The sequence below is a fragment of the Camponotus vicinus genome, unplaced genomic scaffold, assembly GCF_025532165.1.
Source record: "Camponotus vicinus isolate PSW18456_S1 unplaced genomic scaffold, iyCamVici1.0 SCAF_1, whole genome shotgun sequence".
Classification (NCBI taxonomy): domain Eukaryota; kingdom Metazoa; phylum Arthropoda; class Insecta; order Hymenoptera; family Formicidae; genus Camponotus; species Camponotus vicinus.
Window position 1 is genome coordinate 24,013,910 of NW_028141945.1, and position 142,723 is coordinate 24,156,632.

Sequence of the window (142,723 nt, forward strand, 5' to 3'; positions counted from 1 at the left end):
TTAGAATATATAAGATAGCGGAATGTATTATGTGCAGATTTACATTTTCATATTATCGTAATTTTTCCTCATCATTATTATTGCATTTAATATTTCAATTACGTTTACTTGTTGTCATCGCCGAATTATTTGAAGAGGGATTAATAAAATGAGATAGTTTTTATAATATTAGTGTATATTTTATAAATCCATACAATCTGTAAAATAAAGCGCGAAAATGAATAAATCGGGAGCATGTCTGTGTATGTACAGCTATATAAGTGTATAAACGGATTTTATATAAACCATTTCCCTCAAAGTATCATATGATGTCTGGAAGGCTGTGTTAGAGTTATAACATAAATATTATATAATAATCTCTCTCGTACATAATGTACATATAATGTATAATTCACTATACCTTGCTACATTAAAACGTCAAGAAGACACTGTATAAAAATAAATACGTCTTCCTTCTATTTCATATAGGCTTCTTCCTATTACATGCACATAGGATAGAATAGATAGAAACGAACATACAAATTCTTTTTCGATACACATCTATTACAAAACATGTCTCACATCTGACATTTTAATTTACGTATATTTTGCACTGTCGATCTTAAACTTCTACGTATGATGCTCAAAAAAAGAAGAAAAAAGTTCATGAAAAAAAAAATTTGCCAACGATCGTACAAAATATTAATTCGCGTAATATATGCACATATATTTAACAAATTAAAATATTAAAAACATTTTAACAAAAACATTCTGAATATATTTTAACAAATACATTATAAATTTGTAACATTTAAAGGGAGCTGGAAAATATATGCTAGGTGCATATATACATATATACCTAATACTGTCGCACCACAAATGTTGAGACACATTGCCAATTTTTCGTAGCTGCTACTGATAAGAAGTTTTTTTCATCGTTACATATAATTAATACGCGCGTTATTATAACATATACAATTATCACATACGTCTATACACACACACCCTTCGATAGAAATTCAATTCGATGTATTTGTCTATAATACAGCTGTTATATTGCATATTCAAGATTGACACTATCATTATTATCGGCCATGTCCATTTTGAGAACGTTCGCATGTAGCATAAGAAATCCTAAACCTTACAAATATATGTATATGTATGTATGTATGTATGTGTATTATACATTCATGGTTTAGGATTTATATGTGTGTGTGTATGTGTCCATGCTGCATGTGATCTTCAAATTTTGAACATCATTATAAAACAGTTTATATTTTTTTGGCACATTCTACTTGCATATTCACAAATAATCCACATTGTACTCTATAAAAATGCTTGATATACACATTTATCCCTTTTCAATAACACTTCTTTTCATTTGTTAAAATTATTCTTAAATAATTCTCGAATTTCCAAAAATCGTTCATCTTATTAAATTAGCAATTATAATGCTATATAATAATCTGGCACAAGGAAAACTTATGGACTGCATCAAAATTCATGACTCCATGAATGGATCTAAGATTATGGTAATAAAAGAGCTCGATTATACATTCTGTATATCATCTAATATATCTTAAACCATACATTCTTAAAGACAGATTCTTTGGATAAATAATTTTTTGTATATTTTTTAAATATAAACGTATACATTAATGATATTTTAATATATTATGTATTTGAGCATAATTTTGTTAGAATTATAGGCCATGCTCGAAATGTTGCAGCATATATTTATAAAAATTAAAATGCATGAATTAATGCACTTAATAATTTAGAAAAAAAAAAATGTATTTTACAGCTGAGGCCTTTGCACTAGGTTTGTTGTATTTGTAATACTACAAAAAGAACAAAAATCCTGTATATATCAAACATTGCACAATATTACTCATCGTATGTTTCCTACATTAACATTAATTGTCCTAACTCTCACTTCAAAGAGAGAGAGAATGTATGCATATATTATATAAATTATATTACATATATAGAGAATTCTCTAGTGACACTACATTATAATATTTGTTAGAGATAAGCATTATTTACATGAGTATCTCATCATGTAATATTTTAATATTTCATTTTCATATTCTGAAAATTACTTACAGTCAGAAAATATCTTCCTAATCAAGATACGACATCACAATAGTTTCAGAGTTACAAAAATGTTGATAAAAAAATTGAGATATTTGTCAAATTTGAAATTTTGTAATCTCAACATTTTTTGCCCATCTCTAACATTTATTATAATAACTATTATTAGGATTAACTATATAGGCCCGATTTCTTTTTGCTCTCTACTAAAATGAAGAATTTCATATAATAATATATTTAATACATATATTACTTTGATACATTTATATCCAACAGAATTTTTTTTATTCTATCAATGATATTTCTAAAATGTCTTTATGTAAGGCAAATTTATTTATTTTTTGTATAATTATTGAATATTAAAGCCAGAGAGATCTCATATTAACTTATTCACTACCAATTTTTAATCAGTTTAGAAATTTGTTTAGAGCCTGCAAAAAATATCCTATTTACAAAATTTCTTATCGTGAAAAGTCATAAAATCGATCGTTTTTAATATTATTGCTTGAAATCGTTTATTCTTCATTGCGTTAAAAAGTATTTAAAAATGTATATTAATGAAAAATGTATTTTTCACAGTTGTTTGTAAAATACTCTTTCTGGATTTACTAATGTTTCCCTCTACATATCATTTAATTCAGTCTTTTATCGATTAATTTAGTTAAAAATATTCATTCATATTTTTTGAAAGTATTCACGGTATTGAAAAATTTTAATTACACACACACGCACACACATACGCACATAAAATATCTCTCTCGACGGTGCGCCACCTTGTCGTGGTGGGAGAGCTCCCACTCCTTTAGGAGTGGGTCTAAGAGCGCACTATTGCACGTATGTGTGGGTGATGGATGTATGAGCGTGGAACAGGGATGTGTGGATATTTCCCGGAGACTAACCAAGGGGGGAGTAGTAGCCCCTGACCGGGGGGAATGCGTGAAGTCAGTACCTGGGCCTCTGACCTAGTAATATGGGAGACCGTAAGCCCACAACAGTGGCAAAGTTCCCGTGAACGGTCATGCATACTAGTGGGAAGACCGCTCCGCGTTCCCGGTGGGGGATATACCCTGGCACCTTCTAGCCTGGGGTCGAGGGGAGCGACCGTTCGGATCGGCACGCTCCCCTTCCCTGGGGTGAGGTTAAACCTTTAGCATCAGTGTGGACCCGGCCCTCTCCGGGAACCCTTTTTCTGTAGAGTCATTGGAAGGGATAGGCCTGGCCAGCCGAAAGCAGCCTCTCTGTTTCCCTTCCCGTAACTAGGGCACTTAATCACTGGGGAAGGAGCTCCACCGCGGTGGGGCTGCCATGATGGCCGAACCGGTTCTTTTGCAGATACTACCATGGAAGAAATTTACACACACATTAAAACGGAGTGACTTCACCACCGGTGAAGGGAGTTGGAGGACGTGTCTTCGACCCGAAGGCAACCACGTACCTAGATGTCCCAGGTATTAAGAAGACCAGGGCCACCAAGGACATACCACAGGCGGTGGTAAACAAGGTGGTGGAGGTGGTGCGGGGCAACGAGGAGGAGGCTATCTTCCGTAGGAGTAGCCTGATTCTTCGGTCCCCCACGAATATAGCCAGGCCCCAAAGGCAGGAGATGGCGGATGGGCACCCGGGCGTCCCGAGGGCGGGCGGCCTCCCGGACGTCGGGAGCCTGCAGCCGACGATCCGCTTAGACAGGATAGAGGGGCCACCTGAGGACCAAATCAGGGGTAGACGGGCGTCCACACCGCGTCCACACCCTGGGTGTGACGGCGGACTCCGTCATTTTTGTGGAGGAGCCCACCTTGATCCGCGAGGAGGAGGAGTCGAGCGAGGCGTCCTCGACCGTCTTTGCCCCCTCCAAAGCCGTCAAGAGGGTTAGGGGCGCCTCGTCCGACTCGGCCCCCATTACGGAGGACGAGGGATCCGTGACGGCAACCGAAGGGAGGCAGAGGAAGAGGAAACCGGGCAGGCCCAGGACTACCAACATCATAGATGAGATCCGGGAGAAACAGAGGGCGGAGAGTAAGAAGCAGGAGCAGGAGGAATGGGAGGAGAGAAGGATGGCGGATCCCAACCTCGCAATCCCCCGGCTGCGAACCTACTGAGCATCGACGAGTTGGTGGAGGAGTTGGAAAACTAGCCAACTCCGGACATCACATCGGAGGTGATGCAGGTAGTTCGCATAATTGAAAAGGTGGCCACAACATCCAGGAACCTTAAGGGCACGTATATCAGAGCCCTAAGGATGACGGCCCTTAAAGTGCACGCGGGGGTAAACCTCCTTGCGCATAGGACTCAAGAGGGAAGTTGTGGAGTAACGGAGGAGGTCACGGCAGTACTGAGGAGAAAGATAAGAGGTCTGCAGTTAGACAAGGAGCGAATGGAGGAGCTGGAGCAGGCGTCCCTCTCCAGAAGAGAAGCCGAGAAAACGCAGAGGGAGAACGAGGAGCTGAGGAGGAAGGTGAGGAGACTGGAGGAAGAGCTCCAGGACGTGAAGGAGAGGTGCATTGGAGAAATGGATGGGGGGGACGGGCGGGTGACGGGGGAGGATGGAACATCCCCCGCCGCCCGCGCGTTCCCTCTCCCCCTTGCAGGTGTCACCGTCCCCGCCTGCGGTGATGGGGGGACGCGGGCGTGCCCCGCCAAGTGCGGAGGCCAGCCCGCTCCCCCCTCCTTTGGGGGGGGGGCGGCGAGTGGCTTCGACCCGAGTTATTCCCTCCTCCAACAAATGGAGGGGATCATAAACCGGATCGTCGGAGAGGTGGTGGGGAGGCTCAGCGTCCGGGGGTCGTGAGGATCTTTGGTCCCCCCGCTGACCCCCGTCGCTGATCCTCCCGCCGCCATAGGATTTGACGCTCTCCCGGCGCCCGAGGCCGCCATGCCGGGGACCTCGGACGCTGGGAGGGCGCCGGAGAAGAAGAAGAAAAAGAAGAAGAAAAAGAAGAAGGAAGCGGCAACTACCCTTGCTCCTCCAGTGGATGGGACAGCGGGGAACAAACAGGTGCAACCGCAAGAGGAGGGTGAGAAGGAGAGGTACCCGGAGAGGAGGACCGATGAAACAACATGTGGCGGCGAAACCGGATATACCCGGAGAGGACCCGACAAGGATGGAGGTAGAGGTGGAGGTGCAGCAGCAACAGCCGCCGCAGGACCCACCCAAGAAGCAGAGGACTCCGAGGGAGAGACCCGTGAGGAGGAACACGATGGAGGAGCAGAAGGCGCGGGATGGATAAGAGTAAGCCCCATACCATTTTACAGGCCAACCTCAACCACGCCCGCCGCGCGCAGGATTTATTCTTGCACACGTTGGCGGAGCGTGGTTGTGGGTTGGGAGTAGTGTCGGAGCCGTACGTGGTCCCCCCTGGGCACCCAGCCTGGTTTGCGGGCGGGGGCCCGGGGAGGGCCGCGCCGCACGTGGCCATCGTGCGGGGGGGCGACAGCGAGTCGCCCTCCTGCAGGATGGGGGCTAGCGGCGTCTGTTTCACGGCGGTGAGGTGGGGGACTACCTGCGTTGTGGGGATGTATACCCCCCCGTCGCTAAGCCTGGCCGAATTCGAGGCCGCGCTCGGAGAAGTAGAGGGGGTAGTGAGGAGTAGCCTCCCCGGGCCGGTCCTTGTGATGGGTGACTTTAACGCCAAATCGGCGGTTTGGGGTTGCCCGTTCGGGGACCGGCGCGGGGAGACACTGTTGGATTGGGCGGGGTCATTGGGACTGACTCTGTTCAACGAAGGGACTGTGGCCACATGGCGTGAGGCCGCAGGGGGAGTCCATCATCGATCTGACGTGGGCCTCCCCTGCGGCCTTGCGCATGGTGGTTGGCTGGAGGGTGGCCGCTGAGCTCGAGACCCTGTCTGATCACAAGTATATCGAGCTCGGACTGGCCGCCCGCCGGCCGCTCACTGGGACGATGGTAGAGGAGGAGCACAGGTGGTCCCTCGCGAGGCTTAATCCGGACCTCCTGATGGCCTCGGTGCACGCCTCGCTATGGGTATGGGTATGGGGGTAGAAGGTCCTGGGAAGGATTGGACGTGGAGGAATTGGCGCTGAGGTTTCGCAAGGCTCTTTGGGGAGCCTGCGATGCCTCGATGCCAAGGGTGAAAAGGGGATGCGGGAGAAGGTCGGCGTACTGGTGGACCGAGGAAATCGCGAAACTCCGCGAGGCCTCGGTCCAGGCCAGACGCCGACTCCAACGGCATCTGAGGCGGAAGAACAGGGACGAGGCGGGCATCGAGCGGGCGCGGGGGGAATACCGTGAGGATCGGTGCTCCCTCGGCACGGCCATTGGAAGGTCCAAGGCCACAGTATATACAGTAGCGCAACTCTCCCGATTTTGTGTAGCATAAAATGGAATGCGCATGCGCGAAGTCAGCGAGTATACTAGTACTGCCATCTGTACTTTCCTCTCATTCTCTCCTTTGGTTTTCATTCTCTTTCTAACACATTATAATATGTAATATAAATTAAATTCAATAAAACTTGAATATATGTACATAAAGAAATTGTGAAAAATATAATACAAAATATATAATGCAAATATATATAAAAAATAGTATATATGACATGATGTGAATATTAATTAACCATTTTATGTCATATATAACTGATAGCAGAAAAGATATATACTCATAATACTCATATATAATTTATAATATATTTACATATTAATACTTATATATATAATTTTTAATATATTTATATATTAATTGTACATACGTATATTCTATATATATATTCAAAAACTTAAAATTAAAAAAAAAACATTTAGATTAAGACTACAATCACTTAAATTTTATTATATAAAATATATATATTTATGAGCAAAATGAATAAAAAAACAAGAAATATATATTTGTTAATAATATATATTTATTTATAAACAGTTGTATTTCGTTAAAAATATTTCACAAACAGAAATAATCTTGAAACTAAACTTTTTCTCTCTCAAATCAATCATCTGACCATACCTCAGCTACTCGATCCACCTCAGCATGAATCAGAAAGAGAAAATGAGAGAGTAGAAGAATAGAAACAAGAAAGTGTTTTACATTCAATTAAAATACAAATGTGAAATACGTTATAACATATGTATATGTCATATAAACGTTTGATGTTTATATGATGTAAACATCAAACGTTTATATGACATATACAGGGCGATCCTGAAAAACGTTATGTCTTTAAAATGACGTATTCCTGACACCATTCTAAGACAATTTTTCCTTTACCAAAATTTGATTTGAAGCGTAGTTTTTGTATTATGAGCAAAAATAGTTAGTAAATCACGCGTCGGGTACAGAAGGCAGGCAGGAGCGGCGCGGCGTGCCGCGAGCGCGGGCGCAGCTGACCGCCCGACGGGTAATTATCACCGCATGAGTCGCTAACTATTTTATCTTATAACATAAAATTATGCTTTAAATAAAATTTTGGTAAAGAAGAAAATGTCTTAGAATTACGTCAGAAATACGTGTTCCTTAAAATAACGTTATTTTAATAATGAAAAGTTGTTCCGGATCGCCGGCCGTCCGACGTTGCAATCAGCTGATTGCTACACGCGATGTGTGTATGGCGGAGTGTGTGCGTAAGAGAGAGAGAGAGAGAGAGAGAGAGAGAAAGAGAGAGAGAGGGAGGGTAGGAGGGACAGACATTCATACACACGCACGCACTTTTTTTCTCGCTCTCTTTCTCTCTTTTACGCAACACTCATACACTCTCTCATTCAGTCTCTCACTCACACTCTCGGTCACTCACTCACTCACTCACCTGCTTACTCACTTGCTCACTCACCTTGTAGCAGCGTAGCGAATCTTCATGCTATGTATTGTTGTTATCTGCTGCACGGTTATGATTGCTAGAGATGCGCGACACATCGAAATTTTTTCGATTATTAGTCTCACACTTGATTGACACAATACAGATTACACGATAACGAGTTTACTGTTTATTCACTCACTATTGATTTATCGATATCAAAAATTACTTTCAAAGAAACGCGAATGCAAACAGCACATGACTCGACGCGAAGCGACGGACCGCGGAGACTGCGCGACCACAAGAATTATGTTGCCAGAAACGCGACACGCGACATCTAACAAACGACTTGCGCGTGGCGCGTGATTGACGCGAGATAAGACGAATGTAATTAAAATTACATTATTCTTGCGATTGACTTAAATCTTCGCATCGTGAATGCAATAATTTCGAAAACGTAATAACGTACAACACATGCTTTTTAAAATAATAATTATTTATTATAATTAGAAATAGTTATTATTTATAATAAATAATGAATTTTTTAAGTATGTTATTATACGTTTCATGTTTTTTACCGCATTCGCAATGCGAAGGTTTTAGCCGATCGTTCGTCTTATCTCGCGTCAATCACGCGCCACGCGCAAGTCGTTTGTTAGATGTCGCGTTTCTGGCAACATAACTCTTGTGGTCGCGCAGTCTCCGCGGTCCGTCGCTTCGCGTCGAGTCATGTGCTGTTTGCATTCGCGTTTCTTTGAAAGTAATTTTTGATATCGATAAATCAATAGTGAGTGAATAAACAGTAAACTCGTTATCGTGTAATCTGTATTGTGTCAATCAAGTGTGAGACTAATAATCGAAAAAATTTCGATGTGTCGCGCATCTCTAGCAATCATAACCGTGCAGCAGATAACAACAATACATAGCATGAAGATTCGCTACGCTGCTACAAGGTGAGTGAGCAAGTGAGTAAGCAGGTGAGTGAGTGAGTGAGTGACCGAGAGAGTGTGAGTGAGAGACTGAATGAGAGAGTGTATGAGTGTTGCGTAAAAGAGAGAAAGAGAGCGAGAAAAAAAGTGCATGCGTGTGTATGAATGTCTGTCCCTCCTACCCTCCCTCTCTCTCTCTCTCTCTCTCTCTCTTACGCACACACTCCGCCATACACACATCGCGTGTAGCAATCAGCTGATTGCAACGTCGGACGGCCGGCGATCCGGAACAACTTTTCATTATTAAAATAACGTTATTTTAAGGAACACGTATTTCTGACGTAATTCTAAGACATTTTCTTCTTTACCAAAATTTTATTTAAAGCATAATTTTATGTTATAAGATAAAATAGTTAGCGACTCATGCGGTGATAATCACCCGTCGGGCGGTCAGCTGCGCCCGCGCTCGCGGCACGCCGCGCCGCTCCTGCCTGCCTTCTGTACCCGACGCGTGATTTACTAACTATTTTTGCTCATAATACAAAAACTACGCTTCAAATCAAATTTTGGTAAAGGAAAAATTGTCTTAGAATGGTGTCAGGAATACGTCATTTTAAAGACATAACGTTTTTCAGGATCGCCCTGTATGTTATAACATATTTCACATTTGTATTTTAATTGAATGTAAAACACTTTCTTGTTTCTATTCTTCTACTCTCTCATTTTCTCTTTCTGATTCATGCTGAGGTGGATCGAGTAGCTGAGGTATGGTCAGATGATTGATTTGAGAGAGAAAAAGTTTAGTTTCAAGATTATTTCTGTTTGTGAAATATTTTTAACGAAATACAACTGTTTATAAATAAATATATATTATTAACAAATATATATTTCTTGTTTTTTTATTCATTTTGCTCATAAATATATATATTTTATATAATAAAATTTAAGTGATTGTAGTCTTAATCTAAATGTTTTTTTTTTAATTTTAAGTTTTTGAATATATATACAGGGCGATCCTGAAAAACGATCCGTCTATAAAATGACGTATTCCTGACACCATTCTAAGACAATTTTTCCTTTACCAAAATTTGATTTGAAGCGTAGTTTTTGAATTATGAGCAAAAATAGTTAGTAAATCACGCGTCGAGTACAGAAGGCAGGCAGGAGCGGCGCGGCGTGCCGCGAGCGCGGGCGCAGCTGACCGCCCGACGGGTGATTATCACCGCATGAGTCGCTAACTATTTTATCTTATAACATAAAATTATGCTTTAAATAAAATTTTGGTAAAGAAGAAAATGTCTTAGAATTACGTCAGAAATACGTGTTGCTTAAAATAACGTTATTTTAATAATGAAAAGTTGTTCCGGATCGCCGGCCGTCCGACGTTGCAATCAGCTGATTGCTACACGCGATGTGTGTATGGCGGAGTGTGTGCGTAAGAGAGAGAGAGAAAGAGAGAGAAAGAGGGAGAGAGGGAGGGTAGGAGGGACAGACATTCATACACACGCACGCACTTTTTTTCTCGCTCTCTTTCTCTCTTTTACGCAACACTCATACACTCTCTCATTCGGTCTCTCACCCACACTCTCTCGGTCACTCACTCACTCACTCACCTGCTTACTCACTTGCTCACTCACCTTGTAGCAGCGTAGCGAATCTTCATGCTATGTATTGTTGTATCTGCTGCACGGTTATGATTGCTAGAGATGCGCGACACATCGAAATTTTTTCGATTATTAGTCTCACACTCGATTGACACAATACAGATTACGCGATAACGAGTTTACTGTTTATTCACTCACTATTGATTTATCGATACCAAAAATTACTTTCAAAGAAACGCGAATGCAAACAACACATGACTCGACGCGAAGCGACGGACCGCGGAGACTGCGCGACCACAAGAGTTATGTTGCCAGAAACGCGACACGCGACATCTAACAAACGACTTGCGCGTGGCGCGTGATTGACGCGAGATAAGACGAACGATCGGCTAAAACCTTCGCATTGCGAATGCGGTAGAAAACATGAATAATTATTATTTTAAAAAGCATGTGTTGTACGTTATTACGTTTTCGAAATTATTGCATTCACGATGCGAAGATTTAAGTCAATCGCAAGAATAATGTAATTAAAATTACATACAATGTAATTGAATAATGTAATTTTAATTACATTATTCTTGCGATTGACTTAAATCTTCGCATCGTGAATGCAATAATTTCGAAAACGTAATAACGTACAACACATGCTTTTTAAAATAATAATTATTCATGTTTTCTACCGCATTCGCAATGCGAAGGTTTTAGCCGATCGTTCGTCTTATCTCGCGTCAATCACGCGCCACGCGCAAGTCGTTTGTTAGATGTCGCGTGTCGCGTTTCTGGCAACATAACTCTTGTGGTCGCGCAGTCTCCGCGGTCCGTCGCTTCGCGTCGAGTCATGTGTTGTTTGCATTCGCGTTTCTTTGAAAGTAATTTTTGGTATCGATAAATCAATAGTGAGTGAATAAACAGTAAACTCGTTATCGCGTAATCTGTATTGTGTCAATCGAGTGTGAGACTAATAATCGAAAAAATTTCGATGTGTCGCGCATCTCTAGCAATCATAACCGTGCAGCAGATACAACAATACATAGCATGAAGATTCGCTACGCTGCTACAAGGTGAGTGAGCAAGTGAGTAAGCAGGTGAGTGAGTGAGTGAGTGACCGAGAGAGTGTGGGTGAGAGACCGAATGAGAGAGTGTATGAGTGTTGCGTAAAAGAGAGAAAGAGAGCGAGAAAAAAAGTGCGTGCGTGTGTATGAATGTCTGTCCCTCCTACCCTCCCTCTCTCCCTCTTTCTCTCTCTTTCTCTCTCTCTCTTACGCACACACTCCGCCATACACACATCGCGTGTAGCAATCAGCTGATTGCAACGTCGGACGGCCGGCGATCCGGAACAACTTTTCATTATTAAAATAACGTTATTTTAAGCAACACGTATTTCTGACGTAATTCTAAGACATTTTCTTCTTTACCAAAATTTTATTTAAAGCATAATTTTATGTTATAAGATAAAATAGTTAGCGACTCATGCGGTGATAATCACCCGTCGGGCGGTCAGCTGCGCCCGCGCTCGCGGCACGCCGCGCCGCTCCTGCCTGCCTTCTGTACTCGACGCGTGATTTACTAACTATTTTTGCTCATAATTCAAAAACTACGCTTCAAATCAAATTTTGGTAAAGGAAAAATTGTCTTAGAATGGTGTCAGGAATACGTCATTTTATAGACGGATCGTTTTTCAGGATCGCCCTGTATAGAATATACGTATGTACAATTAATATATAAATATATTAAAAATTATATATATAAGTATTAATATGTAAATATATTATAAATTATATATGAGTATTATGAGTATATATCTTTTCTGCTATCAGTTATATATGACATATATAAAATGGTTAATTAATATTCACATCATGTCATATATACTATTTTTTATATATATTTGCATTATATATTTTGTATTATATTTTTCACAATTTCTTTATGTACATATATTCAAGTTTTATTGAATTTAATTTATATTACATATTATAATGTGTTAGAAAGAGAACGAAAACCAAAGGAGAGAATGAGGAAAGTACAGATGGCAGTACTAGTATACTCGCTGACTTCGCGCATGCGCATTTCATTTTATGCTACACAAACTTCAAAGGTGCCGACAGGGAGTTGCGCTACTGTATATACTGTGCCAAGGCGGCGGCCTGGGAGGACCTTATTTCCTCCCTTAACGAGGATCCGTGGGGGCGCCCGTAGGTTGGTCCTCAATAAACTGAGGCCGCGGGCGCCTCCGACTACGGAGTCCCTGGACCCTGGTTTCCTCGGGGAGGTGGTTGGGGCCCTCTTCCCTGAGGGAGCCGGGGATGCGGTGCACTTTCCCCCTTTGGGAGGGGTGCCTGAGGGGGAGAGGAGTTGGAGGTATCCGTTGACGAGATGAGGGATGCTGTCCGGAAAATGAAGACGAATAAGGCTCCGGGTCCGGACGGCATCCCGGGTAGAGTTTGGGCCCTAGCCATGGGCGAAGTAGGGGGGCCCATGAAAAAGTCCCCTCCCTCCCTTCTCCTTTCCCCTTTTCTCGTTTCCCTTCCTTCCTCCACGTCTTTGTCCTTCCTTCCTATTAGTGGAGTGTTAACCTGTCATGGGCGGGGGGGCTGCGGGGGCGGGGATGTCCCCGTAGCAAACTTCTCCCACTCATGGCGGGCGGGGCGTCCTAGTACTTGCACAGTGGCGCTGGGGTGCTCCACATTCAGTTTAATCTTAAACCCGTGCTTGCCACGCTTGGTCCTTTAGTGTAAAAATTAGTCGTATGATGTGCGTCTTTACGCATACGCGAGGCGACTCCCTGGAAGTTATGTGCAAGCGGTTCCCGGGGAGTCGCCGTTAGCGGTTAGGATGCCATCGGTGAGGTTTAGCGGGTAGTCAGGTCTGGGTGGATGCATCCAGCCTGGAGTCCCGCACTACCCGAAGCTTCCCCCGAAGTGGATGGTGTCCGTCAACAAAATTCCTCATCGATAAAAAAAAGGGGGGGGCCCTGAGGTATCTCTTTACGAGATGCCCCAGGGAGGGGGTCTTTCCTTCCCCTTGGAAGGAGGCGAGACTGGTCCTCCTCCCTAAGGGGGGAAGGGACCCCGCGGAACCATCGGCCTACCGGCCTCTGTTTGCTGGATGAGGTCCGTAAGCTGATGGAGAGAATCGTGGTGGGGCGGCTCAATGAGCACCTGAGCAGGAGCGGGGGACTCAACGCGCGACAATTTGGGTTCCGGGCGGGCCGGTCGACCATCGACGCAGTCGATGATCTGCGGGCCTGCTCGGAGCGGATGATCCAGGACGGGAGGGTGGCGTTGGCTGTGTCCTTGGACATAGTCAACGCCTTTAATACTCTCCCGTGGGATAAGGTGGACGCGGGTCTTCGGGCACACGGGGTCCCCGGATATCTGGTCAGGATAGTCCGGGCCTACTTCGTGAGTAGAGGGATAGTCTTTCGTGACGCGAGGGGGGAGTTGAGAAGGCGGGAGATCCTTCGCGGGGTTCCACAGGGGTCCGTCTTGGGGCCCCTGTTATGGAACCTCGCGTACGACGAGGTCTTGGGGAGAGTCCTTCCCCCCGGCTGCCACGTCATCTGTTACGCGGATGACACTCTTGTGGTGGCTGGGGGGAGGAACTGGGAGGACGCGATCGTGAGAGGGAATATCGCGGTAGCCGGGGTGGTCGGAGGTATCAAAGGCCTGGGTCTAAGGGTGGCCCCTCGGAAGACAGAAGCTATCTTCTTTCATGATGGCTCCCGAGGGGCTCCCCCCCAGACTACCCCTGACGGTAGATGGACACAGAGTCGAGGTGGGGACACGGATGAAGTATCTAGGTCTCCACCTCGACGGTAGATTGGAGTTCGGGGAGCACTTTGCTCAGCTGGCCCCCAAAATGGGGAGGATGGCGGGCTCACTTTGGAGGCTGTTGCCCAACCTTGGGGGGCCGGACGGCCGTGTCCGCAAATTGTACGTGGGCACGGTCGGTTCGGTGGCCCTTTATGGGGCTCCGATCTGGGCGGGTGCGGCCTCGAGGTCCAGGAGGATTAGGGGTTTCTTGCGGGGGGCACATAGGCCCATCGTACTAAGGGCCGCCCGTGCATACCGCACAGTGTCGTATGCGGCGGCGGCGTTGTTAGCTGGGGCCCCTCCCCTGGAGCTTCTGGCTCAGGGCCAGTCAATGACGTACTGGCAGGTCCGGGAGCTCCGGGAGAGGGGATTACTGATGTGTCTGACGGCGAAGAATGCCATCAGACGCCAGGTGGTGGACTCTGTCCTCGTGGACTGGCGGAGACTATTGTCTGGGCCGACCTACGAGGAACAGAGAGTTGTGAGGGCGATTTTGCCGGTCTTCGCGCAATGGGTGGGGAGAGACTGGGGGCAGATGACTTTCAGGGTGGCGCAGGTGCTGACCGGACACGGGTGTTTCGGACAGTACCTGTACCGCATTGGGAGGTAGATGTCCTCGGGATGCCATCACTGTGGGGAGGACCGGGACACGGCGCAGCACACCCTCGAGGCGTGTGTGGCCTGGGTGGTGCAGCGCCGTGCCCTGGTCCATGTTATAGGTGAGGACCTCTCCTTGGTGGCGGTCGTCAGGGCCATGACGGAGACGGAGGAGTCCTGGAGGGCGGTAGCTTGCTACTGCGAGACCGTCATGACGGCGAAGGAGGAGGCCGGAAGGGAGAGGAGAGAGAGGAGAAGGATGCCTCCTCCTCCACCACGGGCACAGGGCCCCAGGAGGGTGTTGCGGGGGAGAAGGAGGCTGCCAGGGCCTCTGGCCCCATCGCGGAATCCATCCTGAGGAGGAAGAATGGAAGTACCCTATAGGCAGAGCGGAGGAGGGCTTCCGGGGACCGGGGAGCCTTAGCTTTAGTATGGCCCCCCTGCAGTGTCCCCACCTCCCGCCCCCCTCACGGCACAAGAAGAGGCCCCGCCACCGGGGGCCACGGCGAGTCAACAGTGGAAGAAGCCCCGCCACTAGGGGCTGCAGCAAGAGGGGAGCAGGCGTGGAGTGGGGAAACTCCCGCCTGCATTTCCCCCATGGATGGTACCGGGAGTGGAGGTGCCCCCCCCCGGTAACTACAGAAGGTAAGGCGGTGAGGGGGTCGCGGAAGAATGCTTCGGCGTACCCGTGGCCCCCCCTCGTAAAACCGCGGTGGAGGACACCCGCAGGGGTTTTAGCCGGTAGGAGTCCGGCATAACCTCCTCTCCCTCCCCGGGGAGAGGAGGTATCCATGAGGATTTCCCCTGCGCAAAAAAAAAACAAAAAAAAACAAAATATATTAATGCAATATTAATAAATTAGATATTTATTTGAAGGTGATGTTATTAAGTTATTTAAAATTATGCATTGTAAATATTATCATACGAATTATAATTATTTGATATATATTATTTTTTTAGTATCAATTAACTATTTTTTAAATGATAAGCTGCGAAATTATTACATTTTGTTTGTGAAGTATTTATATGGCAGTGAATACGTTAACATCATCAGTGCATATTTTTCAAGTTTTTATTTTAACATGTGATTCGCTGTCTTTGTTGAAGAATTCAAATGATTCTATAATTATTAATAAAAGAGATTTGATAATAGATATTTAAAAAAATTGTGTCACGCTTCTTTTTCGATATCATTATCATTTCTGTTTTTTTTCTTTGTGACACAGGCGTTTTTTAATTGGTAAATTATAATAAAATAAATAATAGGAAACTTTATATAATAAAAAAATGAATTATGTAAGCAATCCGCAAAGTAAACGAACAAGATTAGAAGACTAGAAAGAGAAGACAGAGAAGAATCTTCATCTTTGTTGGATTTGCATCATTAAGAGATGAAGATTTCTTTGATATTCTTACAGGTAATATAAAATTTAAATCTATAACACATAAAATGTAGAGAGACATTGTGTCATAACAAAGGAAACAAATATTAAGACTTTAATTTTAAATGCCAAGTGTAAAGAGACGAATGCAAATTAGATAAATTATAAATTGTATGCGATTGTATAAAAAAATACTATCTATAGAAATCTTATAAACAATCCTACGTCGATTAATAATAAATAACAAGAGTATTACGCCATGAGTCAAATAATAACAAATTTCGTATTATCAATTTTGCAACAAACAGAAATGTGATGTGATTATTAATTCAACTATATACATTCTGGGAGAAAAATCTACATTGATATGATTGCACGTAAATAACGGTTGCGAAAGCAACAATTTGACAATGGCCAACAAACAGAAAAACTTATAGCCGAATAGATCACACACACGATAGATAAAAATAAGGGAATGCTACCCATAAGAAGAGAGAATACGCATAATAAATAAGTGATTATGTTTTGTATAAATTTTATATAAATAGAGAATAGCAGAAAGAAAACAGGCACCTATCTATATAGCTGCATAAAATTAATTATATAATATGTATTTATATAAAAGTATGACACTGTTCCTTTTTCGATTATTTCAAGAATTTGTTGCTTTTATGGCAAACAATTCCTTATTGTCGCTGTGACTTAAAGAAATCTTTTTAGAGAAATGAAATGTGCAATATAGATGCATATAATATAACACATTTTAAACAAAATGCGAGAGAGTAATATAAGGTATAAGAGAGTAATATATTCCACAGATTTATAATAAAATATTTCTTCCTAAAATAAGATTTGTTATTTCTATGATTTAATTCAATCGACACGATTGAATTATCGAGAATAGTGACTCACAAACTAATTTTTTTTCTAGCGAGAAAGAGAGAGAGAGAGAGAGAGAGAGAGAGAGAGAACTGGAATGCAATTTACATAAAAAAAGATCTAATATGTTTTTGCAATATTTCCTATATATCTTTCAACACACGCAAGTGTAATTATATTTCTATGTGTGCGTGTGTGTCAAAAAATATTTTATGATGTATAAGCAAACTTACTTGATTCAATTATATGTATTTCCTATATATTTTTGGTTTAAAATAAAATGTGTAAATATGTATAATATATTAGGCTTAAATTTTACTTTTTCTAACAAATTGTAAATGTAATAGATAACAATATACATATCTTTAAAAAAATTAATGATTATTATATCCACAAAAGATGTAGGCTTACTTACATCTTGGATGTGTATTGCAGCATTTTATTACAGCTGATTAAGAGCTCTATTGGAAGAAAAAGTTGACTAAACCTTCATCGTATAGTTGGCTAAATGAACTTGAATCATTAATATATTAATGGATAAATAATGCTAAATATATCGCATATGAATTTTTACTAAAAATGAATATATATAATATATATATAATCTTTGGAGCATAATAAATTCTTGCATCAACTATGTATTGTTTTTAATATCATTAGTTGTTAGCATCACAAGTATCAAACTTAAATATGACACACTTGCAATCTTATTTTAAGTGATTACTTAGTTATAGAAATATTCACATTCATTATAAATTTACACTTTGTTGTTATTAGTTATCTTCACGATGGATACAATAACTAATTAATAACAGCAATCACTTAAAATTAATCACTATATTATGATCCTGTTATCTCAGTGAAATTCACATATATTTTCTATATGTATATTTTCATACCACATACTTTGTGTCTCCGTTACAATCATTTGAGCCATATTAATCTCTACGATATTTACAGAAAAAGATTAGGGCACTTTAGCTTCCAATTCCTCCAATATTAATTTGTAAAATGCTAAATGTAAAAAATCTGTGTGTGAAGTACTAAAAACTTATCTATATGTGTCATATATATAAAAACATTTTTTCTATGCTGCCTTATTCCGACTTGGAAAAAAGACTTATTATTTATGAATACTGTTGTTCTGATAAAATGCACTGAAAATTTGTATACAAATATGCTAGAAATATATCTCGTAGTATATTAACTAGTAGCCTCCAGTGTGCTAAGAAATGTCGAAAGTTTAAAGCGTAACGAGTTCATTAAATGAGTAAAATGAGTTTAATGACTTTCAAAAGCTTATAATGAAACTAAATCGATCTTTCCCAATTTCTCTTGTTGTCAAAACAATGAGGAACATGACTGTCTCATTATAAGAAGTATAAAATATGTCACTCACTTATTGATGAATTGCTTACGCGCAGTCGTCACTAGGTCGTCTATTGTGTTCCTCGTCTTCCTCGAGCCTTCGATTGACGGAATGCGAGAGAGCGTACGTTTTATTAAAGTCTATCGTGACGTAGCCTATCTGCGGCTTATTTGGAGATTCGGGAGGAGACGGCGGCAGGTTTGCATTATTATCGGATGTACCAGGTAAATCCCTCGTATCCAGATCCAAAACCGCGTAATTCATCTCTCCGGGATCTCTCGGGCATTCTGTCGGCGTGGAGGCCAAGGGCGATTTTTCGGAGGCGCCGGAGAATCTCTTCTTCAAAGTCTGGATCTCGCTCGGCAAGTTGTAGTAAGAATGCTTGAAAGTTTCTTCGTCATCCGATTGTACAACGGGTAATGGAGGTGGACGCGTTCTGATGGCAATCTTGTCTATGTGATCTTGTCCGGGACTTACGTTTATGTATGGATGTTGAGATCCACCTAAGTTAATCTCCTCCTTAAATTGATTCGTTTCGGAAGTACTATGCGTCGGAGAGATACGATTGCAGACGGTTTCGCTGCAGATGTCTATATTCATGTAAGGATTAATCGGTAACGGCGATGCTGGGTCACAATTAGTAGCTTCTGCACTAGGCTGAACGGGTATCAATTCTGTTTCTGCGAGTCCATTTTTTATCGCGTTCTCAACTGCAGTAGTTTGTGGTGATCTGCAACAATAAAAGAGAGAATACAATATTAGTACGAATTAAATATTATGAGAATTAAACATTATATTCGATATCGTTTTATCCGATCGATTAAAATAATGCGTTACCTTTGTATTGCTCTTCCAAGATTCTTATTATTGTTGTGTTCAGTGAGGTCAGATGACAAGACTTCTTCATTGACGTAAGAGGACAGAGGAGGCTGAGATATCGGTGGCGGAGGCGGCAGCATAGGAGGTGGCGACGGTGATCCCGCAGTCCCTTGGGGTGATATAGGACCGCTACTGCTTCCGACACTGCTCAATCTTCCGATACCGTTTTGCTGGCTATGACTAATAGATGATATTGGATCTAAGTAGTTAGGCTCTACCACTCTTGGCATTGTTGAAGTAGGATGCGGCGCAACTGAGAAGTCTCTCGACAGTGAGTCCTCTCCATTTTTGGACACCTATTTAATGGATAAAAAAGATGTATTTCTTTGCGATATATATGTATAAAATATTAATATCAGAGAAGAAGAGGTTGTCCGCACAAACCTGAACTTTGGTTTGCACAAGATTAAACAAATCTCTCGCCTTCTTACATTTGAAAGCATATATGCCTTCGCCTGTATTGCAACGTCTGCCAGACTCAAAACTAAAGAGCTCCGAGTCAAACCCGTATCGCCGTAAACAGCGAAGCGGCCATGTGGTGGCCGGCTTGCCATCCTGATGAAATATAATATTTATGTCGGTGATCTCCAAACGTCCACGAGCAATGGATTTACCGTGGTCATTCACGTTCATCACTTGGAAAACGTTCGTCCTACTATTAACGCAACCCATCCTTCGATTATCTAAACAAAAAGATGACAATAATTATATTCGCAATAAAATTATAATTATTATAATTCGCAATATAATTATAATTAATATAATTTGATAAAATTACATAAAAGAAGATTCGTTGACGTATGTTCGGATCACGGGGAGCGATAAAACGAATAGGAAAAATAAAAGGCGGCCGTTTCCGATTTTGATTTATCTCGCATATTCCGATTAAAGTGATTCAGAGTCATTACCAAGAAGCAAAGGAATAAACCTGCATGTATAGAGCGAGATAAATTGCGATAATTGTCGCCTCGTGTGTCATCGACATCGCGCGCGAAATCAATCAGACATATATATATATATACACACCAAATGCGACATAGCCAAAACGACATGATAGGAGGAGGAGGTCCGTCTTCCGACAAGTGCGTAATCGCCGACCGCGTCTACTCGCACGTCAGCGCGGTTATGCCATTTCACCATAGTATCGAGGGCGACCCGGGAGACGAACGTACGAGATGTATGACGACGCTTACGAGGACCGCGCCAAATTCCTCATCCTTCGGGCCGACGAGGCGTATATCGGTGGATGTAGGCACGTTTCAATTTCAATTGCAAATTATACAAATATTTGATGAGTTCGAGAGGGAGCCCTCGAGGGAGGGGGAAGACGACGTCGCTTGGGTTGGGGCGAGAGACGGAATCGTTGCGACGCGCCATCTTCCGGAGACGCGTCGAGACACTCACCCAGCTCACGAGATTAGATACCGACGGTAGATAACGATGTTATCTGTTTTACCCGGAGAGCCAGAAACGCCCGCGATTTTTGGATCATTCGTAAAATGACGGCTGGCGGGGGGACCACGGATTCGAGAAACGGGTACGTAATATTGTATTATATATAATGTACGAGGCAATATAAATTGCATATAGTTTGTGCAGGCTATAACTTTGTTTTTTTTCACGCTTGTCATTTTTTTATATCTTCAAATTATACGAATATCTAACGATGATGGAAAACAAGTTTTACCTGGAATCTGACGCTCGCGCGCTTTTCATTTACTTATCGTTTAAAGTATAAAAAATCATACTTGGAGAAAATTATGTCGAACAAAATGTCAATTGGATTAAGTCTTATCAAGGCATTAATTAATCAATAAAATTAATCATTCTAATTAATACCTATTACTATAAGATTGACAAAGTTGATATTTCGTGTCATGTGTTGTGATAAGATCTCTGAACAAATAACGCACAAATGCAAATCGTTATAGCTCATTTTAGTTCGTTGCTATTTCAGACAAAAGGATTTACATAGACGCTACCGAGGGCTTTATATAGCAAGCTTCTACTCGGCTGCGTGAGAGGAAGAGAGAGGGAGAGAGAAGGAGGAAGAGAGTGGAACAAAATTACGAATCGATTTCCCTCCAATCGCAATGTTTCATCTCTCGGAAAGAATCGTCGTCCCTTCGCATATGAGTTCTAGATTATATTAGCGTCGACCTATGGTCGATATCTCGCCATTAAAATCGCTATTTCGAGATTCGATACAGCGTACAATGTATTATTAACGTTAAAATGGCATTCGGATGCGAATCGGCACGAGCTATAAGCAAGTAAGAATCGTCAACTTTTATCGTTCGATATAGTCGAGAATAGCAGAGATCTGAGTTCAAATTCTCTCTTGAAAATTAAAAGAGACGAAAATAAATTTTCTTCATTATTTGTTATATTCCATGAATAAAAATCGAGAAACTTTTTGTAGCATCGCAGAAATGACCAACAATATTACAATTATTGCAGCTCCTTTTGTTGGGCTACATTATTATTGATGTGTATTATTATTTTTGAAATTTTTTTATTTGTATTTTTTTCTCGAAAGTTTATTCTTTACCAGTATTTTCGGTGCCTAAAATATTCCTGCCGAAAAATTCCATTTAGTTCAAGAACGCAACTTAATGTACCGTAAATATCGAAAGATCTTACAATATATTCGGGAAGCGCCAAAAGTTAGGGTCTCTCGCGAGTTTTACACATAGAGAACTATATTTCTTTTTGTTTTCACTTCACACATGCACACAAGTAATATTTTCCTCTCGATATTTCCTCTGACGAGAAAAGACGAGGTTTCCCATATACGCAAAGATGCTGCCTTCTCTCTAAACTTTATTCATTAAAGATGAGGGAGTCTTATTACATATTTCCGGATTCTAAATAAATATGAAATTAGATGTATCCGAATATCCTTCATAATACACGACGAATCTCTATTTAAAATTAAAAATTATAGCTAAAAATATAGATTAAATATAGATTAAAAATATAGATTAAAAATTATAGCTGCATCAGGAATCTTGCGTAAAAGCATTGATGTAAAAACAAAGGAATGTCTTGGGAGAGAAAACGATCTGAATAATTTAAATATAATTAACTATTCGTGATTCTTTAAACACCTTTTGCTCCTTTTTCTACTATGCTGACGAAAAATTAACGAGCCTAATTAAAATCACGATCGGTAGATCATGACGTCACCGACCGGAAGGTATCATCATTACCGGAAGACGACGGAATATTTCGAAAAAAAGGGAGAAGCGCCTTTCATATCGAACGTCCGCGCGCACCGATGACGTCGATCGGCGCTCGTTCCTCGGCGTCGTCGTCGTCGTCGTCGTCGGAGGCAGGAGTGCGGGGGCGGAGGTGAGAAAACGACGCAGAGCGTCGGCTCCGAACGGGACGCCGCCGCCGGAAAACGTAACGTGTTTTATCGATTTACGTTGGGCGGCCATGTTCGCGCGTTCACCATCACCAGTCAGGCGCACTCGGCACGTCGTCGTCGCCGTCCTCGTCGTCGTCGTCGACGAATGATCATCGTGGCAGGAGAGATTTTCGTCCCCCTTGACCGTTCACCGCCATCGTCGCGAACGACGTAGCGATGCTTCTGTAAAACGTCGAGAGAGTGATCAAATCTGCCCCATACGTTTCTTCGCCTCTGTTGCTCGAGCTTTCGGACGAAAGCGAGAAGTCCGTCGTGTCAAGTACTTACAGCCGAGCCGAGGCCACCGAGTCGAGTAACGCCCAGGGGTGGAAGTAGCTCGAGGAAAGAAGAGAGGGTGTACATAGAACCAGTCGAAACAGCTTCCGTGTCGTGAGTAGCATTCGAGAATCAAGGCCCGTTCGTTTCTCCAGTTCACCAGCCCGCGACGAATGTAAAATTAGTAATCGATCACCCTCCGCGAAGGTACAGCACCCTCGAAAACGCACCCTCGCCGATCGCCTCGATTGACGAAGACGCGCATAAGGTCTTTAATTCCTACATGATTTTTTCGGCGAGATCTGTGTCGAGGGTGGTGACACAGATTTCGAAGAGTAAACTCTACGGGGGAGGGTAAACATTTCGATCGAAGCGATTTCATTCCTGAGCCTTCCCGGAATCTAATCTAAACAATTTTCTTCCTTTCTCATCGTCTTTTTAAATTCTGGTTGTTTTTTTGTTAGCGTACATTGCTCGTGTTATTTTATACGCAATATTTTCCTTTCCGGCTCGAAAATGTCAAAGGAAATTAGAGTGGTGTGGATAAATTATATATTATATATAACAATCGATGAATTTGTTTAAATCTCTCTCAGAATCAGAAGGGAGAAAAATAAGAATATAAGATTTGTCATAAATAGAATTATAGATAGATGGTATCTATTTTTTGATCCTCGGGTTTCTTGATGAATGTAATTATTATTGACATTTGTAATAATAGCGTGCGCACAATAATAGGTAAGCGATTAAGAAGGATAGAAAAATCTGATTTGTTACTAATGAAAGAATGGAGTTAACATAACTTTTTACTCATATAATTTGCAATTAACACAATTTCCATAAACTCGAATCCAATTATAAAGACTTAAAAAATTCTATTCTACAAGTGAATGAGTATCATGTATTTGAAGAAGTTGCGGATTAATCTGAATTTATTTTTAGTATATATTTCTCTGAAATTTGCGTTAAAAATATTATCCTATAAAATGTAAAAGCCATATTTTTTCGCAGGACACGATAAAGCATGTGAAATTCTTTTAATTCGCAATTTTCTCTATAATAATCACGACATATTGAGCACTACCGACACGACAAATCGCAATTTCTTCAAGTACAAGATTATTCAATCTTCAAGAATGCAAAGTGCCGGTGAATTTCGGTAAAGATATATTCGTTAATATATCTACGCTAATTGTTACGATAAACTAAACAATTTAAGCTTCTGTTCCGTCAGATTAATTAGCAGTTTTTAAAGGTCGGGATGTTTAGTGCTGCGCAAGATATAGTTTCGCGAATATATATGTTGCGCTTGACGGAACATCTTTTCTCTCCCCTCTACGACATTTTTACTCGTGCTATAGCGGTCATGGGAGGATGTTCATTCATGAAAAGGGCGTTGGATGCTCTAAGAACGATCGTGCTGTAGCCGTCCTTGAGAAGGATGTAGGCCAGTCGATATTCGAATGACCGTTATCTTTTAAAGAAGGAAAATATCATTGATTAATATCATTTCGTTTTCTTGCGTTTCCAGTTTTGTGTTTTAAATGTTTTTGCAATCCTGTGACGATTATTAAAACTAGCTGCATAAATTTTTCGAGACTGCTATTTCAATATTATTTTAAAAAAGTAGAAAAATATAGTAGAAAAATATTTTTGTATCCTTTATATCTTATTTCTTACAACTCGCGCGTGTGTTGTATGTTGCATCTGAGGACTTTCAATCACATTTGTGTATTTGTGAGGAAACGTTTGAGAGAGATCTGCGAGCTTAAATAAACTTTTCATACACTCAAGTGCCATTTTTGTTCCGACCGACAACTTCTTATTGACATTCTTCATTATGTGATTGTAAAATGCATCCGCACACTCGTAATTGTTTGCGAAATTACACGGCACCGTTGTAATAAATTGCAACGTGCATTTTTCCAATGGTTTAAGTACCTGTCAGGCTCGCGTGACAGATGTCGCAGCTACGTGACCATTATGTCAGTAGTTTATGGGAAATTTTTTTCGAGATGTCGAGACGTGCGAAGATAAGAGGAGAAAGTGACTTCCGTGTACGTATATAAAAGAATTGCTATTAATTGGATCCCGGTTATTTCGAGAAAAAACTTACATATGGTATAAAGGAAAACAATACAAATTTCAAGCTCATTACGTTTTATACATGTGCAAATATTTACATCATCAACAAATGCAATTAAAAATTATTATACATTTAATAAAGATTTATGAAATAATATAACGCAATTCTTAAAAATTATTATACATTTATTAAAGATTTATGGAATAATATAACGCAATTCTTTTACATACATATATTAATTAAAACATATAATTAAAATATTAATTAAAATATAATTTTGCATTTTTTTAGTTATCTCGCCGGAATAACCGGATTGATATTAAAGACGCGAGGTAGAAAATTGGAGACGATATTGGCCGATCTACTTATCAGTAGCAAGTATTGTATTGATTCATGCTTTAAATGTTCGCTCATTTACGCACACGCGCATCTAGGGGGCCGTATAGACATCCGTCCCCGACATTCCAATTAACGCGCAGCAAGGTTCGTTCATCTAATCATAGGAATTTAGGATGGCCGCTTTAACCACGTCTGATGATAGGTTGAATGATATACATATAAATGGTTCAGAACAGGAGAGAGAGAGAGAGGATCTTCGATTATTTTGATCAAAGGGTAGGTTGAACGGCGCCATTCGAGCTTTCGCAAAAAAGATTTCTGTTGAAAAAAAAATATATATATATATATTTTAGATGCACAAAGCAAATAATATGCTGTTGATAGCGATAAAACAATTCCGGGGAAAATAAACTTTATATTCTATCGCGAGGGAATTTCAACTATGAAATAAGTAGCTATGAAATATTTTAATCTTTTCACAGCGCTGGGTTTGAATGTACCACGAGAAAAATTAATCCTTTACGCCTGAAATAATGTTTAATATCGTTTTATACCGGACCAGTGTTGTACGAATGCGGGCAAGATAGGAAGATAGCGCGAATCTTTGTACCATTAATTGAAATTCTCTGTAGCAATTTTGCGAGAATGTAGATACAATTTTCGATAGCGAATAAATGAACAACAATTAAGAAGAATTGATGATTTTATTTTGATGATTTTATTTATGATGTCAAACTTGAGATGTTTATCTTGAGAGTTTATAACAATGACTTCTTCAACTAATATTGAGATATTTTCAACCGAATATTTATCGTTCTAGACATTTTTCTCGAGAAAACTTGTCTAAATACGCTCCGTCTTCAAAGAGCTGCCGACTTTTATCAAGACAGACGTTATAGACAGCATCTTGCGAGCTTGTTGTATCTGGGATAAGTAATCCTATTGAGAGTTATCGATTTTGCACGCCTATTGTGTTTGTGCATTCAATTGTTTATTGAAAAAAATGTAGGCGCAAAACATATATTATTTTTAAATTATAATTATATTCTTGCAAATTACATTTTTTTTATTGATTCCTCTCCTTTCGACATTTTATGCATATAAAAATAGTTAAAGTACTAGAATAATAAAGTTATCGAAAAGGGAGTGATTTAATACGAGACAGCTCATATTTTATTCGGTTAATCCGACTCAAATTCCATCTGAGTTATTTTTCTCATGTCCTGTACTTCTCGCTTATTTCTCATATATAAGTCTAGCTATCTCCTCCTCCTACTTGTCGTATCTTCTTCCATCTCATCTCTTCTTATTTCTTACGTCGTTTAGTTATAGAATGGCGCGCACAAACTCCCACGCGCTGTTCGATAATATATCGCTCTGCATGGCAACGTATCGTCTTTGCACACCACGCTTGTCCGCTTTCAGCGACCTGTCTCGGCAATCTTTTCGAGCAATTGTTCTCTGTCGTCGCGAGAATCGAGGCGTTAAAAGTGGCGAAACTGTCGCCGAGATTTCGTCGGGAATTGCGCGATAATTCCTGGATCATAAGAGGAAGCTCTGATAATGGAAATTAATCGAAGGCTCCCGGCTGTCAATATAAAAAAAAATAGCTCGCACATAAGGTCACGTTCCTCAAATAATCTTCTTTGTAAAAGCCTTATTACGTCAAGGTTGTTATCATTGTAATGGGAGTTAGCGATTTTATGAATGGCTACTACATGTATTTACGCTACAATGCTATTTTCTACTTTCTGATAAATGGCACTCTGGTATAAAACATCTCTATGACGTCGTACACGAGTATCGTATTGCATGCTCGTTAATAACGTTCGCCGACTTATACAGCGACGAGTTTTACAGCAAGATACGCATGCGGCTTTGACCACCGGAAACGCGTTCGTAGATTACGAAATCTCTACTAATGTCCGTTGTTAGTCGCATGCTTCATCATCGTATATTATATCGTATATACCATGTACATTACGTCGTATCATGTCGGATATTCATTAGATCCATTTGTCAGGGAAAGATAGGGGATTGAACTTCAGACTATCTTCCTTCGAAATTATTAATAGTCACCGAACGCGCAGGCGTTGTTATTGGAAAAAATTACCTTGTTTACCATCTGAAACAAATTGCCTCGTCAATTCTGCGTGGATTTATAATAATGTTTTCCTGACGCAGAAAATGCCAGCGATCTTCAAGAGAGACGTAAACGCCGCCGAGAAGGCTAACGAGGAAGTTAGTAATGCCGCTATCACCGATTCCAACATAATTTTCAGTACAGAAATTGAAGAGAAGGCTGGTAAGTATTATCGTAATCTTTAATTTTATTTTTCTCTCAAAAAGATTATCGATCTCAAATTTCCTTAAAATTTAATTGTTATTTAATATTTGAATCGTGTATGTTCGACTTGGTGGAATATATTTTAGAGAACACGCGTATATTCTGTATTATTGATCCTTGTTTGTATTAATTTAATATTAATTTAAGCCCGCGTTGTGTTACTTTTAGGAACAGATGAGGGCGTCACTGAAAGCACGGTGAATTCCTTGGAGAAAATCGAGAACTTCGGGAAAGACTTCGCACACGAAGTGGGGATACCACCTTGGGGTCTTGTTGCTATTTTAATAGGTAAAGAAGCGCATGCCCCTCGGCATACAAGCCGGCTTCTAATCTCAATCAATCGAGAATAATCAATCCTCATTACCTGTAAGCGAAAGATCCTATAGTTGATTATTCCGTGAAACAACGTCAAACAAAATCATACATTAAATTCAGTCATGCAGTCATTTAATATAGATACAGACTATCACATGCATAAAAATTAAATATTTTATTTTTTATTATATGTCTCATTTTTAAAGTATTGCATAATTGTGTTTTCGTTTCTCTGCTTGATATATACATATATTTCTTTTTTCTTAAATAAGTTTCAGATATAATATGTATGTATTTGTGTGTGTGTGTAATGCATGTCAAAAATCTGTACTGAAATTTTATAATACTTATTTTTATTTCTCTCTTCTGTATAGGAGTAGGCGTAATTGTTCTCGGAATCTGCTTCTGCTGTATACGAAGATGCTGTCGCAAGAGACGCTCCAAAGATGGCAAGAAGGGGTTGAAGGGCGCGGTAGATCTAAAATCCGTGCAGCTTCTGGGCAGCACGTACAAGGACAAGGTATGTATTCGTGCCGTGTTTTCATGTAGATGTTAGAGATACATTCTACACTCGTGGAATCCACTTCGATATGTGAAGGTACAGCCGGATATGGAAGAATTGACGGACAATGCCGAGGAACCGGACGAAGCTGAAAGTAAGCAGAGCGAAGTTAAACTCGGAAAACTGCAATACAAGGTACGGATTGTCATTTATTGCATTTTTTATTTTTCTATTTTATTTTATTTTATATATGACCGCTTTTTATTATATAATCGCAAAATTTTTTCTCGTTTCATTTTTTTCAATTGTTATAAATGGAAAATCTAATTCAATCAGCGAATTTTCTAAAATTAAACTGAACTCATTTCGAGAAAAAATACACTAAAGAAATTAATGTAACATATCTCTAATATTGATTTTTATTAGTAAAAAATTTTTATATCATGTCAATACGTTTTTTATCACGACACTTGTATTTTAAATGACAAATAATCCATATTTTTTATTTTATTATTAGTACAGCTATTTTTGATTTTGTTTTAACTTTAGTCTTTATATATATATGCGTTTGATTTCAGCTCGAGTACGATTTTAATTCAAACAGCCTCGCCGTGACAGTAATCCAGGCTGAGGAATTGCCGGCATTAGATATGGGCGGCACATCGGATCCATACGTAAAAGTATATTTATTGCCAGATAAGAAGAAAAAGTTTGAAACAAAGGTTCATAGAAAGACGCTGAGTCCAGTCTTCAATGAGACTTTCACATTTAAGGTCTGTCAAAAATTAATAATATCCCTGATAAAAGATAATAATAATCGGTTAACTATACAATTAATCTGGAATGCGATCTTCAAATAGCTTCCGATTTTTATTTTTCTCATGTTCTAAATGCGAATGCATGCACAATTCACTGTGATGTTGTTATTGACGAACTTATTTGTATAGAACGTCCCATATGCCGATGCTATGAACAAGACTTTGGTCTTCGCCATCTTCGACTTTGATAGATTTTCGAAACACGATCAAATTGGAGAAGTTAAAGTGCCGCTCTGCCAAATCGACTTGGCGCAAACCATTGAGGAGTGGAGAGAATTGCAGAGTGTGGAAGGCGAAGGTGGACAAGTGAGTCGATGAAACTGTAATAGGATATATGACAATATATAATAAGGATGAAAAATATATTAAATTCTTGTATTTTTCCTTGGCGTTTAAATATAAGAATAATTAAAAATTTAATGTATTACCTTCCTTACTATTAAAAGTTCTCATTAAACAAGATTTTTTTTATTAATTGCAGGATAACAAGCTGGGAGACATATGCTTCTCATTGAGATACGTACCAACGGCTGGAAAACTCACGGTGGTCATTCTGGAAGCCAAGAATCTGAAGAAAATGGATGTCGGTGGCCTCTCGGATCCTTACGTTAAAATCGCGTTGATGCAAAATGGGAAGAGATTGAAAAAGAAGAAAACATCGATCAAGAAGTGCACCCTTAACCCGTATTACAACGAATCATTCACCTTTGAAGTACCTTTCGAGCAGATACAGGTATGAAAAGAATATTTTATCATTAATTTTTTGACATTTTAGTATCTCGAATTAATGCTACTGTTAATTATCCAAAATTCTAAAACACAATTTTTAAATATTGATGCGAAAAATTTCTTTCATTCATCAATAGGGAAAATTACTGTAGGATTAAAATTTACTAATCATTTTAAATTTATTTTTCTAATATTTTTCTACTTATGTTCGCACCGCAATTTCTCAATTAAAACACATGTTAAAGTAATAATAATAATATGTAATTATTCATGTCAATAATCGCAATACTATATAATTCCATATAACATTCCAGAAAGTACAACTCGTTGTCACTGTAGTCGATTACGATCGCATCGGCACATCAGAACCGATCGGAAAGGTGATCCTGGGATATAACGCGAGCGGAACGGAATTAAGACACTGGTCCGACATGCTAGCGTCTCCCAGGCGCCCGATCGCCCAATGGCATACGCTAAAAGATCCCGAAGACGGAGATAAGAAAGATTAAGAACGTTGACTTTTCAGTTGAGGTATGGCATTCAGTATCAATGTGAAACTGAACATGTAAGATGCTCCAGAATATATCAAAGTTCCAATTTAATATCTAATAATATAATTTTTCGACTAATTTGAAATAAATTTTTTTAAATTGTAATTTACAACATTAATAGATTCTGAAAAGTTAAATTTAAGATTAAAATAAAGATTGATTAAGATTAAATTTAAGTCACATTAAGATTGGCGATTTCTGGAACATCTTGCATAATCAACGTTTCTTCTTATCTTTATCTCGCTTACTCGAGGATTCAGAAAAGTTTTATAATAAGGATTCTGTCTCTGAAAGCTCTCTCTTTACAGGATAATTGATTGGGAAATGGGTACAGAGAAAAATAGGAGAGATGAAGGGGATATAGAGAAGGGGAAAGGGGAAAAAAGGGAGGAAGAGGGAGAAAGCGAATAAATCCAAAGAGAGAGATAACAAATACATACTTAATAGATATTAATACATACTTAATAGATATTAATAATGATTATAATTAAACGATAAAAATACCAACCATGAAGAATTTAACATTAAAATAATATGTTCCCACGTGGAGAGTGTAGCGTCTTGTATATATATACGTATATCTAATATACTTCTCTCTGTAGATGTAATATTGAATGATTTCAAATAACGCGTCGTCCTTTTTGAGATATTGATTGAACAAAAACGAAAATGTTGAAGATTCACGAAAAAAAAAATATATATACATACATATATCCGCAACCCCGAGAAAATATCTACATCATTAAATATCCCGCAGATAGGCTTCCATCTTGATTCGGCCAATCGGCGCAAATTTCTGTCATAAACTTTCTCTAAAAATGCGTCGTTCATGTTACAAATATTATATATAATTATTTCAATTATATCGTTCGTAAAAGTAGCGGCATAATTTTCTTCCAAGGGAAGAAAGATGATGCGACACAATTGTATGCGAAATAATAATGATGATTGACAACACTAAATTCGCAAAAGATCCCGAAATGTAAATTGTGATTCGCCAATTGAGGGGCTTGGTAAAGAAAAAATGTTACACAATAAAAACTTAGACTTTGTTACACAATAGTAAATGCTGGACATAAAATTATAATTAAAAATAAGCAAAAGTTGAGAATCAATATAAAATTATTTTTTGCGAAATTTTGGACAATTATAAACGATTTCTTTCAATAAAAATAATTATTGTATTTATGTTTATATAAAAAAATTTCTCTTTAGTTTATATATTTTTCTCATTCTTTTGCACCGTTTCTTTTCCTTTCTTTCTTTTTACCAGACCCTTCAATTAAAAATTGCCGCTGGTCATCGTTCGCATGTCACGCATTTTCGCAATCCATCGCATTGTCTTGAGTCGCTTCGAAAGGAATCGAGATCGCGTCGTGCACTGAACTCGCTCGAAAGGTCACAGCGTGGCTCAGTGAACGTGCATAAGCTTAGCTCAGGGACGATGGACGTTTCCGTATCGATCTCCGAGTAAAACGACACACCGGCGTATTTTCGTGCAAACAGGCAGTGCTTGAATCCGCGATATACAACCCCCTTTACTATAGTTAGACTCATTATGCGCCACTTGTATGAAGAACGATTCACGATGCGAAACGAGCCACGCGAGAATAAATTATCTTCCGATTTCTAAGGCGATCTAAAAATATTCTTTTACGATCAAATAAGAAAAATATGGGAAATAATTTTTTTTAAATTTTGACAAATAATTTACACATTCTATTATCATATTATATAATATATTATTATTAATTTACTCTTAATTGTTGTATAAAAATATTCTTAAAAATAAAGAGATGCGATGATAGATTCGGATGTCGAGTGCAGACCTAAAATGATTTGGAAAGTTCTCGTTATAAAAGTTTGTTGAGATTGTAACGTTTCACGCGTTTACCATTTTGCTCGAAACATGTTCGATTTTCAAAGAAGAAATCGTATATCGCAATCGCGCGGTGGTTTTTTGCGCGTGACCATACGTAATTTTCTACTCGCTGTCATCCATCTGTCGCTCGTTATCCGTAATATATGTGTGTGACAGACTTGCGCATCTGCATGCAACTGTGTAAAACATTTATATATACATACATACATATTGTTACGCCCGGGGCGGGGACTTCGATAGATATCGAAGTCGCGCGGTAAAGAGATCGGCCGCTCGCGGGACGCGCTAAATAAACAAGCACTTAAGGAAACTAATGAACTTTAATGCACTGCACAATTACAACACAAACGGTAACTCAGAACGTAAATACACAATAATGATAACACGGATCGACTCGTAAGAGAAACGCGTCCACACAGCCTGACAGCTGGCTCCAGACTCAAATGACAGCCGCCGCTGTCAACAACCTCTTGACAACAGACTTCTTCTCGTTCCACGACGGACTCGACCGCGACCCGAACCAGGGACGTAACAATATATATATATTATATTATACGCATAATATATATTATATTGCGAGTTATACATTATCTGCAGATACTGTTATCGTTTTTTAGTCGTAAATCGCGAACGGGCCTATTCATTTTTTAATCCACATCCGTTAATCACAGTATCGTCCAGCAATCGAAGGAGCAGTGCGTGTCCCATGTTGATATCCTTGGATGTGATCAATGTGAAATATAGACGCACGGTAAATGGGTTGAAAGGATTGCAGCGAGCATCGCGTGTGATAAAAATATAGAGCAAAATTCTATAATAATATTAATTGCAGATATTTCAATGTTTCTGCGAACGCAAGTTTGTTGAACAGGCAATTTTTGAACAGAATTTAACTTGCTCGTTTTTGCGACAAATTTTCGAATCGCGGAGAATATTTGTCGATTATGCAAGTTCGATACGATTGGTCAAAGTCGATGATTTTAACATGAGATCTCTTCGTGTCTACGATCTCTCTCTTTCTCGTCTGATTAAATCGAAAGTTTAATTTCTTTTGTAAATATATGTACGTTAGCTGCGAGTCCTTTCAGAGATCACGATTTCTCTTCGTTTGTCGATTTTCACTCCGTTCGATTATATGTTGTTAGCTAATGCGATTTTACTTTTAACGCCCCCTCCGAGAGAGAAGTTACATATATACTATATCAAGTTCTAGTCACGATATGATAAGAATATACGATAACGTCCGGTTGATGATATACTTGAGGTGATCACAAGTCGCGGTCTTCGTAAACACGTCTGTTTTTCTTTCAGTTATTCTTGTAAATTACAAGAATTGTGCAAACATTTTTTACGTATATTACAAAAATATATTAAGCAGATAATAATTTTATTATTATTATATATCAAGCAGATAATAATTTCTGTAACTATAAAATATATTTAATTAGAAATTTTGTCTGTCTATACAATAAAAATATATTTATTTTTTCCTTTTACGCATAAAAGATTTATTGTCGCTTCTATATATTTCTTTGTAACAAATATCGAATTTTAGAAAATCTTTCAAAATTCTTATATAAGAAATTCTTGTTAGAATTTTTATAATAATCGCACAATAGGAAATCACCTCAAGTATAAGGATGTGGATGATCTCTCGATAATATGTAATGATAACTAATGATAAATAATAATAATCATAATAATGTTAATGATAACCACGAATAGCGAGAATGGAGACTATTTGGCGATATCTATTGATTTTAGCTTTGTATCGTAGCGTTTATTCGATATGTAAGATTATATACGCGTTACATATATATCTATTATCGTTATAACAGATGAAGATTAAAGTAATTTATTGTAGAATGAAATTCTCTTATACGCAGGAAGGAAGGGGAAGAGAGATATGCCATTTAAGAGGTATTCTCGGAATCCTTTTCCTATATCTCCCAATGTTTCGAAGCTAATTCGGTGATATATCCATCTGTATATCTGTCCTATTAATGAGAGCTATGTTATGGAAATTCAAGTTTATCTCCATCAACATTTACTTGCGGAGATGATGGAAGCGTAACGATGAGAATTCACTTAAAAATGATTTTAACGAGATAATTTTAAGATGCTACAGATATCTTCTCCCAAAGTTTAACGAATTATTATGAAAACTTTCTTTCCTTTATAAATAATAATACAAATTTAATTAACATAATAAATATAATTATATATTTTCCAATTAATTACATGTAATTTATGTGATTAATAATTTTTTAAAATAATTTTGTGTACTTTTTGTATAATTTATATGTTTAAATAACTCTTAAAATAATTACAATTTATGATGAGGATTCTTATTTTTAATTTTTAACTTTCCTTCATTGCGTCAATTACTTTATTTTATATTTTTGAGATTTTTACAGTTTTAACGATGTGATGCATCTTCTTCTCATCGCTACGCTTCGATTCGAAGCGAAAGATCGAGTAAGGAAACTTTAATTTCATGCGTGTAATGAAAAGCTAGTGTTATCAGCCGTTTGAAGGAATATTTCTATTTTGCGAATCGTATACTGGGTAATCGCCGATCAGAGATCCCTTCTCATCGGCGATCGGAATTCACTTAAAACGACACAACGCATTAATATTATATCATAACGCGCATATTTAGGAATCCGTAAATCTGATCGCCGAGCGATTAGGGTAGCGCGTAGATTAGTGGTGTGTAAAGGCATCTTTTAGTCTCGTAGTGTGTGTCTTGTAGTAGGCCTTGAGAGAGAATTTTCTTTCCTCCCCGAAATTTTCACCCCCGATCGCGAGATCACGATCGTGAACAATCTCCCTTACCTGCGCGATATTGCGCGTTACTCGGGTTTGGTTCTATCGTTTATCCAGGACCAATTATCGAATTAAACGATAATGTATCGATACATAGCATGTGCGAGAGCACGCTATTACTCAGCAGCATTGTACTTAAAATACTTTAACGAGAACTCACGAATTAATATACATTGTTGAAAAATGTAAGAATGGCGTCGACTGGGGGCAACAACTGCGGTATTCATTTATTCGACTAATGATTGCCAAATTATCATTGTGAAAAAGAGAGAGATGAGATAGAAAAGAGCGGAAGAAAATTGGAATATTTTTTACATCCGTTCGTGAATCTAAAATATATTCAATTCTTACTCTCATGTGAAAATCAATCTCTTCTTTCAATTTTACTATTATTATTATTATTATAATTATTATAATTATTATTATTACAATTATTATAATTATTATTATTATAATTATTATAATTATAATAATTATAATTATTATAGTAATAGTAATAATAATAATTATTATTATTATTACTATTATTGGGTGCTAATACACGTAACGTTTTTAATATCTTTTTTTTCCCGTCATTTTTCAAATAATTGCTTTATAAAATGATTTCCTCATCAACGGCCCGGTCGGCGCCATTGCTCGCGAGTTGAAAATTTACCTAGAGATAGATCCGTTCTTTTCGGCTGCGCTTCTTTTGTACTTTCTGTACTTAAAGTAAGGCAGGTTTTTCATGTTACACGAAGAGGGAATTAAAAAAGAGATAGAGAAAGAGAGAAAGAACAAGCTCGCTGCCGAAGAGAACGGAATTGATATAAGGAGAAACCATGTACGTCCTATATGTACAATGTCGCCCGCTATATTGATACCATTGATATCGATTATCTCATCCCATTTACCATTTACGAGTAACATATTTAATTAGAGGCAGTAAAGTAAAGCGCATCGATTATCGTGAATGAAGTAATATAGAAGGTAAATGTAACACGCACCAGTGATAATAGATCGTACGTGAATATTCTGGATCGTGCAGAGGGAAAGTCGCGATCTGTCCGAGCAGGCTCGTAGAGAACGATACGAAAAGAGAAGAGTTGTACACGACCATGCACCCGAATATATTATTATATATCGCAACTCATGATACATATAATATCGATGGAATCCCGAAATATCTCTCCCCAAAAAAAATATCAATCGCTCCAAGATAACATTTTCGAAGAGGTATACTTTTACGACTCATTGTGTATGTTTATTTCAAGAAAATATCACGAAACGTGCAATCTTCGAGAGAACGACCTGGAACGAGTGCGATTCTATGAATGCATCGAGTTAAGGAAAGAGAGAGAAAAGGGAAGAAGAGCGAATCTCTCCGCTTTTAAATATGCACCCATATAGCACAGACCATATTGCAATATTGCTGCAATATTGCTGCAATATAACAACAATAGTCTGTGCTGTATAGGTAATATCGATACGTTAAATCCGTTCATGCACATTTGTATGCCGAGCAACGGTACGAAGAGTGCACGAAGAAGAGGTGTAAATAAAAGAGAGGAATACGCTCGCGAGAGAGAGAGAGAGAGAAAGGAGTGTATTTGTAAAGCTGTAGTTTGTAGTCTGGAAATACGTCCTCGATGCGATCGGCCCGAAATTATGAACGAATGTTGCGTTTGTATCTCTCTCCAGATTTCGTTCCACACGTTGCGAAAGCAACCCGAACGATGATCCGACGATGATCTGATATGCCTTGCAAAATAATCATGAGCCTTTTAAGAACCGAAGCTGCTTTTTCTCGCTGTCAGTTAGACAAAATGTCAAGAACGATGTGTGACTTTCTTTTCTTACGTTATAAATCAAAATGATAGAGAGTTTAAAATAATCCGTGAATATTATATAAAAATTCTAGAGGAAGAAACGAGAGTAATCGGATGTGTAATAGACCAGATTGCTATAATTTATCGAGCATGACTATCCGATCCGAGACGGTGAGAGTAAAATCTGATCGACGTGTTTGCGATTTTTGTTCTCTGTTAGACTTACTAATGAATTTATATCGAGCGTTAAAGCAATCGATCGTCCATAAAAGATTCTTGCACCGAGATTCAATTTCGACGACCTGAAGTGAGCTAAGAAAGATCGTTACATTTTTACATTATTTCAAGTGACGTTCTTTAGAACGTAAGAGATGTACCCCAGCAAACACCAAGTAACATTTATGACTGTTGGTTGTAATTTCCCACTCGGCAATATAACTGTTACATGTTATGTAACAGTTATATAACATAACATGTAACAGTTACATAACATGTAACAGTTATATAACATATATAACAGTTATACAACATATATAACAGTTATATAACATATAACAGTTATATAACATATAACAATTATATAACATATATGTAACAGTTACATAACATGTAACAGTTATATTGCTGAGTGAAATTACAACTAACAGTCATATAATTACAACTAACAGTCATATAAGTGTTACTTGGTGTTTGCTGGGATGATACTTAATTTCTAACTGAAATCTGAAATCACGTAGGGTGAGAAATCTTCGTTTGTGTTGTGCTCGTCGGGCGTCGCGCGTCGAATCTCGAAATTGTAGGACCGACACTCGAAAACTCGGATGCACCTTTGCCTATATACGTACGTACTTGTGAGTATGAGTGTGAGTATGCGTATGAGTGAAAGAGAGAGAGAGAGAAAGAGAGTGCATCGACGTCCCGAGCATCGCGATCAAGGTTCATGCCTCTCCGGAGAACATACGCGAAAGATCCACTTAAGGGAAGAAAAGATCGTCGAGGTCATCGAGGAGCCTCCGGTTTGAAACAAGAGTGTATCTTGTAATCACATTCCATTGCATATTATATATATATATATATATATATATATATATATATATATATATTATTAAGATTTAGTGCGACACAGTGTACTGTAAATCCATAGAAGTTATTACCGTATCTCGTAATAATTATTATGTAATAAATATTGTTGTTAACATAAACACGAGGCCTGTTGTTGCGAGGTGTTTTGCTTGCACCCGTATAAGGATATTTGTTGGAATCAAGGTCGACGAATGGGGATCGAGGATATTGAATAAAGCATCTGCACGTGGTTCTTCGAGCGATGTCTGTATTATGCAAAAAGATCTCTTTTACGAAGGAATCGAGAGAGAATTTTTCCTGAATTGCAGGTTCAAAATAATTTCGCAGGTTACAAAATTAATTAATTGCGTATCATTAATAACATATCATGTACGTGAAATGAGATTAGAGTCTGCAATCAGAGCGAGCGTGAGTTTACACCGGAGCAAAAGAAGAATTTTAGTGCAACTATGACATAATATCAAACAAATTGATCTCCCGTTTTTTTAATGGGAGCTCAAATCTATCCCCGATTATGAAACATAAAATTATAAATTTTAATGAGAGACAAATTCTCAAAACAAACTCGTGCCACTTTCGAGACAATCTCCATTCACTGTTGCGCAAAACTTTTTGCTCGGTGCAACTTGACCTCAATTTTTGCTCTTCCCAATGATACATGACGTTTCATTGAAACTGTCGGATATTCATCGAGTAAGGTGATGCCTGTTGAATATATGGTCGTTAAAAAAAATTATACTTCCATGAATAAATATAATCTGTGAAATGCAACACGATAAGTGAGAGAAGAGCACGATGGTGAAAGTGTTGCATGTCAACCGCGTGCGAAACCGTTAATTATGCTCATGATCGTATGTCAAAGGCAGTCTAGGAGACGCATAAATTCTTGCGTTTCGCACAATATACAATGGTAAAAACATTTTTTATTTAATAAAAAAGGAGAGGAGACAAAATTAAATATACAAGAAGTCGCGTGCAACGATATAGATACAACTTATATATCAAAGTAACGTATATATATATATATATATATATATATATATATATATATATATATATATATGTATATAACTTAACTCTTTGACTGATTCATGTACGATACATGTTACTCTATAATTATATTAATTAGCTGCTTCAACAGACTCAGTACTGGCGGGAGGACGATTGCTTCCGACTTGTCCGTCGCTGGCTTTTTCCGGGCAGTCCTCGGGCGTACGGTTTGCGCGCGTTTGTTGACAGATAGAAGATGCCGCGTGCTCTGTCAAATATTTTCATAAACGCCCGCATAAATATTTCCGCGTCATGTGAATATTTTATTATGTTATTTTTTTATTATGTTATTTTTTTATTATGTTATTTTTTTATTATATTATTTTTTTATTATGTTATTTTTTTAATTATGTTATTTTTTCAAATAATGTCTTTTTTTTGTTGACACGCGTGTATTTTTAGGAATATCGGATATTAATCCGTCGCAGAGCAACATGACGCAATCTTGTGGCGTAAGTAGGGATTTATACTACTTACGTATGAGGGGTATCCTCCCCCATCAGGATGTGGTCCTCTCTCTTGGGATTGCACCAGCCGATCAGGTAAGAGAACAGGTTCGCGCACGGCGCCGCCCAAAATCCCTTTTTCGTCGTGATCGACTCTATGTAATACGGCGTCACCTTTGTGTGATCGCACGAGAGGGTTTCTGCGAGAATAAAGACAGGTGTATTCATATCATCGACATTTTACGCATGCACAGAAGAGAGAGAGAGAGAGAGAGAGAGAGAGAGAGAGAGAGAGAGAGAGAGAGAGAGAGAGAGAGAATTAATTCTTTCTCGATTATATGTATTATTATTTCAATTTAAAGGAAGGACGAAATCTCTTTAATTTTCTCCTGGTTCCTGCCGCGATGAGCTTTTTTCGCTTGTTACTTACGGAGTATAGAAGAAGTGGCGCATCCGGGCTGGCTCGAGCCACCGTTTACGTAAAAGTCCGCGTGGCCGGTGGGCCCCCATTGGCCCAGGATGCCCGCGGCTGTATGGATCACGTCCACAAAATGGGCATCCGTTTCGTCTAAATCCATCGATCGATTGCCGTTCATGTAGAAAAATATCGTCGGATCGAGGCCTGCAAATAGAAAGCAGGTGAATCGTGAATGTCGATGCTGTACATGACTTGGACATTTACTCTCCAGACGTAATATCGTAAATAAATAGACATGAAACTATGATTAAAAGATGTACACATTTTATATCTATTTTTCTAATTTCGCTCGTTACATTATTTTGCAAAAAATAATTTTAGATTAAAGTTACAATTTTAACCCTTTCACTCTTGTAGAGATATATATGTCCCGGTGATATAATTAAATAAATTTTGTTCGTCTTGTACTTGTTGAACTTTTTTTCTCAATTCCTGACCCATAGAATTATAAATTTCCAAAAATACAAAATCAGGAGTAAAAGGATTAAGATAATTAGAAATAATTAATGCATTAGGAGAACAATTCTCTCTCTCAAATTAGAGGGGAAAATCACGTATTACGTCCAGAGGATTGAAACAGAGGATTACGGGACAGCGATGGGCTGCATACGAGCAATTACCCGTAATTCTCCCGAGCTTGTCATTGGGCAAGTAATTTGCGATGAGTCCAGCGATATGCGCGCCCACGCTGTACCCGAGCACGTGTATGTTTTCCGCCCTCGTGCCGCGCGGATGATCCCTCAGGTACTTCACCAGCTGAGCGATGCATTGGGAGCAGAAATCCGGACCCCATGAGATCTGCGAGAGACAGGGCTCGCGTACCAACGAACCGTAATCCACGATTATAATATTGTAATCGCCTCGCGTGAAATACGCTGAAATCGAATCGTGGTGGTACTTTTCGCTAGTTTGATTCAACGCTTATTTTCACTGTGCTTTTCTCTGTAGCGTCTCCAATCTTATAGATTTATTTATGTATTTTTGCGGTTCTTCAACGATGATTAAATTTTATATATAAAAATAAATTTGAGATTTTTTAATCTATTTTTGAAAATTAAACACTTTCTTTTAGTGTCTTATACATTTTTATATCATATATATTATTATTCATTAATTATTATATATAAAAAATGTTTTCTTCATGTTATAAATTATTTTTGTTGCAAGAATTTGAGAACAGGCTACAATTTAAATGTACAGAAATTTAGGAGAGAAATGGCTAATCTCACCATCTCGTAAATCTGTGCTGGGCGCTAAATTTCGTCCACCGCCGAAGCCGTGAATAATGATCTTCGTCGGATGGATTTTATTGAACGTGGAATTTCGGAGGGAATTAAAATCCCGAACGTCTAGGAGCAGCGGATTTTGTTGCGTTTCCCTGAAAATCGTGACAAATATGAGATACGTATGCATATGTATCATGTGAATGCAACTTTTCGCCGATGCAAATCACATCCGCTACGTAAATATAGACGATAGTGAGAGCATTGGACGATACTATAGACGCCGGAGAAAGGTGAGCCTGGAAAGGAGGTTACTTTCCATAGAGAATGAAATGATCGTGATCTTGAAACTGAGAGTAACGTTGGCTGTTTCCTCATCGCAAGTGTTTGCTTTTCTAAACACTTGAAAACTTGGAACGTGTCAATATACTTGAGCACAAGATATATCTTAATCTTAAGATCAACACCCGATTTATATTTCAATCATAATTTTTATTAAATGCGTTTTATTAAAGTTATATAACGGAACGATTTAATGTAATGATTTCATTTAATGTAACGATGTAATGTTGAAAGAACAGAAAGCTACCTGGTGTACAAATAGAACTCTATCTGCGGATGCGGACAGATGTAAGGTGGTTTTGCACAGGACGTGCTGTTGAAGAGATCTTTGATAGTCTTATCTTGAGCCATCGCATCGTCTGGAAAAATAATCGGAGATCGATCGATTTAATCTTCTTTCTCTTTCGTTTTTCAATATACGAATGACACTTACGTTTAATTCATCGTCGGTTAATCGTTCAATCGTATAATCATGATTACGTGTCTCGTGCATTAGAAATTATTGGACCGTTATGCGAAACTGGGTGAAGGTCGGTGATCTTGTTAATTTATCGCCGATATACTATAAATAAATTTCAACGGAAGAAATCGAAGGCGTTGCACTCGCGCTTTTCCTCGTCTTTTCGTCAATTTTTAATCAAGCCATTTTTTTAACACGGCGGTACTTTTGTGAAATAATTAATTGTGAGCTTCAGATTCGTATTGGTTGCATTTTTTTACGATACACGTGATACCGCTTTATGATAATTCGAGAGAGAGAAACAGAGAGTTGTTTTATCCATGTTATTCTTGTTAGTGAAGGAAAACTCACTTAAAGTAAAAGTCAAGATCATTGAAAGTAAAAGTTATCGCTACAGTTTCAGCCTCGAAGAAAGTTATATTAAAACGGAATTCCTTTTCATATTAACTTTGATTTTTAAAGACATTATTGTGTAAGACGCCTTTCACAATATAAAGTGTGTGCTAAAGTATTACAAAATCGTCTCTATAAATATACATATTTATGTAAAACATGTTAAGAATGTAATAAATAATCGATAAAAATTAATACCAAATAGAAGAGAATTGGAATTAAAAGGATAATAAAAAAGTAATCAAGTGTAAGAAATAAAAACCACAGAGCTCGAATAAAGAAGCAATTAAGACTAAGTGCACATTGATGTAAACTGCAACTTGGACAATATTCTTATTCGAAACAAAGCCCTATCTCACAGAAAACCTTTTACCTTTAATTCAAAGAGACAGACCAAATGCTTTATTACGTCCACAAAAGGAGCACTTTTATCTTCTGACTTACCACGTGCGTTTACGTAGAAGTGGCTTTGTAGAAATATACGGATAAAAGCAACGGAAGGAGAGCAAGAGGGGAGATCCTATCCGAGGATGCCTGGATCATCCCTTAGGCACCGCTTTAGCACCCGCCAAACCCGACAGCGCGCACCCAAGATCGAGACTCGAGAAACGGGACGTACTTTACAAAGGTGAACGAATCGAGAGTGCGACGTCGAGTTACTCCGGTTACTTACGGTGCTGCAGCAGGACACAATAGAGCACGAGGAGAGCGTGGTATCTCACGACACTGACCGTCATCTCCCGCGGTGGTCCCGTAATTTGTGATATAACATCCAGACACGAAAAATCACCGTACGGACGCGAATCCCGCCGCCGTGCGTACACGATTGCAAAATGCAAAGTCATCAAGGGGGATATATATCGCCTGCGAGCGCGGGGGAATTTAGAAAGTGACGAGGAGTACAACTCGCGCTACGCGGCGACTCTTTTACGGCTATTTCTTACCGGCCGCTTCTCTCCCGCTTCGCATCCCGCGGGCGATGCACAGCGCACGCACGCACGCATGCACGACATATGCGTGCGACAGGCCGCGCCGATCGAGCTCGCACGCGAGTGCGAGACGCACGTGGGTACACGCATGTTCCTTTTACCGCGAGATATAGATCGATCTTAGCCTTCTGCAGGGATAAAACGACTTGCCATTGCTTTACGCATGTGTCATTCGCGGATGCTTTCCTGAACCAGTAGAAAGTAAAATTTAATTTAATTTATATTTATCTTTTTAGATTATAATTATATTATTTTTTATTATATATATATATATATATATATATATTTAATATATATTTTTTTATATATATTTATTATATATATTTAATATATATTTTATTATATATATTTATTATATATGTATATTTAATATATATTTTATTTATATATATTATTTTATATTATATTATAATTTATATTTTTATTTATATTTATTTTAATTTTTATATCTCGTAAATAATTAAAGAAATGTAACCGTTTAATCATTTTTCACCTCTCAATTTTCGGTAATTTAAAATTGAGCCTTGATTTTTTTAATTCTCAATTCTAAAAGTTAAATTTTAATATTTCAAAAATCTTCAATTGCATACATTTGTGAATGAATAAAAAAGTTATATATCTATACATTATTACTTTTCAATTATAGAAAATAAAATTACGAAATGATTTTATTTATATTTATTTTAATTTTTATATCTCGTAAATAATTAAAGAAATGTAACCGTTTAATCATTTTTCACCTGTCAATTTTCGGTAATTTAAAATTGAGCCTTGATTTTTTTAATTCTCAATTCTAAAAGTTAAATTTTAATATTTCAAAAATCTTCAATTGCATACATTTGTGAACGAATAAAATAGTTATATATCTATACATTATTACTTTTCAATTATAGAAAATAAAATTACGAAATGATTTTATTTATTCTTTACAATTAAGAATATCTTAATATCTACTTTTTTATTCATTTGCCCGGACAAACTGTGAGTTGTCATCCCATTATATTTTATTGTTTTCTTTAAAAAATGTTAAAATTGAAATGCATTATTAAATATCGATTTCTTTTAAAGAATAAAAATTTCGTCGCATTTTATGAAAGTGCAACATTTTGTGAGAAATGATTTACCCCTACATGATCCTCGATGTTTCACAAATGATTACAGGCATATTAGGAAATCATCTTCCGCGTGCGTAATAGATTAGTTTCACGGGATATTATTAGAGAGTTAATTTTCGCGTACGTACCTCGCGGAAATGCTCTGTGCATAACTACAAAATGGTACGTTACCATAAACAAAGCATTATGCAACTAGAAATGAGACTCCGAAGCGTTTATTTAACGATTGTCGCACACAAATTACCGTTCTACTTATGGTCAATTGAGAAAGATCTCTCGCAATATTATCTCTTCCAACTGTCGCAAACTATTTGTTTTCGTCTAACATCCTAATGTATGTATATAATATTTCAGGATAAATTAAATATATAGAAAAAAGAGAAGAAAAGGAACTATCACGCGCGATTGTGTGCTTAATTTAAGTTTAATTCATTAAATAAACGTCACGACAATAAGACAATACGCACGTGTATATTTATATGTAAATATGATAACGCAACAAGTTGAAAGAAGATGCAAATGCGAACGAGGACATGTCTATACTATGTTTATTAGCTTCGAGTCTAAGGATCGATAATTATCGATGAGATTTGATTACGATAATAATATCAGTTTTTTGCCCGCGGTTCGCGTCCTTACCTTGTATCTTTTCCTCTTCGAGAATACGATTTATAAGTCGATCGACTTCCTCGGCATTGACACGATATAGCAATAAATCGCGAATATTTAATAATCATCACATTTATTATTTTCTGCAAACATTTATTATCTTCTGCGCTTCGCTCAAAGATCCAGGTGGAACGAGTTTTGAAAAGATTGGCTTACGATTTATTGTCAATTTATCGACAGAATGTGCCTCTCGTTTTAATTACATGATACACTGAAAATTACAGTATTACATACATATTTTACATAATAATTAGCGTTGCGATAATCAGTAACAAACCAGATTGCACCAGCGTGTGATAACAATAATCTCTAATAATGCGACTACACGTACAGTAATAGAGAGCGAGCCCGCTAATACAAACGATCAAAATAGATTTTTTTTTCATGTTCGCATTACGTCACCTCTCGCTTGGAAGATTATTAGAAAACATCTCCGGAATATATATAATTTTATTCTCGTAAAGAGGCGAGATTATAACAATGGACAAAGTATATAGAGCATAAACGACGAGGATATATTAGACTCGACTTCGTTTTCTCGCGATTTACAATGACGGGGGAAAAAACGCGCGTGTCTCTGGTACAGCTTTTGTCTCTCTAAACATCCAAATTTAAGATGCGTCCTTTCCATAAACCTTGCGTCAAGATCAACCGGGGTTCAATCGAGTCCCCGAGTCGCTTCTTCCAGACGAACAAGTGAAAATATCACCGAGAATCGATTATTAAATATTTAAATATTTAAATTAAATATCCGTTAATCAAGGCTTCCTCGATCAAGGCTTATGGAAATCGCGGAAAATTCTGAACGCACGAAGATGTGAATCACGATCGTGTGCGCGCTATTGACGCTGAATTCGCGTTTTGCTCCAGCGAAGGAAGAGCAGATTCTTTTGATTCACACGTAATCCTAATCATATCGATAATTCTTAACAAATGTAAATATAATGAACATTATTTTATTGTCTATCAAGCTTCAACGCGCAGTATTTCTCAGCCAGCAAGACATACTGAAAAAAAAACAACGAAAATAAACTCTTTTTCGCGAGAATCAAACGCTTCGCGAAAATGAAGCTTTTAATAAAGTGAACCCCTGGCGATTAAGATAGCAATTATAAAAGGCAACTTACACAAAGCAATTATTCGTGTATATCGCAACTCAATCTCTTTCTAATTTAATTGTACTATCGCGCAATCGCATTTTTTGCACAAAGAGCGATGACAGGTATTTCGCGTGACGCAAAACAGTCTCCTCGGATCCTCGCTCGAGGCGCATCGAGAATATAACTACGAGAGTTTCCCACAAACGGAAATGGTAACAATGAGAAAATTTGCTAATCTACACTCAATCCATAATATCAAGCCATCAAAAGCTTAGTATGATAACACTTATTGATTAATACTTTCTATATTCTCGGCGTGAAATTCTCGCTTCGTCTGAAAACATCGAATAACAACGTCGCAAGTAATGAGAAATAAAATAAATATCCTTAACAAAACACATGTGTACATGTATATACATAAAGTAAATATAAACGTTTGACTAACTATATATTTTTTAATTAAAAATATTTTAAAGGAGGAATAAATGTATATCACATTATCTCAATTAACGACTATGTAATAACATGTGTGAATCTCGCGAGAATTTCGCGTCATTTTTACAATTTAATATAATATATATCTCTCTCTGAAATTCTCTTTGTCTATTTATTGTACTTACAATATATTACTTTCATTCTTTCACGAACTTTCGTCGTTATTGTCGATATAGTAATTGATATACTTTCGTAAACACGTTTAATCGAGAAATACGCAAATTAGTATTATTTTAATTACACGCCGCGCGGAGGATGTACAAATACGCGACGAACGCCGGTATGTATACAGCATTGTAAGTATTGCGTAAGGTATATACATACACGTATAAGAGTATATTGTGTGTGTATATTTATGTATATAAATATGTAAGTGTATAGAGATGTGGTTCCGTATCGTAAATTCTGTCGAATACTTGTGTCTCTCTTCAGAATTATAAGTATAATGTATCTTCTCCCCTTGTTTAAGTTCACGAAGCTATTGCACTTATTTTAAGTTGATTTCAATAATGAAATATCTCGTAAATTATTTCGCGTTCCAAGGCTGTGAAATAGTAAAATATTGCATATATAGGGTGTCTCTTAATAAGTGAGAAAAATTTTAGGAGATGACTGTCGAAAATTAAGGGAGGGATTTTCATATAAATATATACTCCTACATCCCTCCCTGTGGAGTTACACTCCTCCAAAAATGAGGGTAAAAATTGGGTTTTTATTTTTTTTTCAAATTTGGAACAAGTTAAAGAAATGAAATAAGGTGGATATTTTCTACTAGTAAAAAGGTTATTTATTAATATTTTTTTCAGCTTCCTGTATTGTACAAGGGGATGAAACTAGCAACCTCTATTCAATTTTTTATTAGAACTTTTTAATGGGTCGGAATATGATCATCTAAAAATATGCATTAAAAAGTTTGATTTATTTAGAAACTTTTTTATCTCTTTTATTTTTTTCATAAAATCAGTAGCTTCCAAGAAAAAAAATAAAATACGTTATCGTGCACAGCACGATGCTAAGCATAGCATAGGTTTTGAATTACGAGAAGTTAAATTTTAAAATAAAAATAAAATTAGAATAAATGTTGGAAAAATTGGAACAAAAACAAAATTATAATAAAAACCTAAAAACCCAAAAATTAAAAACCTAATTTTTACCTCCATTTTTGGAGGAGTGTAACTCTACAGTGAGGGATGTAGGAGTATATGTTTATATAAAAAACCCCCTTTAATTTTCGACAAAGAATCATCTCCTAAAATTTTTCGAACTTATTAAAAAACACCTTATATAATTTTTTATTTTATATTCCTCGTCTATAATTTTTTACCTTATATTCCTCGTGTCTTTGGTTCGAGAAAAGATATTAAAAATTGCACTGAGAGTGTGGAAACCTTATTAATTGTACGCACATTATTCTTACCATTCTGAATCGGAGAAAGATATGATATCAAAACGGTACCTATATCTTCGCAATTCGATTATGCATCGTTTTACTCGTTCCACGAAATAATGTGTCTCTTGTATTGTCGTAAGGACTTGATAATCCTGATCTTTGTATGATACGAGATTAATTCCCCGTCTTATTCTCTCCCCTGCTGGTCACTTTCGTGATACAATAAAAAATGGGATGCGAGTCCTTTACAAAAATATATGGAAACAGGCGGAAATGTAAATACAATCTCGAGCACTCGAAAAAGTGCTCCCAACAGTAAGCATCATAATTTCCGAATCTCTCTTTCGCGCACGAACGAAAATCAAAGAATATTCTGTAGTTAAGTTTCTCTTACCTTTTGCTCTTCTCGCGCTATTGAAATTCGCAAAAAGCAAATATGAATCTCGATTACATATGTATATATGTATATATATATATATATATATATATATGTATATATAAAGCTAATCGCGTCATAAAGCGGTACAGGGTGTGCCGAAAGTAAAGCTCCGCTAATCCACCTAACGTAAGCAACAGCCTCGCAGTCGCAACGATCGTTCGTAATGTACATTATCGATAATGAATTTTTTTTTTTGAGTAAATGATGATTTGCATCTACTACTGGCATCGGTACACACCCCGTGTTTATCTCTTTATTGTCGTAAATTATTACTGGAGCTATACGTATATACGTAAGTATCAGTATCGGTATTATTGTTCGAACAGCATTAGAACTTATCCTAGGTTTCTCGTAATATATAATTACTTTATGCTTTATATAGATATAATATCTCGAGTCCCAGAAAAAAGCCATTCTTTCTGGTTCGGTGAATGAAGTCGTGAATAACATTAGGCCAGTCACTACTTCGACATCATACATATAATGATGAATATATCTATATGTATAGAGGTCCTTAACGTAACATTATCTGTCGCACAGGACGAGTCACGACTAGAACGGAAATGCCGAATTTAAAAAAAAAAATATGAGAGACATGGAAAAAAATACGAGAAAATAAATTGAATCTTTGTATTTTATGCCTTGTATATTCTTTATATCTTTTTTTTATTCCTCTTTGTATGAAAGATTATGATAATCATTTGGCGCACATCTGGTCATTTGCTGGAGGAAAGCGGTGTCCTGCTTTTTTTATTTCGTTTTCAAGCAGATTGTCATTTCAGATCCGCTCTTTTCCCAGCCTGCCAACGAATCGTTTCTCTCTTCCCTGGCGTAAGAGTGACGCAGATGGTACACAACGCTTAGATGACAGTTATCACGCGCGTATCATTAATTTCAAGCGTGTTGCAAGCGTGTTTCCGACTTTCTATCATCCTGCGTGCCCCTTTTTTAAAACGTGGCGCACGCGGTCGATGTACCACGCGAAAAAAATGCGCGTTGCGGCATCGTCATTTTCGTATTGTCATTAATGCGAGCGTTCTAATCGTGACTCGTCATTATATATCCGTCCCGCATTGTCAGTGATGTCACGAAGTGTGATTATTACCGTTGCGTGCACGGGGTGTTTGGTAATTCGTCGTGACTTGCGATGAACCGGCCGAGGTTCTTCCTCTATCAAAGACTCAAACGGCTTCTCTTCCCATCGAGACTTTTTGTCGAATTAAAATTACTTTTAAAGAGAAATTGAATTAACTTTTAGAATTAATTTTTAGAATTTTAATTAACTCGTAAAACGATTAAATAATCTTTATTTTTTCCTGATATATAATGTAATAAAACGAATTTATTTTCTCGTTAATATCTTTCATTTTAAGAATTTCGAAACTATTTTTTAATTTCCTGGAAATGTGTTCACGTTAAGAATTTATTAAAGTAAGATTGCACTTGAAAAATTTAAAAGACTTGCCGCAAATTAAACTTTTGACAATTTTTAACTCGTCAAAATTTATTTTTCCTTCTCTCTTTCATGTCTGAGAAACTATCGAGAGCTCAACATGTATCTCAATTTTTATTTCTCTAATATTGTAGCAAAATAATTTTATTATCTTGGCAATCCGTCGAAATCCGTTCACCGATCGTGCAAATTTCTAAACACTCCAACTCGCAAATATTCGATGTAATAAAATCACACGTGACTAAACAAATAATTAAACTTTAAATCTGGTGCGCTGTTATAACATGTGCATCAGGCTTTAGTTTAAGTATTATTGTCGTATAGTGAAGCGCCCGATAATCAATACTTCGAAGCGCGAGTTTATGTTTTAATGTTTCGTAATGTAATAAATTGCAATACTTCTTTCTCTCTCTCTTTTTTTCCTAATCGAGCATTCTCAAATATATCATCACACACACATTATTGTCATTAATGTATGTAATATACATCTATGACACATGTGTGATTTATATATATATATATATATAATTACATTAATATTAACGTACAACATAATAACGCATACGACATATTTATATATAATCTTATTTGCCGACGAGAATGCGAGACGATACTTACCGATAAGTGTCGACACATATACGTATCATATCGGTATGCATTTTTAAAAAGGTCTCGCATAAATTGACTAATTTTGTGGATTCCTTGGAAGGAAAAACAAAAACTCTAAGCTATTCAATTCATAGGCTCACATACACACGCTCCAATATACTTGTACTGCACATCGCCGTAACATTAGCATGTATCATATACTTTACTCATAAACGTGAACATCAGATTGGAGTCAACATTAGGCGATCGAATCGGTTAATTGGGTCTTTGTTCTAATTTTTGTTATTAAAAAGAATTATTTCTGTTTATTTGTAACGATTAAAGAATGTTTTTTTCAGAGTGTTCAAAAGCAGATGTAAATGTTCTTGCTGAAGAACTGAAATAATTTTTCTCTCTCTGCAAATTTTTTTATAATTAAAAATATATAAAAATTTAATATTTCTTTTAATCTTTCTCTTATTCTTTGCTAATTTTAACGCTAATTATTTGAGTTATGTAAGAGCAAAATTCATCTAAAATTAATTGACGAAGGCTTTATTACTCGCGATTCTTAAAAAATCTTTGATCACAATGCAAGATTTTATTTTTCAACCGTTTGTAGTTCGATATTTTTGTTAAAAAAGTATAATTTAATTTTTCTACAAGAAGATTATCGTCGCGTGTATTGAACATTAAATATTCTGCGTATAAAAAAAAATGGAATAATCAAAATTAGCCGTTTCGAGACCTAATTTTTCCTATCATCCACATGCTTTTCATTCCGCTTCCTTGTATGTGCTCCATTTTTACTTTTGATTGCTCACACGTGTGATCACGAAGGGCCTACATATATATATTTATATAGAGTAAAAGATGTGTGTGTATGTGTATGTGTATGTATAATATACGTATGTATACGAAATACACCTAGACAATATATAATATACTGCTTCTTTTTTTTTTCTAAATATTTCGATCTTACTTTGATTTTGTATATTCACTTTCATGATTTGTCTACTTAATAGCTTATCGGTACTTTCTTATGATACTTTCATTTCGTTATCACTTTCTTACGAATACTTTCATACGTTTCAAGTTATAGGCTGCTACGCGAATGTTTCCAGATTTGACTCGGATATTGAGAAAACTCGCGCCAGATAATCAATTTAGAATCCGATTTACGTAATCGCGCCAACTCGTCAAGTTTACGATCGTCCCACTTTTCTATCTTTCAAATAATTCGCATTTTGTTTCTGGCGAATATTAATGGAAAATTAAGTAATAGTTCCACTTTCTCCTTGCGGTTTCTCGCGCTTTTGCGATGCCCACCAACTTCGCACACGTAATATCCATACACCATAAATATTTTGAATATTTGTAGATAGTTCTTCAATATTCAAATATCTCGTAATATCCAGATTTCTGAATCTTTGTTAAGTGTGTTAATTGTTCTCATAAACATTTTCTTTGTCTAACTCACAGTCAACATATTATATGTCTGAGAGTTGAGTTGTATTGGATACTGCAATTCCACATGAATATTCAAAGATAATTTCTTCAAATATCTATGCTGTATGGATAATCCCATTATTTTATTCCCAATTCAATTGTACTATATCCAAGTGTGTAAAGATGTCGCGCGTCTTTGCGTATAATTTTAATTTCGACAAACGATTTATACGCCGTTTATTATATCGATTTGCGTAAACTTTAACTCTTCTTTATTGCTATGTTTCATCGCGTAAATAAATTAATCGAAAATCACGAAAAAATTCGGAGGGGAAGAAATACCTAAAAGTTTCAGCGATTGAGCCATGTCGTGTGTCTCGAGATCTCTCGCGATTCCTTTATTTTCAAACCTTGCTGTTAATTATTGTCCACGGAGAATTATTGTCTGCAACGGTTTGAATCATTGTCGGTTTGGGACATATCTCGATCTCGTCGCTAATGTAAGTAACGTCATTGCCATTAATATTTTTTATAAAAAGGATACTCGCAAGTATCTCGCGAATATCGTATATCCTAATAAAACACACTTCAGAATTTTACGACTTAAAAAATTCTTTAGGCTATCGATATCCTAATCTTTCTATAGATTTCTATAGATTAGGACAACATTCTCTTCCACCTAATATCTCATGAAAGAATTAATGCATTCACCTCATTTTCAATTATTGCAACTTGCAAAGCCTGCCTTGACGATTCGTTTCAGTCTCTTCTGAAAAATATAAACGCGGCTAATTGCACATGTCAACAAGATGCATTTTTAAACTTCCGACCAGCTGTTCCTCGTTTAATTTACTTTAAAGAAATCATACGATGACCGACGAATAATGCAAATATAAGATCCTTTCTAGCAAAAACTCGAAGTAGAGAAATATCTTTAGATTCAATTTTTAGGCATCTAACAAATGACTTATTGTCGTTTTCAAAATGGCACGCATTAGACTACTCATCTCTATCTCATTTATCGCGAAATATTATAAATAATATTGCACATATCTCTAATAAAGTTTATAAAATAGCAAATTATTTATCGGTAAATCTCGTTAATTTTACGTTAATTTGACGTAGCCGAGATAAAATCCCTCTCGTGTTGTTGGGAATTACTTGTGTGATCATTTATAGCATCATTCTCTGCACTCTTAGATATTACGTTCAACAGAAAATTCGTGGTTTTTTTTTACCGAGAAACTTAGGAATGTGCATTTTAACATTTAACTATCTGCACCTTGCGATTCATAAAATCACCAAACCATTGAAACTTTATTTATATATGCGATCCTCAGACATACTGCGAGATTTGTTAGTCTATAATTAATATCAAATATAGTTCTAATTAAAATTAAATTATATTTATTATAATATCTCATTTTCTTTGAATTATTAAACGAGAACGAGATGTTTTTATTGTTATATAATATTTTAAATTATTGTAAACTTCCGCTTTATTTTCCTTGAGAAGGAAAATAAAATAGGTTCGACAACATTTTTCTCTCAAGGAAAACAAAATCGCGAATCTGCGATCTTTGCAGGCTTCACTTTCGCGAGTTCCGGTAAAATGAAAACGCAGTATGTCCGAGGAACCGGCAGATTGATGGCTAATGATAACGTATGACCTACAACCTCAGGAGAACGCAGTCTACTCTTCTCGTATCCGATCGCTCTATCCGGAGGCCGACCATTCTCAATTCCACTGCTGATTGTGCACGACGTCGTGCGCATAGTTGTCCGTTGCCGGTGGCTGCACAAGAGACGCGCTAACGTCGCTGGCGAACGGATTCGTCGAGTGAAACGGATTGTTACTGTGGGTCTCCGTCGAACCGTAGCTTATCACGGGGGCCTTATTGTCCTGTTGCATGTACAAGTGATTCTCAGGCGCCGGTTGCTCGTAAGTGTTCCAGTCATCGCCGACTCCGTCCCGGGATGGTTGTTTCTGGAAGGAAATTGTCGCGTGTATTTTTCGCGAAATAAATATCTTTATTTTTAAACAAGATAAAAAAATTTTGAATCTTAAAAAATCTTGAAAATCTTAGACGATATCGACGTCATAGTTTGTAAACATAAGTGAAAGTAAGACAATTTGAAAAATAATTGCATCACAATTTTGACATTTCTTTAAAAATTGCATCAACTCGACGTTTTAAAAAGTTATGTTCTATAACGATGTTAAATATCCCCCTTGGGAATAATTGTTGACGCACTTACTATAAATTCAGATTGCATGGTTTTCGGCGGAGGTGGCACGGGCGGTTTCGTCTGTCCGAACTCGTCCATCTGATTCCAGGCCTTCTGTTCCTCTAGTGTGGGATCGGCCCAGGGTTGCAACTCGCCGGAGCAGAAAATCGCGTAAAACGTCACTCCGAAGAAGTGAACGCACGCTGCTATGATGAAAACGTTTCGCCAACTGTGCGCGTCCTGCGCAGAATATTTTTTTCTTTTTTTTTCTTTTGTAATCATAAAAAATTATTCAAAATCGAAATTACTCCTTCATTTTCGAAATTTCAATTTGTGTTATTTAACCCCTTCACTGTCAGAGACCCCTATAGGGGCCAAAAAAATTCGTGCCACTTTTGCTTCATGGCCCCTATAGGGGCATCTTGAAAAAAACATGTTATTACTGTTACGATTTGATTGTCCTTGAGTATTTTAAGGTTTCTGAGGTCGCTGAATTCGAATCTGAAATCAGAATTTCGAACTTCAAAATGGCGGATCAAAATTCAAAATAATTTTGGGTTTGAATAAAAATGGGTTTCTTATCGTTTTTGGGGTCGCCGAATTCGAATCTAATATCAGATTTTCCAAATTAAAAATTGCAAATTTAATATGGCGGACCAGAACAAATAGTTGCCATACATAAAAGATGTACACTTTTTTCTTCAATTACTTATAAATCCCGCTATCTGCTGAATCCAGAGTCACGAATTATCAAATCAAGCTGTTTGCACAGAAGTGGAAACGTATACCAGTTTTCAAGAAATAAAAAAAATAAAAAAACGGAGTCAATAACCGCCACGTCCTCGATTCGTGACTCTGGGTTCGGCAGAGAGCGGGATTTAAAAATAATTGAAGAGAGAAATATACAACCTTTATGTATGTCAACTATTTGTTCGAACTCTGGTCCGCCATATTGGATTTGCCATTTTCAATTTGGAAAATCTGATATTAGGTTTGGATTTTGCAATCCCAAAAATGATACACATTTTTATTGAAATCCAAAATTATTTTGAATTTTGATCCGCCATATTGGATTCACCATTTTAAATTTTGTAATTCTGGCTTCAGATTCGGATTCGGCGACCTCAATAATATTTATGCTGACGTATTCATGCAATTTTAAAAACTTTTTTCTTCAACACACTTTTGGCACGGAAAGTTTCTTTTCGCTGGACTATGAAGGGGTTAAACACATTTTTAAAATTTGTAATTTTCCTTTTTTCACAGATTTGTACCAGCGAATATATTTACGATCGAAAAATTGCTTCCTTTTCGTACCTTCTTCTCCGTGATGTTGTCCACGAAGAAAGGAACCAAGAGACCAGCGATGGTGCCGATCCCGTTGGACATGCCCATCAGGATGCTGGCGTATCTGGGCGCGATGTCCAGATGATTGACGTTGAAGCCGGAAATGGCGAAACCGCTGCACGCGACGCCGATCGCGAGGGCGACCGTAGCCGCGGTTCCATTCTCGGACGTCGTCGCGTGTGCCACCACCAAGAAGAAGAGCGCCTCCATTCCGAAGCCACCGCAATTGAAAACCTTCCTGACATTCGTCGTCGTCATGATGCCACGTTTACGGATATAATCCGCCAACAAACCGCCGCATGGTACAATAATCGTCATCAACAGATGAGGAAGCGACCCGATCACTCCAGTCTGTCATGAAACAAAGTGATTAGTATATCGAAAAAAAATAATATTTTAAATTCCAATAAAAATAAAAATTATATTTATAAATTATTAGACATACTTGAAAATTATTATAGGAATATGTACATATGTTACTGACCTCGACGAGCGGCATCCCGAAGGATTCGTGCATGAAACGCGGTTGAAAGAGCACCAGCAGATAGAAGTTCCACGATCTGCAGAAATTGGCGACGATGATGGCGTATACGGGCATGGAGGTGAAAAACTTTCGCCAAGGCGTCGTCGACAGGGTAGGTACGGGCAGGTGCGTTTGTCCCTGACCGAGCGAGTCCTCGATGTAGCGTAACTCCCGAGCCGAGATGCACGGGTGTTTCGCCGGCTTCTCGAACGCCAGCCACAACCAGAAACCGTACCAAATTAGGCCGCAGACGCCTATAATTTGTTGCGTGAAACGAAAAATTTTGTATTTTTCATCAACTGTCCTTCTAGGAGTCTATACAATAACTAATTTGCAAAAAATATCGACGAATCTTATGCGTCTGTGGTGAATATGAGGCTGATGCTTGTTTACCGTAAAAGTAAAACGACGCCGTCCAGCCAAACCAGGCACTCAGGTATCCGGAAAGCGGCATACCTATCACCATCGCGGCGTACGATCCGCAAAACGCTAACGTGGCCAGACGTGATCTCTCCAAAGGTGGCGCCCAGTATTTCCAAATACCATGGCACGCCGGATACGTGACACCCTGCGAAAAATAAAAGTGCGACTGTAGGATTGAGAGTGAATTTAAAAATTTATAGTATAATTTGTGACTTTTTTTATCATAATTTTATTAATTCTTTATCTCTTGCTTTAATTCTAAAAAAAAATAAATATCTGATTGAAGCAAGTGCAATGTTATTGAATCACGTGTAAGAAATTAAACAAAAGCGAAAAATAAAAGTGCGACTGTAGGATTGAGAGTGAATTTAAAAATTTATAGTATAATTTGTGACTTTTTTTTCATCATAATTTTATTAATTCTTTATCTCTTGCTTTAATTCTAAAAAAAAATAAATATCTGATTGAAGCAAATGCAATGTTATTGAATCACGTGTAAGAAATTAAACAAGTTCAATTTTGTCGATGTAAAAAATCGATCCTTAATCGTGGGATTGCTAAGATAATTAATTCCAGATTTTACACGCGAAAACAAAATATTTCTTATATTATAGAACATTTTCTTATTTTTAATTCTTATTCTCGGGTTCAATTTTTTAGATGCTCACCTCGACCAGTCCCTTAAACACTTGCACGATCATGTCGACGATAGGATCCACATTCAGTGCGCCGGGCACCAGCAGATTCAAGAAGGAAGATATCGCGATGGCGGCGCCGAATATCCTGTTCGCGGGATATAACGACGCGAAGAAGCCACCGGGCACCTGCGTCACCAGGTAACCCCAGAAGAAGGACGAATCGAGGGCGCTTTCCATGCCGATTGTCCAATTAAATTTGATACTGCTGTTTCCCTCCGTGGTATTTTTCATCACCAACTTGGCCATCCCCATGTTACATCTCATGCCAAACGAAATAATGAATCCTGAAAACACGATTAATTAAGATAAAAAATAAGATATCATTTCGGAAATTAACTTTCTCTTAAAGATGTAAAAAAAACGAAAATTTTACTCTTCTTATTCGCGATAACGCTAAATATTTTCTTTTACTTCCCGCAAAAAGTCATTCGCAGGAAAATCCACTCGTACTGTATTTTCTTTTAATTTTTAATTTATCGTGAAAAGAAATTTAAATTTTTTTGGAAGATGATTTTAATAATAACGAATTATCTTGTAATTTATTGTCGATTTACCCATGCAAGCCAGCGTCGCGATAGTGTATCTCTTGGAAAGACACGGACATTCCGGCATACAATATGTATCAATATGACGTAATGGTGGTCTCTCCGGTTCCGGAAGTGACTCGAACGAGGCATGTCTACTGTATTCTCTCTCATCCTCGAACCCCCTATTGTCCTTGCTACCCTCGTGCGGGCCTTCGAACTCCTCGTAACCGGTTTTATTCCTTCTAAATCTACAGAGAAGCAAGAATTCGTTCAAAAGAGTTTATCTTATTGCATTAGATTTTTTAAATAACTTTTACCGTTTTCAAAACCATTTGTTTTCACAATTAAAATTGCGTGCACAATATAAAAAACATAATTGAAAGCTATTATGTATAAATTAAAAATAATTGTCCAACGTAATTTTGCAATAATTATTTTTGTATCATGTCAAAATCATAAGGCATAAAATTTTAATTTATTAAAATTCTACACAGAAAAAAGGACATTCTTGTTTTGAAAATATATTTAGTTTTAATATGGAAATCTTTAAATGAAATTATATTGCGTTAATTAAAGAAAAATATAATTGCTTGAATAATTGCTTACTTGAATGAAGTTTATATATTTTATATAGTTTAATCGAGAAAAATATATTCTTATGATTTAAGATTTAATTTTCTTGAATGGAAAAGAAACAATGTTGGATAGAAAATAACATTTTTAAATCAAAGATTATAATTTTCTTAAAGTAGAATTAAATAATTATATATTCTTGAGGTGACAATTACAATATTAAAATAATATTGTTGAAATTTAAAATCATTAAATTCTTCTAAGAAGATTATAAATTGTCGCGTATATACGAAACAATGAACGCGTTAGTCTAAGTATATAAGTTTTGATTTGACACTTATTTCTTTTCTGTGCACAGAAAAAAGGACATTTTTGTTTTGAAAATATATTTAGTTTTAACATGGAAATCTTTAAATGAGATTATATTGCGTTAATTAAAGAAAAATATAATTGCTTGAATAATTGCTTACTTGAATGAAGCCATTTTATATAGTTTAATCGAGAAAAATATATTCTTATGATTTAAGATTTAATTTTCTTGAATGGAAAAGAAACAATGTTGGATAGAAAATAACATTTTTAAATCAAAGATTATAATTTTCTTAAAGTAGAATTAAATAATTATATATTCTTGAGGTGACAATTACAATATTAAAATAAGACTATAATATTGTTGAAATTTAAAATTATTAAATTCTTCTAAGAAGATTATAAATTGTCGCGTATATACGAAACAATGAACGCGTTAGTTTAAGTATATAAGTTTTGATTTGACACTTATTTTTTTCTGTGTATAAATATATATATGCGCATATATAAATATATATATATGTTACCCGGATAATTTCTGCGACGCTTTCGTCTTAAAGGAGTCAAAGGCTACGAGACCCGCCGCTGCGAATCCGGACATTTTCCAATTATTGGGGTTGCTCTGGGGTTTCGTATAATCACGATGTTAATCGGCAGCCCCTGCAGAATACAAAGTATAACATCTATAAAACAGTTGTCTCGTATATAATTTTATGAAAAAAAAATCAATAATTCACGCACTGACTTTACAAACAAAATGTATTAAATAATTCAACTGTATCGGAACATCGTCACATAAATTAGATGCCACACAAATTTCTCAAAATGATATTAAAATTACAAATTTTGCAAACGTATAATTTTAGAAAGAGAAATGCATGTTTCCCATGTTATCAGAAATAGCTTTTGCTCCGTATTTCGGTCACCCACAGCTCCTTTTGGAAGAAAGTCTGGAGTATATCTATATATAGCATCTCTATAGAACGACACACAGCGAGGGGAACTCTCGGGTAGGACTGTTTATTTTGAGTGGCAGTCTCTCCACCCCTAATCCCCGAACTCTCGAGGGAGCATCTTCGGAGGGTAGAAAACTGTGAGAAGAAACGTTTCGCCGGCCGTACACCAAGATCATATTTTTCACTTAGAGTCCGTCCTAGGCCGCATATATCTCGCCGCTTAAAATATAAAATCTTAATCAAATTTATCCTTCATCAAGATATATTAGTGCGTTGAAAAATATATAATAAATACAAGTTTTGGCGATTCTCTCGAGGTGTGAAATCAAATAAAATAATTTAGGATGAAGCTGCAGATGTGCACAACAGTATAAATTTTTGCACTTTATATTTTCCTTACAACGTGCCAAAATTTTGTATTTTATTTGCAATCAATATTGTTACATTTTTATTTTTTATTTTTATATTTTTAACTTTTCGATATATATTTTTTTTTCACAATTTACATTCAAAAGTTAGCTTTTGGCATTTTTTATTATTATTTAGCGCTTTCAGTCTATGATTGAAATAGTCTCGTCGCATCATCGTCATCATTGCACGACGGAGCCTGCAAAAATCGTTACGAGGGTGCTGCGCCGATCGTAAAGAGGCGCATCGGAGGACAATGGCTCTCTGGATATTAAAACGGCACGTGACAGACAAAAGGCACAAAATGCACAGTGCGTGTTAACGAATCGGGGTGGAGATTGACAAGTATGGGACGAGTATGCTGACTCAACTTAATGGACATTGAGCGATATTCGACAAATGTTTCTCGTATTCTGAATCAAGACTTCTGATATCTCCCGAAATTTTCGGAAGACGGACTTGAATAATAATTTAAATATAATTAAATAATACTTTTTAAATAATAATAAAATTTTGTTTAAAGAACAGAACCGAGATGTAAAGTTTTTGATAAAAAGGCTACGTGTGAGAAACTTTATAATATTATTCTTCCTTTTATTATTTTTTCCATGTTTATATTTTTTTATTTGAGATTTTCCATGTACATGTATATTTTTTTATGAATATCAATCAAATAATCGTTGCGGGATAAAGGTAAAGCTCATTTACTCACGAATAAATGATGATAAATAGTGCTAATGAAAGTATTCTCTACTACGCGATATTCAGAGAGAATCTCAATTAAAGCAGAAACTCAATTTGCAGCTAATCGGCGGAAGAATGGCGCAAATGAGCTGACTGAAATCTCTCGCAGCCTCGGGCAATCTCGTGTAATTCAAGTTCGAAATGTGAGGGATACACATCAAATGTTAATATACTCGCATGATAAATTTCACGTATCTAAAAATTCACATAATCGACGCCACTGAAATTTTTTATCAAATTCTCTCGCAATTTCACCCTTCTCACATCATGAAAGAAAACACATATGTATCAGACATGGATCACTTTTGAAAACTGAATACGAACAAGACCACTACTCTTCGCGATCTGTCTTGCCTGAAATAAAAATTTTCACTTAAAATAAACATGTTGTAAGAAGAACCATCGAACTATCCAATTATTCCCTCAGAGAAAAAGGTAACATAAGATAAACAATTTTATCATCACTTTTCTTGGTTTCAGAATCACAGAATCTTTCCCGAAATTCCTGTTCAAATTAAAAATGGATGACGAAAACTAAAATTAAGAAGTTTAAATAAAATGGATGACGATTAAAAATTAAAATTAAAAATGGATGACGATTAAAAATTAAAATTAAAAATGGGTGACGACTAAAAATTAAAATAAAAAATGAATGGCGACTAAAAATAAAAATTAAGAAGTTTAAAAACACATTTTCGGAATTTAAAATTATCATCACTTCGCGATTGTCACTCATACTCTCGAAATAATCTCCGAACGTCTCTTATCACAGAAGAGAGAAATTATATTAACAAAGGTACACTTAGGTAGATTTCTACCAAGTCTCGTTCCATCCCGTTCGAAAGGTCACGTTCCCCATTTTGCTCGCGAGCAAAATGGAATCTCTGGCACTCGCAATTTTTTTTAATGCTTCAAGAAAGTAACCGAGAAAACCAGGAAAACGAGCGACAGAGGTACTCGCGGCACTCACCAATAATTAAGTCCAGACGCAATTACGAGCGGATTGGGTGACAGTAGCGCGGGGTACGCGACGGAGAACGTCGTCGACGTCGCCTGACGTCGTCGTCGTCGTCGTCGTCGCCGCCGCCGCTGCCGACGGTGGCGGCGACGGCGTCGGCGTCGGCGTCGGCGTCGCTGGCAACCAAGTTGACTTGTACATCACGGCGCATCCCGGTGCGACGACGCGATTGGGTCGCCGGGTGCGACGCATCTATATCACTGGCCAATCGCCGCCATTTACTACCCCCTTTAGATTGACCCCAGGCGGAGCTTCAGCTGCACACCCGGGCCAAAAGTTTTGCAATAATAAAACGGCACGCACCGGAAATAAGCGATCGTAACGGCGTTTAGGTATTAAAACAGGATAACACGCGCGCGTTACTTTGGGTCTCATCCTCCTCCCCCTGAGAGACTTGATAATCGAGCGGGGCTATTAGAGGGTTGGATTTGGTTTCTAATTTGCGAAGGGGACGAGTATCATATTTGCACATTTTGCCTAAAAGCTCGAAACATGCTTGTAATTGTAAGATAGGAAGTCAGAAAGATTATATTTAACATTAATTATGTTAATTAATTAATTCAAAATATTCAATTTTAATTTTGAGATTAGGTTCTACAATCAATGTGGAATCAAACTTTTAACTTAAAGCTCCTAAAAATGTATGAAAATTTCCCAGCAAACTAAAGTTCTAAATTACAATTATATAAATACATCTTTTATGAAAAACTTTGATGTTAAATTTAAAACTGGAGTTGCTGTAACAGCCCTTATTATTTTAATTATTTCATATTATTCAATTCATTATCGTACAAACAAAATCGCGAAAATAAAAAAGTGAATTAATAATATAGATTAAATTTAAATCTCAAACAGATTTAACTCTAAACGTATGCAAGTATCTGACATTAAAGCAAATATCAATAATTCTGTGATATTGATAGATTTTAATTAAATTGTATGAATCAAAGAGATGCTAAAAATTAAGAAATGCTCATATCGATGTTAATTAATTCGAAAATATTCGATTTTAATTTTGACATTAGGTTCTACAATCAATGCGGAATCAAATTTTTAACTTAAAAGCGTCTAGAAATGTATGAAAATTTCCCAGCAAACTAAAGTTTTAAATTACAATTATATAAATACATCTTTTATGAAAAAATTTGATGTTAAATTTAAAACTGGAGTTGCTGTAACATCCCTTATTGTTCCAATCATTTCATATCAATCAATTCATTATTGTAGAAATAAAATCGCGAAAATAAAAAAGTGTATTAATGATATAGTTTCCTGTTAAATTTAAATCTCAAATAGATTATCAACTCTAAACGTATGGAAGTATTTGACATTAAAGCAAATATCAATAATTCTGTGATATTGATAGATTTTAATTAAATTGTATGAATCAAAGAGATGCTAAAAATTAAGAAATGCTCATATCGATGTTAATTAATTCGAAAATATTCGATTTTAATTTTGACATTAGGTTCTACAATCAATGCGGAATCAAATTTTTAACTTAAAAGCGTCTAGAAATGTATGAAAATTTCCCAGCAAACTAAAGTTTTAAATTACAATTATATAAATACATCTTTTATGAAAAAATTTGATGTTAAATTTAAAACTGGAGTTGCTGTAACATCCCTTATTGTTCCAATCATTTCATATCAATCAATTCATTATTGTAGAAATTAAATCGCGAAAATAAAAAAGTGTATTAATGATATAGTTTCCTGTTAAATTTAAATCTCAAATAGATTATCAACTCTAAACGTATGCAAGTATCTGACATTAAAGCAAATATCAATGATTCTGTGACATTGATAGATTTTAATTATTTTATCATATTGTATGAATCACAAAGAGATGCTAAAAATTAAGAAATGCTCATATCGATGGAGAATTCTCCGCAAAACTTCGTAGCCGACTTGCATTGTTACAAACAGAGAGAGATCGAGGAAGGGGGTAGAGGGGAGAGAGTAGACACTCTTTCCGGTGGTTGCTAGGAAATATCGATCTGCCCGGAGGGACGGATGCTGCTATTCTCAATGGCTGGTACAATATTTTATCTTCTCTTTCGGCGCCGCGGTGCGCCCTAAATAACTCGGATTTCACTATCGTCCTGACGTGCCAACAAACGCCTGCTGCAACACAACTTAATCCATAAACGAGAATTGATTTGTCGAGCTTTATGGCACTTTGACGATCTAACGGGGAACAAAACGAATATATTTTTTCGCCTTTTTTTACGGGATAAGAAAATTTTCCGAGGACTTGATTTTTATTTAAAATTTTCGCGCTTTAAAGCCAGGGGGAATTTTTTATTTGATTTGAAATCCTGAGGTTTTCGCGAAGCGATCGATGATACAATTTTATTCTTTATATCCAAGACCTTGAACAATATCTCGTCTTCTCGGTCACGTTCAAAATATGCTCGATATAAAAACAATCTTATACAGTCGGAGCCAAATCCAGATACTTTTTCTCGTGTAATCTCCATAGATTTATCTTTTATAAAAGTAAAAGGTGATAACAGAGTAATTAATTATAAATTGAATCGTTTTGTCAGTTTTAATTTGCTGCATCTAATTTATTTATTTTTATTTAATATTTAATATTATATATTATTTAATATTTAATATTTAATATTTTAATCGAAATGTATGACTATTATTATTTTTTATTTTTATCTAAAGATAGATCCATGAGCAAGAAGTCATTTCTAAACAATTAATAGTGTCTCTATTAATGTCTCGAGAATATTTTATTGTATGCGATGTATTAAAATATTATTTTACAGCGTTACGAAATTATCGCGTCAATCAAACTCTCTCGCCATCGAGCTCTCGACATCGTGTCGTAAAAATCGTCGTCCGGTTGCAGCGTCTTCAGCAACGCGCGTTTGATGTTCCTGCAGAGTTCCACGTATCGCAACAATTGTAACTTGAAGTCCAGGTCGAGATCGTCCGTGTAATCGTTGCAGATGTCGGTCAGAATCCCAAAGACGCGTTTCTTACGTAATCGATCGTTGTCAGGAGGATCTGTATCCTTCTGCCGATTTTTGGCCCTCGATTTGCCAGATCGAGACTGCTTGTACACATTTTTAACTCTTCCTCTCTGAGAGCAGGACGATGAAGCTCCGAGAGATTCATTGCTAGAGTATTTAATCTCCTCTGGTACTTTTCTGTGCGTCCTTGCACGTCCTCGCTCACATCCGCGTCGCGTCTCCTTCCATCGATCTGGATTACGTATCCCTTTGTAGACACGTTTGTCGTCACGTGTCTCCGTTCGCTGTGTGCGCGTATAACGTCCAAGATATTTCGAATTGTTTCCGGATACTTTAGCCGATTGCGAGGAAATTGTTACACTTGTCCCATAATTGCTAAAGTTGCAAGAGCTTTTCACGATATTTCGCTCGATCCTTTCTCTTCTATTGCTTCTACTAAGCTCGTGTTTTTTTAAATCCTCGACTGTAGGAGTTAACGAATCGTAAGAAGTTTTGATCGAGCGAAAAGTCGATAGGATCTCGCTGCCACCGGTCAATTTACGATCGTAAAACTTCATCCTTCCATCTTTCTCTTCTCCACATCGATTTCTACGAATTGATAGAATCACATTCGAGGACTCACGTGAAGATAGAATACAATCGTGTCTGCAGCAGTTGCAAGTTGAGCATGAAGTTACGCTGTAGCTCTGCAAAAGATAGATAAATGGAATAGAGAAATTATTCTAGCGTTTTAAAGATTATTTTAAGTCAGAAAAAGATAAATTAAAAATTAAACTCTAGTCTTAGAGACATTAAATATTCAATCTCATGTAAATAAAATCTTTTTGAGTCATTTATTTTCCTTTATAAGAAGTATATATACCTGTCTGATGCATCTTCCACTAGTCTTCCCTCTCGTAATATCTTCGTTCTTCCAAAAGGTTCCCGATGCATTCGTTTTGATTCCGTCGTTGAACAATATTTTTCTTAGTTTCGCGTGAATCAGATGCTTTATTCTACCGACAGACCTATCGATGGAATCGCGAAACTTCGTCATCACGAGTATCGCTTGCGGTACTTTGGCAGAGTAATCATTATCTTTACGCGATGCTGTTCCATATTTGATCGCAGTGAAGGAAGTTACGTTGGGAAAATTGTTCGACGAGCTCACGCAAAGCTTCGACAGTCTTGTGGAGTTGTGAGAATTTTCAAATTCGCCTCGTCGGTCGCTCGCAGTAAACTTACTCATCGAACGACAGCATCTCGACGTGCGAAGATACTCTTCCGTAGAGATATCGGAACTTTCCGAATTTCCGTTCAATCGAAGCCCGCACCTCGACACGGGAGATCTTGATGGTTTAATAAAACCTCTCGTTTTATCGGAAACTCTTTTATTGCCAAGAATTTTATGTCTTTTCCTCGGAACGATCAGAGCAGAAGGATCCATCATTTCGACGCGTCTTGGTGTAAATGTGCTTCCATCGTCATTGGATGTCAACCAAACTGGAGGATAACTCACGTTCACGCTGATACCTTTCGATGACACCCGTAACCTGGGCGTTTGAATGGAAACCGTCAACGAGTCGTTGTTCTTGGATGATGCCTTCGGCGACTCGCGATGATTCGCGCTTCGAGTTTTCGCATCAAGATCATCCCGAGACTCTTCGAAGGTGCGAATATTATCGATGACCGTGATGTCTATAAACTCGACATTACGACTCGAGGAACAATTCGAGTTACACCTAATTTCTGCCTTCGCCGAATTTAACGAGCCATTTTCCGACCCTTCATCGATCGCTCGGATGATATTGTCCAAGAAACGATTACAGTTTAATTCTACCAATTGTTTGTCGTGCTCGGAATTTTGCACGAATGACGTGATGCTACATGTGTTAGCGTTGCATTCTTCGTCTCCTAAGTTTGATTCTTTATCCGAGGAACGAGTTTGATCGCATTGCGAGAAATCCGGATCTTTGTTGCTAAAATTATTTTTCACCTCGTGGTTTGTTTCCACGAGATTTTCAGACGACAAACACACGCAATTCGCGTCGTCGATCATTCGCGTAATTTCCTCATTCATTATTGTAACTGAATTATCCGAGTCGATAATTTTCCTCCCACGCTTCTCCGCATCGTTTTCGCAATTGATTTCCATCGAATCCGGGATTTTATGATTCTTTCCATCTCTTTCGTTCAAGTTATCAATCTGCGACGTTACGTCACATATTTCTTCGGCAATGTTTTCGCAAGATTTGTTACAGGAGAAAGTTGTAAAATTTTGAAGACAGTTTGTAATCGTACATGTAATTGCTTCCCTGTTTCCACTTCCAATCTCGTCTGATATATTCATTGCTGCGTCTTTTACACTTGGATCCAATCGTAAGCAGCATGTACCATCCAACTCTTTGCTTTCTTCCTCGACACGTGCAAGTATGTCATTATTGTCATCGCAATATCGTTCGGAGCACTTTGATCTTTTCGCATCCGTATTCAGCTTTGATTTGCAAATCGAGATGACGAAATTCGGTTGAATCGTACGTCTACGAACACTTTGACATATTGATATCCTGGCGACGAACAGGCACTTATTGACGCTGCTGCTTTTCAACCTGAAGCAGATATATCCGGGATATATTTCGCAATTGAGATACAACGTCCTTGTGAACCTGACATCTAATTTGCCGAGAATATCATTGAGACACGAGCAGACGTTGCGCACGCTAATCAGGAATTTTCGCTTCATCACAATGAAGCAAGATTCGGTCAAAGACGGATCGGCCTCGAAGATTCGCCCGATCAAATCTCTCGGCTTGCAAGGTAAGGCCAAGCAAGTGATGATAGATTCGGAAAGTGTCGGGCAGCTGCAATCCTCTGGATACATCTTGCGGATAATCATCTTCAATCTCTTAGCGAAGCTCTTCGCGGCATCGCAAGGTTCTTCGTTAACAGATTCGATCTGATCATTTTGAGACACCTCGTTGTGCGAAGAATCTTCTGTTCGTTGTAGAAAATCTTGACTTGTGTCAACGATCTGTTGATTTTCCGACATCGTTGGTTGCTCGATAGTTTTCTCGTAAGCTTCAATAGCTTTTTTACATCTGATAGGTCCTTTTGCATCGCAAGGCGGCATCGTCACGTCTTTCGAATTCGAGTTACAGTCCATGGTATCGGGATTCCTATCGAGTGAAGCTGGGCGTAATTTTTTTATACCATAATAGAGACGAGGAACGATATCGAACGCTTCATTTCGATGTGCAAATAATTTTTCAATTAAATTAGAACTTGACTATGCAAATAGCCAGGACAGTCGTGTCGAGAGATGCACGTGATTTTAAATTATAGCGATTCACACATACGTAAAGCAATCGCGATCCGTCCGATGGCACTTCTTCTCGTTGACAAAGTTCCACACGTTGAGGCTTCGCAAGATATTGTCCTCGATTCCCAGCGCGTCGAGTTCGCGACAAATTTTATTCAATCTATAATATAGAGTAAGAGAATCCAGGAAAGGAATCAGATCGTCTTTCACTACGCGTTTGACGGCACTTTTTATCGCTTTTTCCATCGTCCCGATATCACATTCGGCCGCTTTAATTAAAGGACCTCTCCAGGTGGCTATCGCGTCGACGAATTTCTTGACGTATGGAAATTGCACAGCCCATCGAGAATCCTCGCTGTACACAAACTCTTCCAACAAGGAATGGATTCTGTATTCCAGGCTGGGCACGAAGAGCTCTCGAATCTTGTCGAGATAGGGTCCATATATCTCTAAATCGAATGCCGCGTTTCGGCTCGAAAACTCGCATGAATTTGTCTAAAATATAAGCGAGACGTGAGAGAAAAGATTTATATCTAAGAATTATATTTTCTATAACATAAGAAAGATAAATCGTAAAACATTATTTACAAAATTGTACATACATGTATACAATTTTACATTTTTATTACAGCAAAAGAGTAACGTTTTATAATTTGACAAATAAAGATAAAATACGAAATTTTATATCTTGTCATCTATTTAATTATTTATTTAATTTAAATAATTATATTAATTATAATTATTTTAATAATAATATATTATATTAATAATATTTAAATAATTATATACATAATATAAACAATTTCATTTTATTACCGATAATGTTTCATTTCTAAATGGCACATATAACTGGTTGTCTGTCATGATCAGAGATTAATTTTGTATACGATTTCGATATAAAATTTAATAACAATTTTTTGCGTATATATCTCAAACAATCTCTAGATATTGCTTCTGCAACAAGCATTCTAAATATATAAATAACAATAAATGTCTGTACAACCTCTAGAAATGTCACTATCAATTCCTTTGTGCGATATCTTGAAAATGGATTTGATCAAAAATTGCGTCAGTTGACTGAGTTCCTTTCCTACATTCACGTTTATACATCTGTTCAATACGTATATAATGTATTTTTGTTTGCGCAATAAACGAGATATTTCATATTTATGATGTTATAAAGTCATATCCCCAATGCTCTCGCTAGACCCTTATATCATTTTTAAAACCGTCTGACGCAATTATACGAGACAATTTGCCTTCAGTTAAACTGCTTAACTTTGTTACCACCGCACGACTCGCTAAATATGCTAATATGCTTGCTATCAGGAGTACACAGTATATTACATAAAATCCTTAAAAAAGAAGAGAGAAAATAAAAAGCAAGGAAAGAAATCGAGCGCAAAAATAGCATCGAGTCAACTTTCAGTAAAGTTAATTTAAATCTTATGGACAAACTTTAAGCTTGAGTGGCTCTGAAAATTGGAGATTAGAAAGTTGAATTTTTTAAAATTATTATTTCATTTTATTCTATACTATTTATTTCATTATTATTTTATTAGTTATTATTTTATTTTTAATTTATTTTATTATTATATTTTTAATTTATTTTATTATTATTATTTTATTATATTTATAATGAATTCAATTTGAATTTTTAATTATTATATTTAATATAATTCATTTTTTTATTTCAATTTTTTTTACAATAAAATAGGGGCATTAAAAAATCGTTTTTTTAACCAAATGAGTTTTTTATCCTTCTACGAAAAGGCAATTCGTATTTTCTCTCTCTCTCTCTTTCTCTTGCAAGCTGCGCATTCGACATCCCATATTATCCGCGATAAGAGTTCGCGATGCGTGACCGGTGGCACCCCCGCGCGCGTCGGTGTGATCAACAGCGAAGTATACAAAGGCTCCCTGGGGGAGCCAAGACGGGAAGGGAGATGGAGATCTCGAGGAGACGAAGGGCGCGTGACGGAGAGAGGACCGTCCGAAAATTCTGCAATACGGTGCGAGACAGCCGTAACCCATTCACGTAGCGGCCTCCGGGCGGGGATCAATACTCGTGACGGCGAGAGAGCGTAACAACCCCACGCAGAGCCGACCACGCACGCGGCATACCCTTCCTCCCCCGATCCACCCTTCCCACAAGTCGCGCCGACAGAGGAATTCCGAGATGTCCCGACGCCAGCGGAACATCCTTCCCAGGATCGCGATTCGTTGCACGGTATTAAGAACACTTGGGCTCTACCTTTTATTTATTTTTAGGCGACAGTAAGAAGAGAGGTAACAATAAAGTAACTTACACAATTGACAGTGTGTGGAGCAATTAAGTGTTCGGATGTAAATCCTTCATCTTGACTACGCAATCTAGGGTTCTATTTCATGATGGCAGTTGTCTCTGAATACGAAATTGCCGCAAGAGCTGTTCTCGAATCGCAGCTTTTGAACAAACTGATGTGTTCGAGATGTGCAGAATTGCGTCAACTGTTGCAGTTATCGCGCGCAAGCGTTACCACATAGTAGTAAATAAATCCGGAAATGTAAAGAACATCGGAGCATATCGTCGACCGGATACGTCGATAGTAGGTTCCATCATCGATCGGTCCGTACATTAAGCATGAAATATCGTGCCTACGATAAGCACGGTCGGTTGCTTCCGCGCGATCCTACTTCCGGTTACCTCGTATTATCAATCCCACGATTAGTTGTACGATATCTGTGATCGTTATATCGCGTGTAAAAAATAGAAACGAACGCGATGCGAGCATTCCTCGGAATAATTCGACATCGAACGGATGCAATTTACGCGGGTGCAATTCAGATTGTGTGTAGGAATCTTCGGCATCAGAGACTTTTCTTCGAACCGGGGCTTTGTCGACCGGATGCAAGATCGCTCGAAACTTCAAGAATGTCCCGATACCCCTCCTCTCGGCTGACATGTTCGAGATTGCCGTACATTTATCAATCCTTGCGCTAATAAATAATGTCGTACAAACGTGGAGAGAAAATGCTCGATCGATTAAAGGAAAATTGGGCCACCGGGAATTTCGGGAGAATAAAAAGCTTTCGCTTTTAATCGTCATGTAACTATTAACGCAGGACGATAAAGATTAAAGAATGCTGATCATTTTAACCGATTAAAGAAGCAATTATTTCGAATCGCTCGACACACGTGTTAATTCTTATCGTTTTATTAATCATTACTCGTTAAAAAAGAGCGCACGAAATTTTCGGGTAATATGACGAGAAGCAATTTATGAATTTTAGGGCGTATCAACGCGATAGATATAATCAATTCGCAGAGAGGTAAAGGGGAAATTTGATTTTGAAAATTGAGTTGTCGACACGCAATGCGCAACCGACTAATGGACGTTTGTATGCGACCGAACAACGAGGGAAGGATCTTTTGATCTTCCATTTCCTCCTCCCTTTTCCTCCCCCGCAGATCGTATTTAAACCACCCTATATATAACCGATACGCTTAATGAAAGTGTCGGCTTGACAAACGATCGCTACTGCACTGAGTTTGCTGAGTCTTATAAAATTTGGTGCTTTTTATTTCCCTCAATTTTGTGCACGTGAACAAGGAAATTCTACGAGAGATACTTAAATTATATAGAGAGAGCAAGTGGTGCACAAAGAGATTACAAGAGGAAAAAATAATCCGCAGATATATAACTGAGATTTTCTGTGAACCTTGTTGTCCATATTTTTATCTTCATCATCTCTTCTATTTTTATTTTCTGTTACAAGTAAAGAGAAATATTCTGCATTCTATATTTAATATTTCATGAATTAAATCAAAGAGAATATTTCTCTCTCTCTTTCTCTCTTTTTATCGCTCCCAAAATATTAATTTAAAATATTATGATTCCTTCCTTTTTATTCTTCAGTATAAAAAAAATGCCACATAAAAGAACGAGCATTCATGTCAATTCGTAGTGATATTAGTATATGGTTAATACCGAGCGATGAAAACGGCATGGTTGGGGAAACAAGATTATTCCCTTTCTGAAGAAAATGTCACTACGAGAAGAAATTACATTTTTTTATGACGTTAACTCGCGCGTCGTGTCCGCGAAACAAAACGACCTCGTACTTTATATACACTTTTATAGTCACGCGGCAGGATATGCGAGAGCTGCGGCTTTTATATCGGATTATCCAAACGACGTGTCCTGCACACAAATCACATTTGCGTAACCGTTGCTCATGAATGCCATTTAGATAAGCAAATAATCGATACGACGTTAATTAATCGGATAATTCTGCGTCGAGGAAGGATGTCGGTCTAAAAATTGCAAGATTCTGTGCATTTTTTAATTACGCTCGGAATTTAAAAAAAAACCTGCCAGTAATAAAGGAAATTCCCAGAAAAATAAAGCAATTAGCACATCAAACAGAATTTCAATCTTCGTACTCCGACTTATCCGGAAAAATATCGTCACGAGGCTCGAGCCGAGCCATTGACGTTGAATAAAAAAAAAAGATGGATCCTATGTTATATATAAAAATTAAAGCATGTAAAATCAATCTCTTTCTAAAGGAAATCTACATTTTATACGATGTGGAAAAGTTCACGGCGCGTTCCCAGGTTTATAGTTCAAAGTGTCGTATCAGTGCCATTCATCAGCGTTCCGCATCTATCGCTACCAAAAGGTAGCCCCCATTCCCGGACCACGTGACGCACATCGGTCACGTCGAGTGACCTTTGGCAGCGGCCCGATTCTGCGAGTGTGGATTGGTTGGCGAGAGGATCGGGTCGTAGGTAGGCGACACGACGTAACGTGGTCGTAAACGAGGGGAAAAAGACGACTTGGACGATGGGAAAAAGGGTAAAATCAATACTCTGGTACTTGCGGGGACCGCGAACGGCGCTCGTCGCGACGACGACAATGACGATGACGACGACGACGACGCTCAGGAGGAGATACGCGTGTGCGTGTGCAGCTGGAACACGAAAACCGACGCGGCGTCTCTTCTCGAGGATATCTGGTCGAGCTGCCCTTGTTGTCGCGAGCTGCATTTGTCGGTAAACCGGTGAGTTTGATGTCGGGATGGTCGCACGATGAAAAGGCCATCCCCTTCGTCGACGATCATCGTTTTCCTTAAAAACATAGTTATAATTGACGCAAGAATGCGCTCTAAGAGACTCTAGGATCGCGGGAGAAACTCGTCGTACGAGAAATTGCTCGGCTCTCTTTGCAATTGTTAGATTAAAAATGCCTTACGCGATGATGATAATAATATAGTTAAAGGATAATGTATTCTTAAACTTTATAAAATTTATATAAAATAGTTAAAGGATAATGTATTCTTAAACTTTATAAAATTTATATAAAATTAAATTATATAAAAATTAAATTAATTATAGTTAAATTTATATAAAAATGATACCAATGATTTTTTATATTTTCTTCTCAGGTGCACGTATTCATCATCATGCGGTACTGCATTCTGCTCCTTTCGCTTTTGATCGTTGTCATTACAGAAGCGGACATTTATTCGGACGCTTATTTCGAGCACCCGGTAATTATCAAAACAGGATTCTGTATATAAAAAGTAGATGAATTAAAATAAATCGAGAATTTATTTCTGCGAAACGAAACCTTTCTTCGAAGTCGAAGAGCGATTTAAAAGTTACTGGATTCTTTCCCCTTTGAAAAATTATATATCACTATTATATTTCAAAAACAAAAAGATATACAAATCTTAATCTGGAAAGATTCCTGATTCTCTAATTATCATATATTTCTTGTACGAATTAAAATGAATAAAAGTCTGCAAATGAGAGACAATTGCACGATATGAAAGCCAATTAGTTATCGACTTCGAAGGAAAGTAAATTTCTATATCCTTTAATTCATTCATGAGCATCCAAAGAGTGTACCTCATAATTCGAATGTAGGTTGATGAGGACGATCAAGCGGTTGAAGCTCTTTTTTACAAGGTGATCGATCAGATGGAAAAGGAGCTCGTCGATACGGCTGATACATATCTGGAATATCCGGAGAAAGTCAAGGAACTGCCCATAGAGTTGCCGGCTGATTATGATGGCATGGATACGCTGAATCCGAATCCGAATCCGAGTATACGGGATCAAGAGTATCTGCAACACAGCACGTTGTGGAGTCATCAACGTAACAATAATAATAATAATAATAATAATAATAAGAGCAACGACAGACACAGGATTCAACCAACTGGTCTAAAGGGGATCAAGGACGAGAAGGCGGAAAATCCTCTACCGGCTTATTGCACTCCTCCGAATCCCTGTCCAGTCGGATATACGAGTGAGTGAAATAAAATGTATTTTTAATAACAATTAAACGAGGTCGAGATGAGCATTTTCCGATCGTAAAGATTCTATACATATGTCTCAGATTTAATTTAATTGAATGTTCTCTTCTGTCTCTCTTTTCTCACCTTCTCATCTTTAATAAGCCTCAATATTTAAATATATATATTTAATAAAAAAATTTTAATAAAATATTTCATAAAATTTCAATATTTAATATCTCAATATTTAATTTAAAAAATTTGAAAGTATCTCTACTTTCTTAAAGAAAAAAAATATTTTTTCCTTTTCATTTCTGAAAATGATAATTTTGCATAAACAAGTATTCAAAATTTTTACTTACAGGCGAGAATAATTGTCTCACAAATTTCGAGAATGTTGCGTCGTTTAGTCGAGACTATCAGAACGCGCAGGACTGCATGTGTGACACGGAACACATGTTGGAATGCTCTGGTGATACCGGAAACAGCAATAGTCTGTCAAACGTGCAAATTTCAGATTCCGATTTCGATGAAATCGTCGAGCAATTTCAGGTAACCGATGCACGCTGTCATGTATGTATGTAAATATAATTTCTGCGAACGATCTAATAAATTGAAAAAATTATCCTTAAGAAAAAGAAAAGAAAGAAATGAACATTAAAATTATATTTCTTTCAGGAAGAGAACCCATTCTTTCGAGGGGAGAAGCTACCGATAGCTGCGAAAAAAGGTATACACGTGATTGAGTAATAAAAAACTGTAAACGCGTGATTGAGTTGAAAATGGAAACATACTATAGACTTCATTATTAAAGTTAAGATGTATATTAATTGTAAGAGGAAATTGAAAATTTAAAATGGGACTTTTAATTCGACTAACATAAACGATCAGACGCATAATAGTTGTAAATGATTCGCCTAATCAGTTAATAAACTACACAGATTTACGCAGCGTTAAAGTGTCGAACACTGTGAAATGTTGTACGTTTTTCAAGTCTGATGATATGCTCGAACAAAGTTCTTAAATGGACCACGATTGTTTATCAGCGGGTATTAAATATATTACATACATTTTCTTCTCATAGAGCTATTAATATGTATAGAGATTTTGTCAGATATATATAATTATATAAATGTGTACATTTTAACATTATAAAATCTTCAATTCATGCGATCATTCTGTTTGAGACAGCGACAATTTTTCGGCATACATTGATATCCTTTCAACTCACGGGAATGCATAAAAATGTTTTGTAAGGCTTGCAAAGTTTAAAAAAATATGCTTTGCAATATTTGTAAAATATTTCTTGTATTTGATAGCGATTGAATGCTCCATTGAACTTTACATATCCAAATATTTACATTTAAATTTTACAAAAATTTACTATCATATAAATGTTGATATGTATACATATAAAATAATCCTCATATAGTAAAAAACTGTCTATACATACTATTATTCTGTTCGTTAATTATATATTATTTTGATATAATCTATCAATATACAGTTTATAATATTTATTTTAATTATTGTGTGAAATCTCAGAAATATATATTTTAACAATAAATACAAGCAGCACTCAATCTTTCCTAATTATAATAATTAAAGTATGCAAGAGAAAATATATACAATTTATGTATAGCTAATTAAGAATTTAAACTATTTTTTAATATAATTTTGTCTAAATTATGCTACTCACATAGAGAATGCAGAATATATAAAACATTGTCACGATCATTTTATATCATTATACAAAAGATGTACAAACATACAAAATACAAACTTATTTCCTTTCGTCTCATACAGACATTTTTAAATATATTTTAAATGTATTAATTATATTTACTATTAATTATTTTTCACTTAAAACATATCTCTTTGTCATTTGTTCAATTAACTTTTATATATATTTACAATTTATTTTATTTATATTTTATTTATTTCTTCCGTATGCAAACAGATTACATCTTTCTGTATTGCATTAATACTGGATACATTAAATTCAATGCATTCCTCAACTCGTCTATATTTTTTGCTCCTGTAAAATATCACAAATAATTTATACAAAAAAAAAATACTTATCTCTTTTATAAAATATCTCATTTTTGTAGCGCCTCTCTTCCTTTCTCTAATAAAATATTCAAATTACCTGTTAATACAACTTTCCCATTCACAAATATCAATAATACTACTTTGGATATATGTGGGTTAGTAGGAATATACACTCTGTATATCAGACCAGGATACAATTCTGGCTCATAGCTACATAACTGAGGGTGCTCTCGATACAAATTCTCTAATTTAATTGGAAATTTTACATCACATGTTGCTACAATATTTTGTACTTTGAAAGAATCCGACATAAACTTTACCTGTAGAAATACAAAGAAGTATAATACATTAATTACGTAAAACTCAAAATTATTTCTACATAAGAAAGTTTTTTTTTAATATAGCTTACAGGGAATCCAAGCTTCTGAATTATTCTAGCAAATTTCTTTGCTGCCAAAAATGAATCGTTCTCACTTTTCGCACCTGTACATACTAATTTCCCAGAGCTGAAGATTAATGCTGTCGCTCTAGGATTCCGTATCCTCATTATAAGTCCGGTAAACCTCGCTGGGTTATATTCAGAATTTCTTGTTCTTATGTTAATATAATTGAGTTTTAATTCTGTTCCCAAGTTAGCTGTCGAAACTACGTTTCTGTAACAAGTAATGTATCAATTTTACGGAATCATACAACACATAATACATAGCAAAATGAGTATCTCAATCTGTACGTAACGTAAACATATGATTCAAGACTCACTGTAGGCAAGGCTCCCAAACCTCCTTTGTACTGTTAGCCGGTATCGCCGGACTCATCATCGTATGCGGGTTGACGTTTTGCGATGTGCTCGGTCTCGGCACATTGGTCTACGAAGAAGATTCATGTTAGTTCAGAAATTTCGCATGCATGATCAAATATATTTTGTATCCTACCGATAACGGCGGAGCCATGGATCCATCTTCGCACGCATTTTTCGCCGGATTATTGAGCAATCTTTTTAATTCGTTGTCCTCGTGCGCGACTTGTGTCATTCTCACGGTCTTACATACAGGTCTGGAAACTCCGGTGGTGGGGGAGGTCTCACTTAAGGTGAAAGCACATAAAATTGCATAGGCGCATAACCATAAGCATAAAGAAATTGATTGGTCCACAAATATATGCATAAGAAAATGAACCAATCAATTTTCTTATGCTTATGGTTATGTGCTCCTGCAATTTTATGTGCTTTCACCTTTAGTGTGTCCGTTTTTCGGAAGTTCACGGTTTGCCTGCTAGGTTCGCTGCGATCTAGAAGTCATTTTAGACGTATGTTAGAGAGAGAACGACTACTGCCGTCTATCTCTGTCTCTCTCGCTCGTATTGCGACTTCTAGTCGAAAAACGGACACACTAAGTGAGACCTCCCCACCACTAAAAAAGGCCTGAGTTTCCAGACCTGTATGTAAGACCGTGGTCATTCTTCAAGAGACCGGCGTTAGGGTGAAATCACACGGTACGGAATAGAGCGTGCAGAACAGTGATGTGCTGTTGTGGGAATAAAGTCGCGCATGCGCACTAGCAAACGCTATGAATTCTCAGTAACGTATGTATTTTGATGAAATATAAGGTATCGTCAGACTCCCCTCACTGCGAAAAAAAATATTAAGTTGCAAGGAGAGAAGAAAATTTCTATCAAAGAAATAAAATACATTAAATATAATAATGCACTTTGTATATAACATATTACGCGTTATTACGGCTACTGAAAAACGCGAGAAAACCATGTGGGAAAGGACCTTTTATGCTCACCTAATGTTGCATCTAAATACATATGTGGTATCAGCTATGACGTAAGCTTACGCATGCGCATAGAGGCTCTCGCGTGGGAAAAAATCCCACGACAGCACATCACTGGTGCGGAATAGAAAGTGCGTCATAGAGCAGCCAATCAGCGCTATTCTGCATTACGCACGCTTTGGTGTGCTCTGTTCACATGGTACGTAAAAATGACTTAGGCCCATATTCTGAATCCTCTTTTATCGATAAAAGTGCTCCTAAAAGCGGCCTGTAGCCAATCAGAAGGCTTATATGCCACTTTTAGAGGCACTTTTATCGATAAAAGAGGATTCAGAATATGGGCCATAAAAGACTGAAAAAAATTTGAAATATGTTTTAAAAATTGAAAAAATTAATTAGAACGCATAAACTATTGTAACGAAAATAATCTTTTATACAATTTGAGACATAATATGTCATAAAGACAATCAATTAAAATTAAATTAAATTTTATTTTCTAAATTATATATATATATCTGTATTGGATACGTCAAAAAACCTTCTATGACGCACTATGTGAACAGAGCGCACTGAAATCGTGCGTGATGCGGAATGCGTGTTTGTGTATGTTTCTTAGCATCTGCTAACGGATTTTGATTTTGGAGCATCTGTCTCGTTTTGTATTTTTAATTACAAACTTTCAACAAAATAATGGATAAGAAGTTTATAGTACGTGAAACGATGAAGTATTTAATGAAAATATATCTCAGAAGTCCGATGCTGCATCATCGTAAAGAAAAATTAAGACAAACGTTAATAAAATTATTAGTATTATACATGAGTCTCTCAGAAAAGAAAACAAAAAGAAGTGTCTGGGTGAGGTCAATTTTCACTGTGAAACAACGACTTCTTCAAGGTGACAGTGATAATTAATGCGTAATGCGTAATAGCGCTGATTGGCTGCTCTATGACGCACTTTCTATTCTGCACGCTCTATTCCGTACCGTGTGATTTCACCATAGACCTTACAGATATGGACTGGCAATACGTATCAGACTGTGTCCGGAGGAGGTTAGAGAGAGAAACATACTTTTTGGTACTTCTCTTTCTACAAGTGTCCGGACACTGTCCGGACACTTCCCACACAACACCCACACAACATTATGTCGTCTTAAAGAAGTCTTAAAGACGTCATGAAATTTCTAAAGACGTCTTAAGAAGTTATCAGAATTACATCTTTATGACGTCTTTAAGACGTCTTATGTCCCGATTTAAGATATCTGTCGGGCATTGTTTTAAGACGTCTCACTCAAGACGTCCCAATCAAGACATAATTAAATGTCTCACTCAGGATGTTATAAAGACGTCTCAGACATTTCAATTAAGACGACTTTTAGACGTGCGTAATTCGGTCGGTAAAATAGCTGCATTGATTTATTGATTTATTCTATAATAAATAATAAAACTCATCTTAAGTTCATTTCTTTATTATATTTTGAATATTTATACATATTTTTATGAACACTATATGCTCCTAATAAATAATTTACGATTACTTTTTAAATTATATCTTATATGATATAGAGAGGAGAATATTACAAGAGAATTATGTATTAAATAAAATACGAATTTAAATGAAGTAATAAAGAATAGAATATGAATGTAAATATATCATAATAAAGAAATACATAAAAATATACTTTAATTTCTAATAGAAATAAACTACTTTAATATTTTTCAAAATGTTTGTGATAAATAAAAAATGATTTTTACTCTATTCATTTATGTGTATAGCATATACACTCACCCGCAAAAAAAGCGGTACACCTAAAATTTGAGAAAATTTCATCAAACTTTAAATGATCATAACTTGGTAAATAATGATGATAAAAATATGTTTAAAAAAACAAAATGAAGGCTGTAATGTCCACTTTAAGAATATTTAAGTGGCAATTATGCTCAGCCATTGTTTTCAAAATGGCGGATAAGGAAGTGAAAGGATGTAAAACTGATTATTAAAGGATCGAGTTTGGGACGGTGCACGGCGTAAATCAGGTAACGCAGCCCAATGAGACCAAATGCTCGTGAAAGTGTGGAGTGTTATCTTTAAAATGTTTTTTTACCGAGCTCGATACGATGATTTTTCGCTGAGTTATTCCGAATTTAATTAAAAACTCTCTTTTTTCTTCTTCAATTTGCAGCTCAGCGAATAATTATCGTATCGAGCTCGGTAAAAAAGCATTGTAAAGGTGATACTCCACACTTTCACATGCATTTCGTCCCATTGAGCTGCGATACCTGATTCACGCCACGCACTGGAGCAAAGCGGGAACCTTTATTTATCGGTTTTGTATGCTTTCATTTATCCGCTATTTTGAAAAAAAATGGTTGCACATAATTTCAATTTAATTTAGGTGTGTGTGTGTGTGTGTGCTCGTTTGTATACCACAAGGATAAGGACCCCGTGGTTCGTCAGCTCCACAGTATTTAAAGACTCCAAACCCTCCTTGTGGCGTGTGTGTGTGTGTGTGTGTGTGTGTGTGTGTGTGTGTGCTCATTTGTATACCACAAGGATAAGGACCCCGTGGTTCGTCAGCTCCACAGTATTTAAAGACTCCAAACCCTCCTTGTGGCGTGTGTGTGTGTGTGTGTGTGTGTGCTCGTTTGTATACCACAAGGATAAGGACCCCGTGGTTCGTCAGCTCCACAGTATTTAAAGACTCCAAACCCTCCTTGTGGCGTGTGTGTGTGTGTGTGTGTGTGTGTGTGTGTGTGTGTGTGTGTGCTCGTTTGTATACCACAAGGATAAGGACCCCGTGGTTCGTCAGCTCCACAGTATTTAAAGACTCCAAACCCTCCTTGTGGCGTGTGTGTGTGTGTGTGTGTGTGTGTACGGGCGCACGCATGTGTGTATTAATAGTGGGTATGACCTCCTCGTGCGCGTATTACCTCATTCATACGATCAGGCATACTCTGTATTAGTCTTTTTATTTCATCCTGCGTAATTGCATCCCATGCATTTTGAAGAACTCTTTGAAGTTCTTGCAGTGACTGAGGTGCAGGTACGTGATTTCGTACTTTCTTGCCGAGATTGTCCCACAAATGCTCAATGGGATTTAAATCCGGACTACTTGCTGGCCAAACAAGTCGATTTATGCCAACTTCATCGAGGAAATCAAACACTCTTCTCGCAGTGTGTGGTCGAGCATTGTCTTGCATAAACAAGAAGTTCTCTCCGATAAAGGGTGCATACGGAACAACATACGGAAGGAGTATGTCTTCCACGTATACATCTGCGTTCATGTTCCTGTCAAAAAAGTGCAAATCTGTATGAGCGTCCGCTGAAATACCTGCCCAAACCATCACAGAGCCTCCATTGTAGCTGTACCTTTCACTTACAGTACAATCTGCAAATCGTTCTCCACGACGACGATAAACTCGTTCTCGTCCATCTGGAGAATAGAGACAAAAACGAGATTCATCGCTAAAGAGTACTTTGCCCCAGTCTGCGTAATTCCAGTCTCTATGCGCAACTGCAAAATTGAGTCGAGCTACGCGATGACGACCTGTAAGAAAAGGTACAGCCGCTGGCCTGCGCGAAAACAGATTTTGTTCCGCTAATCTTCTCCGAACGGTGTCAACGGATACATTGCAATTGTGGACATCCCTTAAATTGTTTCGAATTTGAACAGCTGTTCGATGTCTGTCTCTTAATGAATTTAAAACAATAAATCGGTCATCGTTTTCATTGGTACGTCGAGGGCGCCCAGAACCAGGCCTCCTCTTGAAAGAATTGGTGTCTAAGTACCTGGCATAAGCACGTTGCACAGTTGACACTGACAGATCAAGTGCCTCAGCAACGTATCTTCGACTTCTGCCATCTTCAATTAAAGCAACAACTTGAGCAGCTTTTTCTGGAGTTATCGTTGCCATAATCGAGAAGTAATTTCGAAAAGAAGTAATTAATTATGGTTTCAATAGATGAAGTCGCAAGGAGCAACGCGTCTAGAGAGCTAGCAAATCAATCGCATAACTTGTACTATAGTCTTTCAATGTACCTGGCATAAGCACGTCTCAAACGGAAAAAACATTGAAAGACTATAGTACAAGTTATGCGATTGATTTGCTAGCTCTCTAGACGCGTTGCTCCTTGCGACTTCATCTATTGAAACCATAATTAATTACTTCTTCTCGAAATTACTTCTCGATTATGGCAACGATAACTCCAGAAAAAGCTGCTCAAGTTGTTGCTTTAATTGAAGATGGCAGAAGTCGAAGATACGTTGCTGAGGCACTTGATCTGTCAGTGTCAACTGTGCAACGTGCTTATGCCAGGTACTTAGACACCAATTCTTTCAAGAGGAGGCCTGGTTCTGGGCGCCCTCGACGTACCAATGAAAACGATGACCGATTTATTGTTTTAAATTCATTAAGAGACAGACATCGAACAGCTGTTCAAATTCGAAACAATTTAAGGGATGTCCACAATTGCAATGTATCCGTTGACACCGTTCGGAGAAGATTAGCGGAACAAAATCTGTTTTCGCGCAGGCCAGCAGCTGTACCTTTTCTTACAGGTCGTCATCGCGTAGCTCGACTCAATTTTGCAGTTGCGCATAGAGACTGGAATTACGCAGACTGGGGCAAAGTACTCTTTAGCGATGAATCTCGTTTTTGTCTCTATTCTCCAGATGGACGAGAACGAGTTTATCGTCGTCGTGGAGAACGATTTGCAGATTGTACTGTAAGTGAAAGGTACAGCTACAATGGAGGCTCTGTGATGGTTTGGGCAGGTATTTCAGCGGACGCTCATACAGATTTGCACTTTTTTGACAGGAACATGAACGCAGATGTATACGTGGAAGACATACTCCTTCCGTATGTTGTTCCGTATGCACCCTTTATCGGAGAGAACTTCTTGTTTATGCAAGACAATGCTCGACCACACACTGCGAGAAGAGTGTTTGATTTCCTCGATGAAGTTGGCATAAATCGACTTGTTTGGCCAGCAAGTAGTCCGGATTTAAATCCCATTGAGCATTTGTGGGACAATCTCGGCAAGAAAGTACGAAATCACGTACTTGCACCTCAGTCACTGCAAGAACTTCAAAGAGTTCTTCAAAATGCATGGGATGCAATTACGCAGGATGAAATAAAAAGACTAATACAGAGTATGCCTGATCGTATGAATGAGGTAATACGCGCACGAGGAGGTCATACCCACTATTAATACACACATGCGTGCGCCCGTACACACACACACACACACACACACACACACACACACACACGCCACAAGGAGAGTTTGGAGTCTTTAAATACTGTGGAGCTGACGAACCACGGGGTCCTTATCCTTGTGGTATACAAACGAGCGCACACACACACACACACACACACACACACACACACACACGCCACAAGGAGGGTTTGGAGTCTTTAAATACTGTGGAGCTGACGAACCACGGGGTCCTTATCCTTGTGGTATACAAACGAGCACACACACACACACACACCTAAATTAAATTGAAATTATGTGCAACCATTTTTTTTCAAAATAGCGGATAAATGAAAGCATACAAAACCGATAAATAAAGGTTCCCGCTTTGCTCCAGTGCGTGGCGTGAATCAGGTATCGCAGCTCAATGGGACGAAATGCATGTGAAAGTGTGGAGTATCACCTTTACAATGCTTTTTTACCGAGCTCGATACGATAATTATTCGCTGAGCTGCAAATTGAAGAAGAAAAAAGAGCGTTTTTAATTAAATTCGGAATAACTCAGCGAAAAATCATCGTATCAAGCTCGGTAAAAAACATTTTAAAGATAACACTCCACACTTTCACGAGCATTTGGTCTCATTGGGCTGCGTTACCTGATTTACGCCGTGCACCGTCCCAAACTCGATCCTTTAATAATCAATTTTACATCCTTTCACTTCCTTATCCGCCATTTTGAAAACAATGGCTGAGCATAATTGCCACTTAAATATTCTTAAAGTGGACATTACAGCCTTCATTTTGTTTTTTTAAACATATTTTTATCATCATTATTTACCAAGTTATGATCATTTAAAATTTGATGAAATTTTCTCAAATTTTAGGTGTACCGCTTTTTTTGCGGGTGAGTGTATATGCTGTGTATATACATACATACTATAATACAAGATTGAAATCTTATGATCTGTACAATCTAAATCATATTATTTTAGTCATTTTTATCAAGGACCTATAGCTTACTATTCTGCTGAATTTACTTCCAAAATTGAATAATTGCTAGCTTAAATCTAATTAAGTTAAACTCTAGTCTAGCTAAAATGATTTAGCTTAAAAGAAAATGGATAGAATTTTTTCTTACAGGATTTCTCTGAGAGCAAAAATTGCAGATCCATAATTTTGCACGATAGTCTACTTGATATAATGGATTTAAAATAGCTCTGCATGTTAAGCCGACGGCACACGGTACGATTTTTCGTACTGGATTTGATAAGATTTAGTAAAATACTAAAAATGCACCAATCAGAATGCAGCATTTCTAATATTTTACTAAATCTTATCAAATCCAGTACGAAAAATTGTACCGTGTGCCGTAGGCTTAAATCTTGTACATAAAACTGGATCATATTGAATTGGCGGAAGATCTACTCGTTCCTTAATTGGTTGATACAAAGTTTTCAATGGTACAACTAGTCTAGTAGCATCAATACGCGATGATGACCAAGCATTCCATTGCGCACATCGTCACAATCTTCATTTTGTTGAATAAAATCTTCATATGTCATAGTGCTGTAAAAAAATATACAAAAGATAATTGAAATAGATAAGTGAAATATGATTTAAGATATACATTTACATATATTAAAAAACATATATTAATTTCAATGTTTTCTCATTTTCAACACTAAAAATGTTATGCAGCAACATTATACAGCCCTATTGTTTTTTAAATAATATCGTATGGAATTTTCAATAATTTACCAACCTTTTTCTCCTTGTTCCTTAAATAGTTGAGGCGATCTCCCGCATGTCGTAACCATTCTTGGATGGTCTTTTTAATATCGTGCATATTACTTTTTTCGTCGTCCGAAACGTATGCTGAAAAACGATTTGTTACATAATTATTAAAATATTTTGTGCTTTAATTCCAATAGTTAGAATAGGGTAGTCATGAAGTAAAGTATAGCTATAAACGTTTGCAACTTTTGGAAAGAATATAAAAATTTTGATCCGTAAAAAATTGGAAAGAGTATAAAGTGTAGAAGAATATTTGAACGAAATTTGAAGTAAGATCTTATTAATAATTCTGAAGAAAAATTTAAAGTTAAAAGTGCACGTTACATCTAAGCATATGTTAGATACTATCTCGAATACTGATGTTCGAATACATTAAAGGTGCAACTATTTTTAAACAATATTACATAAAAAGGAGAAATAAAAATATATCTTAAAGAAATAATAATTACCCATAATAACTGTGACAAAACTTGTGTCCTTAATTGCCGTTGATCCTTTTTGGCCTGTCCATGATAATTTGCGGCACAATTCATCCGATAATGTGTATTTTATAATATTCCTTGTCTTGTGAACGAAAGTGTTTCCTCCAATTTTTGTAATTTTCCTTTTCTATAACAGAATGTTACAAAAATGTTTAATAATATTTTCAATTTAAGCCGCTTGAAGAAAAAGGAAACATGAATTTAATATATTTTAAGAGCTTCTTTCAAAATTACTAAGCGACAAAAGGCAGCAAAAATTGTAATAAAATTTAAAAGAATGTTATATATTACGCTTTAAGTAAATTTAAGTAAATATTTTATACTATATATCTAAATTTGCGCACTAATAACCGCGTGTCTTTTGATTTTTATTTGCCTTTTTACCCCTTAGTAATTTATTATTATGTTGAGCCTATTATTTTCATTATTTTATTTTTCAAAATTGTTTTTATTATATGAATAAATAAATAAATAAATAAATAAATAAATAAATATATATATATATATATATATATATATATATATATATATATATATATATATACGGGGTGTGTCAGACCACCCGTATCAGCCGAATATCTCGAAAACCGAGAACGGCAGACAAAAATGTTTCCTATAAAAGTTATAGGGTTTCAAATAATGCACAGTAATATTAGCACGACCTTGAATAGCGTTGTCAAAATCATGTGAAGGTCACCTTCAATTTCTTAAATGGAACCATTTATTTTTCATTGCGTTATTATTCTTGTAGCTTATCTCGAGAGCTTTCCAAAACACTATAATTAAGTTAGTTTTCATTAAGTACTTGCAGAGTTATGAGGCTTGAAATTGTTTCTTAATTTTATATAAACCGTAAAATATCTTATTTTGTACATAAAAGTATTAAGGTGAGGTAATTGTAAAATATTCATTTTTCGATTACTTCACCTTAATACTTTTATGTACAAAATAATGAGAGGAATCAATTGGTGTAAAGAAAACATAGTTATTTTTAAGAAAAAATTGTAATTGTTAATTGCAAATTACATTTTTTTTTTCGAAACAACTATGTGTTTTTTTACACCAATTATCTTATCTTAATACTTTTATGTACAAAATAATGAGAGGAATTAATTAGTGTGACACCCAGTATATTCAATATCTAGATTTTGTCTTCTACTTTTATCTCTACAAAAGAATTTTTGTTGTTGATTGAATTATGGAAATATACATTTATTTCACATTTAAAAATGGAGAGAAGAAGAAAAAAGAAATGGACGCAAAAACAGAAAAGTACTCACTAATTGTTTCCGAATCTCTCTGTCCTTTTGGAGATCCGTGTCAAATTTGAAAAATTCGTCAACTGTTGATAGCGGAAATTCCGGCAATAATTGGACTTCGTCATTATTATATATTGTATTAGCTGGTCCTGCGTTATTTATTAAATTTATTATTATCTCCAACTGTCTCGTATTCTTTTGTATGAGATTTTTAATAATTTTTTGTTCGGTACGACACGCATCTGTATAAGATAAAAAAGAAAAATATTTATTTCTCTTTATAAGTATCATTAAAATTATCTGTTTAGTTATTTTACACAAGTACATACATACGAAATTAAGTACATATAACATATTGCTATTATAAGTACAATATAACGATATAATTAAGAAGGAAGAATAAAGAATAAAGTTTAATACATACCACAGCATTTTTCCAAATGATTGCCGTTGGCATTGAAAGTTGTCATGTCATCACCGTCAAGCACATTATCAGGGCTAATCATATTGTCACCAATATCATCATCATCATCATTATTATCATCAGGCACATTGTCATTATTAAGCCCATTACCATCATCACGCACATTAGCATTATCGCAAGACACGTAATCACCTACTAAACTTTCGTTCAACCATTCCTCATCAGTAATGTCAACATCTGTAAATATAAAGTCTGTGAGTTCATTTTGTTAGTTATACTGTTCATCACAGTGTTATTAAATTTCATTCATTGTAAACTATTTTATATAATTTTCATTTAACGCAATTTTTTATATTATTTTTTCTAGAATATATTTTACACAAAATTAAAATAATTTGAAAATTTTTTAAGTATATGTAACAGTTTTTGATGTGGACTTAGCACCCTTTTTTAAAAAGATAATTTTTTAATAAACATAATCTAATTTAAATATTGCTATAAGAGTTTGCTTATAAACAAGTGGCTATATACTTCATGAATAGTTTAATTAGATAAGAAATAAATAAATACAATTTATTAACAACAAATCATTAATTGAACTTCACAAAGTATTTAATCACTTCTTTATATAAGCTTCTTTTTTTCCTGAAAAGTAAAAAAACATACCATTATTTTGCTTACCTTTATTAAATTGGCTGCTATTTCTGGGTACTTGCACACAAGAAGTAAGACGCACACTTTTCTTCCTCATATATTCTGCAAAATATAAAATATAATTTATATAGGATTTCATTTTAGCTTTAAGTAATACTTCGCAGCAAGTGTCATCACATAAAGTTCATTGTTATTGTTGCAGTAAGTTTGGAAATGTGTGTGTGTGTGTGTGATATATATATATATATATATACACACACATTTCCCAACTTATACACACACACACACACACACACACATAGATAATCCATATACAGGGTGAGCCATTTTAATTAACGCACGCAATTATTTCGGAAACAAAGCATTTTAGAGAAAAATGTTTCAGACAAAAGTTGTTTGGTTTCGAGGGGGCCATAAGATGGTATCATCGGTTTGACCTTGAAGAGTTATTTGAAGGTCACATGAAGGTCACCTTCAATTTCTTAAATGGAACCTACTATTTGTCATTGCATATTCTTGTAGCTTATCTCGAGAGCTTTCCAAAACACTATAATTATGTACTTTTTTGTTAAGTACTTTTTGAGTTATGAGGCTTGAAATAATTTCTTAATTTTACATAAACCGTAAAATATCTTGTAAAATATTCATTTTTCGATTATCTTACCTTAATACTTTTATGTACAAAATAATGAGAGGAATCAATTGGTGTAAAGAAAACACATAGTTGTTTTTAAGAAAAAATATGGAATTGTTAATTGCAAATTACATATTTTTTCTTCAAAACAACTATGTGTCTTTTTTTACACCAGTTGATTCCTCTCATTATTTTGTACGTAAAAGTATTAAGGTAAGATAATCGAAAAATGAATATTTTACAAGATATTTTACGGTTTATGTAAAATTAAGAAATTATTTCAAGCCTCATAACTCAAAAAGTACTTAACGAAAAGGTACTTAATTATAGTGTTTTGGAAAGCTATCGAGATAAGCTACGAGAATATGCAATGACAAATAGTAGGTTCCATTTAAGAAATTGAAGGTGACCTTCATGTGACCTTCAAATAACTCTTCAAGGTCAAACCGATGATACCATCTTATGGCCCCCTCGAAACCAAACAACTTTTGTCTGAAACATTTTTCTCTAAAATGCTTTGTTTCCGAAATAATTGCGTGCGTTAATTAAAATGGCTCACCCTGTATATGGATTATCTATGTGTGTGTGTGTGTGTGTGTGTGTGTGTGTATAAGTTGGGAAATGTGTGTGTATATATATATATATATATATCACACACACACACACACATTTCCAAACTTACTGCAACAATAACAATGAACTTTATGTGATGACACTTGCTGCGAAGTATTACTTAAAGCTAAAATGAAATCCTATATAAATTATATTTTATATTTTGCAGAATATATGAGGAAGAAAAGTGTGCGTCTTACTTCTTGTGTGCAAGTACCCAGAAATAGCAGCCAATTTAATAAAGGTAAGCAAAATAATGGTATGTTTTTTTACTTTTCAGGAAAAAAAGAAGCTTATATAAAGAAGTGATTAAATACTTTGTGAAGTTCAATTAATGATTTGTTGTTAATAAATTGTATTTATTTATTTCTTATCTAATTAAACTATTCATGAAGTATATAGCCACTTGTTTATAAGCAAACTCTTATAGCAATATTTAAATTAGATTATGTTTATTAAAAAATTATCTTTTTAAAAAAGGGTGCTAAGTCCACATCAAAAACTGTTACATATACTTAAAAAATTTTCAAATTATTTTAATTTTGTGTAAAATATATTCTAGAAAAAATAATATAAAAAATTGCGTTAAATGAAAATTATATAAAATAGTTTACAATGAATGAAATTTAATAACACTGTGATGAACAGTATAACTAACAAAATGAACTCACAGACTTTATATTTACAGATGTTGACATTACTGATGAGGAATGGTTGAACGAAAGTTTAGTAGGTGATTACGTGTCTTGCGATAATGCTAATGTGCGTGATGATGGTAATGGGCTTAATAATGACAATGTGCCTGATGATAATAATGATGATGATGATGATATTGGTGACAATATGATTAGCCCTGATAATGTGCTTGACGGTGATGACATGACAACTTTCAATGCCAACGGCAATCATTTGGAAAAATGCTGTGGTATGTATTAAACTTTATTCTTTATTCTTCCTTCTTAATTATATCGTTATATTGTACTTATAATAGCAATATGTTATATGTACTTAATTTCGTATGTATGTACTTGTGTAAAATAACTAAACAGATAATTTTAATGATACTTATAAAGAGAAATAAATATTTTTCTTTTTTATCTTATACAGATGCGTGTCGTACCGAACAAAAAATTATTAAAAATCTCATACAAAAGAATACGAGACAGTTGGAGATAATAATAAATTTAATAAATAACGCAGGACCAGCTAATACAATATATAATAATGACGAAGTCCAATTATTGCCGGAATTTCCGCTATCAACAGTTGACGAATTTTTCAAATTTGACACGGATCTCCAAAAGGACAGAGAGATTCGGAAACAATTAGTGAGTACTTTTCTGTTTTTGCGTCCATTTCTTTTTTCTTCTTCTCTCCATTTTTAAATGTGAAATAAATGTATATTTCCATAATTCAATCAACAACAAAAATTCTTTTGTAGAGATAAAAGTAGAAGACAAAATCTAGATATTGAATATACTGGGTGTCACACTAATTAATTCCTCTCATTATTTTGTACATAAAAGTATTAAGATAAGATAATTGGTGTAAAAAAACACATAGTTGTTTCGAAAAAAAAAATGTAATTTGCAATTAACAATTACAATTTTTTCTTAAAAATAACTATGTTTTCTTTACACCAATTGATTCCTCTCATTATTTTGTACATAAAAGTATTAAGGTGAAGTAATCGAAAAATGAATATTTTACAATTACCTCACCTTAATACTTTTATGTACAAAATAAGATATTTTACGGTTTATATAAAATTAAGAAACAATTTCAAGCCTCATAACTCTGCAAGTACTTAATGAAAACTAACTTAATTATAGTGTTTTGGAAAGCTCTCGAGATAAGCTACAAGAATAATAACGCAATGAAAAATAAATGGTTCCATTTAAGAAATTGAAGGTGACCTTCACATGATTTTGACAACGCTATTCAAGGTCGTGCTAATATTACTGTGCATTATTTGAAACCCTATAACTTTTATAGGAAACATTTTTGTCTGCCGTTCTCGGTTTTCGAGATATTCGGCTGATACGGGTGGTCTGACACACCCCGTATATATATATATATATATATATATATATATATATATATATATATATATATATATATATTTATTTATTTATTTATTTATTTATTTATTCATATAATAAAAACAATTTTGAAAAATAAAATAATGAAAATAATAGGCTCAACATAATAATAAATTACTAAGGGGTAAAAAGGCAAATAAAAATCAAAAGACACGCGGTTATTAGTGCGCAAATTTAGATATATAGTATAAAATATTTACTTAAATTTACTTAAAGCGTAATATATAACATTCTTTTAAATTTTATTACAATTTTTGCTGCCTTTTGTCGCTTAGTAATTTTGAAAGAAGCTCTTAAAATATATTAAATTCATGTTTCCTTTTTCTTCAAGCGGCTTAAATTGAAAATATTATTAAACATTTTTGTAACATTCTGTTATAGAAAAGGAAAATTGCAAAAATTGGAGGAAACACTTTCGTTCACAAGACAAGGAATATTATAAAATACACATTATTGGATGAATTGTGCCGCAAATTATCATGGACAGGCCAAAAAGGATCAACGGCAATTAAGGACACAAGTTTTGTCACAGTTATTATGGGTAATTATTATTTCTTTAAGATATATTTTTATTTCTCCTTTTTATGTAATATTGTTTAAAAATAGTTGCACCTTTAATGTATTCGAACATCAGTATTCGAGATAGTATCTAACATATGCTTAGATGTAACGTGCACTTTTAACTTTAAATTTTTCTTCAGAATTATTAATAAGATCTTACTTCAAATTTCGTTCAAATATTCTTCTACACTTTATACTCTTTCCAATTTTTTACGGATCAAAATTTTTATATTCTTTCCAAAAGTTGCAAACGTTTATAGCTATACTTTACTTCATGACTACCCTATTCTAACTATTGGAATTAAAGCACAAAATATTTTAATAATTATGTAACAAATCGTTTTTCAGCATACGTTTCGGACGACGAAAAAAGTAATATGCACGATATTAAAAAGACCATCCAAGAATGGTTACGACATGCGGGAGATCGCCTCAACTATTTAAGGAACAAGGAGAAAAAGGTTGGTAAATTATTGAAAATTCCATACGATATTATTTAAAAAACAATAGGGCTGTATAATGTTGCTGCATAACATTTTTAGTGTTGAAAATGAGAAAACATTGAAATTAATATATGTTTTTTAATATATGTAAATGTATATCTTAAATCATATTTCACTTATCTATTTCAATTATCTTTTGTATATTTTTTTACAGCACTATGACATATGAAGATTTTATTCAACAAAATGAAGATTGTGACGATGTGCGCAATGGAATGCTTGGTCATCATCGCGTATTGATGCTACTAGACTAGTTGTACCATTGAAAACTTTGTATCAACCAATTAAGGAACGAGTAGATCTTCCGCCAATTCAATATGATCCAGTTTTATGTACAAGATTTAAGCCTACGGCACACGGTACAATTTTTCGTACTGGATTTGATAAGATTTAGTAAAATATTAGAAATGCTGCATTCTGATTGGTGCATTTTTAGTATTTTACTAAATCTTATCAAATCCAGTACGAAAAATCGTACCGTGTGCCGTCGGCTTAACATGCAGAGCTATTTTAAATCCATTATATCAAGTAGACTATCGTGCAAAATTATGGATCTGCAATTTTTGCTCTCAGAGAAATCCTGTAAGAAAAAATTCTATCCATTTTCTTTTAAGCTAAATCATTTTAGCTAGACTAGAGTTTAACTTAATTAGATTTAAGCTAGCAATTATTCAATTTTGGAAGTAAATTCAGCAGAATAGTAAGCTATAGGTCCTTGATAAAAATGACTAAAATAATATGATTTAGATTGTACAGATCATAAGATTTCAATCTTGTATTATAGTATGTATGTATATACACAGCATATATATGCTATACACATAAATGAATAGAGTAAAAATCATTTTTTATTTATCACAAACATTTTGAAAAATATTAAAGTAGTTTATTTCTATTAGAAATTAAAGTATATTTTTATGTATTTCTTTATTATGATATATTTACATTCATATTCTATTCTTTATTACTTCATTTAAATTCGTATTTTATTTAATACATAATTCTCTTGTAATATATCCAGATAGCACAAGGATGTCCAATGTATGTCAAATAAATGTCCGCTTCTAGACATTAGGATATCCATATAAAGTCCAAGTAAGGTCCGTCGGACATTTGATTAACGTCCATTAGATGTACATTTGTCACAACTTTGTACATCCACAAAATATCCAAGATATATCCAATTTTGAATCTATTTTGGACTGATTTTGGACTAATTTTGGACTGATTTTGGATCTTTTTTTAAATTATAAATTTAAATTTAAATATTATAAATTTTAATGAAATAATAACATTTAAATTATCTTTGTATAAATTCTTTATTTTTATTTTATGAGAAATATTTTTTATATTGAAAAATATGTAACATAAAATACATAATTTTTATGATAATATTGCATATTACTATTATACGATAAAATTCGGTATTAACTGAAAAACAACTTTCTAGCAAAAATATTGATGCTACATATGATATTATATATTAAATATTAAATATTATATAATAATATTGCATATGAAAGTGGCTAATATTAATAATGTACTCTCGAAACAAAAATAGTGGCTTAACGTATTAATCATAACAATACATATGTCTTTGATATGCTATATCACTTGTGCGGCATACGCACGGGTTAAACAACAAAAAATAAAATATATCGTACATGCTATCATACAAAAGAAAAGAAAATTTAAAATTGTAAAAAATAAAATTTGTTTATAATCTTAACGTATTTTTTAACGATTATTCGTTACGTGTTCGACTCAGCAATTTTTTTTCATTTGCATCGGATCTTTCCTTTGCTCTACGTAACCATTTTTGTGTAGACTCTTCTATGTCCTTTCTTGTAAACGACGTATTACATGCTTCTCCTGCAGCTGAAACGTAGAATATATATCGAGTAAAAATAGAAATTTAAATTATTTTTTTAAATTATTATACTTCTAAAGATTTATTTTCTCCGATTTATTGCGTTTTAAGTTATTTACTATTTCGCAAACATTATGTACTTTATCAAGGTTTGTAAATTTTGTAAGTTTGTAAATTGTAAATTGTAAATTGTTTGTAAATTTTCTGATATACATATATTCTACAGTATCAGAAAGACTAGCTTTGATAAAGCAATCTGTCAAATCTTAATAAAACGTAATAAATAAATATTACTAAAAATCCGTAAATATAGAAATATAAACAGGAAAATCATATGAAAACTTTAAAATTAATTAAATTATTTAGACAATATTAATTACCAATTAACATTTCCGCTAATTTTAGTTCATGGAATTTTTTTTTATGTTTTCTTCCAAACCAACTGTATTTTTCTGCCAATTTATTACTTAAAAGTTGGCTCAAATTTCGTTTCACAAATTCGTAAGAATGTTTGCCACCAGTACGCGATGCTTGTGTTACCTGCAATAAATTTATATTATCTTTTATGTTATCTTAATTTTAATCCTTATAATGTGTTTGAATTTACATACACACATATTTACATGTATTTAAATTACATGTATAGTAAATATACAGTAAAATAAATAAAATTTTTATATTTAAATGATAAAAATATTCAATATAAAAACAATTACCGATTTCTCAAAATTGGTTTGATTTTTTAAAAATTGTTCAACTTCTTCTAATTGTTGTTCCGTTTCTAATGGAAGTGTGAAAGAGCAAAAAACTGATTCCTGCCTTTGAGTGTCGTAAAGAGCTTGATTTAGTCCAATATTTTTTAAATCTCGTATGTCTTCAGATGTTTGTCACAATTGCGCCTTAAAATAATTTTGTTGACGAATTATTTCTTTAAAATATATTTCTGGAAAATAAAATTATATAAATAATTATTATAAATAATTTTGTATAAACACGTACATGATAATTTAAAATATACACCATTTTTATTCTGCATCTCAACGTGTATTGGACAAAGCTGACATGTGCACTTCATATTAGTCAAGTTATTTTCTTCTGATTCAACAAAATTATCCTCAAAGTCCTGCTGCACAGCGACCAGTTTGCCTATAATATTTGTGTAAAGTAATGAAATTATTTTAACAAATTGGATACATAAAATATACATAATTATTTTTTAATATTTATATTTTTATTATTTAATATTTTTAATTAAAAATTACCAATTGTTAATAAAATTATTAATTGTTAATAATTGCATATACCTTTTATTGGTTGGGCTTTTTTCATATTTAGACTTTTTAATGGATTGGACTTTCTTACAATTAGAGATGGACTATGTTGAAAAGACTCTTCCAAATGTCATTTTGCAAACATGTTATTTGCGTGTGTTACTTCTGCAATTTCTTGATGTGCGATTTCATTTTCTTTTGCCTCGTAATTATCTATATAAACATTTAAATACATATTTTTATTACAAAGTAAAACATTTATTTAGAAATAACAAAAACGAAAAAGATAATATACGTATATATACACATAATATATACACATAAAATCTCCAAAAAATTAGAATAGATCTTTTTTAATATTTTCATGACTACAATTAAATAATCATTCCCGGAAATTTAAAAATATACCATATACATTTATTATTAAAAAATAAATGTTTATAATTATTAATACATAAATAAACCTTAACTTAAATCTCTATAATTTACCTTTCAAAAGCGGAGGCGTTGGCAAGAATCTATAACTGCAGCATTCATCATCTTCTGAAGAAGAAAATTTCCTTCTTTTAATTTTCCTTTTTGTCTTTTCTTCGCCAGCAGAAATTTCAGAATTCAATTCTGACGTATCTTCAGCTCTTTTGCATTTCTCCCTCGCCATCATGTAATTGTCTAAAAAATGGAAATAAATATTTAATTTATATCAATATATATATATACATACATATATACATACATACATACATACATACATATACAGGGTGACCCATTTTAACTTAGGCAGCCAAATAACTCGAAAAATAAGCAAGATAGAGAAAAATGTTTTAGACAAAAGTTGTATGGTTTCGAGGGGGCCATAAGATGGTATCATTGGTTTGACCTTGAAGAGTCATTTGAAGGTCACGTGAAGGTCACTTCAATTTTTTTAAATGGAACATCCTATATATTTTTGTACATTCTTGTAGCTCATCTCGAGAGCTTTCCAAAACACTATAATTAAGTACATTTTCGTTAAGTACTTTTTGAGTTATGAGGCTTGAAATAATTTCTTAATTTTACATAAATCGTAAAATATCTTGTAAAATATTCATTTTTCGATTACCTTACCTTAATTGTTTTATGTACAAAATAATGAGAGGAATCAATTGGTGTAAAGAAAACACATAGTTGTTTCGAAGAAAAAATATGTAATTTGCAATTAACAATTCCATATTTTTTCTTAAAAACAACTATGTGTTTTCTTTACACCAATTGATTCCTCTCATTATTTTGTACATAAAAGTATTAAGGTAAGATAATCGAAAAATGAATATTTTACAAGATATTTTACGGTTTATGTAAAATTAAGAAATTATTTCAAGCATCATAACTCAAAAAGTACTTAACGGAAAGGTACTTAATTATAGTGTTTTGGAAAGCTCTCGAAATAAGCTACAAGAATGTACAAAAATATATAGGGTATTCCATTTAAAAAAATTGAAGTGACCTTCACGTGACCTTCAAATGACTCTTCAAGGTCAAACCAATGATACCATCTTATGGCCCCCTCGAAACCATACAACTTTTGTCTAAAACATTTTTCTCTATCTTGCTACATTCTTGTAGCTTATTTCGAGAGCTTTCCAAAACACTATAATTAAGTACCTTTCCGTTAAGTACTTTTTGAGTTATGATGCTTGAAATAATTTCTTAATTTTACATAAACCGTAAAATATCTTGTAAAATATTCATTTTTCGATTATCTTACCTTAATACTTTTATGTACAAAATAATGAGAGGAATCAATTGGTGTAAAGAAAACACATAGTTGTTTTTAAGAAAAAATATGGAATTGTTAATTGCAAATTACATATTTTTTCTTCTAAACAACTATGTGTTTTCTTTACACCAATTGATTCCTCTCATTATTTTGTACATAAAACTATTAAGGTAAGGTAATCGAAAAATGAATATTTTACAAGATATTTTACGGTTTATGTAAAATTAAGAAATTATTTCAAGCCTCATAACTCAAAAAGTACTTAACGAAAATGTACTTAATTATAGTGTTTTGAAAAGCTCTCGAGATGAGCTACAAGAATGTACAAAAATATATAGGATGTTCCATTTAAAAAAATTGAAGTGACCTTCACGTGACTTTCAAATGACTCTTCAAGGTCAAACCAATGATACCATCTTATGGCCCCCTCGAAACCATACAACTTTTGTCTAAAACATTTTTCTCTATCTTGCTTATTTTTCGAGTTATTTGGCTGCCTAAGTTAAAATGGGTCACCCTGTGTATATATATATATATGGGGCGTTCTCTGTCAAAAAGGCCACTCCCCCTGCCCACTTCAATTTTTGAGATAAAATGCTCTAAAAGGGCTTAAAATTTTCGTTGAAGTGTCTATTTTTCAATGCCGTATGGCGTTTTCGAAAATTCAAAATGGCGGACTCAGAATCACGATTAGAATGGAAAAAGCCATTAAAAGCACGATAATATTAGGCAACAAATTTTAAATTTTGTCGGTTATATGAGTACGAATAGTCATTTTCGATGTATTTTTGCCTGCTGAACATGAATCCGTTGTCCACATTCGGCTAGCATGTCACAATTTTGAGAAAAATGGCATCAAAGTTGTAGAAACGCCTTTTTTTATGGTTTTCGTGATCTGAGATATAGCTAGAATTAGAAACACCGGTTGCGCGCTGAACTGATTCTGTTTGATGGTCAACCAGCTCCAGACCGACTGACGCATTTTCCCGTGCTTAGCTTTACCCAGGATGAACGACGTGGACGTGGCGGGGCTTTCATCCCTTTGGGGTGCTTGATTTATGTGAGTCCTCTTGCCTCTCACGCTTGGGGTGCTTCATTTACGTGAGTCCCCTTGCCTCTCACGCTTGGGGTGCTTTATTTACGTGAGTCCCCTTGCCTCTCACGTGCATGCGTGTGTGTGTCTGTGGGTGGGTGGATGTGTCATGAAATATTTTTTTTTAATTCTGTATCCCTTTCTCCCGCATAACTACCATAGCGTCCCATTTGTATCATTGGAATACCTTTTGATTAATACATTGTTCTCGCCATCAACTATAAATCCATGATTCTTAAGAATTTGCGGTACAGGCTGAGCAATTTCAAATCTCTTATTAAGTTTTCTTCTTATCCTCTCATGATCAGTTTTCTTAAAATAAAAAACCCTTATGTTCTTGAAATGTTTTTTAGCCCAATTAAAAAGAACGTGAGGTGTTAGTATTGCATTCTGTGGCTTAGCAACAAGACTTGCTTTATATGCCTCTCTTTTAAATGTAGCACCGATGCCGTCATAACCACTTTTACCGTGAGCAGTCGCACTATAATGCCACTCTGCTTGAACATTGAAATCCTCTTTATGATGAACTAAGTTAGCAATTTGAAATTTATTTTTAAAATGCTGTTTTGCCCCATCAGTCATGTATATAATTCTTTTAAGATTTTTGACATCTTTTTTTATCTCCGGTATTAATAATGTTTGTATAGTATAACGGCAGCAGTGTCGTGTTTCAAACTTTCTGATAAAAATACGTTACTCTTGTGCTTTAATTCCGAATTTTCTTTATAATAGTAAATAACAGGAAACACAGTGCACTGATCATTGTTGAAGTGGAATGCTTGTGAGGCATCTTGACAAACATACGAATAGTTTTCAGAGAAGTCAAACATCACAATTACTTCTTAACCTTCACGAAGATTCTTTTTCTTTTCTGAAATGAAAAGCGTTTGTTGTTTAGCGATAAATGAATGAGGTTTCAGAATTTGCAACCTGTTGCATAGCTCGTTTATGAACTCATCAACTTTTAGTTGTTGCGTTAATAGAGTTGATCGATCGGTTCCGGTCCATAAAGAACATTGCACATGAGAAATGCATGAATTGTCCAATAGTTTAGATAGTTTTGTAGAAAGCTCAGTAGTACCTGGGCATTGGTCACATTCATCAAGGTAGCAATCAGGACTCGGTTCCTTACACATAATTTCATTCAAACAATCTTTATAATTGAAAAGTGGCTTGTCTGTATTTTCTGTTAGTTTTCGTACATCAATTGCATCGATCATTAACTTGATATTTTCGTGGATTGTGCAAACACAAACGGAGTGTGTTCCAGAAGCCCCAGCGAGTATGCAATTTCTAGGTCTAAGTTTAGCAAATGTACTAAAGCTAACATCATATTTTGGGTTAGATTCTTTAAATGAGACATACAGTTCTTTTAAATTTAACAACAAAAGACGTTTCTGCACCATTGTCCGTTTACCGTCAATTATTAAGGAAATGGCATCCTTCATTCCAGGCATTTTCCTGCTGTTTATGTCACTATTGTAAAACTCGATTATTTTGGTTACAGTAGTTTGCGGTAAAACTTTCCCAACTCTTGTAGTAGTATCAGCTAACATGCCGTGATTAGACTTCAGTTCCTTCGATTTTTTTGCTAAAAATCGTGATGCACCAAACTCTTGTGCTATCTTTCTTACATTCCAAGACGACGGAGCTATGGTGAGAATTCGCACCCTTAAAGGATCACTGTGTTTCAAGCTGAAAAATTTTTGTTTAAGACCATCAAGCATTTCTTCCAGTTCAATTTCTTTAGGTGATCGGAGGTTATCTTCACCATCGTGAGCAATCTTTGAATTATCAATATCCATTGCTAATGAACTTCCATCAAATTCCATGTTTGTGATACAATCATTAGATTCATCTAAAGACATATCAGCATTTTCTAATTTAGTCGTACCTTTTTTCCTACATCCAGAACAAATTTTAGAATTGGTCGGTATATCAGGAAATTTGTCTAATATGAACTTTGGTATCACTCGTAAATCTTTACCAAGATGTCCCCTTTCACCAGGTTTCCTGAACGGATTCACACATCTATCTGTATGAAATGTAGCCGACATTTTTTTATTTTTGATATGAGATAAGGAATAATTGGGATAATTGTAGAAGGAATACAATTCGGTCATAAAAAAAAGACAAAAATGTGAGTTAAATATTTTTGTAATTAAACATAAAGAAACTTATCAATTATTAGCTAAGTTGCAAACTATAGTTAATTGACTCGATGAATTCTGTGACTAATAAATGTATTGTGAGATTCTAATCCAAGACAAGACTAAGAAATATTTATTATATACACTGGATCCTCGAGATACTGTCCCTCGCGCGTGTGAATTTTTCCTAAGTGTCGACTCAGGCGCTAAGCCACGCCCGCGGAGCGTGCGCAGAAACAATAACTTACTTCCGTAGTAATACGTCACCTCGCGGCCTCACTGCACGTAAACTTGGCCCGAAATATGTCTTTCAATGACAATTAGGCGAAGCGATACGTGTTGACGGTCCTAAGCTGAGCGGGAGAAGGGGTTCCCTCGTCTGAGTGCCTAGAGTGCCCGAACGATACATTTTCTCGAGGGTCCAGTGTAATATTTAACTTTAGTTCTGTAATTCTAGCTATATCTCAGAAACGAATAATCATACCAAAACGAAGCATAAGGCATTTTGAAGCTAAAAGTTGGCACTTTCGCATGGCATTAATGAAATTAAGGAAAAAAATTTGCTGCCGTGCTACAACGTCATGAAAACCATAAAAAAAGGCGTTTCTACAACTTTGATGCCATTTTTCTCAAAATTGTGACATGCTAGCCGAATGTGGACAATGGATTCATGTTCAGCAGGCAAAAATACATCGAAAATGACTATTCGTACTCATATAACCGACAAAATTTAAAATTTGTTGCCTAATATTATCATGCTTTTAATGGCTTTTTCCATTCTAATCGTGATTCTGAGTCCGCCATTTTGAATTTTCAAAAACGCCATACGGCATTGAAAAATAGACACTTCAACGAAAATTTTAAGCCCTTTTAGAGCATTTTATCTCAAAAATTGAAGTGGGCAGGGAGGGTGGCCTTTTTGACAGAGAACGCCCCATATATATATATATATATATATATATATATATATATATATATACACACATACATACATACATATATATATATATATGTATTGACTATAAATCGCTTTAGATCTGTAATATAACACGTTTTTAGTCAATTAAAAAATCCTGAATAAGATCACAATTTTAACAAATGTAGATCCAACTTACGATAAGTGCTGTTTCGAAAAATGGTCACTTTATATAAAGGCCAATGTATATCCGCTTCTTCATTTTTACGAATTGCTGATATTACTTTGTCACGTTGAAAAGGTGGCCAATAACAATATTTGTTATTAATCCATGAAGTTGGCACGGCTTCGACTGAATTTTCGTCGTTAAATTTTACGACAGTCCACGATGATCCCGGCATTTTTACTAGAAAACTTAACAAAAGCAGTATACAAGTGCATTGAGAGAGAGAAAGAGGGAAAGAGAGAGAGAGAAAGAGAGAGAGAGAGAGTACTGTATATAATTAATTATAGATTAATTTGAATGTAAAAGAGGAAATACAACATACTGATTTTTATATTTTAATTTCAAATATTTATATGCAATTAGCTCTAAGTTCCACATTTCTAAGTTTCCGAGATTATCGACTAAATAAATACCAAATTTAGATGATTTACAAGGTTCAACATAAAAATCAATGAGTGAATTATATTTATGTCCAATTATAAAAATATCTTTATCATTGGAAACAAAATTTTTAATAATTATAACAACTCCACTAGTTAAAAAACAACAATTATCAGGTTCATTCGTTTTTAATGTATAATTTTCAAATGTAACTTTATTGAATTGTTTGCATGTCTGAAAATCTGGATGTAAATTTAAATTATTGATGAGTGGCCCATTAAAATGCAGATTATGAAGTTTACCATTAATTACTTTTAGCTTATGACTATCATTAAGATAAAAATTCTGTTCACTTATTCGACAAACAATTTGTTCCAATACTTTATCATTTTTCCGAATCATTTTTAAAATTGATTGCAAATAATTTTCAAATGGAAAAGCACTAAATTTCTCTAGAGTTCCAAATTTTATTGCATCATCACAAAGATGTAATAAGTTATGAATATTACTTGATGCATTTTCTTTACCATATAAAATAATGAAGGTTTCGACAAAGTATTTTAATAATGATTTAACATAATCTAAATAACAATTCATGTACTTAGAATTTGACAAAATTGTAACAGCTACATGCAAAATTAAAAAGTTAATATATTTATTATAATTAAGAATAGATTTCAAAACAACAGGTCCTGTATACAACAAAAATGTCCTGAATTCTGTTGCTTTCCATCTTTTACATTCAAATAATGTTCGTGTTTTCCGGTTAATTTCACATGGTATATTAATCTTTTGCATTTCTAACATTTTCGAAATTTCAGACATTTCATTAAATGATAATTTAGATCGGGGTGTCCCAAAGCTCCATAATTTGACAACTAATTTTTTGACAACTCCTAGATAAAGCAAATGCATTGGATCTGATGGAAAATCTTTTATCATATCAATATTAGGAATTGATTCTAAGATAGAGGTACCTGTATGATGATTTATTTGTAACTTTAATCTAAAATCACTATCTGTTCTTAAAGGAAAACTATTTAAATATGGATAGCACACGCGATCACGAATATATTCCCCTTCTGCTGTACATTTCGAACACGAGTAATAACCAGAATGGCCTTTTGTAAATTTAATGAAAGATTTAGCAGGTACATCGCATATAAAAGCATTAATTTTAAATGGATAAGTGTGATCATTAATTGTAATACCATAAGTAGTCAAATTAATGGCCTCTTCCGTGAAATCTTTTAGAAAAACGTTTGCATCTGCAGGCTTTTCATTTCCGTAATAAATTCCAACAATATTTACTTCATTGAAATTTTCAACTAAATTGCACAAAATAGGATATACTTGACTATTTGAACTTTTAAATAAAGGAAGACCATCAATATTAATATTAACTTGAACAAATTGCAAATGTTGAACAGAATGCCGCGACAAAAGTTGTTTGACACAATTACTTAAGCCAAAATGATAATACTGTCCTGGTTTTACGTTTTGTATATTTACTTTTCTAGAAGTTTTTAATAAACTACGAGCATCTGAAGGTAATTCCGGATATTTAGGTTTTATAGCTGCCATTAATTCATTTAACGCAACATGAGAAATACGATTTTTAAGAGCCCATTCTTGCAACCATAAACTAAAACTAGACGAATTATCAACAAGACTATTAGATGCAGGAGCATTAACTTCATTAATGTGAAAACTGCTGTCATTTATATTCTCAGTTTCTAAAACATTGTTACTATCTTCAGAATAATTAGAATTGCTATGTACTTGTTCAAGGTTATCTAGATCGTTTAATTGATAATTATTGCTATGGATGTTCTGTTCTAATAAGAAATTATTTGATATAGAGTTTACACTATTACATAATGAAATATTACTACTTGAAATTGAGGATGTGCATTCTAATGAAGTCGAATTACAAATGTTCTGCACAATATTAATTGTTGAATCTGACATCTCCTTAGCTCGTCGATAATAATGTCGTTTTATTTTTGGCATTCTTTTAAAATTACTATAATATTATAATTATTAATACTAATATAATATTATTGTATTCTTACTTACGTTTAATATTACGTTTAATCTCTCTCTCTCTGTTATATATTCGAAACTTTTGCCAAATATATTCGAAACTATTGCCAAAATACTTTTTTACTTCTTTTTCATCAATCTGAAAAATAATTACAAAATATTATTTTAATTATGTATCTTTTTTAATTGAGCATTTAAAATATTTCTAATAATTATGAATTTATTTAATTATTATAAAGATTTATGTTTTTTGTTAAATTCAGTATTCTGAACGGAATCTGAAAACTATTATATATGTTTTATAATTATTGTGTAAATATTTGTGTTAAATTAAACTGTGACACTTTATCTTAAAGTTAGATATAATTGTTAAATTATAAACATTCATAAAATTTAAACGATAATAATATCAACAATATAAATGTTACACAATAAGATTAATATAAATAATAATAATCAATATATGTAATTAAAACTTATTAATATTCCTCTTTCCATAATTTTGAAATATTTATATTTTATGTTTATAAATGTTCGTTTAATAAATCTTATATGCTTTAATAAAATTGAGAACCTAGTAAACACAAGTATATTATATGAACATGTATATTATATGTATATTCGTTGCAATTTCCTACTCATACATGATATAACATTTATAATTTAATATATAATTTATATGGTTATATCATATGATAGCAAATTATAACATAAAATAATTCTTTTTTGCTATATGGAATATGGAATATATATTTGCCGTGTATATATCACAAATATATATACGTATAATATGCATTTTTATGAATGCAAAATTCTAATAAATATTATTTGTTATAATAAATATTTATCATATTTACTGAGAAATGCATATTTGAGGTGAACAACTGATTTTTTAAGAGCACAAATTTGCAACATAACCTTGTAATAAGTATGTAACTGCAATGTGATAATGTCAATATTGAGATACGTTACACAGAGAAGTTTTATATATTAATAAAAATGCACCTACCTATTTTTAATCGACAATTATCACTCTTCGAAAATATCTTTCTGTAATATTCTAGACACCACTCAACACGTGCGCACATGTGCGAAGAACATATGAGATATGTATCATCTCTTATGCCTTGCGTTTCGCCAAGTTTTGGCGCCAAATATGATAAAGATGACGCAACGCACATGCGCAATTTAATATCTTTATCAAATAAGATAAAAATGCTGATTGATAATTTTTAATGTTTCTCAAATAGTAGAAAAAACCAACAGACATCTTTTAGTCGTCTTTTAGTCATATATGCTATCTGGGTGTGCTCTTTTATTTATATATTAATAAGGACAACTTATATTTATATATTAATTGTAAAAAAAACGATTAGTCAATCTTTTTATCTGTGTTAAAAATTGATGTATATTAAGAAAGTTGCTTTAATAATATAAAATATATAATAAACGTAATAAATATTAAGTAAAAAATCATATAAATAAGAAATCCAAATGCGAACATAAATTGGACATCCAAAAGATGTTGCTAATAGGACATCCATGTTAATTCCAACAACGGATATTCTTTAAATGTCCATTTTATGTTCGTGGACGTGCGGATATAAACTGGATTTAAAATGGACATCTCTGGAACGTCCAGTGCTATCATTCTCCTCTCTATATCATATAAGATATAATTTAAAAAGTAATCGTAAATTATTTATTAGGAGCATATAGTGTTCATAAAAATATGTATAAATATTCAAAATATAATAAAGAAATGAACTTAAGATGAGTTTTATTATTTATTATAGAATAAATCAATAAATCAATGCAGCTATTTTACCGACCGAATTACGCACGTCTAAAAGTCGTCTTAATTGAAATGTCTGAGACGTCTTTATAACATCCTGAGTGAGACATTTAATTATGTCTTGATTGGGACGTCTTGAGTGAGACGTCTTAAAACAATGCCCGACAGATATCTTAAATCGGGACATAAGACGTCTTAAAGACGTCATAAAGATGTAATTCTGATAACTTCTTAAGACGTCTTTAGAAATTTCATGACGTCTTTAAGACTTCTTTAAGACGACATAATGTTGTAATTGTAGAGAGAGAAGTACTAAAAAGTATGTTTCTCTCTCTAACCTCCTCCGGACACTGCTTCTCTACAGAAACTATAGGCAATTGCCAGTCCATACTTATAAGGTCTATGGATTTCACCCTTAAACAAACACCTCGGTAAACGTGCTTGAATCGACGCGAGAAATGATCCGTTTAACCCATATAGACTTATACTAATAGACTGCGCAACCCAACGACCGCGCTGTCGTCGGGACCAGAGAGAGAGAGCATGAGCGGGATGACGATAATATTTTATTGTAGTATTGTATTAATATTACATATGTGTATATATATATATATATATATATATATATATATATTACATTTCTGTTTTTCATGTCCAGGTAATGCTTGAGTGAAATGATTGTGATGAAAAGTTTTGATCGATAATATACATAAAAATTCTGACGAAAACATTGGCAGAGAGAAAACGAATATTGTATTTGTGACAAAGTGTTTTTGATTTATGAATCAATCCCATAACATTACGGATTCCATTACAATTTACTACAACAAGTTGCACCAGATATTATGTAGTATTCATCTATTATGGCTATATTAGCTTCTATCTGAAAAATTGACAATAATTAACAAAGTAATCAATAATAATTAACAAAAAAAATGACAATTAACATAAAAGAATATGCTAAAAATGTGCGCTTATATATATTTGAAAATACAAAAGAAGACTTTTACTTCCGATAAGGCATGGGCAACTTTCAAGTTTTCGGATGCAAAAATAATAAAATCTACAGAGATATCTATTTTTGCTCTTATAACATCAGCAATGGATTCATATTGATATATGCCATCTCCTCTCTCTCGCATTTTGATGTAAGCCTTCTGATATTCTGTGACATAACTCAGCCGATCTTACTATCTGTAGAAATAGATTTTATATCAGAAATATATATTTATATAGCAAAAATTATATATTAAATATTATTACAGTCCAGAAAATTATAATATACTAATTAGCATAAAACTGTTTTGTTATACAAGCTATAAAAAAAATTCTTCTATATTTTTTCACAAGAAATTATTTTGTCAATTATAATTAATTGGATTACATATATTACCATCTTTTTATATAAATTTTATTATTATATAGTTTATTATTTGAAAGCGAATATAAAATAACAATTAAATACATAATCACAAATTGTGATCATTTTCTGAATGATGACTACATTATAAAACAATTATAAAAGATTATAAAACAATTATAAAAGATTTACTTATTTATTGGTAGAAAAACATATTTCAATTATCTACGCTTATCCACGATCCATGATATATTATGCGATTATGCGGAATTAATAATAAATTAGTCATGGATTAAAAGTTACAAAAGAGATAAATTTGCTCGTTTTGCTTACACTTAAAGTCAGTACACATGAGAAAATTTTAGTATTTACCATAAGCAAATCGACCAATCACAGGACGGCGTCCATTTTATATAGCTTCCGGCTAACTTCACAATATAAAAAAATTTAATTAAAATTAAACGAATGACTCACAAACCTTTTTAATTATACTTCAAAACTCTTCATACGAAATACAAACGATTCATAAGGAGAATTTTTAATATTTAGTTATGACGAAATACAAACGATTCATAAGGAGAATTTTTAATATTTAGTTATGTTGGCTAACTACATACTGTAAAAATGATTAATTTTTTATAATTATTCTAATTACTCACAAACGTTTTTAATCACACTTCAAACATCTTCATACGAAATACAAACGATTCCATAAGGAGATTTTTGGTTGGCTGAAAAATTTCCGGCTAACTTAATACGAATCCAGAGAGAAGCCTGAGAGAGGCCACGCTGCCATTTTTCATGGGACGCTTTTTCTACGTCGTACACTAGCGGCGCGTGCATCCATTTTACGCTGCCTGGAACTACATGGCCACATCCACTTTTAGGTGCCGATAAAACAGTCGGTTTTGGTTCATGTCCGTGCTACACCCACAATTTATAGCTCAGAAATAACATCCCGCATATAGACGTAATTAAAATATACTTTGTTAGCTGCGCGATTTCTTTTCCACATTCAAGTATATATTATAAATATCAATATTAATGAGATGCTATTAATGAGAGCTATTAATGAAATAAGTTTGTGTAATATACGTGTGTAGGATATTTTCTCGTGAATATTATTCTCGATAGAAAACAGAAAAGAAATTATATAAAATTCAATAAATTGAATTTTATTTACTAAAACGATCTTAGAAGAAAGACAATTATAGACCATTTCCAGGAGATGTCACGTGAACACTACATATTTGATACGCAACATATATAACTCTTTTAAAAATAAATATAACATTAAATATATTGAAACTAAATTTTTTTATATTTCTACTAGTTTATTATTGAACATAATTTTAGAGTTAACAAGATTCTTGCTAAAAACTAAAAACTAAAAATTAATCACATTAAACCGAACATTTCTCATTGGAATAATTTTCAATTAGATACAATTTTTTTATTTATCTAACAATAAGGAACAATTATCCGAATTATATCATGTTTGATGTTATTTTAAACGCAAAAATTTCATTAATTTATTTTAATTACTTTCAAAAAGATCAAATAAAATATAAAAGTTTTAGTTTTTATTTTATGGATTTTTAAAGTTATAAATTATTATACATAACGAAAAAAAAGTTTTCGATATTATTGAAAGCGAGAGCGAGAACGAATGAGAGCAAGCGAGATGACGTATCGTCAAAAGAGTTCCGAAGTCTCTTACGCGACACACCCTTTCTCTATAGTATATGTCACGAGTATGTCATCTTATCAGAATAGAAAATAAAATGCATTTTAATCGTTTGAAAGTAATTTTAATGGAATAATGAGCATTTTGCAATTAAAATGACATCAAACACGACATAAGTCGGATAAATGTAGTTAAATATATAATCCAAATTTTTATTATCAGACTAATTAAAAATTGTCCGATTTATATCGTGTTTGGTGTCATTTTAATCGTAAAAATCTCATTAATTCATTAAAATTATTTTCAAATCGATAAAATACAAAATAAAAGTTTTAGTTTTTAATTTATAAGATGTTTGCATTCTCGTGAGTTGCGAATGGATAGAGAAAGCGAGAAAACCAATTACTAAAGACTTCGGAACTCTTTGATGATAGGTCATCTCGCTCACTCTCTACTCGCGATCTCACTCTCGATCCTCGGGTCCGCTTATCTTTCCGAGCTGGGTGCCTATTACGGTTCTTGAAGCGAGGTGAAAATTACAAAAGTGAACAGATTTACTAGATTTCGACAAATGAAATTGTAGATACTCTAGTAAATTTCCTCACTTTTGTTATTTTCACTTCGTTTCAAAAACCGTAATAGGCCCCCTGTAGTACGATTGTGAAGTCTGACAAAGAAAGCGAGACCACGAATAGAGTGCGAGCGAGTTGACCTAGTTCAAGCAATAGTATGTCTCCACAATTGGCTTCGCTTACAAGATACTGAAGAGAATCAATATGTCCCTCCATCAATGGTTGATCAAGATGGTCCAAATGGTTTCATTCCTGGTTCTTGGAGAACATGCATTGAAAATAGTGCACTTTATGACATTAGTAAATGCGGTACTAATAACAGCAGTCGCCAAGCTAGAGAAATTCGAGAAGAATTCTGCAGATATTTTAACAGTGAAGGAGCTGTACCATGGCAATTCGACCATTGTTAATTCGATTATTGTTATTTGTATTATTATCATCATCTCATTGTATTATTATCATCATCTCATTTTATCTCTATTCAAATTATCAAGTGATATTCAATTCAATTAGTAATTTGCATCGTGTAATTATGTATCGTTTAGTCTGCTTTTATGATTTATTTTTAAACTGAAAAATCCATATATGTGTGTGTGTGACATAAATGATTCAATAGTACTCATTTTAGATCCAAAATTTTCTAAAATTAATTTATTAAATTTATAATTATATCAATTTTTATCATTTATTATATGATTCATTCAATCCTATTACTTGTGTGTGTGTGTAACTTTATTTGCTCTTAAAACCATTTATTTTATAATTTTGATTTTTAAAAATAAAAAAACTATAACATTTCAAAGAATTTATTTCCAAAATTAACACTTTTTCGCGAACAAACCTTAAAAGTACATTAAAAAATAAAAATATTATTCATATCGTTCTGTTAAAGCATCGTATGTTATATTCAACATTTTTTTCATTACTTCTCTTCGTTTGCGTGATGCCAGTTCTCTCAGTTGGCATCCCAATATGGACAAGAAAGAATCGATCTCGTCTGGAACTGGAGGAGGCGGAAGATCAGGCATAACATCATTATTATCACATAATGCATTTGCGATTCGTTCTATTGCGCTGGTACCCGTGTTACAATCGTTCCTTTCTTTTTTTTTTTTCGAGATCTATGATCTAAAAAAAACATATGTTATAAACACTAATTACTTTCTTTTAATACTTGCATGTACAATGCCATGGAATATTTTATTATTAATATACATACTTGGTCCAATGTTTTCTACGCTTTCGCCGTTATCTTCAAGATCATTATTCATTCGGTCTTCGATGTTACTTACTGTGCTATAAAAATTTAAAAAAAATTATTATTCTAAATTATACTTAAATATATAATACCTGTAAAGCCGGGAGCACACATTTTTCTATAATACATTATAAATAATGAATAAGGAAATGAGCCAATTAGAATCTTTTATTTTTATCTCGGAGTAAAAATAAAAGATTCTAATATTAGTTCATTTCCTCTTTACGCATTATGAATTATGCGGTATGAAAAAGTGTGTGCTCCCAATTTAATATTTATATAAAACAATTTTTACGTTTTCAGCAAGCAAGAATCTCGCATAAATTCCATTGAATCATAATGAGCCCATTTCTTTCCACTCTCTTTTCTGGCAGATCCACTGGCGCAACTTTCCGTTTTGATTATTCGTTGGTACGTGTCATGAAGACTTTTAAATTTTGCTTTTGCTTCATCGCTCGTAATCTTTCCATTCAAGGCATTCGCCACTTTCTGCCACAAATTTTTTACAATTCTTATGTTTCGTTGTGGTAGCGGAAGTTTATAGTTCCAAAGAGGTTCTCGTAACTGAACTTCTAAAATAAGAGTTTCTTCATCGTCGTGATTCAGTTTGGTCCTTATGCCTTGATTTAAATTTCTTTGGGGTTTCTTTGAAGTATTTTGCACCTCAGATAATACTCCTTTCCGCATTGATGTAATGAAATATACAAATGTATACAAAATTTAAATACATTATAAACAATAAAAAAATTGTTTTACATTATTATCATGGACGAGTTTTTTAATTCATTGATTGATCAATCGCAGGATGCGCAAATACAGCAAGATGCTTTATTTGCAACATTTGCGTATCATGCGATTGATCAATTGATGAATTAAAAAACTCGGCATATATGCATATAATTCTCATATTAATTACTTGTCTTCTTTTCCTGCAATCGCGTCGCTACTACTTGTTCTTCGTTGTTCGGCATTATGCTTTTTCTAATTATGGTCACTCCATCCTCTGCAAAATATGATTTAAAAACATTTAGCTTTATTTTAAATATAATAATAATAATAATAAATTTACCTAATAAAGGATAAAAATAAAACGTCTGAAGATCGGTTGTGTATTGTGTATATCCTTCGAGGCAAGAATGATTTGCGATTTCTGATTGATCGCGCATAGCACAGATGATCATTATGAGTTCCAAAAGAATTCACTTTTCCTAATTCTTTAAGAATTCGCGTAATCTGTTCGAAATGAGTTGAAAAAGGATTCAATATTCAAGTTCGTTATGAATTTACATAATTTAGTCGAAATGAGTTCAAAAAGGATTCGACATTCAAATTCGTTATGAATTACCGTAATTTATTCAAAAAAGAATTCAAAAGAAGTTTTTTTTGGTACTTTAAAAAGGATTCTATACAAGTATATCTTTTGACTTTTTATAGAATTAAATTTAAGTTCTAAAGTTGTTCTAAAGTTGTTATAAAGAAAGTCTTAAAATATTATATCAGGCGACAGTCTGATTGGTTAATGAGCGTCAGCTTTTTTACTCGTGCGAAGAAGGCGCACGGATAGCTATACGCATCTTTTGTGGTTCATGTGGTTTTGTGTGTGATCGTTCGAGGAGAGGTTGCCCCTGATCTTATCGGTTAATATATACGGTAAGTGTCTAATGGTTTTTCGTGATTATTACTATATAATTGCGTTCCGATATTCACTGCCAATATTGAAAATTTATAGTATATATACATGACATACTGGCAGTGAATATCAGAACACAGCTTGTGTATTCCTGCGGACTACCAGTTTATGTGATTCGTCTCAATCTATTTATTTAATAAATCTACTATTTTATATACCATTAGTTGTGTATATGTGATCAGTTGTATATTTGATTTTACAATTTTTATCCATGTTGCTAGTATTTTGCAAAGGATTATCAGCATACGAACATAACCTCTCTACCAAGGGGTCTACCCACGGTCTTACATACAGGTCTGGAAACTCCGGTGGTGGGGGAGGTCTCACTTAGTGTGTCCGTTTTTCGGAAGTTCACTGCTTGCCTGCTAGGTTCGCTGCGATCTAGAAGTCATTTTAGACGTATGTTAGAGAGAGAACGACTACTGCCGTCTATCTCTGTCTCTCTCGCTCGTATTGCGACTTCTAGTCGAAAAACGGACACACTAAGTGAGACCTCCCCCACCACTAAAAAAGGCCTGAGTTTCCAGACCTGTATGTAAGACCGTGGGTCTACCGCACTAGCAATAGGTGTATAAATCTGGCAATAAAATAACAAAGGCTATAATAATGGAAAATAATATATATATATATATATATATATATACAAATATATATAAATTATATTTAAATTATATTTATTATCTATATATATTTCTTAAAATTCTTGTTTTTATATGAAATTCTTTTTATGTTGCAGATACCTGCACTCTTGATTTTTGGAATTGTAGAATAGGAATAGATCTACATTTGCTCTACATTTTTCCAAAATTGATAGCATACTTTCAAGGTAAAGAGATATAAAAATTTTCTCCCAATTATAGTTATTTTACAATTAATTATTTTTATATTTTTTTAACAAAGCTTATACTTTTTTAACAAAGCTTTATATCTCGCATACGTTTTAAAAAGACGTTTGTGTCGGTTAATTATAATAACGACTAATGTATTGTTTATATGGCACTCGTGTTTACGTTGTTCGTTGAGGAAGACGAAACAGAGTAAAGTTAAAGCCTTATCAATAACGCACCGTATAAGATCCTAATATCTGATTATTGAAGTTGTTGAGTTTTGACATTGAAGTTTTGTGTAAGCTATCTGGCTTATATTTTCTTTCCTACTTTTTGCTATTTGAGGGTATTTTACAATAATAAAATTTAAAAAAAAATTATAGTGCCAGGAAAATGCCAAATCGAAAAAAATACTCCAATCTTTCGAAAAGACAGATTTTTCGTCGACTGGCTGCCCAATCGAAAGCAGATATGCATGATCTTCATAATTCATCTGTACAATAGCAAATAAGCTGCAATCTGAAGATGATAGTTTTTACGTCAGACAAAGGATATGTGAAAGAAAAAATAATCTTCAACCCAATATTGAATCTGGAGGCATACATAATATCATAGAAAGTAACATTGATATTGAGAACGAGTTGAATGACGAAGATAATATTATACAAGAAATAATATTACATGATAGATGTAATACCGATTCAGAAGAGGAAGCCGAAGAAGATAATTTTTATGAAAAAAACGCTTTTAATTTTATTGAAGAATTACAATTGTTTGCGGTTGATTCTCAAATTAAACACATACATTTAAATCGCCTTTTAAAACTGCTTAGAAAGGCAGGATTTAATAATTTGCCTCAAGACTCTCGAACTCTGTTACGAACTCCTCGAACTTCTAATTTAAAAATTAGTCCTTGTCCACCTGGAGAATATCTTCATTATGGATTAAAAACAATAATCGAAAACCAGCTATGTGATTCAACTTATATTGATGAAACGGGATTTATGTTTGATATAAATATCGATGGTTTACCCATAGCGAAATCTTCTAAAACATGTTTATGGCCTATATTAGGAAAACGTGTTCACAGCTCTTTGAATACGCCATTTGTTATTGGAATTTATCATGGTAATAATAAACCATCTTCAGTTCACAACTATCTGAGACCGTTTATAAATGAATACAAACAGTTACAAAATGGAGGAATTGTCACAGATGGAGAAAGATTCCAGGTTACTTTACGATGCATAATTTGTGACAGTCCTGCACGGTCTTACGTTAAATGTACTAAGCAGTTTAATGGATACTTCAGTTGCGACAAATGTATTGTGGAAGGAGAGTTTAGAGATCGAATGGTTTTTCTTTCCGAATCAGCACCACTACGAACAGACGATACCTTCAGAAGTAGAATGAATGAAGAACACCCATATTGCAGTTTCTCCGTTTGAATCGTTACCTATCGATATGGTAAAACAATTTCCGTTGGACTTTTTGCACGTAGTATTGTTGGGTGTCATGAAATCCCTGTTAATGAGCTGGTTAGATAATCGTCGACGTCCAAAGTTTAGTTCTCAAGCTGTGCAAAAATTATCAGATTCATTAGTTGTAGTCGCACAATGGGTGCCAAAAGATTTTAACAGAAAACCTCGAGGTTTGTAGGAGTTATGTCATTGGAAAGGCACTGAATTTCGATTTTTCTTACTATACCTTGGACCGATAATCTTACAAAATTTTCTTCCTGAAGAATATTTAATTCACTTTAATAGTTTAAATTGTGCTATACGAATATTGTGCGACCCTCGAGACTGTAACAGAAACAACGCTTATGCTAAAGAACTGCTCATTTATTTCGTACAAGAATTTAAAAAATTGTATGGAGAGCAATATGTTACAAGTAATTTTCACTATCTTATTCATCTAAATAAAGATGTAAAGATGTATGGTCCATTAGATTCATATAGTGCTTTTGATTATGAAAATCATATGCAAATATTAAAGCGAATATTACGAAAACATGCAAATCCCTTGCAACAAATTCATCGACGATTGAGTGAAGAGAACAATTGCAATCAACATCTGCAAGAGAAGAATCCAAAAATTGTGAAGTATCCTCTACTCAAATATCCAATTGTGTCAGAACTTCCTTTGGGTTGCCACAGCGAGCACAAAATTCTACAATTTCGCAATTTTATGTTATCGAATAAGAGGCCGGACAAGAGGCCGTTGCTTCCTGACTGATGCAACAATCGTGATGATCAAGCATATTGGATTAATAGAAAATGTGATTGTTATTCTTGGTCGTCAATTTCTACAGAAAAACGATATTTTAAATTATCCGTGTTCTTCAAGTAACTTAAATATATACAAAATCGAAAATCTGTCACCTGTACATATGTGGCCTGCACAATGCATAAGCCGCAAAGGATTTCTAGTGACATACGAAAATACCACTTACGCTATGCCTCTATTACATATTAATTGAGGTGATGTTGATTCACAAATTTGCAGATGCAGTATTACGTGGTATTTTTTGACGACTTTTGTAATCTCGTACCAGAAAATTGGATAAATGTAGAATCAAACGAAATTTTTTGGCCCCCAAAACACGTTAAATTTAATAAGCATAAAATGCATAATCTACAACCAAAATCTGACTGGCTTACGTATGAATGCCGTAAACGTCTAGGACCTTTTGGTTCGTTTTTATCAATATTAAATATATTTATAAAATATATATTTATAAAATATTAACTAACTATACAAATCATTAATAAAAAATTAATTATTTTGCAGAGACTATTCATATAGCTAATCAAATAGAAGAGCATTGTATTAATGCATCGACGAATGATGATACTGATGATATATGCACAAAACCTCTCTTGAATGAAGCAGAAAAGAAACGTCATAAAAAAAGCCAGCATTTTATGACGTTTACATCAGAAGAAGAGCAAGGTAATGTCGTTTATGTATAATACAATTATTTTCAAATACAGGAAAACAAATATATATAACGAAATATTTTGTATTTTGCAGAAACCGAAAGATGTAAAGATAAATGTGCTACAAGCTCAGTTCGGCTACCACCATCTCATTATGAGCAACAAAATTTTGATCAACATAAAACTTTTTTGACAAATACACTATCGTTAGATTTACAAGAGAGAAATGAAACAAATATGTATGTTAGGTAAATTATATGTGAAATACATATATATTTATATTTATCTTTAATTGCATGTGATTTTTCCATAAATATGAATATTATATGAATTAATATATTTCTAGAATGTGAAAGCTCATCTATATCAACAGAAGTATTTGAAAATAATAACGTTTTGGAAAAGTCCTTTGTCCAGGATGAAAACTTGGATTCAACACTTGTACATAAAAGTACAGAAAATACCATTTTGCAAAAACAAAGTAAGTCTTACATTTTATATATTTTTTATCTTAGTTAATATTGACAGTTGCATTACAAAATTTTTTCAGCATCGACATATTCAAGGAAGAAAGCATGCATAGAAAAAGTTGAAGACGTTAATAGGCCAATCGAAAATTTACTTAGATCTTCAAAACAACGTAGAATTGAAGCTACGACATGTAAGTCGTCTGCTTAGAAAATCCAGATATACATACATTAATTCATTCATTATGGCTATTACTAATTTGTGTTTTTATTCTTTATCCCGTGAGCAATTTGCTTCTTAAAATCGAATATATATTAATTGTGCAGCCAGTCCAGTACAAAATCTCTAAATGCAATTGTTTCTAAAGTAAGATTCTTAAATTCATAACAAATTTTAAAGATTATATAAAAATTATTAAATTAAAATTACAAAAATTATACTAATTTTATTAGTAAGATTGATTTTTAGAAATCTCTGAATTCTTATTATATCGATTGGTATTCCGAAGTGTTCTTGGTTTTAAGAATGAGATAGCCAAAAATGTAATTTTATGATACTATGCTATTTAAGTACATATAAAATATTCAGTTTTTATCTAGAAAATTGAAATGTTCTTACAGCTGCAAATGCTGAATTGGAAACAAACGTGAATCCTGTTCTTGCCGAAGATCGGAAAAGAAATGCGGAAGATTACCCGGCACAAAATCACCAGGTGCAAGAACACAATCGTACACAGTGTAAGTTATTAATTTTTACTTTATGCTATTGGGCAAATGAAAAATTGCTCTATTTATATATAACAATAAAATAAGATTTTTTACTATTGCATATACTATTGTGTTTTTTGAGGTACTATATTCGCACGAACACACGCACGCACGCACGCACGCCGCACGCGCACACACACATACACACACACACATGCACACGCACACGCACGCGCACACACACACACACAGACACGTAAATAATAATATATATCAAAGAGTTGTTTGTATTTCGACCAATACTAGCCATTAATTTGTTTATTTATAACAACGCTTCGACCATCGGTTTTGGTCCTTTTCAAGTACAAAACTAAAATTATATACGAAGATTTACAATTAACGGTTTGCAATACCCACACAAAAGATAAGAAATACATACGTTGCAGTTATTATAATTAAAGTGGAGGACTCCTCATTCTTTAGATTTTCCACAGAAATTATTAACAACTTTGTCAAATTTGCAAAAGAGAAATTGTTGTGTCATGATGAAATTCAGTTAAACATATGAGCCTTTTTTAGTCTAGCAAGTTAAACGACCTTTATTATTTTGTCATAAGTGTTATAACACTTATGTGTTTTGTGTGGGTATTGCAAACCGTTAATTGTAAATCTTTGTATATAATTTTAGTTTTGTACTTGAAAAGGACCAAAACCGATGGTCGAAACGTTGTTATAAATAAACAAATTAATGGCTAGTATTGGTCGAAATACAAACAACTCTTTGATTTATTAATTTACTAGCGATACAAAAATATTCACTATTAATAATATATATATTAAATTAATAATAACAGTTTCAGAACCGATGACAGAAGAGCGATTTCAAAAATATTACAAGGGCCTCAATACAAAGTTGAACCATATTATCAATTTACTGAAAGATCGTTCTACAGACATGCAAGTAGATGAAGGAGAAAATCTTTTGCCTAATTTTCCTTTAAGAACTGTCCAAGAGTTTGAAGAGTTTGAAGAAAATCTTGTTACATCTTTGGAACTACAAAAATTATATGTAAGGAAATCATTTTTGTTATTTCCTGTATGTACAATATTCAAAGTATGATAATAATAATAATAATCGTTGCCTGTTTTTACAGATTCATGAAATAAAAATGATTGGAGGATCAGATCCAGGCAAATGTACAAGAGCCACATTACGCTTTTTTATATCAAATGAGGTAGCTTTGAAGTATTCTTGGTCTGGCCAAAAGAATACGCGGAACTTTCGAGAAACCCTAATTTCCCAACTTATTGTCGGTAAGTTAATATAGATAATGTTTAAGATATATCCAAATAAATTTGCATAGATGCATAACATAATATGTATATAAGTATATTACATAAAGAAATGGTCAATTTCTTTATACGTATTTTTATGCGCTATGTAAATTTGTTTGCATATATTTCAGCTTTTATACAGTGATAAACGATATTAATTAAAAAAATATCAATTTTTTTCAAATCAACATTTTTTATTGGATAAATATATTCAAATATTAATATTAAATTATTTTTGTCATATCTATATAATGAATTAGAAAATTTTCTCTTACAGAAACTATTTCAAAAATAAAAAACGTTACCAAAAACGATATTGAAATAATTATAAAGAAGTGGCTGCAGCACGCTAGTGACCGATTAAAAAGTAAAAATTGATTTCTTTTACTTTTTCAATAACGGTATAAAAATTTTTCTTTCATAGTTTATTAAAATATAATATATAATATATATAGTGATTGATTCATACATTTTGTTTTCAATTCTAAGTTTTTATCACAAAATATTTTCAAGATTATTTTGTGTGTCTTAACTCTCTTATTTATATAATGTTTAGTTTTTTATAATATTTTGAACATTGTCATTATGTATTGTTCTTTTCAATGTATTTAATTTTTTGCTGTTAATGTATTATTTTAATTTGGATACGTCGTTTTGATAAAAAAAGTATATTACTTATTATTTTATAATAACATTTATATATTAAAGATATTTATTATTTTATATTTTAAATGAATTAGTGATATAATTAATAGAAACAATTAAGTTTTCAAACCAAAGAATATAAAATGTACAAAGATGTACAACATATACATTTTAAATAAAAGTAATATTTAATTTGTAATAAAAATCAAAGTATGACATTCTTTAAAATTAAGAAATATAAATTAAAATATATTTTGCGTTAAAAATATATTTTATGGAATAATGTATTTTATACGATAAATCAGTTTGTTACTATAATGCAAATATTTTACTACATTTTCCGTATTGTCATTTTTTGTTGCAGTGTATTTTTATATAGTGAATTAAAGAAAGATTTATATAATATACATACATTTACCGTATAAAATACATTTTTCCATAAAACATATTTTTAGCGCAAAATATATTTTATTTTAAGCATCCAAAAAGAATCCTTTACAACCTTTCCAAGAAACATTTTCAAATCCAGAAAGAAAATAAAGCGACCTCTTATGGAGCTCTGTTAGAATACTATTTCGAATTCTTAAAAAATACTATTTCGAATTCTTATAGAATACTATTTTGAATTGTTATGGAATATAAAAAGATTTCCTTTTGTATTCGAAAAAGGACTCACAATTGGTGACATAAAGGTGAATTCTTTTGGAATTCTGAAGAATACTTTTAGAACAGAAATGGCGATGAAAAAAGAATTCTTTTTGAAAATATGGAATTCAAAAAAAATTCTTTTTGGATTCTCTGTGCTATCTGCGCGCAGATCGTTTCACATATTCCACATGTTTGTACTAAGGATACATCCTGAAAAATACAAAATTTAATTAATATTACAAATAATTATATTTATATTTTATTTTATATTTATATTTTATTATTATATTTATATTTATATTGTACAAATATTTCTATTTATTTACTTCAACATTTATATTTTATTTATTTTATTTATTTTTTATAAATATATTGTTTTGATTATATAATCATAATTTTTTAAATATTTCTAACCTCAAAATCTTTAGCGAATAAAAATCTTCAGAAATTACACTTATCTTCAGAATTTATATTTCTTATATATATCTGTAAAATATTACTGCTAAAGATATTACTTGAAAATATTTTACGTACTTCATCAAAATCCATTTTTGTATTGGGATGCTCAACGACGATTCAGCGACGACGCTAGATATTGAACAAATCCAACTTTATTTCTTTGACGCTAGCGTCATAGGGAAATCACGTGATACCCCTTGACGCTCATTTTTAGCGTCTCATGAATTTGCACCTTAAGACTCAATGTATAAGGGCCTGAGCAGAATGACTGCCTTAAGATTATAAGAATATGTTTTATGCCTTAGGTCTTTGTCTTAGGTAACGCACAATACTGTGTGTTATGTCCCGAGTCTTATGTATACGCGAACGTTTGTAAAAAATAAACGTTCGCGTATACATAAGACTCGAGACATAACACACAGTATTGTGCGTTAGGGCCTGAGCAGAATGGCTGCCTTATAATTTTAAGACTATGTTTTATGCCTTAAGTCTTTGCTTAGGTAACGCACAATACTGTGTGTTATGTCTCGAGTCTTATGTATACGCGAACGTTTATTTCTTACAAACGTTCGCGTATACATAAGACTCGGGACATAACACACAGTATTGTGCGTTACTTAAGACAAAGACCTAAGGCATAAAACATAGTCTTAAAATTATAAGGCAGCTATTCTGCTCAGGCCCTTAGACTCCATCCATATCTTCTTAGGTCCATGGTAAGGGCCAAAAATACATGTATTTTTATTCAAAAGTTAGCTAATATGGGATATATAACCTTTCAGGCATTATCGGATATGCGACGGAAACACCCGAAGGTTGCTTTTGGAAAGAGACAGAGCTATACACCCCCCTTACCCCAAATTTCACACCGCCCCGGCTCTAGACTCCATCCATATCTTCTTAGGTCCATGTGCGTTTGTAAGAAATAAACGTTCGCGTATACATAAGACTCGAGACATAACACACAGTATTGTGCGTTACCTAAGACAAAGACCTAAGGCATAAAACATAGTCTTAAAATCTTAAGGCAGCCATTCTGCTCAGGTCCTAAGGATATGGAGCCAAAATGGCATCCTAAAAGTACAAGTGCACACTTTTGTTACGTATGTATGTACACTTTAAGTGCAATTTTCTAACCTGTATGTGAAATTTGAGAAGCATTCGTGACTAGATTGTTGCGTAAAAGGCTATAGAATTCAAAGCGAAAAAGGTTTTCGTTTATTTCGCATCCCAAAAAGAGAAAATAACAACAAAAAATGCAAAAAATGGCTGAAATTAATTGCCAAAAATACATTATCATTAAGGGGTCATGTAAATATATAATTTGAATGAACCGCTTATTGGAGCCAAAATGGCGAATGATTGCGGTACCAGAGAGAAGAATGAGAGGTGTCATGGCCCGCTTTTAGGTGATCCCTGAAAGCGATACGCCCTCTGTGGACCTTAAAAACGTGCACCTAAACTACGAAGTCAAGGTGCATGAATGTTCTCAGAGGGTAACATATAAGGTGCACAATTTCTGGTTCTGTTCCGTGCTATGTGCACAAAATGGCGGTAGCACCAGTGCTGTATAGCAAGACGCTTACGTATATTAAATAAATTTTTAATGAGTTTTGTATGACTCTCTCTCTCTCTCTCATATATATATATATATATATATATATATAGAAATTTATTCATTATATGATTACAACACTTGAAAATAAGATATTTTATTAGGGTATTAATAAATAATTTATATATTTACAGAGAGAAAGTTTGATATTATTTTTAATGTAAAACGCGTACACATTTCTTAAGAATAAAAGTTCTAAATAATAAAGATGTATGTGTGTGTATATATATAAATGTGTATGTGTGTATATATATATATATATATATATATATATATATATATATATATACATACATCTTTATTATTTAACATTTTTATTCTTATATATATATATATATATATATATATATATATGTGGGTGGGGGTATGTGTGGTATGTACGTATGTATGTACGTATATATGCATAAAAGCGATGCGAGAGTTACGTGAGGAAGCGAGAAGGACGAGTGAAATAAGAACGAACGAGATAGAAATAGCACGAGCAACGAGGACTCGAGCTCAAGAATCAGATTTTTCTTGCGCGCTATTATTTTCCTCTCGCTCGCATTTATTACTGTCTCGCTCGGTCCTATTACTGTCTCGCTCACTCCTATTACTGTCTCGCTTGCTCCTATTATTGTCTCGCTCGCTCCTATTATTGTCTCGCTCGTTCTTGTTACTGTTTCGCTCGCTCTCGATTCTTGGGTCCGCTTATCTTTCCGAGCTGTCTATCACGATTGTCAAGTGTGACAGAGAAAGTAAGACCATGAGTAGAGAGCGAGCGAGATGACCTATCATCAAAGAGTTCCGAAGTCTCTTACAATCGGTTTCTTCGCTTCCTCTCCATTCGCAATTCACGAAAATGTAAACATCTTATAAAATAAAAATTGAAACTTTTATTTTTAATTTCATCGGTTTGAAAGTAATTTTAATGAATTAAAGAGATTTTTGCGATTAAAATGATATCAAACATGACGTAAATCGGGTAATTTTTAATTAGTCTGATAATAAAAATTTTATAATTATATTTTATAATTATATTTAACTAAATTTATGCGATTTATATCGTGTTTGATATTATTTTAATCTTAAAATTCTCATTATTCAATTAAAATTACTTTCAAATGAATAAAAAATGCATTTAATTTTTTGACATATATTCGTGAATATTATAAATGAAGTCTCGTGTAAGAAACTTCGGAATCTGCGACATCGGGAATTTTTTCATTATTTATAATAATACACTTTAGATTGACTTTAAATTGCCATAAAATAAAAACTAAAGCTTTGATATTTTATTTGATCTTTTTGATTAAAAGGGATTAATGAAATTTTTAAAATTGAAAATTATTCTAATAAAATATTGGGTTTAATGTGATTTCAATCGTAAAAATCAATGTGTACATGTATATAATAAAAACTCTTAATTTCTCATAATTATAGTTTTATTTTAATAAATTAATAGTGTCTAATTTAAACTATAATTTTGAAAATAAGACTACATTGTATAAAATGTTGCATTGTACTTTACTTAATTTATCTTACTGAACATAACTTTAGAATTAATTTGATTTTTACGATTGAAATCACATTAAACCCAATATTTTATTAGAATAATTTTCAATTTCAAAAATTTCATTAATCCCTTTTAATCAAAAAGATCAAATAAAATATCAAAGCTTTAGTTTTTATTTTATGGCAATTTAAAGTCGTATATTATTATAAATAATGAAAAAATTCCCGATGTCGCAGATTCCGAAGTTTCTTACACGAGACTTCATTTATAATATTCACGAATATATGTCAAAAAATTAAATGCATTTTTTATTCATTTGAAAGTAATTTTAATGGAATAATGAGAATTTTGAGATTAAAATAATATCAAACACGATATAAATCGCATAAATTTAGTTAAATATAATTATAAAATTTTTATTATCAGACTAATTAAAAATTATCCGATTTACGTCGTGTTTGATATCATTTTAATCGCAAAAATCTCTTTAATTCATTAAAATTACTTTCAAACCGATGAAATTAAAAATAAAAGTTTCAATTTTTATTTTATAAGATGTTTACATTTTCGTGAATTGCGAATGGATAGAGGAAGCGAAGAAACCGATTGTAAGAGACTTCGGAACTCTTTGATGATAGGTTATCTCGCTCGCTCTCTACTCATGGTCTTGCTTTCTCTGTCACACTTGGCAGTCGTGATAGATAGCCCGGAATGATAAGCGGACCCAAGAATCGAGAGCGAGCGAAACAGCAACAAGAACGAGCGAGACAATAATAGGAGCGAGCGTGACAGTAATAGGAGCGAGCGAGAGGAAAATAATAGCGCGCAAGAAAAATCCGATTCTCGAGCTCGAGTCCTCGTTGCTCGTGCTATTTCTATCTTGCTCGCTCCTATTACTATCTCGCTCGCTCCTATTACTATCTCGCTCGCTTCTGTTATTGTTTCACTCGCTCTTACGTACTCATATACTGTCATGTTCATCTCGTTATCAAGCCTGCCGCTGGCAAGCGGCCGATGACAAATTGTGACAAATAAATAAGTTAATCATTTTAAGATATATTTATAAGGGTATGCGAGTAATTTTAATGGAATAATGAAAATTTTGCGATTAAAATAACATCAAACACGGTATCAATCGGATAAATGTATTTAAATATATATAATCAAAATGTTTATTATCAGACTAATTAAAAATTATCCGATTTACGTCGTGTTTGATATCATTTTAATCGCAAAAATCTCAATAATTCATTAAAATTACTTTCATATCAATAAAATAAAAAATAAAAGTTTCAGTTTTTACTTTATAATCTCGTAAATTGCGAATGGATAGAGGAAGTGAAGAAGCCGATTGTAAGGACTTCGGAATTCTTTGATGATAGGTCATCTCGCTCGCTCTCGACTCGCGGTTTCGCTGTCGCTCTCGCACTTGACAGGTCGTAAAGATAAGCGGACTCGGCTTCCTCGCAAATGTAAACATCTTATAAAATAAAAACTGAAACTCCTAATTTTTATTTTATCCATTTGAAAGTAATTTTAATGAATTATTGAGATTTTTGCGATTAAAATGATATCAAACACGACGTAAATCGGATAATTTTTAATTGGTCTGATAATAAAAATTTTGATTATGTATTTAACTACGTTTATCCGATTGATACCGTGTTTGTTATTTTAATCGCAAAATTTTCATTATTCCATTAAAATTACTTCTATACCCTTATAAATATATCTTAAAATAATTAACTTATTTATTTGTCATAATTTGTCATCGGCCGCTTGCCAGTGGCAGATTTGATAACGAGATGAGCATAACAGTATATGAGTACGTAAGAGCGAGTGAAACAATAACAGAAGCGAGCGAGATAGTAATAGGAGCGAGCGAGAGAGAAATAGTATGCCACGCTGCAAGAAAGACTCTATTTCCAAGTCTTCGTTGCTCGTGCTATTGCTATCTCGTTCGCTCTTATTGCCATTTCGCTCTCTCTTATTACCTTCTCGCTTGCTCACATAACTCCCGTATACGCTATACACGCGCGCGCGCGCACACGCACACGCACACACACACACACACACATACAGGGCGATCCTGAAAAACGATCCGTCTATAAAATGACATATTCCTGACACCATTCTAAGACAATTTTTCCTTTACCAAAATTTGATTTGAAGCGTAGTTTTTGAATTATGAGCAAAAATAGTTAGTAAATCACGCGTCGGGTACAGAAGGCAGGCAGGAGCGGCGCGGCGTGCCGCGAGCGCGGGCGCAGCTGACCGCCCGACGGGTGATTATCACCGCATGAGTCGCTAACTATTTTATCTTATAACATAAAATTATGCTTTAAATAAAATTTTGGCAAAGAAGAAAATGTCTTAGAATTACGTCAGAAATACGTGTTGCTTAAAATAACGTTATTTTAATAATGAAAAGTTGTTCCGGATCGCCGGCCGTCCGACGTTGCAATCAGCTGATTGCTACACGCGATGTGTGTATGGCGGAGTGTGTGCGTAAGAGAGAGAGAGAAAGAGAGAGAAAGAGGGAGAGAGGGAGGGTAGGAGGGACAGACATTCATACACACGCACGCACTTTTTTTCTCGCTCTCTTTCTCTCTTTTACGCAACACTCATACACTCTCTCATTCAGTCTCTCACTCACACTCTCTCGATCACTCACTCACTCACTCACCTGCTTACTCACTTGCTCATTCACCTTGTAGCAGCGTAGCGAATCTTCATGCTATGTATTGTTGTATCTGCTGCACGGTTATGATTGCTAGAGATGCGCGACACATTGAAATTTTTTCGATTATTAGTCTCACACTCGATTGACACAATACAGATTACGCGATAACGAGTTTACTGTTTATTCACTCACTATTGATTTATCGATACCAAGAATTACTTTCAAAGAAACGCGAATGCAAACAGCACATGACTCGACGCGAAGCGACGGACCGCGGAGACTGCGCGACCACAAGAGTTATGTTGCCAGAAACGCGACACGCGACATCTAACAAACGACTTGCGCGTGGCGCGTGATTGACGCGAGATAAGACGAACGATCGGCTAAAACCTTCGCATTGCGAATGCGGTAGAAAACATGAAACGTATAATGACATACTTAAAAAATTAATTATTTATTATAAATTATTTATTATAAATTATTTATTATAAATAATTAATTTTTTAAGTATGTCATTATACGTTTCATGTTTTCTACCGCATTCGCAATGCGAAGGTTTTAGCCGATCGTTCGTCTTATCTCGCGTCAATCACGCGCCACGCGCAAGTCGTTTGTTAGATGTCGCGTGTCGCGTTTCTGGCAACATAACTCTTGTGGTCGCGCAGTCTCCGCGGTCCGTCGCTTCGCGTCGAGTCATGTGCTGTTTGCATTCGCGTTTCTTTGAAAGTAATTTTTGGTATCGATAAATCAATAGTGAGTGAATAAACAGTAAACTCGTTATCGCGTAATCTGTATTGTGTCAATCGAGTGTGAGACTAATAATCGAAAAAATTTCAATGTGTCGCGCATCTCTAGCAATCATAACCGTGCAGCAGATACAACAATACATAGCATGAAGATTCGCTACGCTGCTACAAGGTGAATGAGCAAGTGAGTAAGCAGGTGAGTGAGTGAGTGAGTGATCGAGAGAGTGTGAGTGAGAGACTGAATGAGAGAGTGTATGAGTGTTGCGTAAAAGAGAGAAAGAGAGCGAGAAAAAAAGTGCGTGCGTGTGTATGAATGTCTGTCCCTCCTACCCTCCCTCTCTCCCTCTTTCTCTCTCTTTCTCTCTCTCTCTTACGCACACACTCCGCCATACACACATCGCGTGTAGCAATCAGCTGATTGCAACGTCGGACGGCCGGCGATCCGGAACAACTTTTCATTATTAAAATAACGTTATTTTAAGCAACACGTATTTCTGACGTAATTCTAAGACATTTTCTTCTTTACCAAAATTTTATTTAAAGCATAATTTTATGTTATAAGATAAAATAGTTAGCGACTCATGCGGTGATAATCACCCGTCGGGCGGTCAGCTGCGCCCGCGCTCGCGGCACGCCGCGCCGCTCCTGCCTGCCTTCTGTACCCGACGCGTGATTTACTAACTATTTTTGCTCATAATTCAAAAACTACGCTTCAAATCAAATTTTGGTAAAGGAAAAATTGTCTTAGAATGGTGTCAGGAATATGTCATTTTATAGACGGATCGTTTTTCAGGATCGCCCTGTATATGTATATAAAACTTTGCTCACTTGAAATATCTACGCTATTTTTACAGATATGAAAAAATTGTAATTACGAAAATTGTACGATTAAAAGGACCATGATATGTTAGTAATATTGTTTTCGTAAGTGGAAGCGTTTTAGAAATTTCAAGATTATCTTCATATTTTTTAATGGAACCATCCTAATTTTTTTTATATAAATCGATTCTTCGCAATATTCCGTGTAAAAAGTTATAAAGATAGTATAGTCAAAAATTGAACAGTTAACGAGATATTTGATTCTTTAAGTTGACATAATTTTATATAAATTATAAAATATCTGATAAAATGTTCATTTTTCGATTATTTTACTTTAATAATTTTATGCATAGAATAATAAGAGGAATCAGTTAATGTAAAAAAAACATAATTGTTCTTAAGAAAAAATATGTCGCTGCTCATTGCAAATTCATATATCAAAAAAAAAAATTATATATATATATATATATATATATAGAGAGAGAGAGAGAGAGAGAGAGAGAGTGTGTGAGAGGATCGCAAATTCGTCATTTCTCATTTATATTAAAATTTATTTGATATACGTAAGCACCTTGCTATACAGCACTGGTGCTACCGACATTTTGTGCACATAGCACGGAATAGAACCAAAAATTGTGCACCTTATATGTTACCCTCTGAGAACATTCGTGCACCTTGGCTTCGTAGTTTAGGTGCACGTTTTTAAGGTCCACAGAGGGCGTATCGCTTTCAGGGATCACCTAAAAGCGGGCCATGACACCTCTCATTCTTCTCTCTGGCGGTACTTTGTATATCTAGTGACTTTAATAGAACCAGAGAGAAACCTGAGAGCGGCCAGGCCGGCGTTTTACTTGTACGATCATATAGTTAGCAGACAAATTTGATATTCTCTATTATCTATTAAACCAATCGCTTGGGAATCGTTTGGGCACATTTAAGAATATATTCTCATAGTTTAGGAAATAATAGTTTATTTATAATTAATTAAAATAAATTGAGCGTATAGTTAGCAGACATAAATATTAAAAAAAAAATTTTTTTTTTAATTAACGTGAAATTATTTGGGAAATATGTCTGTAATGTTTTTAACGTTTGGGAAATAATTATTTCATCTGAAAATTGGTAAATATGTCGATGAAAGGAGCCCGCCTCGACCTCCGGGAACATAGCCGGGCAACTTCGACTTTTTTAATTTTTTTTTTTTAAATCGTGTGTTGGTTAATTTCTTACGACAAGCATGGAGCTGACACACACACACACACACACACACGGGGGGGGGGTGCAAGGGGAGCCTTCGGCCCCCCTCCCGCACCCACCCCGTCCCACTCGCTTCGCGTGAAAAGTTGCAAAATGGAACCTCGCTTCGCGTGGAAAGTTGCACCCTTCCGTAGACACCCCTACCGGCGGGGTGGGTGCAGGAGGGTGCAACTTTCCACGCGAAGCAAGGTTTCACTTTGCAACTTTCCACGCGAAGCGAGGTTCCACTTTGCAACTTTTCACGCGAAGCGAGGGGGACGGGGCGGGTGTGGGAGGGGGGCCGAAGGCCCCCCTTGCACCCCCCCGTGTGTGTGTGTGTGTGTCAGCTCCATGCTTGTCGTAAGAAATTAACCAACAAACGATTAAAAAAAAAAAAATTAAAAAAGTCGAAGTTGCCCGGCTAAGTTCCCGGAGGTCCCCTCAGGGGCATCATAGAGCTTGTCTCTTTGGTGTACGGGCATTTGCGATCCCGAGGTACCCGAGCTTGGTGAAAGAAAACACCATGTAACACCCGGAGTGGAGGCTTCGTTAACCAGGTAAGGTCTCCTCCTAAGGGAAGGAAAACCCTGACAGAAAACCAATTTCTTTGTTTCAGATATGGAAGTCGACACAAAGGAGAAGAACTCCCTGGGTTCGGATACCAGGGGCCGGCGGGAGGGTGGTACTGTCCCGGCCACCCTCTCGTCGTCATCGTACGACGGGCCATCTGGATTTCTGCCGGCGGGAAATCCAGAGGAACTGGCTACCGCTTGGGAATGCGTGAAGGACTGCCGGGTTTGCTGGGTCTACGCGCAATTGAGTGCACCGAGTGTGGATGAGTGCGGGATCACAAAACTTTTTAAGTTTGTGTCGCGCATCAAGGATGGACCGACCGGTAACGATCGTAGGTGTCCGCTATTCTGTGTCCTTGTGAACAGGGAACACTCGAGACTGTGCAAGCTCGTGAGTGGTTTTGGTGTGGCGAGGAAGGACTCGATTGAGCGTCCTCGCACCCCTGAGGTGGTTCGTGGAGACAGTGGGGATGGGGGGGAGGAGGAGAGGGATCCCTCCTTCATAACCATTTCCTCACCGAGCTCTCCGGAGGCCGTGGAGCGCGCCTCGGAGGAGGAGTGGACCCCGAAGGATAAGCGCCTGTTAACTGGGAGGAAGCAGTACCCCAAGGGAGGTAAGTCTCTGCATCCTTCTTCTTCCTCTAGGAAAAAGGAGACACGCGGACGTCCGGCTAAGACTGGTGACTACGTTGGACTCGCTGAGGCAAAGGAACGCCTCAATGCGGCCAAGCGGGAAGAGCTCCGTCTGAGAGACATTGAGCGGCTCTTGGATCCCACATCGGGTCCAATTCTTACCGCGGTTGGGAGGGATAACCTTCCTCCCCGGGGAGTTTTCGCGGCTAGCTTGCAGGGCATCACCACCTTGGAGCTGAGGAGGCTGGCCGGGACCTTTAGCTCTCAAGTTGAGAGGGTTGCGGGAGTCTCTGGAATGGATGAGGTCCTTTCCAGGGAGCTTCTCGTGTCCTCGATGAAGCTTGAGGGCATCGTCGAGGAGTTTGCTGCGAGGGTGGGTGTGGCCGCGGACCCCCGGGTGGACGCTCTTCGGAGTGAAAACCAGGGGCTAAGGGGTCGCATATCCTCCCTCGAGCATGAACTGGAGCGCGTTTCTGGGGAGTTAGCCGCCCTTCGCGCGGCGCTCCCTTCAATAGAGGCTTCTATGTTTGTGAAGCCTGGGAAGAAGAGACCTCGTGTGGCTTCGCCCGAAGAGTCTCCATCGTCTGATGCCGCGGGCGGTCCTGCCGTCGTTGGGGCGGGGGATCGACCCGTCTCTTTGGCTGAGGTGTCGTCCCTCTTGGATCGGCGACTTGTGGACTTGAGGGGAGATATCGCCTCTATAGTTTTGGCCACCTTGCGGTCGCCTCCTGAGGAGGGCGCTGGGGCTTCTCTTTTGAGAGGGGCCTCTCAGTCTGAGTCCCTTCCATCGGGTGCGGAGGTTCGCGCTGTTGGGCGCGAGGCGGTCCCTGAGTCTGGGGGCTCCGCCGCCCCCGCCTCTGCGGGGGTTTTGGCGGATGCCCCGGGATCGGGGGCGGTGTCGGGTACGGTCGTCACGGGCGGTTCCCGGAGAAGGCGCAGGCCTAAAGAGGCACGTAGGAGGGCTGCTGCCCAGAATAGGCGTGTTTTGGTGGTTCCTGCCCCCTCGACGTCGGTGGTGTCGCTGACCATCGACAAGAAAAAGGGTGGAGAGAATAGGACTTATGCCTCGGTTCTGGCCGAGGCTAGGTCCAAAGTTAGTTTGTCCGGGTTAGGCATCGAACAGCTGCATATGCGCCGGGGTGCTACTGGTAGCCTATTGCTGTCGGTATCCGGTAGGCAGGCGGACGGGAGGGCCAATGCATTGGCTGATTCCCTTGCGCGGACCTTCTCAGCGATGAAGGAGGTTCGAGTGGGTCGTCCTATGCGTAAAGGTGAGGTGAGAATTCGAGGACTACTGAGTTTCTTCTCGCAGGCAGAAATTCTTTCAGCAGTGGTGTCCGTTGGAGGATGCAGGCTGGAAGACCTCCGTGCAGGTCCCATTAGGTTTCCTGCGGGATCGAGTGTGGGAACAATGTGGCTCCGTTGCCCCGATCATGTGGCGCGGGGTCTCGTTCGGGTTGGTGAGCTGAGAGTGGGTTGGGTGGCCCTTTCGGTCATTCCGTTGGGTCGCCGCCCCCTTCAGTGTTTCCACTGTCAGGCCTTCGGCCATGCGTCTGCGAGGTGTGGATCAGCGACGGATCGTAGCAAATGCTGCTATCGTTGTGGCAAGGAGTGTCACAACGCTTCGGGTTGCACGGCGTCTCCTCACTGTATGCCGTGTGCCGACAAAGGTAAGCCAGCGAATCATAGAGCAGGTCTAGGGTTTGTCCTCGCCCATTCGTTCCTCCCAAGAAGAACATGGGCGATCGGGAGGATAACGCCAAGCAGAGGCGTCAGGCGCCGGGTAGACCGGATGGAGGGTCGACTCCCGGAAGTATGGCGGTGTGTAGCCGAGGGGGAGCTCGAGGTGCGTCTGTTGACGCTGATGAGCCCCCTCCTGCCTCGCAGGGCTCCACGGAGCCCATGTCGTCGTCCCCTTGATTGGAGTCTGTCTGTGACGTTTAGTGTGGTTATGGGGGCTGCGGCCATGCTACTCCGGAGGGATCCGGAAGTGTTTGGTTCGGATACGCCCTCTGTATATAGTCTTGGGTTTTTAGTCTTGTATGTTATCCTTATTGTAGTTTGGTCAAATCTTGTCGTAATTGTAATGTTGGCGCGCATATCTGTGCCCCATGGCAGTAGATACGCTCACGCGTGTAAATGTGCTCCCCCCCCACTCTGGGGGGTCTGTAGTTGTTGTCGTTATTTCCTTGTGGTTGTTGCGTTTACGTTTGAGTGTGGGGAAGGTGTTTGTTCGCCTTCCGTTTTCGGGGAGAAGCGAGTAGGAGTGAGGGCTCCTACTCGCATTGCACGTACCCCCGGGGACGAGGGGAGAATGGCTAATAGCTCGGTCGTTCTCCCTACAGACTCTTTGAGTCAGGGATGTCTGCAAGGGGGGCAACTCCCTTCGGGAAGGGTCCTCACGGACCAGGCTATAGGGTTGTCCACTGGATGTTATGCGCGAGCGGTTCCCGGTGGACGTAAATCCCTATTAACGGCCAGGGGCTATAGACAGGTTTTAGGGTCCGGTGCTGACATTTCGGGCCAGTACTGGGTGGTAAACCGGCCCAACCCACGTGGGTTGGGACAAACCGGGAGTCCCCCACGACGGCAATCAGACCTCCCTCGGGCCTGATTGCTAAGTGCGCAAAGCATTTCCTGTCTCTAAAAAAAAAAAAAAGTTCCCGGAGGTCGAGGCGGGCTCCTTTCATCGACATATTTACCGATTTTCAGATGAAATAATTATTTCCCAAATGTTAAAAACATTACAGACATATTTCCCAAATAATTTCACGTTAATTAAAAAAAAAATTTTTTTTTTAAATATTTATGTCTGCTAACTATACGCTCAATTTATTTTAATTAATTATAAATAAACTATTATTTCCTAAACTATGAGAATCTATTCCTAAATGTGTCCAAACGATTCCCAAGCGATTGGTTTAATAGATAATAGAGAATATCAAATTTGTCTGCTAACTCTATGATCGTTTATTTATTACATTGAAATTATTATTTCCCAAACTATGGGACCGTTACAGAAGTGTTTCTCAAATAATTCTACGTTGATTAAAAAAAAAAAATTTTTTGAAATTATTTCTGCTAACTATACGCCGAACTTATTTTTATTAATTATAAATAAACTATTGTTTCCCAAACTATGAAAATGCTTTCCTAAACTTGCCCAAATGATTCCCAAACGAATGCAATAATAGAAAATGCGAAATATTGAATTTGTCTGCTAACTATATTGAGGTTTTACTTGTTGCCCTTTTACCATGGACTTAAGAAGATATGGATGGAGCAAGGATGCAAGATCTTCTCCGCAAGGACAGAATACAGTTTTCTGTCTCTTTCTTACCAAGCAGGCAACGAAAGCGACGGGCGACGCGCGACGCGGGACGCTGCTCGCTCTTCGATATCTCAATATGTTTCTCTCTCACAGCTTTTCTTTATGTTTTATATTTTTGTTACAAATATATATAAATATGTACATACATAAACGTATAATATATTTATAATATATATATTACATATATATACACACACATACACACACGTTTTGCGATATATTAAATATAATTAATTTTTTTATATATTTAAAATATGAAATTAAGAAAAATAATGAGTGCCGATTTTCCACACCACCCATGAGGTATCACCAATGGCGCGTTAGGTTTTTTATGTGGACCTTCGCCTGGAGCCCTATTATATCACATTGCATTGTTTTGTCATTTACAAGTATGGTGTCTGTTATACAGACAAAATATTTTTTATACTTTAGTTTATTCAAGTATCTGGGTGTCTGTTATACAGACAGACACACACACACACAAAAGATGTTTTTTATATTCTTGCTTTTACAAGTAGGTATACAAGGAGAGTTCTAACTCAGGTTCTCTCAGGGGGGGTGAGGCGCGAGGGGATCTCAGCGGCGCGGGGGAATGACGTCACCCAGGATGGAGAGGGTTTTCGGTGGTGCCGGGGAATGACGTCACGCGGGACGGAGGGGATTCCGTAGGCGCGGGGGCTGCGGGGCGGGGCGGGGGACGCTTGGGAACGTGTTGGATGTTTTATGACAAGTATAAACAATCATAAACCGATGTCCGGTTGATAAACAACGGTATTTGAAGAGGATTGGATATTAGGGCCAGAATTATTTTCCATATTTTTTCTAGGAAGAATTGCAACGTATCAGCACCGATGTTCGGCTGCTTTGTACCCTTGCCGTGCGTGTGAGAGAGAATGATAATATCGCGTGCGAAAAGAATGCGTACAAGAGAGAACGATAACGAGACTTATAATTAGCGCAAAGAATGGGAAAAGGATAGTGCAAGGAAGAGGTTCGTAAATAATTATACATTTTTCTTTTTGAAATATAAATTTATTTAAAAAATGTGTATGAGTATTACAAATTGTGTGTGTGTGTGTGTGTGTGTGCTTAATATTAAAATTATATAAAATTTAAAAATTAATAAAATATAGAAAAAAAAGGATGAATATAAAATAATGCGGACGGTGCGCGGGGCTGTAAGGGGGAGGCAGCTCCTGAAACAGGAAAAACGCTACATTAATTTTATCTTAATTAAATAAAAAAAAACTAATTTAATCTTAATAATTAATAACAAAAATTTTAAAAAGAAATATGTACCTTAGCCCCCTGGAGCTGCAAAGTGCCGCCAGTATTCCTGTAACCGTCTTCTTCTTTCCTCTTCCAGTTCTCTTTGTATTTGCCGTATTCTTTCCTCTTCCAGAATTCTTTCCTCTTCATATCTTATAATCGATAGTTCGCATATTTCATCAGATAGGGACTCCATCCCGAAGAGCAGCCGCAGGTTAAAGATGTCAAGATATTTCCATGATCCATTTACATCGTTATCTTGGCGACTCTCCGGGGTGTCGCCCCATTCCTCCGCGAGATCATGTCGCGCGTTCCACCGCTCTGCCCGCACGCTGCGTCGATGCTCTATGTTGACGAACCCGGGAATTTCGACATCATTGGGGTACTATAAAATAATATATTAAAAAATACACATACACATACACATACACATACACATACAAACCATTTTTTCACAAAAACACTACCTACCTTCCAGACGAATGCCACTTTTAATATTACAAAAAATAAGAGGTCTATGAAACTCCTTTTCCAAAACGAAAAATTAAAAATACAATCCATTTTATGCAGCGTAAGAAATAATCGCACACACGGAAAAAGAAATACCACGGTTAAACTCGCTGACGTTCTCCTCTCGGACAATACACGACTGAGATTGAAATCGAATGTTACTCTCCGCTGTAGGAATTATAAAGGTCTCAAAACTGGAAGGGTTACACTAGTGTACGAATATTTTTTACACCTACTGTATATATTAACCATTAGTGATCCTTTCATGGTCTTTTTCTACGCTTGGTATAAACAATATGAACAGTATTCCTATGAAGAGAAATGGATCTTGGAACCTTCCTTTTTTTATGTTTTCTGTTTATGATACCGATGTTCGACTGCTTTGCGCCCTTGCCGCGCGTGTGAGAGAGAACGATAAGAGTGCGAAAAGAACGCGTACGAGAGAGAACGATAGCGAGACTTATAATTAATGCGAGAGCACGCAAAGGATTGGAGCGCAAGGGAAAGGCGTGTAAATAATTGCAATTTTTTTTTGTTACAATTAAAAATATATAATTTATTTAAATGTGTGAGTTTAATAAAGAGAAAATATACCATATAAAAGAAAAATAATAATAATATATAAAATAGGCTGTGTCGGGCTATGTTGGGGAAGCCGTTTCTGAAAACAGAAGAAAACATATGCATTTCATTAGTTTATATTATTTAATAATTTATTTTAAGATACTTTTGATATATAATAAATTAAAAGATACTTACAATGTTATCCATGACTCATCTATTTTAATTTGTGCAAATAGGGCACATGTTGCAGGGCAATATTTGATTCAAACATTTTTTTGCACCCTTTGCATGACATATTATCCATATTGCTACAACCTATGGTTCTATGTTCCCGAACAGAACTAGTTTCTTCAAACTGATACGGGTCTTCTAGAAAGCATTCGGTACAATATTTCGATCCATTTTCCATATAGTAATAGCAAATGCAACATATCTTTGTTGCTTCGTTTAATGTTATTATTTCAGGTATGCTTAAATTTCGTTGTTTCTTTTGTAACCGTTCATCAAGAATATCGTCACTATTGTCACTATCGTAATCACTGTCCTTCTCCAAGGGTTCTATTTCTATATCAGATCCATCATCTTCCATCTCTCTCTCTCCTCTCTCTCTATCTCCATCCTCTCCGCCACAACTGGATCCATCCAATAATCGTAATCATCATCCGTATCGTCGTCGATGATAATTACGTTTTCTTCAGCCACCGTATCATCATCGATGATAATTACGTTTTCTTCAGCCATTGCACAAGATTCAGGAAAAATTGCGAGGAAAGAATTAAAAGTTATGGCTAAGAAATTCATTTCAGAGCAAAAGGATAAATTAAAATTATATTTTTTATAATTATTATAATATTGAATTATAATTTAATATTTTCCATATAACTGTGGGCATATATAAAACTTAAACATATATTGTTAGAAATTTCTTTCAAGTTATTAATAAATCATACACATTTAAAGACAATGGATAATGGAATGTATACAGGGCGATCCTGAAAAACGTTATGTCTGTAAAATGACGTATTCCTGACACCATTCTAAGACAATTTTTCCTTTACCAAAATTTGATTTGAAGCGTAGTTTTTGAATTATGAGCAAAAATAGTTAGTAAATCACGCGTCGGGTACAGAAGGCAGGCAGGAGCGGCGCGGCGTGCCGCGAGCGCGGGCGCAGCTGACCGCCCGACGGGTGATTATCACCGCATGAGTCGCTAACTATTTTATCTTATAACATAAAATTATGCTTTAAATAAAATTTTGGTAAAGAAGAAAATGTTTTAGAATTACGTCAGAAATACGTGTTCCTTAAAATAACGTTATTTTAATAATGAAAAGTTGTTCCGGATCGCCGGCCGTCCGACGTTGCAATCAGCTGATTGCTACACGCGATGTGTGTATGGCGGAGTGTGTGCGTAAGAGAGAGAGAGAGAAAGAGAGAGAAAGAGAGAGAGAGGGAGGGTAGGAGGGACAGACATTCATACACACGCACGCACTTTTTTTCTCGCTCTCTTTCTCTCTTTTACGCAACACTCATACACTCTCTCATTCAGTCTCTCACTCACACTCTCTCGGTCACTCACTCACTCACTCACCTGCTTACTCACTTGCTCACTCACCTTGTAGCAGCGTAGCGAATCTTCATGCTATGTATTGTTGTTATCTGCTGCACGGTTATGATTGCTAGAGATGCGCGACACATCGAAATTTTTTCGATTATTAGTCTCACACTCGATTGACACAATACAGATTACACGATAACGAGTTTACTGTTTATTCACTCACTATTGATTTATCGATACCAAAAATTACTTTCAAAGAAACGCGAATGCAAACAGCACATGACTCGACGCGAAGCGACGGACCGCGGAGACTGCGCGACCACAAGAGTTATGTTGCCAGAAACGCGACACGCGACATCTAACAAACGACTTGCGCGTGGCGCGTGATTGACGCGAGATAAGACGAACTATCGGCTAAAACCTTCGCATTGCGAATGCGGTAGAAAACATGAAACGTATAATGACATACTTAAAAAATTAATTATTTATTATAAATAATAACTATTAATAATTTCTAATTATAATAAATAATTATTATTTTAAAAAGCATGTGTTATACGTTATTACGTTTTCGAAATTATTGCATTCACGATGCGAAGATTTAAGTCAATCGCAAGAATAATGTAATTAAAATTACATTTGGAAAAATTTATTTTTATTCTGCTCACAATGAAATGTTCCAACGTGAAAATGTATTGGTCGCTCTGAAAAGAGCGGATTGACTAAAAAAAATTTTAAAGCAGATGCTCAAAATGCCCGCCATCCATCCTAATGCAAGCTCTCATGCGTTTTAATAAGTTTCTTTCGACGTTTTCCATTATTTCTTCGTCAATATTCCAAATAGCGAATCGTAATCTTGTCTCCAGATCTTCAATATCTTCGGGAAGCGTTTTATAAATTACTTCCTTGCAGTATCCCCATAAGAAAAAATATAGAGGATTGAGATCCGGAGATCTTGCGGGCCAACGTATCGGGCCGTACCGACCCATCCAGCGTCCGGGAAAATTCTCGTTTAAGTAATTCGTAACGATCCTGGCGTTGTGTGGCCCAGCACCGTCTTGTTGGAAGATAATATCGTTTCTTTCAAATAATGGCACATCTTCTAAGAAATGTGGTAGATTTTCTGTTAATAAATCGACGTAGGTTCTTCCAGTTAAAATATCTGGAAGAATAACTGGACCAAGTATTTCAGTGCCCATTATTCCAGCCCATACATTAATCTTCCAACGAGTTTGAAAATTTCGAAATCGCGTGACTCTGGGATTTTCTTCGCTCCAAAAGTGCATATTATGCACATTAAAAATTCCTTCTTGTGTGAATAGCGATTCATCGCTGAATATCACACGAGAGGAATATCTGGGATCTCGATCGACGTTTCGCAGAAAATTTTCGCAAAACGATCCATCAAAACCATCATCGTACCTGATGTACTTTGATGTAAATAATTTGTACGGATAGGCAATGTGTCAACCGTTGCCCTATGCCGATTTTCAATGGGTCGATGACATGTCCAATTTTAACGTATCATCCATCGCGCTAGATTCGCCTACAGGCTATGTCCTCGAAGTGGACCTCGAGTACTCGCAACATCTTCACGATGCGCACTGACCTACCGTTTTGCCCGACACGCAACAAACCACCTGGCAAGCGGGAATTCAAACTGCTTGCAACGCTATACGATAAGAAGCGTTACGTGATACACTATCGCAACCTGCAGCAGTGTACGCGTCACGGTCTTCGCGTTACAAAAATACATCGAATTTTACAGTTTTCACAATCTCCGTGGCTTCGAAATTACATAGAATTAAATACACATTTTAGAACATTGGCTAAAAATGATTTCAAAAAAAATTTATATAAATTAATGAATAATGCGGTGTTTGGTAAAACGATGGAAAATGTGCGCAATCGTGTCGATGTTAAATTATTGACAAAGTAGGATGGTCGGTACAGCGCAGAGGCGATGATCGCGAAACCAAATTTCCACAGCAGAAGCGTTTTTTCAGAAAACTTAATCGCTGTGGAATTGCGTAAACTCGAGGTGAAATTCTACAAACCGATTTACGTGGGTATGTCCATACTCGACATATCCAAGACATGTTTGTACGAGTTTCATCACGAGTATATGACGCCAATGTATCGCGACAAATGCCGGGTAATGTACACCGATACAGATAGTCTCATCACATTGAGTGCGCGGATGTGTATGAGAATATGAAGTGTGATATCATCAGATTCGACACGAGCGATTATGCGGTGGATAATGCGTACGGTATACCGCTTGTAAATAAAAAGGTACCGGGCCTGATGAAGGACGAAAACAACGGTACCATAATGACCGAATTCGTCGGGCTCAGAGCAAAGATGTACGCGTTACGAGTGAATGGAAAAAAGGATACGAAGAAAGTTAAAGGTGTCAAGAGTAACGTTGTCGCGAGAACGATAACGTTTGACGATTACACGCGGTGTTTAAACGAAGAGATTGAAATGACGCGTCAGCAGTCGTGTATACGATCTAAACTGCACCAAGTATACACGATCTGCGAGACGAAAATTGCTCTGAGTCCGTACGACGATAAGCGGTATATCGTACCCGAAACCACCGATACGTTACCGTGGGGACGATGTAAAGATGCATCCCGATGCATCGTTCCTAATTCCCGGCAGAACACCAGCCGGAAGCTGCCGCCCGGCAGAACACCCGCCGGGCAGAGGCAGGGGCGCGGTGCGCCCATCTTTTAATCGTTCTCATTACGGCCCAGAGCCGTTAAGGGCTCGAAACGGCCGAACACCGCCGATCAGAGCCGAGGTGGCCCGAACCGCCGACCGGCGAAAACCCGCGTTCGGCGCTCAACCCGAACCCCTCCGAACGGGCCCGACCGTACCGTTTCCGAAAAACCGTTCGGAAGGGGTTATACCGCCGCGCGCCGACGCGGGCAATTAGTCGATATAAAAAGGGCACATCTCGGCGTCTAATCACCATATTCCTGATCCGCTCTAAGCAGTACGCTTCAGCAGCAATCCAGAAATCCTACCAAGCACTCATTACAGAGGACGAAAGGTGGAGCGCGCTCCGTCTTAGACGAGAGATCTCGATTCCAAAGTACAAGTGCAAACCACCTAATCCGCAGCTGGGCCATCACGGAAGGTGGAGCTCAGAGCCGCCCCGAGTCGAGTGTTCTCGACCCAGCTGCAACGCGAGTACCATCCTTCGCGACGCGATCCCATCTCGCGCACTTTGACATCGAACGCATACGCGCATTTGATTATCGCGGCCTCCGCCGCCGCACGTATCAACCGCACCGAGCGCAGTAGCGCATCCGTTTATCGCGGCCTTCGCCGCCGCGTATTTTGTTACCGAGCGCATAAGCGCATCCGTTTATCGCGGCCCCCGCCGCCGCGTATTTTGTAACCGAGCGCATAAGCGCATCCGTTTATCGCGGCCCCCGCCGCCGCGTATTTTGTAACCGAGCGCATAAGCGCATCCGTTTATCGCGGCCCCGCCGCCACGTATTTTGTTACCGAGCGAATAAGCGCATTTATTTATCACGACATCCACCGCTGGGATTAAAGTGCACCGAGTTTAATAGACCAAACGCGGCCCTTTAAAGTGTAGCGCCGGGAAATAATAATTCTCGTGAAAGCGCCCGTCGATTCCGAGAACCCGAGGATTCCAAGAACATCGGGATTCCCCGCGGAAAAATTGCCGCAAAAACACGCGCCGTCTCGCACGTTGTAAACATCGAACAGGTGTTCGCGATCAAAGACCGGACTTAACATCGAAACTGCATTGGTCGCGTCATTAACCGGCCAGCTGATTTAGCACACACACACACACACACACACACACACACACACACACACACACACACACCCACACACACACACCCACACACGCACGCACATTCGCATACACATACTCTGTATATTACAATAAATACGTTCATTTAACACACATCGCGTATTTTCTTTCCAACAAACCTCGCACCGACGATCTATCCGCGCAGCGAAAGAACGTCCGAGAATACGACCGTTACATTGGCGCCCGAACAGGGACGTTTTTTTTTTCTCTCTCCGCTTAGTGTGAGGTGTGAGTGTGCATTATGAGATCGTGGTTATACGCACTCCCGAAAGAGCAACTGGCCGTGCTAGCGGAAGGGTATGGATTAGAGAGCACCGGCACTCTCGATGACATCCGCCGACGCATGCGGGAATACGCAGACACCCATGCGGACGAATTCGCGACCGATCCGCGCGAGCAAGCAGGGCCTTCCGGCACGTTACCACACGTGGTCGTCACAGGGGCCTCGCCCATGGGCCGCGATGCGCCCATAGATTTCGCGAACCCCGCAGTGCCCAACCATCGCGCAATCAATCAGATCCGGAAGAGTGGATATCATTTTGATGGGCGCGACCCCGCAGCGTTCCTGGAACGTCTTGCCGAATTCCGCGAAAACTATCACATCGCCGAGGAACAACTCCTGCGTGGATTATCGGAATTATTAAGGGGGGACGCCCTTTTGTGGTACCGGAATCACCGGACCAGCTGGGCCTCCTGGCAGGGGTTCGAGGCGGCATTCCGGCTGCAGTTCCTGCCCCATCGGTACGATGCCTCCCTCCGCCGCGAAATCGAAAACCGACATCAAAAGGCCAACGAGACATTCGCGCAGTACTCCACGGTGATGATGACGCTCATGCGCCGGGCCGGCGGATTCTCCCCCGTTATGCAGCTCGAGTATTTGTACGACCATATGCATCCGGAGTACAAATTCTATATTCGGTGGCGCGATGTTGGCGATATCTCCGAATTACAGGCCCGCGCTCGCGAACACGAGGATCTGGTGAGCGAACGGCAGGAAGCGCTCAGAAGGGAAAAGGCCGAAATAAAACCCGTC

At 35.9% G+C, this 142,723-nt stretch overlaps 14 protein-coding genes and 3 long non-coding RNA genes across 34 annotated transcripts in view; 7 read left to right on the forward strand and 10 right to left on the reverse strand.

Annotated features, from left to right (window-relative positions):
- LOC145959790 (uncharacterized) overlaps window positions 1–458 on the forward strand; it is a 3,675-nt gene extending 3,217 nt beyond the window's left edge. Inside the window, exon 3 of the mRNA XM_083078945.1 lies at window positions 1–458. This exon is cut by the window's left edge and continues 832 nt beyond it. The gene's annotated coding sequence lies outside the window, so the exon portion shown is untranslated.
- Window positions 459–5,523: 5,065 nt separating this feature from the next.
- LOC145959950 (uncharacterized) lies at window positions 5,524–5,901 on the forward strand. Its single transcript, XM_083079189.1, has one exon. The coding sequence runs from the start codon at window positions 5,524–5,526 to the stop codon at window positions 5,899–5,901; it is 378 nt and encodes a 125-aa protein (XP_082935315.1).
- Window positions 5,902–12,344: 6,443 nt separating this feature from the next.
- On the reverse strand, window positions 12,345–20,597 carry LOC145959791 (uncharacterized). Of its 2 annotated transcripts, XM_083078946.1 has the most exons (4): window positions 20,293–20,597; window positions 19,651–19,949; window positions 19,225–19,562; window positions 17,609–19,117 (listed from the first exon to the last, which is right to left on the reverse strand). In XM_083078946.1, exons 2-4 carry the CDS (start codon window positions 19,936–19,938, stop codon window positions 18,433–18,435), a joined length of 1,311 nt encoding a protein of 436 aa, XP_082935072.1. In that variant the 5' UTR covers window positions 19,939–19,949; window positions 20,293–20,597; the 3' UTR covers window positions 17,609–18,432. The 2 variants fall into 2 exon arrangements, with proteins under 2 accessions (XP_082935073.1, XP_082935072.1); XM_083078947.1 differs by lacking the exon at window positions 20,293–20,597 and having other exon boundaries at window positions 12,345–19,117; window positions 19,698–19,947.
- Window positions 20,598–22,687: 2,090 nt separating this feature from the next.
- Window positions 22,688–40,624, forward strand: Syt1 (synaptotagmin 1). Of its 5 annotated transcripts, none has more exons than XM_083078951.1 (10): window positions 22,688–23,068; window positions 27,564–27,684; window positions 27,895–28,014; window positions 28,416–28,561; window positions 28,640–28,738; window positions 29,122–29,316; window positions 29,491–29,667; window positions 29,843–30,094; window positions 30,405–30,621; window positions 30,950–38,472. In XM_083078951.1, the coding sequence occupies exons 2-9, from the start codon at window positions 27,567–27,569 to the stop codon at window positions 30,597–30,599; spliced, it is 1,302 nt and encodes a 433-aa protein (XP_082935077.1). In that variant the 5' UTR covers window positions 22,688–23,068; window positions 27,564–27,566; the 3' UTR covers window positions 30,600–30,621; window positions 30,950–38,472. The 5 variants fall into 5 exon arrangements, with proteins under 5 accessions (XP_082935077.1, XP_082935079.1, XP_082935075.1 ...); XM_083078953.1 differs by lacking the exon at window positions 22,688–23,068 and adding an exon at window positions 23,143–23,161; XM_083078949.1 differs by lacking the exons at window positions 22,688–23,068; window positions 30,950–38,472 and adding exons at window positions 25,574–25,655; window positions 39,696–40,624.
- On the reverse strand, window positions 39,328–43,493 carry LOC145959794 (pancreatic lipase-related protein 2). The gene is made up of 7 exons (XM_083078954.1): window positions 43,309–43,493; window positions 42,030–42,141; window positions 41,447–41,595; window positions 40,838–41,092; window positions 40,170–40,361; window positions 39,771–39,939; window positions 39,328–39,501 (listed from the first exon to the last, which is right to left on the reverse strand). The coding sequence occupies exons 1-7, from the start codon at window positions 43,478–43,480 to the stop codon at window positions 39,387–39,389; spliced, it is 1,164 nt and encodes a 387-aa protein (XP_082935080.1). The 5' UTR covers window positions 43,481–43,493; the 3' UTR covers window positions 39,328–39,386.
- Window positions 43,494–45,840: 2,347 nt separating this feature from the next.
- Vglut (Vesicular glutamate transporter) lies at window positions 45,841–62,129 on the reverse strand. Its single transcript, XM_083078994.1, has 9 exons — window positions 62,030–62,129; window positions 59,479–59,611; window positions 58,097–58,317; window positions 57,513–57,826; window positions 56,815–56,989; window positions 56,383–56,675; window positions 55,869–56,249; window positions 54,582–54,791; window positions 45,841–54,309 (listed from the first exon to the last, which is right to left on the reverse strand). Exons 2-9 carry the CDS (start codon window positions 59,550–59,552, stop codon window positions 54,061–54,063), a joined length of 1,917 nt encoding a protein of 638 aa, XP_082935120.1. The 5' UTR covers window positions 59,553–59,611; window positions 62,030–62,129; the 3' UTR covers window positions 45,841–54,060.
- A 2,582-nt stretch (window positions 62,130–64,711) lies between these two features.
- Window positions 64,712–69,695, reverse strand: LOC145959795 (uncharacterized). The gene is made up of 4 exons (XM_083078955.1): window positions 69,181–69,695; window positions 68,402–68,859; window positions 65,929–68,221; window positions 64,712–65,752 (listed from the first exon to the last, which is right to left on the reverse strand). Exons 1-4 carry the CDS (start codon window positions 69,226–69,228, stop codon window positions 64,862–64,864), a joined length of 3,690 nt encoding a protein of 1,229 aa, XP_082935081.1. The 5' UTR covers window positions 69,229–69,695; the 3' UTR covers window positions 64,712–64,861.
- Window positions 69,696–70,125: 430 nt separating this feature from the next.
- On the reverse strand, window positions 70,126–74,786 carry LOC145959825 (uncharacterized). Its single transcript, XR_014435191.1, has 3 exons — window positions 74,261–74,786; window positions 73,768–73,919; window positions 70,126–73,477 (listed from the first exon to the last, which is right to left on the reverse strand). It is a non-coding gene; the product is annotated as an uncharacterized LOC145959825 (long non-coding RNA).
- On the forward strand, window positions 73,260–75,825 carry 7b2 (Secretogranin_V domain-containing protein 7B2). Of its 3 annotated transcripts, none has more exons than XM_083079007.1 (5): window positions 73,260–73,410; window positions 73,795–73,899; window positions 74,279–74,663; window positions 75,014–75,201; window positions 75,328–75,825. In XM_083079007.1, exons 2-5 carry the CDS (start codon window positions 73,813–73,815, stop codon window positions 75,397–75,399), a joined length of 732 nt encoding a protein of 243 aa, XP_082935133.1. In that variant the 5' UTR covers window positions 73,260–73,410; window positions 73,795–73,812; the 3' UTR covers window positions 75,400–75,825. The 3 variants fall into 3 exon arrangements, with proteins under 3 accessions (XP_082935133.1, XP_082935136.1, XP_082935134.1); XM_083079010.1 differs by having other exon boundaries at window positions 74,321–74,663; XM_083079008.1 differs by lacking the exon at window positions 73,260–73,410 and adding an exon at window positions 73,459–73,548.
- Window positions 75,826–76,365: 540 nt separating this feature from the next.
- Trf (TATA-box binding protein-related factor) lies at window positions 76,366–78,224 on the reverse strand. 4 transcript variants are annotated; one of them, XM_083079004.1, is made up of 6 exons: window positions 77,933–78,224; window positions 77,634–77,754; window positions 77,461–77,567; window positions 77,111–77,354; window positions 76,799–77,021; window positions 76,366–76,687 (listed from the first exon to the last, which is right to left on the reverse strand). In XM_083079004.1, exons 2-6 carry the CDS (start codon window positions 77,730–77,732, stop codon window positions 76,611–76,613), a joined length of 750 nt encoding a protein of 249 aa, XP_082935130.1. In that variant the 5' UTR covers window positions 77,733–77,754; window positions 77,933–78,224; the 3' UTR covers window positions 76,366–76,610. The 4 variants fall into 4 exon arrangements, with proteins under 4 accessions (XP_082935130.1, XP_082935129.1, XP_082935131.1 ...); XM_083079003.1 differs by having other exon boundaries at window positions 77,634–77,784; window positions 77,933–78,223; XM_083079005.1 differs by lacking the exon at window positions 77,933–78,224 and having other exon boundaries at window positions 76,799–76,945; window positions 77,185–77,354; window positions 77,634–77,923.
- Window positions 78,225–79,045: 821 nt separating this feature from the next.
- LOC145972338 (uncharacterized) lies at window positions 79,046–80,154 on the forward strand. Its single transcript, XR_014439140.1, has 2 exons — window positions 79,046–79,371; window positions 79,487–80,154. It is a non-coding gene; the product is annotated as an uncharacterized LOC145972338 (long non-coding RNA).
- A 4,431-nt stretch (window positions 80,155–84,585) lies between these two features.
- LOC145959796 (uncharacterized) lies at window positions 84,586–88,452 on the reverse strand. Its single transcript, XM_083078956.1, has 6 exons — window positions 88,311–88,452; window positions 87,630–87,866; window positions 87,227–87,447; window positions 85,914–86,073; window positions 85,433–85,545; window positions 84,586–85,236 (listed from the first exon to the last, which is right to left on the reverse strand). The coding sequence occupies exons 1-6, from the start codon at window positions 88,420–88,422 to the stop codon at window positions 85,222–85,224; spliced, it is 858 nt and encodes a 285-aa protein (XP_082935082.1). The 5' UTR covers window positions 88,423–88,452; the 3' UTR covers window positions 84,586–85,221.
- A 1,179-nt stretch (window positions 88,453–89,631) lies between these two features.
- LOC145959822 (uncharacterized) lies at window positions 89,632–93,607 on the forward strand. The gene is made up of 6 exons (XM_083079006.1): window positions 89,632–89,773; window positions 90,218–90,454; window positions 90,637–90,857; window positions 92,013–92,172; window positions 92,541–92,653; window positions 92,850–93,607. Exons 1-6 carry the CDS (start codon window positions 89,662–89,664, stop codon window positions 92,862–92,864), a joined length of 858 nt encoding a protein of 285 aa, XP_082935132.1. The 5' UTR covers window positions 89,632–89,661; the 3' UTR covers window positions 92,865–93,607.
- A 388-nt stretch (window positions 93,608–93,995) lies between these two features.
- On the reverse strand, window positions 93,996–105,575 carry LOC145959824 (uncharacterized). 2 transcript variants are annotated; one of them, XM_083079012.1, is made up of 9 exons: window positions 105,414–105,575; window positions 104,438–104,543; window positions 101,951–102,165; window positions 96,326–96,505; window positions 95,870–96,001; window positions 95,586–95,711; window positions 95,282–95,508; window positions 94,946–95,105; window positions 93,996–94,573 (listed from the first exon to the last, which is right to left on the reverse strand). In XM_083079012.1, the coding sequence occupies exons 3-5, from the start codon at window positions 102,150–102,152 to the stop codon at window positions 95,967–95,969; spliced, it is 417 nt and encodes a 138-aa protein (XP_082935138.1). In that variant the 5' UTR covers window positions 102,153–102,165; window positions 104,438–104,543; window positions 105,414–105,575; the 3' UTR covers window positions 93,996–94,573; window positions 94,946–95,105; window positions 95,282–95,508; window positions 95,586–95,711; window positions 95,870–95,966. The 2 variants fall into 2 exon arrangements, with proteins under 2 accessions (XP_082935138.1, XP_082935137.1); XM_083079011.1 differs by having other exon boundaries at window positions 95,870–96,049; window positions 105,414–105,572.
- Window positions 105,576–106,929: 1,354 nt separating this feature from the next.
- On the reverse strand, window positions 106,930–107,851 carry LOC145972343 (uncharacterized). Its single transcript, XR_014439141.1, has 3 exons — window positions 107,752–107,851; window positions 107,210–107,393; window positions 106,930–107,082 (listed from the first exon to the last, which is right to left on the reverse strand). It is a non-coding gene; the product is annotated as an uncharacterized LOC145972343 (long non-coding RNA).
- Window positions 107,852–110,608: 2,757 nt separating this feature from the next.
- On the reverse strand, window positions 110,609–121,702 carry LOC145959797 (uncharacterized). 7 transcript variants are annotated; one of them, XM_083078958.1, is made up of 8 exons: window positions 121,653–121,702; window positions 120,873–120,926; window positions 120,367–120,548; window positions 112,146–112,309; window positions 111,993–112,079; window positions 111,372–111,753; window positions 111,038–111,114; window positions 110,609–110,946 (listed from the first exon to the last, which is right to left on the reverse strand). In XM_083078958.1, the coding sequence occupies exons 4-8, from the start codon at window positions 112,255–112,257 to the stop codon at window positions 110,885–110,887; spliced, it is 720 nt and encodes a 239-aa protein (XP_082935084.1). In that variant the 5' UTR covers window positions 112,258–112,309; window positions 120,367–120,548; window positions 120,873–120,926; window positions 121,653–121,702; the 3' UTR covers window positions 110,609–110,884. The 7 variants fall into 7 exon arrangements, 6 of the variants coding, with proteins under 6 accessions (XP_082935084.1, XP_082935083.1, XP_082935088.1 ...); XM_083078957.1 differs by lacking the exon at window positions 121,653–121,702 and having other exon boundaries at window positions 120,873–121,103; XR_014435184.1 differs by lacking the exon at window positions 121,653–121,702 and having other exon boundaries at window positions 110,899–110,946; window positions 111,038–111,109; window positions 120,873–121,103.
- LOC145960016 (uncharacterized) lies at window positions 112,634–119,714 on the forward strand. Its single transcript, XM_083079309.1, has 11 exons — window positions 112,634–112,726; window positions 113,503–113,592; window positions 113,977–116,288; window positions 116,387–116,548; window positions 116,630–116,773; window positions 116,882–117,016; window positions 117,086–117,196; window positions 117,624–117,740; window positions 118,565–118,779; window positions 118,865–119,024; window positions 119,323–119,714. Exons 3-11 carry the CDS (start codon window positions 116,102–116,104, stop codon window positions 119,421–119,423), a joined length of 1,332 nt encoding a protein of 443 aa, XP_082935435.1. The 5' UTR covers window positions 112,634–112,726; window positions 113,503–113,592; window positions 113,977–116,101; the 3' UTR covers window positions 119,424–119,714.
- Window positions 121,703–142,723: the final 21,021 nt, after the last annotated feature.

Coding starts and splice junctions, on each gene's coding strand:
- 7b2 (XM_083079007.1), top strand. CDS start 73,813: ATGCGGTACTGCATTCTGCTCCTTTCGCTTTTGATCGTTGTCATTACA. Junction 73,900..74,278: donor ACGCTTATTTCGAGCACCCG/GTAATTATCAAA, acceptor ATTCGAATGTAG/GTTGATGAGGACGATCAAGC. Junction 74,664..75,013: donor CTGTCCAGTCGGATATACGA/GTGAGTGAAATA, acceptor TTTTACTTACAG/GCGAGAATAATTGTCTCACA.
- LOC145959824 (XM_083079011.1), bottom strand. CDS start 102,152: ATGCCGGGATCATCGTGGACTGTCGTAAAATTTAACGACGAAAATTCA. Junction 96,506..101,950: donor TTTTCGAAACAGCACTTATC/GTAAGTTGGATC, acceptor TCCATTTTTTAG/ACAATTACATGATGGCGAGG. Junction 96,050..96,325: donor AACGCCTCCGCTTTTGAAAG/GTAAATTATAGA, acceptor ATGTTTATATAG/ATAATTACGAGGCAAAAGAA.
- LOC145959950 (XM_083079189.1), top strand. CDS start 5,524: ATGGGGGCTAGCGGCGTCTGTTTCACGGCGGTGAGGTGGGGGACTACC.
- LOC145960016 (XM_083079309.1), top strand. CDS start 116,102: ATGCAGTATTACGTGGTATTTTTTGACGACTTTTGTAATCTCGTACCA. Junction 116,774..116,881: donor AGAGAGAAATGAAACAAATA/TGTATGTTAGGT, acceptor ATATATTTCTAG/AATGTGAAAGCTCATCTATA. Junction 117,741..118,564: donor AGAACACAATCGTACACAGT/GTAAGTTATTAA, acceptor TAATAATAACAG/TTTCAGAACCGATGACAGAA.
- LOC145959796 (XM_083078956.1), bottom strand. CDS start 88,422: ATGAAATCCTATATAAATTATATTTTATATTTTGCAGAATATATGAGG. Junction 87,448..87,629: donor TCATTTGGAAAAATGCTGTG/GTATGTATTAAA, acceptor TATCTTATACAG/ATGCGTGTCGTACCGAACAA. Junction 86,074..87,226: donor GAGAGATTCGGAAACAATTA/GTGAGTACTTTT, acceptor ATTCTGTTATAG/AAAAGGAAAATTACAAAAAT.
- LOC145959795 (XM_083078955.1), bottom strand. CDS start 69,228: ATGACAGACAACCAGTTATATGTGCCATTTAGAAATGAAACATTATCG. Junction 68,860..69,180: donor TTAGAAATGAAACATTATCG/GTAATAAAATGA, acceptor CTTATATTTTAG/ACAAATTCATGCGAGTTTTC. Junction 65,753..65,928: donor GTGGAAGATGCATCAGACAG/GTATATATACTT, acceptor TATCTTTTGCAG/AGCTACAGCGTAACTTCATG.
- LOC145959797 (XM_083078958.1), bottom strand. CDS start 112,257: ATGATCATCTGTGCTATGCGCGATCAATCAGAAATCGCAAATCATTCT. Junction 111,754..111,992: donor ATTGCAGGAAAAGAAGACAA/GTAATTAATATG, acceptor CAATGCGGAAAG/GAGTATTATCTGAGGTGCAA. Junction 111,115..111,371: donor GATTCTTGCTTGCTGAAAAC/GTAAAAATTGTT, acceptor AAATTTTTATAG/CACAGTAAGTAACATCGAAG.
- Trf (XM_083079002.1), bottom strand. CDS start 77,864: ATGCATATATTTGTGGACCAATCAATTTCTTTATGCTTATGGTTATGC. Junction 77,355..77,460: donor GTTTGGGAGCCTTGCCTACA/GTGAGTCTTGAA, acceptor TACTTGTTACAG/AAACGTAGTTTCGACAGCTA. Junction 77,022..77,110: donor TTCAGAAGCTTGGATTCCCT/GTAAGCTATATT, acceptor GTATTTCTACAG/GTAAAGTTTATGTCGGATTC.
- LOC145959791 (XM_083078946.1), bottom strand. CDS start 19,938: ATGGGTTGCGTTAATAGTAGGACGAACGTTTTCCAAGTGATGAACGTG. Junction 19,563..19,650: donor TTGTGCAAACCAAAGTTCAG/GTTTGTGCGGAC, acceptor TCCATTAAATAG/GTGTCCAAAAATGGAGAGGA. Junction 19,118..19,224: donor CTTGGAAGAGCAATACAAAG/GTAACGCATTAT, acceptor TTATTGTTGCAG/ATCACCACAAACTACTGCAG.
- Vglut (XM_083078994.1), bottom strand. CDS start 59,552: ATGTCCGGATTCGCAGCGGCGGGTCTCGTAGCCTTTGACTCCTTTAAG. Junction 57,827..58,096: donor CGCGACGCTGGCTTGCATGG/GTAAATCGACAA, acceptor TCGTGTTTTCAG/GATTCATTATTTCGTTTGGC. Junction 56,250..56,382: donor TCGGGATGCCGCTCGTCGAG/GTCAGTAACATA, acceptor GTTTCATGACAG/ACTGGAGTGATCGGGTCGCT.
- LOC145959822 (XM_083079006.1), top strand. CDS start 89,662: ATGAAATCCTATATAAATTATATTTTATATTTTGCAGAATATATGAGG. Junction 89,774..90,217: donor TAGCAGCCAATTTAATAAAG/GTAAGCAAAATA, acceptor TTATATTTACAG/ATGTTGACATTACTGATGAG. Junction 92,173..92,540: donor TTTTGTCACAGTTATTATGG/GTAATTATTATT, acceptor ATCGTTTTTCAG/CATACGTTTCGGACGACGAA.
- LOC145959794 (XM_083078954.1), bottom strand. CDS start 43,480: ATGACTTTGCATTTTGCAATCGTGTACGCACGGCGGCGGGATTCGCGT. Junction 40,362..40,837: donor CAAGCTCGGGAGAATTACGG/GTAATTGCTCGT, acceptor TTCTATTTGCAG/GCCTCGATCCGACGATATTT. Junction 39,502..39,770: donor GGGGAGGATACCCCTCATAC/GTAAGTAGTATA, acceptor AATATTTGACAG/AGCACGCGGCATCTTCTATC.
- Syt1 (XM_083078949.1), top strand. CDS start 25,602: ATGGTTCAGAACAGGAGAGAGAGAGAGAGGATCTTCGATTATTTTGAT. Junction 27,685..27,894: donor AGAAATTGAAGAGAAGGCTG/GTAAGTATTATC, acceptor TGTTACTTTTAG/GAACAGATGAGGGCGTCACT. Junction 29,317..29,490: donor ATGAGACTTTCACATTTAAG/GTCTGTCAAAAA, acceptor TTATTTGTATAG/AACGTCCCATATGCCGATGC.